Here is a 121,896-nt window from a genome sequence, read left to right as displayed (position 1 = left end):
ATTGTCCTCAACATTTTTGGTATCATGAAGCTCCATTTTGTAATGCAAGCAATTCTAAAAACAAATACAAATGAGGCACCAAATGGTGCTCTTTGGATAGGAACTCTGAAGGAGTTCTTTCATTTAATACCGTTAAGCTGAAGTTGTTTTATAATCAGAAGGTTTATAGAAATTGTGGTGGAGATACAGTTATTGAATATCCAAGCACAAAGTTATATTATTTTAAAGTAACTCTACATCCCTTTCAACTAGATAAAAAAAATTATATTCCTATTATTTTATACATGAATTCCTTGAATAGTTTAATCAGACTTAAAACTCTGCAGGACCTTTTTATTCCAGGACTCAATTTAATTAAATCAATTAAGTGTGACATTACATAATTTTTCATTTTGCAGTTTGTTAAATGAAGGCATTTGATGAGTTTGGGGGGGGGGGGGGGGAGAGAGAGAGATAGAGGGGTTTTATGTCAAATCATTTTAAAAAAAAATAAAAAGTACTGTTAATTAATTTAAAAGATGACATTGAAGAATTTATTGACATGGAACTGCCTTTAATTAAATGTATTTAGTCTACCGTGATAGGTGTGGATTTTTAGTGAAGGTTTTTTGGTTAAGGCTAGCCAATACCACACACTTCAAAGCTGCAGGAAAAAAAAATTATGAGAGTCCACTTACTAATTTGAACATGTCACCAAGTGGCATTGGAAATTCACTTGGAATATTTAACTTTAGGTAAAGTTTAATTCATAGGTAGACACAAAATGCTGGAGTAACTCAGCAGGACAGGCAGCATCTCTGGAGAGAAGGAATGGGTGACATTTTGGGTCGAGAACCCGAGTCTGAAGAAGAGTCTCCACCCGAAACATCACCCATTCCTTCTCTCCAGAGATGCTGCCTGTCCCGCTGAGTCACTCCAGCATTTTGTGTCTACCTTTGATTTAAACCAGCATCTGCAGTTCTTTCCTACAAAGTTTACTTCATCTTCAGTTTGAACATTGTCATCGTTGAACTTTCTCGGATTTCTGTACTTACAGATAATAAACTCACTATACACTCCACAAGATTTCCCTTTTTTTAAAAGTGAACGCAGCAAACCAGAATGCTCAAGCACCATCCCACTGGATACAATTCTTGTTTGAAATGGACCAGTAACATAGTTGCCGAAGCATCTGTTAGAATGCATGAAATCAGAACTCAACCGGCGCAGCACAAGGCTGTGATAGGGGTCAATGCAGGAGGCATGTTTTCCCTAATTTCTGCATCTGCATTGTATTTTCCAGTTTCTAGAACAGGAAGCATCTAGGTAATCATTTCAGTTAACCCTGGCCTGCTTCAATTAGTCTGCCGTGCCTCCCAACAGATAGTCAATGAAACTGGATGTACTCATAGCTTTTCAGCTTCAGATTCAATGGGAATACATTCACTCTGCCTATAGCGCAGAGTTTGGATATCTTTCAAAATTAACATTATGGACAAGCTCAATAAGAACATCAATGAGGCACAAAACTTCACCAGGCACCTCATTCAATCCAAAGCATTGCTTCTTTTCTCTAATCAAACCAGCTCTACAATTTCCCCTCAACAGCTTCATGTAAATGCACAGTATAAATGTAGCAGCTGTGTAAAGTCATTTAAAATTTCATGGATTGAAATTATGAATTCAAAACCTTCCAATAACTTGACTGGATATCTTATTTTATATTAACAATATAATCAAGCCAACTTCAGCTCAAAGGCACTGTGTATATGGCCCCATTTCAGAATCTCACTTGCTCATGTAAACAGGTCTTTAGTCAAACACTCTCATGGCAACGTCCTTGCAACCCCTACATCACAGCAGAATAACACCAACAAACATATTTTTAATCAAACAACACATCTCTGTAAGGAAGTATCAACTATTAGGTAATGGAGTCAAATCCTGTTAAATACTGGGGTTTATCATTAGGTAAAATTGAGGTAGATTTTTTCAGCAGAAAACCTGAAACAATATTTCTGCTCCAATGATATACCTTTCAAATTAAAATCAAAAGAAATGTAATGGTCCTTTTCACATTTTTTTGACATAGACATTCATGGCGGTTAAAATAAAAAATATGGAACATTCATAAACCAAGTGTGTAAGAACCTGGCGTGACTAAAAAAAAAAAAAAATGACCCAGACTTTCTTTCCAGAGTGTTCTTTGGCTTACTGCACATTTGTCCATTGTACAGATAAATTATTGTGAAACTGGATCTGGTTGCTTAAATTGGAAATTGGTTGCTGGTGTTTTCACTTGTTGGTTTTGAAGACATGTGGCTTGGTCGAGGCAGCGCCAGTAGGTCAGAGGTAGTGGAATGAGAAACAACCAACACACGTTGATCTTCCCCGGAGGTAGGCTGGACAGGAATGCTGGCAGTGTCCCCCTGGACAGACGATCCCAAGAAGGCAGGTGGATCACACGTGACAGAAGAAAGGTGCAGCATTTCCATCTCCTCCCTGGAATCATGCGAATACCTGCCCGAATCTCCAGTTTCGTGGCTTCCATCACTGTTGTGAGAATATTCGGTATCTCCCATGGCGGTAAACACAGCTGGCAATGATGTGGGGGGAATCAGCACCGAGCCTCCCGATTCCTCACGGCTCAGCTCAGTCAACTGGTAGGGGCTCACGCCAAACCCGTTTCTTCTCACTGGCTGCTAGAAAAAGAATGGTGATTTAGAAACGGTTTCAAATCCCAGACAATGCCCTTGGTTGGAATAGAAACATAGAAACATAGAAATTAGGTGCAGGAGTAGGCCATTTGGCCCTTCGAGCCTGCACCGCCATTCAATATGATCATGGCTGATCATCCAACTCAGTATCCCGTACCTGCCTTCTCTCCATACCCCCTGATCCCCTTAGCCACAAGGGCCACATCTAACTCCCTCTTAAATATAGCCAATTAACTGGCCTCAACTACCCTCTGTGGCAGAGAGTTCCAGAGATTCACCACTCTCTGCGTGAAAAAAGTTCTTCTCATCTCGGATTTAAAGGAATTCCCTTTTATCCTTAAGCTGTGACCCCTTGTCCTGGACTTCCCTAACATCGGGAACAATCTTCCTGCATCTAGCCTGTCCAACCCCTTAAGAATTTTGTAAGTTTCTATAAGATCCCCTCTCAATCTTCTAAATTCTAGAGAGTATAAACCAAGTCTATCCAGTCTTTCTTCATAAGACAGTCCTGACATCCCAGGAATCAGTCTGGTGAACCGTCTCTGCACTCCCTCTATGGCAATAATGTCCTTCCTCAGATTTGGAGACCAAAACTGTACGCAATACTCCAGAATGAGCCCCCCCCCCCCATAGAGAACTCAAAATATTCAAACTATTGTACTATAAACCAAAATACATCCATTGCAAAACTAGGACCACACTGTTAGACTTTATCCATAATTATTTTTAAAAAGACAGCAAGCAGGCGGCCAATTGAATACATTTTGGCAAGTATGGGTCTAAATGAGCGAAAATAAGTGATTATGAATGGGGAGTAATGAAAGGTATTGGTGCCATCAGTTGATGAGCAAGTGTGACTTGCTGTGTGAAACTGCAATTGCAGGATTCATTCATCATGTTGAGTTAATCAGGTCAAGCACTTAATGGAACCAAAAATAAAACTGATTGTAATTGACAAGTCAAATCAAGCCCAACAAATTCCAATTCTATTTCTGGCAGGAATTGCTCTCATTATAGATACTGTAGCAAGCATCAGCTGATGTAAGAAATTGTCAAACAAGCCCAAATCGCAGTCTATGCAGCCCAACGACTAAAACCAGAGCCTGAGACTACTTCCATCCTATTCAATCTCACCCCATCAACAAATCTTACATTATCCTTCAATGCAAATGTATGATCACAACTACTTTAGCACTTGTTCCCAATCGTACCTGCTCCTCCTTGAATGTATTTGTTGGTCTCTTTTTTCTTCCAAACAAAAAGCATTTTTTGGACTTTTCTTTTCTGTGACCAGAGTTGCTAACGATCAGATCAGATCCACCCTGTTGTAAAGAGTACATTCACCAAGGTTACTTAATGCTCACTTGCAGCCTGCTGCGCAGAATGTGCTCAAGTTGCACTTTGTGCTGTTGGCTTAGGTCACGACCAGAAATGTCCGTTCATTCCCTCAGCAGATGCTGCCTGACCTGCTGGGTTCCTCCAGTACTTTGTGTTTTCCTACTTTCAGCTTGCTTTTAAACCAATTACTTCATTTGTTTTCCACTGTTTAGAGGCCTGAAACTATTTCAGGCTTTAACAAGATTCCTCATCAGGATGTCATACAGCATGGAAACAGGTCCTTTGCCCCAATTTGTCCACCCCGACCAATGTGCCCCATCTGCACTAGACCCACCTGCCTGCATTTGTCCCATATCCCTCTACATTTATCCCATATCCCTCTACCTTCTGAACCTTCTGAATGTTGTAGTCGGCAGGGCAGTACTCTGCATATCGCCAACTTACACAATTTTACATTTTTATTAAGCCAATTAACCTACAAACCTGTACGTCTTTGGGGAGTGTGGGAGGAAACCGAAGATCTCGGAGAAAACCCACGCAGATCACGGGGAGGACATACAAACTCCATACAGACAGCACCCGTAGTCAGGATCGAACCCGGGTCTCTGGCTCTGCATTTTGTTGCAAGGCAGCAACTCTACCGCTGCGCCACCGTGACCGCCCTCTACATTTATCCTATCCCATGTTAAATGTTTCTTAAATGTTGTGGTACTATCTGCCTCATTAGGATTAATGCCTACGTTTACATCATTCGTCCCCTTCTTAAATATAACAAGTTTAACAAAAGTACTCCTAAAATGCTTTTTGTGCTTTCTTCTGCTCAAAATAAGCTTCTATTTTTAAGTTAGAATTTCAGATTGGTATGTAAAATACTCGTCTTCAATTTTCTCTGTTCCTAGTTTCTCTCTTCCTTTTACTTCTCAGCCCCCTGAACTATTTACACACATGGCGCCAAGTCTTCTGAACTGACATAATAACTGTAAGTGGCACTCTTCATCTCCACCTCTGGGAGTAAAGGGTGAGCAGACCTTCATTAGGCAACACCAAATGAGATTGCTGCAAAGTACTTTGGAATGTCCCCAGATTGTGCAGACAAGATATAAATGCAAATAATTTTCCATTATTAAGGCCAAAGATGCACAGGTGGATAACGTAATAAAGGAGGCATGTGGGATGCTTGCCTTCATTAGCCAGGATATAAGGTGCAAAGAGGTCTTGATTAGGACGCAGCTGAAATGCTGGGAGCAGTTCTGTTCATCAACAATGAGGATATGGATATGGATTGCACTGGAGTGGGCAGAGGAGGCACCAGAATATTGTCTGGGGTGGAACATTTCAGTTGGGAAGAGAGATTTGAGAGGATTAGTTTGGACTGGATAAAACTTAGGGGCTACTTGGTAGAGTTACACAGAAATATGAGAGGCATGGATAGAAACTTTACCCGATGATAGAGATGTCCAAGACCATAGGAAATAAGGTTGAGGTGATTTAGAGGAAACCAGAAGAATGGTTTGTGACTCAGAGGGTGCCTGGAATCTGGAATGCACATCTGGATGTGGTGGTGAAGGCAGAGGCTATCACAGAAACATTTGGATGAGCACTTAAATCACCCAGGAATAGTAGGGTATGATTCAAGTGTTGGTAAATGCATTTAGTCTGGATAGGTACTTGATGGCCGATATGATGCGCTGAAAGGCCAGCTTCTTTGCTAAGACAGTGCAAACTATTTACTTTCATAAAGAAGTAGTGCCTCGTTTTGGAAGGAGAAGAGGCAACAACATAATAACAATATGAATAAAACAAAAATAAAATTACCTTGGTGTCCAAGAAGGCATTTTCAGGCATCATTGGCATTAAGGTTTCCATATTTTCCCACTGTTCATCCTTACTCTTGGCAAGATGGTTCCCATTGACCAGTGGGCTTGTCACATGTGCTAACTGAACATTCCCTTGTTGCTCAGCTTTGACAGCACTGGATTTCCTGGACAAACAGAAACATTCACCATTTAAAGGAAACTTCAACAAAAATACTAACACCATCAGATTGTGCAGGTGCTGAATGTAGTCTCAGTTTATTCACTGGTGTAAGTGGAAATGGCAGAAAGCTAGTAAATGCTACCTTTTTTAAAAAGTGACATTTTAGTAAAAATGTTGTTTAAGTACAAGTAATAATGAGTCTAGGTGGGGCTGGTGGGTGAAGATTTGCAGCACACAGACGGCTGAACATCTCCCACGCACAACAATTATATTCATCATATTTAGATTACATTTCAATATAAATCTTTACCCATTATCTTTAACTGTCTGCATGTTGTATCCAACACTTAAATAATACCTTGCTTTGCTTCTATAAAGGAGGATCAGGATGCAGATGATAATACAAGTCAGGGCAATGCAAACTCCAACAATAATCCCAGTCATTGATTTTTGGTCCAGGTGGTAAAACACATCAGAGTTACCTGTGGAACAAGCAAAGTGGTATGTTCATTAGTACCATTGAAACTGGTTAGTATGGCTTTGTGCAGAGAAGGTCGGTCACAACTTAGGCTTTTTTGAGCAGGTAACAATGAATGATGAGGATAGGGAAGTAGATGTTGACTATGTTATAAATATATTATATCCTTTTAGCTTTTGGTATTACTTTATCAGAAATCTGCACCATTAAATTCATTTTACTGGGGAATAAAAGCACTTAGAGTAGAGGTTATTCTGCTATAACACAACAGTTGAATATCTAAGAAACCTCACGTTATATGCAATTATGTTATAAAAACAATTATGTTAATGGGCACAAAAGGAGTGAGAGTGTTTCAAACTCAGATTAACAAACTATTTTTCCTGCAGGATTTTCAAATAAAGGTCTTTTTAACAAGTTTATTTTTGTTAGTGGAAGCTAAAAATACTGAAGGCTGCATGTTACTTGTTTAATAGACTTTCATTGCACAAGTGTTAGCAGAAGCAATTGCTTTCAATTTCAGGCACAACCAGTGATGTAACTGATAGACAGCTTTCTAAAGAGACAATGGTGTCTGATTACTGCAGGAAGGTGAACTGCAGGGTTTTTAAACTCCAACCTGTTTCCTTCCCTCAAGAGTTTTTTTTCTGCTTGCCAAATTCCAAAGGAACTCTTAAGAGGTTCCCCAGATCCCGCTCAAAATTGCATTATAACCAACTGAGCCCGCGTATCTCAAATAGTGTTCCTTGATTATCCAATTAGCTTTATGGAAACATGTATTGCTGTAGAATGTGGATTAAATTAGCATCTACTTCATACATTCCTAATTCACTGTTTCACCTCACCTCATTATAGACATGAACAACATATTAGAATTAGGATAGATTAAAAGTATCTTGAACCACAGTGTAAATTGCCCAGTTTATCTTTCTTTGTAGCTCTGATCAGCATTTCACTAAGAAGGGCGTTCATTTAATTTACTGCAAAATACATCTGGCAGTAAAAGATGCACAAAATTATATTGGTTTTGGCTATCTATTTACCTTTGGCATCTGCACTGCTGAGAGAGTCAGACCACTTTGGCCCTTGACTGAAGTATACAGTCTCTGTAGCAGGGATCACCAGTTCGACAATGTTGGAAAAGGGTCCCTCTCCTACTTCATTTGTTGCAGATATTTGAATGAGGTATACATTTCCCGGATCAAGGTTTTCCAACAAAGTCATAGTAATTGATCCTAAAAAAAACAACCATAACATTAGTGGATTGAAGGCTAAAAACGAAAAGTGAAACAAAGGCATGATCTCTTGAAGCAAGCACAATGCATTATTTCAATATAACAATTTTGAAAATTGCAATGAATACATTTGGCAGGTCAACTTGCACCTGACACACAAAGTCAGCAGGATGGTGCGGAGTAACAAATTGGATTAAAGTTTGTTCCATGTATGAACACATGTGGAAGAGCCCGTTGAATTATGCAATGCCAGATACATTTCCATTACGTTTGCTGTACAGGGATAATGGACTGGGGAATGGGTATGAGACCAGGCCCAACTCAACAGGACGTGGCCACAAGTTCTGTGTTACCTGTGCCTATGGCAGTGAGAGCCAGCTGCTGATAAGCAACAAGCATCGTTTGCACAAGGCAATGGACACCTTCAACACAAGAGATTCTTCACTACATGACATTCATTGCTGTAGCTGACATTGAGTTGACCACTGACCAGGCCTTGTTCATTCATCATCATCAGGCCACATGAGTTTTCAACCAGGATGTTGGATCACAAACATGTTGTAGGAAGCTGGGAACATTATGGACCACTTTGGCTGTAATTTACTGCACAATTCTCAGACTCTCATTTTCACTGAAAGTTTAGTCAAGTAGTTTGCAGCTTCCAGATTTAAAACTGGACAAATGCTCAAGAGTTCACACTTGCTGAGTGAAGCTCACCTTCCCGATGGAGCACTTGCCACTCGCCACCAATCCAAGCCTTCCTTGAAGCGTACAGGATGGTGTACTGAGTGACAGCGGTATTGGTGTTTTCTGGGGGCTTCCAAGAAATGAGAGCAGTTCCTTCTTCTATTAACGTGGCTTTGACTCCTGAAGGGGGATTGGTTGGAGCTGCAAGAGAAATTAATAACAGAGTGTCCGATTCATAGAATTCAGAAACAAGGTATTTGGCCCAACTCATCCATGCTGACCAAGATGCTCCATCCAAGCTAATCCCATTTGCTTGCGCCTGGTCCATATCCCTCTAAACCTTTCCTATCCACATTCCTGTCCAAATATATTTTAAAAGTTGTAATTGTACTCTCCTCAAGTTACTTCCACTGGCAGCATGTTCCATAACCCCGGAAACCCTGTGTGCAAAAGATTTACTCCTCTGGTTCCTATTAAATCTCCCCCCCACCACCACCTTAAACCCATGCCCTCTAGTTCTTGACAGGCACAAAAAACTGGAGTAACTCAGCAGGACAGGCTGCATCTATGGAGAGAAGGAATGGGTGACGTTTCGTGTCGAGACCCTTCTTCAGACTGGTTAGGGATGAAGGAAATGGGAGATATAGATGGTGATGTGGAGAGATAAAGAACAATGAATGGAAGATATGCAAAAAAGAAACGATGATAAAGGAAACAGGCCGTTGTTAGCTGTTTGTAGGATGAAAATGAGAAGCTAGTGCGACTTGGGTGGGGAAGGGGTAGAGAGGGAATGCCAGGGCTACCTGAAGTGAGAGAAATCAATATTCATACAACTGGGCTGCAAGTTCCTCCAATTTGCACTTAGCCTCACTCTGACAACGGAGGAGACAGAGGACAGAAAGGTCTGTGTAGGAATGGGAAGGAGAATTAAAGTGTCCAGCCACCGAACCCTCTCGTTCTTGATTCCTCGATCATGGTAAAAAAAGACTCATTGTTGGCATGGATGTGGGGCTGATGCATTGATTCTTGAAGTTGCCCTCAAGTCATAGCCTGTTATCCTGAGGTATATTTTTCCTTCTATGGCTGTCAATCTGTTAGCCAACATTTGATCTATGTCAGTATATTATCCTCAATCTCATATATTCATAAACACTTGCTATCAGTACAAAATTTGGGAACATTTTGTGGAGTAAGGCCCATAGCATCTGGAATTTCACTAACTAAACTTTTTTTTTGTGCAGGATACTTCTATCCTAGTTTACTTTGGAATCGTCCATTCCTTTCAGATAGAATACAACTCCATTAGGAATGGCCTATTGTTTTCAAAAATTTCAAATGTGAACATAAAATACCATGATAAACTCATGCCATATATTGAAATCTCTTCAATGACGGAATATGCCATAACCATATTTGACACCATGAAAATGAGAGGTTTAAATTCTGGTAAACATTTGTTTCTTAGTAGAAGTGATGGGGTTATTTGGGTTCCGAGCTGTGAATAGAGTGATTTTGTCCTTACCTTCGGGCAAGGTCAGCTGATAAACCACTGGGCTCCAGGGGCTGGAGAGCTGGTCTGCATGAAGCCGCACTGCAAACTCGTACTTAGTGAAGGGTTGCAGACCAATCACGAGCATGTGCGTCTCAGAACTGGAAAATTAAAAAAACAAGGATTATCAGAAGAGAAATGTATTCAGGGCTGATTTGATAGCTGAGCATTGTGCACTGTACATTGAAAACAGGATTGAATAAAATGCATTGGTTTGTGGTGTCCTATTTGCATGTTAAGTACAACATTATAATAAAATAAATATGAAACAGTTTATTATAGTTGTAGGTAGACAAAAGTGGTGAATTACAAGAGGTGTCATTCTTGAGCAAATTGAGTAGGTAGACAAAAGTGCTGAAGAAACTCAACGCATGCGGCAGCATCTATGGAGCGAAGGAAACAGATAACGTTTCGGACCGAAACCCTTCTTCAGACTATATTTACTATAATTATTATAGTTGTATTGTATACTTGAGCCATGCAGCTTCTTTGCCCAGGTAAAACCAAATATAGCAAGCTGATAGAATTAAGCGAGAATTATATCTACCATAAATTCAAATCCACACATGCACTGACTACACCGCCCAACACGGACTTCCATCTGTATATATGTATATATGTATGTAGCGCCGTAGAATTTGTGCACCTATTCCCCCCCCCCCATCTCCCTTCTGTTTTGTTTTTCTGTTTCTTGTTTTTTGTGTAAAATTGTATGTATGCACTGAGTACGAGCAGCTTTCAGTTTCACTGTACATGTATAGTGACAATAAATGGCATATCTATATCTATATCGATAACTAAGGATTAAGATAACCGATGACAAAGTGTATAGGAAGGAACTGCAGATGCCAGTTTAAACCGAAGATAGACACAAAAAGCTGGAGTAACTCAGCGGGTCAGGCAGCATTTCTGGAGAAAAGGAATAAATGATGTTTTGGGTCGAGACCCAGACTGTTCAACTGGAAGAAATTTGCTCAAGAATGACACCTCTTGTAAAAGCAAAAATAACCCATTCATGATTATATTGGGACTATTTTGTTCAGACCGAAAGGTCTGAATGACAAATAAAGCAATCTAATCTAATCTAAAAAACTTTTCTTTTGTTGGTACATACATTTTCAAAATGATTAATTGTCGTTTATTTCCAAGTATTTGCAGTAATTCCCTCATTATTCTGATGATAAGCAACGCAGGATGACATTTATTGTGGCCTGTGTTTCCGACAGTTCACTTCCATGAAAAGAAAGAATTAGGTTCCCCCCCCCCCCCCCCCGTGTGAACTGCATGCTTGAAAAGCACGTGGAAAGAATGCTCAGTAGAGATTTAAAAAAATAAAAATAAATAAAAAATTAATTGTTGATTTTGGATCAGTGCATCAAGGATGGGGTAACAATTACGAGAAAAATTAAATAAGTAATCTAAGATCTGAACCATTAACATTTTGCATTGGGCAATCCTGCAACACTACTGACCGTGTCACTTCACTAGAACAGGGTGAAAGAAAAGGAGGCTGAGTTACAACACAGCTCATTGCTTGCAATGTGACTTGTTAACTTGTAATAAAAATAGTTCAGAATTGTTAAACAAAGAATGGTTTAGTGCCACATCACAATGAAAATCATAAGTAAAAGTTTATGGTGTTTGTCTATAAAAGCTCTGTTTAGTTAAAAGCTTCAGCCTGTCTGCGGCTGCCCTTCCCCCTCTGCAACTCTAGAGTAAACAAGTATCTGATCCCAGCTCTCTCCAATGAGTCAGAGGTTTCTTTCACATTGTCCGACAACAGATGATACCAGGAAGGTGACCAGCATTTTTGCTATCTGACATCCTTATTTACCTTGAGATAAGATGGGAGAAGTTCTCAATAGTGGATTGGCCCTGATCACGAGGGGCAGTTGTGGACACCCACAAGGTGTAACAGACAGACACATTTGTAAAGCCGAGAGTTCATTGAAAGCGAATCAGAGCCCGACTGCACTATGATAAACCATTGTAAATATTGAATGGCTTTGTCAAATAGCTTCACACGTACAGGGGCACAGGTTAGCTTTGAAGGTATTTACAGTAATAGCTATGTCAGGAATTATTCAAAGTCTGGCTCTCAACTTAATTTCCACGATACTGCAAAATAAATTGACAATTTAAAAAAAAGTGACTTTTCCTGCCACTGTAATAAACACCATCATTAACACCTAGAGCTGTAGATTTACAGAGAGGGAATCAACTTACGTTTGAAGGTACATGACAAGTGAAGCATTCTGCAGCCCCACAGGGTTACAGCGGACAGTATAGTTGATCACTGGTGCTGCAGTGAAAGCCGGCTTCCCCCATTGTAAGGAAATAGAAGATGAACTATTGGCTTTCGCGTACAAGTGATGAGGAGGGGGTGGTGGAGGCACCATGCGATCTCGAACAGCTGTCAAATAAGAACATACACATTATTCATCTCTAGTAGGTTTTCAAAATGTTTAAATAATGGCAATATGTTGTGAAATTAGAAATGCACTTTGAATTTTTATTTGAAGGCCAATACCATAAAATCTATATGCGCTACAGTTTTTTATCAACCTGGAAAAGGGATAAGTATTGATGGTTAACAGCTGCATGCAAATTCTGTACTCAGGGGAAAAGTTGCTATTGAAAGCCCCAGATATAGCCAAAATAAATTGAACAAGACTGATCTTCAAAGCATCCGAATATGGAACAACATGTACATTTTTGTCAACATATTAATGATTCCTTTGGAAATGCAATGGACTGCAGATGCTGGAATCTTGAGCAAAAATAAACAAACTGCAGGAGGAATTCAGCGGTTGTCTTTTTGTTGAATTATTCCTTTATTGGGTTAGCAAAACAAGGATGTTGAATTCCAAGAATATATGATTAAGTTCTACACTGGAATCGACGTGGTTAAATAATGTGCGAGGGGTTTAAAAAATTATTATTTTAAAAAAAAAATACATTTGGGAAAATTCTGAGTTTCACCAACCAGCTGAGCACTAGAAGTATTGATTGAGAGGCACACAAAGGGCAAAGACCAGGCTCCACTAGAATTGCTATCCAAAATTCACCGCATAGACTCAGAGCATAGATCTATAGATTGCTGAGAATTTGGAATTTTGTGATACGTTCCACTTTTTAGACTGTAGCTGTAGTTCACTCCCATTTTCCTTCACACACACACAAACTGGTTCAGAAAATTCAGTTTGCTTGGGATTTTTTACTGCTGGACGAGAAGATTTTCCCGGCGATTAGGTGTTACTCTTAAACATCAGAAGGTACCCATGTCATTTAATGTTACAGTGAAATCAGTGAAAACGTTTTTCAGTGAAATCGCTGAGTTGAAAGGGAACAGGAAATGTACAAACACTGCACGCCCCAGGTCCAGCTGCAAACCTACCCATGTTGCTGACCCCCCAACTCCCCCCCATACACTTGGCCCCAAACTCCTGATCCTCTTCCCGGCTGCCCTCTGAGCCCACGCCTCCATTGAGTGAGCCGGATGCCCAGCAACCAAGATTTACAAGCAATCGGATACTGGATTATTGCAGTTTTACTGCCAATAGTTTGCCTTTATCTGTTGTGCAAGGCCTTGACAGAGTGAGAAAATAGTTTATAAAACCACAGAGAAAATAAAATCCAATTCCCTATAAATCGGAAATGATTTACGGGAACCAGTGAAACTGTTGACTGCTTTGGCTGTGGCTGACAGGATGTTTTATTTTAAAACAGTCACACCAACAGCATCACTTCAATGGTTAATTATTGGTGTTGAAGATTTAGCAGTGGACAACATTCTAGGAATTTTATTTAAAATATACACAACTTTTCAATATGAAATGAACATTATGAGACATTGTCTACGTATTGAGCACTTACACACACATCCTGGGGTGCTCACTGTCTGGTCTGCCTGGTAGCCTTCACCCATAGAATTATATGCCAATAAACGTATGTGATATTTCCTTCGAGGGTCTAAAAAAAAAATAATATCCAGTATTAGTTGATAGTTTTACTGTGATCGCATTCTTCCCCCACACTCCACTTGATAGTCCCTGTACATCCAGTCAGTGTATATCCACACAAATCATATAACAATTACTCAAATGGATCCTAAACCAGGCAAATGTAAAACAATAAAGTGGATGCTTGGAATTGAAAAAGTGGGAATCTAAATAAAATGGAATTAATAACATTTATAAAAATTCATGCAGACACGACTGGTGGATGGATGGGCGATCAGTAAGTTGCAAACTAAATCCCAAAATATTAAATCAATCACAGTCTGAAGAAGGGTTTCGACCGGAAACGTTGCCTATTTCCTTCGCTCCATAGATGCTACCTCGCCCGCTGAGTTTCTCCAGCATTGCCTACCCAAAATATTAAAATTCAATAGCATCCTCCCAGAGCAAACAACTACTGCTTTATGTTTTTCCTGTCCTAGTATTGAAAAATTCCCATTACTGATACCAAATCCCAATTCAGTGTACAATATCCCTCATTGTTTTGGACTTGGTTACTGTGGGCTATGGGCTTTATGTTTACCAGTATTTTTGCTGTATTTTGTCAGGAATATCATGATTCTTAAAATATTTCAAGCTGATGCAAGTGTGTAAAAAAACAATTCAAACAGTTCAAACAATACTAAAACCAATGGGTTCGTAATCTTTATGAATGAAAGCCCCATTTGTTTAACATTTGGTTATCTATGCAACCTTCCCCCACCCCCATAAACACTCGATGACATCATGGGTCACTCCTTTTAAGGAATTGGGGCTGGCCATGGGGTTCTTGATGGCTTCTCTCATTCCCACTGCCAGGGGGAGATGGTTAGCTAAAAGGCCCAGCCCTACCTCGGACATTGATGGAGGAGGCGAGTTGCTCATCTTCCTCTTCCTACCCGTAACATTCTCAATCACCCACTCTCTACATCTTCACTGTCAGCGTCAACACGTCCCATCATCAGTGGTGCACCCGCTACAAGACAACGCCCACCATTTTCCTTCCCTCCTCCCACATAAATGCTAACTTCACTATGCATCCAATTTGTAAACCCAGTCAAATGATTCAATTGAAAAAAAGTGGATGCAAATTCAAAGACTGCATTTGAAGGTACAAATTGGTATCAGTTATTAGCAGCTCCATTGATGCCTGCTAGTTAACGTGACAATGTGTGATCACATCAGCACTGGTGTCTCTCCCATTATCATTGCTGATATGAGACAGACCCACTTATTGCAGCAAAAAAAGGCAGAATTTTTGGTCTCGATGGAATCTGTTTGTCCCAGAAATATTCTGTCAGATATTTCTGTAAATAATCCTTTTCCATAATACACTTTTCCATAATACACTGTTGAGGGTTTCTTAGATTCTGAAGAAAGCCAACTCATTTAAAAATTAAAAAAACAATTACTATTTGCAGCAATCAACATCAAACTAAGAAGAAACATTTTTTTTAAGGTTGTGTACACTTATCTATGATTTTCAGTAAGCATTCTTCTGGAGAAAATACAAAATAAAGCACAAAATAAAAGCCCGTGGTAACTGGTTTAAGGATCCTTTTACAAAACGACTTATCTACATGGGACCCCTGCTGACCTGTTGAATGCCAGAGGAAGACCACACTAACCATTTATCATACTGTCAACTAGCTTAAAATGTCTGCTGGCCTGCTGAGTGGTTATCCTGAATCGGTCATCGTTCCATTAAATGGAGACAAGCAAAGGTCTAATGTCAACATAGAATTGCCCTTCCTCAGTGAGAGATATTGCTTACAGCAATGGTTTACACAATGCATCTTAACACAGGGGGCCTCTCTTTGTAAATGCAACCAATTCATCACTCTACAGTACTATAAAGGTTAAGATTTTCTTATCTAAAACTGCAACGCAACATTTTGGGGCATTTTGATTGCCTTCTTGCTCCATGCAATGAAATCTGTACAAATTAAAGTTACCATAATGTCCAGTTCAAAATACCTTACAGAAAATTCAAAATGAATAGTCTCATTAAGTGACCACAAACACAAAAGAGTTAACCTTATTAACCAAATGAGGTCAGTAAAAACCAAGCCCTGATTTTCTCAAATATATTTCAAGTATTCGAATGAATCGATTTAGCAAGTATTGTATGGTTATGTTCATGTTTTTTTAGGTACAGCTGTTGTAAAAAAAATTAAGCCAGAAATGGATTATGTGATAAGTAATAAGATAAAAATATCTTCTGCACACCATTCTTCAACCAAAGCATAACTTTACCCTTTCTCTTTCAAAATGCAATGGTCTTGCAGTTCTAACACTGTTCTAGCAGCTCAGAGTAAAGAGAGATGTAAAGGGTACATGTTCATAAGAATACCAGTGAATGAACACTTTCCAGCAGAGGTCACTAGATAGCAATCTAGAGCACAAAACTAGATGGGTTTTTTTTCCACTCCCTGGCCAGAGGCACTCAAGATAATTGTAGCCTAGCCCTCCCTCCACACCACCACTCCACTATCATTCAAGATAAGTCAACAATATGGCTCAGCTCCATACCCTGGAGTAATCTTGAACAGATTTATATGATATATCTATTAGTAATCAGATGTAGAACAATTAGGAAAGGCAGGATCGTTGTGTTAAATGAGTAACTTCTGAAACTATTTGTCATTATAATTTGCCCATTCCAAAGGTTTACAGTTACAATTTTACAAAATGAATAAGATAACTAATGATCAATACACGTTTCCACAAGGCAAGAACAGCAGATTCATTCCCATTGTGCAAGGAAAGAAAAATTGGGGAATGCATCATTGGGCAGCTCATTCTTTCATGGCCTTCAAGCAGACAAAACTTTGTTTTTTTTTGACATATGGACTCCAAAGGTCTTAGAGAGGGCAAATGTTAGGAAAAGCTGAAGGCCTGTGCAAATTCCTTTTAGTGAAAAGATTAAATAATTACATTGACAAATTATAGATTCCATAATGCAAAGTACTTGTACTTAGCTTTTAGGGCAAATCATCGGATTATTTAAGGATTGTTATTGGCACATGAAGTGGATTGGTTATACACGTCACTGAAGAAAACAACAGTACATTTACAGAAGGAGATTTAAAACAAAACTGCCTATAAACATATCATTATGTGCAAGAATAATATTCAGTTAAAATAGAACAGCAGAAGCTTCTTCACTGTAATTTTAATTCCAGTGTTCAATGAAAATCCTCTACTTTAAGATGTTCCAAACAATTAAAACAAAAATGCATTAGTGAAAAGACCTACAAAAATAAAAACAAAATCTGGTAAAGCCAGTCACTTCCTCCCTGGATGGTGGAGCTCCTATTTCACAGCATTATTTTTGCTGCTGCTGTTAATGGATCATCTAAAACAAAAGCACATCTTTTGCAGTTTTAATGGTTTCTGGTAACCAGATAACCTACAGCAGGCTCCAACGACGCAGAACACTTCTAGTGCGTTTAAATAATCCCCATAAAAGCTGAGAGCCACCACTTATCAGGAGATCCACTGCAGACCATAATTTATTATGCACCATCTAACAATGGAAATATTTACCTTAAAATAACAGAGAATTATTGCTGCACTATTGGTGTCTCCACCAAGATTGAAATAACTTTTGTTAACTCTTGCTAGAGTTGTTCTTCTGTCCCCTTATTTTTATTTTTTATTTTAATACTGCAGCCGACACTTTCAAAGGAATGAACATTACTTGCAATGGATTGAAGTGGTCCAACATAGGTTTATTTTAAGGAGAAGTACCAAGTAGCTAGTGGAATTTGTATTGTGTTTCAGTATGAAGGGCATGTTAGGGTAAAACAAGTAAAGTTGGAAATGTGCAGTTTGGTCTTCACTTTACAGAGAATAACAGATCATCTTCGACGATGTTGTTTCAGCTCAATGAGCACAAACATTGAAACAAAAGAAACTTGAAGTGGCACTAAAGCTTTATTGGTGAAGTTACCTGGTTAGAGGTTTGAATTTGTACAGTTCCCATATAAGTGGCAGATATTGTCAAAGAGTGCAGCCAAAATGAGATGCAGGACTCAAAGGTTATAAAGTAGAGTTATTTCAAACTGCACAGTGGGAAGGGACATTTTGCACTGTACAACTGTTGCTTTACAAGATGACAATAAAGGATGATAATAATAATAATAATGATAAATGGGCAAATGTGGATGGAATAGTGACAGAGCCTCATAGGAATGCAGTTTTAATGGTTTCTGGTAACCCCGGTGGGTGGCGCGACTCTCGTCAGCAGCGGCCTCTGCAGCCCGTCCGCGTTTTTATTATTTTTTGTCTATGTTTCTATGTCGTTTTTGTTATTTTTTGTTGGGGTGTGTGTGTGAGGGGGTGGGGGTTGGGTGGGAGGGAGGGGGTAACTTTTAAATCTCTCCCTGCACGGGAGACCCGAATTTTCTGTCGGGTCTCCGTTGTCGTTTCAGGCTGCAACGAGGAGCGGCCTCCAACAGGAGAAGACTGGGGACTCTGGTGCCGACTCACCTCACCGTCGCGGAGCTGGCCGAGTCCAGAGCGGCGGTGGAGCGCTGCTGCTGCTGCGGCCCGACCTCCGGAGATTCGGAGGCTGCAACTGTGGGTCTGGCGGATGGCGGCACCGGGAGCCCGCGGGTCCCTGGAGGGAGACCGCTTTTCAGGGCTCCTGCAACGGCGACTTCTCCCGCCCGAGTTGCGGGGTTGAAGAGCTCCTGGAGCGGGGCCTGACATCACCGCCCCGCGTGGCTTGGAATGGCCGCGGGACTCTGCGAGCGCACGCCGGGGGCTCTAACACCAAGACCCGGTGTGCGACCTCACACCACCCGGCGTGGCTTTAATGGCCGCGGGACAATCGCCATCGCCAGCCGGGGGCTTTGACTTTGACTGACATCGGGGGGGGGAAGAGTGCAGTGGAGAGATAGGTTTTTTTTGGCCTTCCATCACAGCGATGTGATGGATGTTTATGTAAATTATGTTGTGTCTTGGGTCTATTTGTTTGTAATGTATGGCTGCAGAAACGGCATTTCGTTTGGACCTCAAGGGGTCCAAATGACAATTAAATTGAATCTATCTTGAATCTTGAATCATAGTTCTGTAGTTGGACTTTGCTGTACACTTGGCCTATGTAGAACATTTTATGCGGAAAAATATCTTTGACCATAAATCCATTGGGCAGTGAACACAAGGACACAAGACTGGAGCAAGCCATCAGGCCCTTCAAACCTATGCCGCCATTTAATATGATCATGGCTGATCTATGCCGTCCTCAATTAGGGCGGTCACAGTAGCGCAGCGGTAGAGTTGCTGCCTTACAGCGAATGCAGCACCAGAGACCCAGGTTCGATCCCGACCACAGGTACTGTCTGTACGGAGTTTGTACATTCCCCCCGTGGGTTTTCTCCGAGATCTTCGGTTTCCTCCCACACTCCAAAGACGTACAGGTTTGTAGGTTAATTGGCTTGGTAAATGTAAAAATTGTCCCTAGTGGGTGTCGGATAGTGTTAATGTGAGGTCGGCACGGACACGGTGGGCCGAAGATCCTGTGTTCACGCTGTATCTCCGAACTAAACTACTTTCCTCATGTGGTAGTTCTCCACACCCCTCCATTCCTCGATCTATCAAATATTTATCCATCTCCACTTCAAATACACCTAATGATGCAGCTTCCACTACCGGCCATGGTAAAGAAGTTCAGAGATTCACCATCCCGTGGTAAAACATTTCTAGACACTTCAATTTTTAATTATTTTGTAGTTATATATTGGTTTGTTATGATTGAAGAACTGCCTTATTCTATTGGCACGGATATTATAATTCCTTCAGACCTTAATCATCGCAAGGTGGCAAGTTGTTTCCAGAGCCAAGTGGCCACAACCGATCTCTGCAAGGCATTGTGGTATTGATGTACTATAACCAAGAATTAATCTCTTGATTTTTCTAACAGAAGTTACAGAAATTTGCCACTATCAGTGCAAACACTACATTCCCCAACTCGGCGCATGTCACCAACATGTCGACATGTTCAGTAAGTGTGTACAGCTCAAGCATTGGCAATGGATTGCACTAAGAATTATTTTATGTATATAATAAAAACAATAAACTTTTACCATTATATCCAAAAGCCACCACATAATATCTGTGTATGTTCATTCAAGAGTCAAGCATGTTTACTGTTCTATGTACCAAAACAGGACAATGACATTTTCCCCAATGCAGCAGCAAAATAGGGTTTTAAACGCTGTACTCAAATCGTTTATAAAAAAATTTAAAATGTTTTTAAAAACAATCTAGTGCAAAACAATAAGCCCAAAGACCCTTGGTTCTACTTAGTGACTTGCAAATTATTTATCATGAAAAACATAGTCCAACTTAGCTTAATTTTAGACTTGGTTAAGTGGCAACACTCATTTTTAAAATGCTTGAGTTACTTGGTTTAAAAAAACAACTTGTTATGTGGATGCCAAGCGAATATATTAGATTCGGCAGAATTATTTGGCATTGAAGTAGCAGGTTTGAGAAATGCAGAATAAACCCACATGCTTCTACACTCCTCAGAGACGTCATTGGAGCATGCTGAATCTCTCAAACTAATGAGGCATCGTCTCAAAGGATTTTTAAAGAGTCTTTAATATTTTAATGCATGTCACAGTTCGTGAGACACAATCTTATACATGATTTGAATCGCCCAGATGCAATCTAAGGCATCAATGCAGCAGGGCAGATTTTAATTGCTTGTACATTTTGTACAAGAAGCCTCAGGGGCCACTAGCTTTTAACGACAACTTGAATAGATTCACACAAGTCATTGGATCACATTATCTATCCACTGTTGAACTCTTCCCAAACATCTAAAACTTAAATTAATGCAAATTAGAGTGGAAATATTAATAGGATAGAAATATAAGATGAAACAGTTTTGACCCAATCTACTGCCAACTCAACACCGCTCCCGCTCCACCTGTGGCTTTAGTTGCATCTTTAATTTATCCAGCTCCTGCTCAAACAAGCCAATTTAAAATCCCTTCAATAGCCATGTGGTAATATATTCAATGTTTTTTAAGTCTATCATTATTTTTAGGCTTCTGGAGCCAGTCTTACATTATGCCTACTTCTTACTGACTATGACCAGTGGAAATCATCTTTCATTAGCTTCTTACTCAACCGCTTCCAAAGTGCATCTTTCCCCCAGCACCATCCTTCTTTTCATGCTGGGATCCTCAAACTGTACACCATCCTCAACTGGGGCTTGAAATAATATCCTTTATTCTGTGCAAGAACGTCTCCCAGCTCTATTGAAATACGAACCCAAGAATCTCAGGTCCTTTCTTTGGCTACATCTACTTGTAAACCAATGTAGATGTGCAAGTCAATCCTTGCATCTCTCAAGTCTTCTTCATTGACAATTTTTTTTTTTTTTTTTTAAAGCACTATATTTCCATATTCCATTTTACAAAGTACAACACTTGGCGTGAGCCAGGTAGCCAGCTGCTCATTCATGGACGGAGCTTTCTTATAAAATATTATATTACTTTCAAAATGGTGCTGCCTTGTCCTGAATAAGATGGTTCAACAACCCACCAACACATGAAAAACAGCCAGTGGAAAATAATGGAGGGTAACTGTTACCACGTTGAGATGATATCAGAACATGGTTTTTAAGGAAAGGAAGGGGAGAGTGTGAGGATAAGATTTAGGTTTGTTAACCAATGTAACAATCCTACTTTAACAAAGTGTGAAAAGTTTACTGCTGGGGTTGAAACCTGTGACATTTATGGTTTAATCCAAAGGCCAGAACAATCAATTGGCATAATCACTGAGTTGGAAAACAAACAAAACTGCTGGTGTTGGAATCTGAAATGAAACCAAATGCTGGAAGAACTCAGCCAGTCAAGCAGCATCTGTGGAAAGACTTCCTTCCAACTGGGGTGGGAGAGTGAAGGGGTGTTTGTTTTCAAAGCAGAGCTGGGGAAGGAGTGAGATGTCAGACAAAACATTACATGGGATAATAGATCAGATGATAAGGAGAAATAATTCTGACTATCAGGGAGGCACTTTATAGAAACGAGGTGAGAAAGGAAAATGATAGGATTTAAGAGTAGCTGATAAATTCATTGTTCATTGCCAGACGGCTGCTAAGTCTCCAGACAGAAGATAAGATGTTGTTCTAATTTACTGTGGTTGTGGAGGAGGCAGCAGACAGATAGGTCAGAATGGGCATAAGATTGAGATTTAAAGTGACTTGCAACAGGAAGTTTGATCACCCCTGTGGACTGAGTACAGGGGCCTTGTAAAGTGATCATGCAATCTGTGTCTGGTTTCTCCAGTGTAGAGGAGACCCCATTGTGAACAACAAATGCTGTGACTGGACTGGAAGTAAAAGTGAATCGCTGCCTCACATGGAAGGGAAGAGGCGATTGGTCATACAGTGCCCTCCATAATGTTTGGGACAAAGACCCATCACTTATTTAGGGCATTGTATGTTGCATCATATCTAGTTCCATGGAAGGTTCCATGGGAAGGATAATGGTGGTTTAGGGTGGTAGAATGGACCAGGGAATCATGAAGAAAGCAATCTGTGTGAAATGCAGGGAGGGGAGACCACATACATTAGAATCTAGAACAAAAACTACTGCAGGGGTCAGGCAGCCTCTGTGGAGTTGAAGGGAGGGAAGGAAGAAACAAGGAACTGCAGATAGTGTTTTTGCTCCAGCACTATGTGTCCCATTGAGGTACTCAAACACTTTGTGTCCAAGTTGAAGGAATTGTTGATGTTTCAGGTCAAGATGGACACAAAAAGCATGAGTAACTCAACTGGTCAGACAGCATCTCTGGAGAAAAGGAATAGGTGATGTTTTGGGTCGAGACCCTTCTTCCTCAACCCGAAATATCACCTATTCGCCAGAGAAGTTGTTTGACCCGCTTAGTTACTCCACCTTTGTGTGTCTATCTGGCGAAAGGTGGGGCAGATGTGCCGGGTGGAAGTGGAGGTGAGCATTATAGAGGAAGTCCGTGTTAATGGGACAAATGCGACAGATGTAGAAACTCGGTGAAATGATTCACTGGATGTGCTGGCTAATAACTTATTTACTTTAGACATACAGTGCTGAAACAGACCCTTCAGCCCACTGAGTCCATGCCGACTAGGGATCACCCCGTACACAAGCACTTCCCTATGCACTATGGACAATTTTACTAAAGCCAATTAACCCACCAACCTGTACATCTTTAGAGTGTGGGGGGGGAAACTGGAGCATCCGGAGAAAATGTGGTCAAAGGGAGAATGTACAAACTCTGTACAGACAGCACCAAACTCAGGTCACTGGCACTGTAAATCAGTAGCTCTACTGTTGTGCCACTGTGCTGCCCTTGAAGATTTATCTTACAGATATTTCCTTGAAAAAGCATATTAAATGAAACAGTATATTATTGGCCATAAAATAGTACTGTTGTACAGGGTTATGCCTCACTACATTATAATTTCAAAGATCGGGAGCGACAGAGAAAGTGCAAGCATTTTCTTTTTAAAAGAAAAATCCAGGTTCTGATTCATCCACACACTAGTTGTGTGAAATATGTCATTAGAGATACCGCAAGCAATACAAATTTACCAGCTTTAGTTTTTATTCCCAGCACAAGTCACGCACAAGCAGACTGCAATGTTTTCTCCACTACAACCATGGCCACACATCAAACAAATATTTCACTAGCTGTGAGAAGCTTTGAGAGGTTCTGAAAGGAATGCAAAACGCATGCCTCTCATGTTTTTTTTCCACAGCAAGTCCCTGATGTTAGCCAGAGCAAAGGTTTGAATTCTGAAATTGTGCAAGACGCATCTTGGTTTGGCGAAGGGCAGTTTATTTTTGGGTGGGGTGAGGACGCAGTGGGAGCAGAAGGGAAAACCATAAACACTGGGCAGAGCTTCCATTACTGATAATCACTCATTGACTTGTGTTTGATAGTTCAGATATGTTAATGTTGGACAGAGAACAGGTCTGACCTCTTTGACCTCACACTTCACTATCCCTGCTGCCAAATGGAGAGCAGCTAATTTGGCAGGAGGGTGGAGAAAGGCTGGCACCCACTGATGTCTTTAAGAACCAGGGGTTTCAGGAGCTGGAACAGAAACCAACGTTGTCGTGTGTGAGTGTGAAAATGTGTTTTCACAACTACTGGCCCCACCCAATGTCTGTGCTTGAACCATTTGTTCCAATTTTTGTGACTTTTTCAGCAGCTACTGAATGCTGAATGGTTGGTTGCCATTGACCGGTGCTTCACTGATCAATGCATAGCTAAACACTGAACCTATTTGTCTTCAGTAATGCTCCCAATATGCCCACACAATGCCAGGCAGAAATTTAACCTCTCTTGTAGAAACAATGAACTGTAGATACTGGTTTATGGAAAAAAGGACTAAGTGTTAGAGTAATTCAGCATCCCTGGAGAACATGGGGAGATCACGTTTCGGGTCAGGCCCCTTCTTCCTGCTCAAATGCTGAAGTCAAATAACCATTGGCGCAGCAGCAGAGTTACTGCCTTACAGCACCAGGGACCCGGGTTCAAAACTGACTACGGATGTCCTGACTATGTACAGGGTTTGTACGTTCTCCCCAAGGGCGGCACAGTGGTGCAGCGGTAGAGTTGCTGCCTTACAACGCCAGAGATCTGGGTTCGATACTGACTACAGGTGCTCGTCTGTACGGAGTTTGTACATTATCCCGGTGATCTGCATGAGATTTCTCCAGGATCTCCGGTTTCCTCCCACACTCCAAAGACGTACAAGGTTTGTAGGCTAATAGACTTGGCAAAAATGTAAATTGTCCCCAGTGTGTGTGTAGGATAGTGTAAGTGTGCAGCGTGGACTTGGTGGGCCGCATGGCCTGTTTCGCGCTGTATCTTGAACTTACATTGTCAAAGCCCAAGAATCAGAAATCTAATGCAAAGTGAAAACATTTATTTAGATATATATTTTTAAAAGTCACCCTCGTCTATTGACAAACCTTTCACCTCAACACTCCAATCCTCATCAAACTACAGTGGCATGAATAGGAGGTCCAAGTGACGATATAAATGCCAGCAGTGTAGCAAACATTACACTTTTACCACTGGCTCGGGAACATCTGGGGGACAACTAAGTGTAATTGGTCATTTAAAAGTTGCACCAACATGTCAGTAAAGCATTGTGGGCCTCTTGCCAAATGCATCATTACCAGCAAATGTTTGCTAACCATTTATTTTCATTGACAAGCTGCAAATAGCTTCGCTTCAAAAGAAAGGCAATTCCCTTCACTGTTAAAAATATTTGCAAATATCGAAAGTTCTTCCTCTGGGACCAAGCAACAGATAAGGCCTGGCTAGACAAGACAAAAAACAGTGCCTACACAAAATTTACAGCCAGTGTCTTTTAACTTTGACTACTTAATACAAGATGGGGCTTATCCTAGTTAGGCACATGAAATTCTGTGATCCAGGATAAAGTTCTGACTGAAAGCAAAAAGTTAATGCCTTCTGTGCTGTCCAGTTCCTCGCAAGCTCACCATATATTGTCCTGCAACAGTCTAGTGGCTAGCCTGCTGGGGTGAATAAGTGCCCCAAGCTCATTCTCAGAATACAATAAAGCTGCTGCAATTATGCAGGAAAGAATCCAACCATGCTAGATGGTGACATCTGGGCCATGCCCTTTGACACGCTTAGAATCTGCCTTGACTAAAGCCTGCTTTTGAAGCAATTGGGAGACTGAGATCTGGGGGGGACTGTAAAGGGAGTGGTGACACAACAAAGCCAAAATCAAGCTGTATGATGTTACAGAAACCTCCTAAAAGGTAGGTTTTCTGACTCACAACAACCAGACTACAGATATTGTTGCATTTGTGAAACCATTGCATATACATTTAGGTGCTGACTGTCAGAGTGCAAGTACAGCAAAATCCTTGGTCTATTTAAAAATACTGAAACATTTCCACATTTTGCAGTAAAGTTAATATTGCATGGCTACCTTTAATAAATTGATACACATAACCGGTTATGTGTCAAATAAATCTAGGAGGTTAAAACTAACATTTAATTCACATTAGCTGCTGCCTATACTCAGTATTCAATAATCAGTTTGAATCATATTGTTTTGCATATATGCCTGATATGTAAACTCCCTGATGCTGCGAATCTCAGGGCTGGAAGTGGAACCCCCTTCTAAATTCAAACCATTTATCCTGGATCAACAAACTGAAATTTGCAGTGGTAGTGTAAACCAGGTTGGAGAGATTTAATTGCTGCTCCTATTGTAAATCCTTCTACTTCTTCATGGTCACCTGATGTTTATGATTTATTTGTGTAATCCTGCCTATCTCAAGCCTTTGTTCTGCCCCTTTGAAGGCCTTCAGGTCAAACACTCCCCCACCCCACCCCCACCACCCAAAATAAATGGTTCCCTGTCTACTGAACAGTGTTCTTTAGTGGAGGATAAAACTGAATCAAGACAGCATTACCAAAAATCATTAAGGGCGGTCAAGAAGTGACAGAATAATTTGCAAGGATATAGGAAACGTACCTAGTGTATGGTAATTGAGGACCAGTTAATACTTCAGTATGTAACATAAACCACTGTAAATAAAAGGGAGATTTCTGATTTGTCCAAAACATGCCTTCAGGCCTAAAAATACATATTCTTCCAGAATAAACATGGTCTATTAGTTTTTCATGGGTTAACTACCATTGTGACCTTGTAATAGAAAGAAAACTTACATTTATCAAACTGGTTAAATTAAAACAACTTTGCCCAACGCACAGGACAAGACTATTGAAGCAAGTATTCAAACCCCACAACATAACTTCATTAATTGCAATAGATTTCTCCTCAACAGTACAATGTAGCTGTGACTTATTTATTGGTTCAGCATTAATGATTTAGCACCAGTAAGAAATATTTTTTTGTTTTTCAGAATCCGTCGAGCATGTGCCTACTCCTATCTTTTCATTCATTTATATTTTATACAGGAATCATTATTAAAGTTTGAGAAACTTCAAACACATGCGTTCTCAAAAAAAAAATGCTTCTGGTATATTGCATTTAATTTCAAATGGCATGATTCGAAATAAAAATCATCACTCTGCACAATGGTATTGGGTCAACTAGTGCAAGAGCAAAATAGTGTTTCTTTCATTTTGCTCTGAATTTGTGGCAGCCAAAGGATCTGTTCAAACGAGTCAGGGGTCATTGCTGTCATCCTATCATATGCCTTGCCTGAAAAAAAAAGGACACAATGTGCTGGAGTAACTCTGTGGGTCAGGCAGCATCCCAGGAGGACATGAATAGGTGACGTTTGGGGTCGCAACCCTTCTTCAGATACAGACCTTTCATTTTTCTTGCCTAACTGGTTAAAACTGAGCCTTCATTGTCCATATTCCAATGGGCAGAGAAGACTAACTTTCCTGGTGGCCTAGAAGTAAAGTGCCCAAGGCTTGCATTGGCTAACTTCTGAATAGATTTAACTCCTACCTGGCTCATTGTTTTGCTCTGCATATTGTTTCACCAAATTCAGGGACAGTTTCTTTCCACCCGTCATCAAGCAATTGAACCATCGTACCACCAACTACAGAGCAGAACTGAGCTACTATCTCATTGGAGAACCTCAGACTACCTTTGATCGGACTTTATCACGCACAAGATGCTATTCATGTTATTCCCTTTAACATCTAACTGTACACTGTGGATGGCTCGATTGTAATCACGTATTGCCTTTACGCTGACTTACACATGACAATAAACTAAACTCAAACTTTGCAAGAACTTGGATTTAAGAGAGCAATTTGGAAGAGCACTGGAGTGTGAAATATTTTTCATAAGCTCAATTCCAAATAAAAAGTGGATCTATTTAATTGTATGTACTCTTTAACATAAAATAGAGAAGAGTACAACATAGGAACAGGCCCTTCAGTCCACAGTGTCGATGTTGATCACAATGCCAATTAGAACTAAATCCAGCAAAGCCAAATGGTCTAGATCCCTCCATTTCAAGCCACTATGTGCCTATCTAAATGTCTTTTAAATGTTGCTTTTGTATCCGCTTCCACCAGTTCCCCTGGCAATGTGTTGCAGGCACCTCCGACTCTACATTTTTAAACAAACTTGCCTCAAAAATCTCCTTTAAACTCCCTTCAACCCTCCCCGTTTTAATTTCCATGTTGCCCTCTGGACAGCAATGCCTTGTTCTATCCCCATAAACAATAAACATTCAGAATTATTTTTCAATCGCTTGCCAATTTGGTTTCGAAATCATTGATCTTCTCCATTTCTAGCAACTTCATGGGCAGCAAGTCCAAGCCATCACCTCTCACTACGTAATGTTTCTTCCCCACATTCTACACCCCCACCCCCATCTCGCATGATTTTCTGACTTAAATCTGTGCCCCCTCATCCTTATATTATCAGCTAAATAGAACAACTTCCCTTTCTCCATCTTCCTACACCGGTCATAATCTTGCCTATTACATTTGAATCTCACCTTAATCTCCATGGCTCCAAGGCAAATAGACTAATCATAGTTAAAGCCCTTCTTCCCTAAAATCATTTGAGAAAATCTCCTCTTGACCTTTAAGGATCCTCACTTGTCATCCTAATGTGTGACGGCCAACATTGGATACCAATATTCTAGTTATGGCACAACCAAAGCTTCGTAAAACTTGAAGACAGTTTCCCTGCCTTTGTGCTCAATACATCTATTAATGAAGCCCTTGATCCCATGAGTTTTGCTGAACGCCCTTTACATACCTCAAGTTTTACGAAGTTTTGGCTGTGCCGTATCAGTCTGAAGAAGGGACCCCACCCAAAACATTACCTATCCACCTTCTCCAGAGATGTCGCCTGGCCTGCCGACTTACTCCAGCACAGTGTCATTTTTGTAAACCAGCTCCTGCAATTCCTTGTTTCTACCCTCTAAACCAGGGGAACCTTTCCATGTTGGAATGCCGCATTAAGTTAGCTGTAATCTAATAAGGTCGCATCCAAGAAACTTCAATTAGAAATACTTCAAAATGTACATTATTTTGTTAAAATAGCCCTCATGACTTACTAATGTTTTAATTGTGGCCATCAGTCAGGGAGGATTATTTTGTTGAATCTTGTTTTACTCGTCGGTATTTTAAATACGTTCATTTTAAGACTAAAATAAAAGTAATAAAACGAACAAAAATATATTAACAAAAATAAAAGGATTTGTTCTACAAAATTTGGATTCATTCAAAAGGCTGTACTTAATGGCCTAGAAGGCCGCATGCGGCCTTAAGGCCACAGGTTCCCCACCCCTTCTCTAAACACTTCTTCCCCATTCCCTCCTCCGTGAATGAGCCATGCACAATGAATTCCCCAGGCCCTCTGGACCCTGAAAACTTTAGAATAATTATACCTCTCCCATCCTCTACCAAAATGCAACATTTCACACTTCTCTACATCTGCCATTGTTTTTACTTATTCTACCCAGTTTTAAGTTTATTCGCATTATTCGCATTGTTTACCACATCTCCATAGTTAAGTACAGGTGCACAACCTTTTATCCGGTGTTCCAGAAACCGAAAAGCTCCGAAAACCGGCCATTTTTTCCAGATGTCGTCTGCGCACCAAAGCTCGCGTTTGGCGCCAAACTTGACCCAAAACGACCCACGGTCAACCCAGATCTGTACTACTGTAGCGGCTGCCTCCTCCCTGGAGACCGGGAGACGCTTAAACATCTGTAAATCATTGCTTAAATGTTAGTCAGTTAGTTTGGAGGGCTTTTATGTGAAGGGGGGTGAAGGGGTAAACTTTAATTCTTAGTCCCCTACCTGGTCGGAGAGGCGGGGAGCGGTCAATGCCTTACCGGGTCGCCGTGCAGTAAGCTCCGCAGCGCTGTGGCCGTTGGGGCTGCGGGCGGCGCCAGTTGTAGCTCCGACCCCGGCAACTCTACCCCTGGCTGTGAGGCGCTCCAAATCCAGCGCGGCCCGCGGCCGGACGCCCCAGCTCCGCAAATGTCGGGAGTCGGCAGCGTCGCAGCGCTGGGAAACCAGCGGGGAGCGGGCAATGCCTTACCGGGTCGCCGTGCGGCAAGCTCCGGAGCGCTGTGGCCGCCGACACACAACATCGCGGAGCGTCGCTGGATTTGGAGCCGCGCAGCCAGGGGTAGAGTTGCCGGGGTTGGAGCTCCAACCGGCGCCGCCCGCGGCCGGACGGAGCCCCCAACTCCGCGGCTCCAAATCCAGCGACGCTCCGCGATGTTGTGTGTCGGCGGCCACAGCGTTCCGGAGCTTGCCGCACGGCGACCCGGTAAGGCATTGCCCGCTCCCCGCTGGTATCCCAGCGCTGCGACGCCGCCGACTCCCGACATTCCCGGAGCTGGGACGTCCGACCGCGGGCGGCGCTGGATTTGGAGCGCCTCGCAGCCAGGGGTAGAGTTGCCGGGGTCGGAGCTACAACCGGCGCCGCCCGCGGCCGGACGGAGCCCCCAGCTCCGCGAGGTTGGGAGTCGCCGACCAGGTAGGGGACTAAGAATTAAAGTTTCCCCCTTCACCCCTACTCCACCACCACCACATAAAATCCCTCCAAACTAACTGACTAACATTTATGCAATGATTCTCCCGGTCACCCGGGAGGAGGCAGCAGCTCCAGACTTTTCAAGCCGCCCGCGCTACCTACCTAATCTACGCTAAAAATCTTCCATTCTGAAATCCGAAAATGTCCGAAATCCGACAAGTGTCTGGTCCCAAGGCTTTCGGATAAAAGGTTGTGCACCTGTATCATTAGAACATTTTAAACTTTTTTTTCCTTATCTTCCAGCAAGGATGGATGCACCACACTTTCATAATTTAAAAATGAATCCTCAAATTATCAATGGAATATATTATGACAACATTTATCTCACAAATTTTTGACCTAGGGTATCAGGTCTCAACAAGTATATGCAAGATTTCTACAGCAAACTCTAATAATTACAGAATGTGAACTTTAAACAGCAAATAAGGAATTTCATATCTCACCACAAAAAATAAACAAAGGCAATCCAAAAAAAAATCAGCATTCATAGACTAGTCCAAGACAAGGAGCTACTATGAAAATTAGAACTACGGTTAACGAAATTGGTTTGGAGGCATCTGTGCCACGAGCTACGCAACTCAAATGGAACACTGAAAGAATGGTAACATTTAGTACCAATTAAAATGTTACATTCATGCCCACATTTTATTGTTACATGCTATGGTTAAAATAAATTGGCTACCACATTACCCACAAGTAATATAATACTTCTGCAGTGTCGTCACTCATGTTACGGAGGCAATTGTTGAAGAAACTTTGTGAATTTCCAAGTCTGACAAACCACAAATATAACTAATTTGTTGTTTGATAAGGTAAAACATTGGCCAGGATACCAGGCGATACACCAGACGATATACCAGGCGATATACCATGTTTTCTCATAGGGCAAAATATGAACTGAGGGGAGGCAAAAAAAAGTTTTTCAAACTGTACAACACAAAGTTATCTTGGACAGTGAGGTACAAGAATGATTCAGGGCATGCTTTTAATTGATAGTGATAAGTAGGAGTTCTGTAGATTCACAGATCATCAATACAACTGCATGAACACCCCTCTTTCAATAGTAGAGAGGCAGGATGGTGTTTAATATTTAGCGGTAGGCTGGGACAAATTTCTCCCTTTTGTGCTGATTAAGATTTTCATCTTTGAAAGGACAGGCTCGATTCAACTGGAAGATGATGGTTAGGAAATGTTAATGTTCCGATTCGTCCAAAGCTGACAGTGTAACAGTGCCATCGATACTGTACAGTCACGGTGGCGCAGCAGTAGAGTTCCTGCCTTATAGCAAAATGCAGCGCCAGAGACCCGGGTTCGATCCCGACTACAGGCGCTGTCTGTACGGACTTTGTACGTTCTCCCCGTGACCAAGCGTGGGTATTATCAGAGATCTTCGGTTTCCTCCCACATTCCAAAGACACGCAGCTTTGTAGGTTAATCGGCTTGATAAATGTAAATTGTCCAGCATAAAATTGTCCAACTTCCAGTATAGTCCCTGGTGGACTCTTCAAAAGGTACAAGGTACAGAAAGAAACCTTCTCTACTTTTTAAATAAATTGCTTCCTGACACACAATACTTGCAATATTTTGCAGGGATCATAATTTTGCCATTTTAATGTTTTACAAATTAATACTAATTTTATTATAATGAAGTAGCTTTAAAGTACCTTCTGGGCAAACACCTCAGGCTCAATAGACAATAGGTTCAGGAGTAAGCCATTTGGCCCTTCAAGCCAGCACCGCCATTCAATGTGATCATGGCTGGTCATCCCCAATCAGTACCCCGTTCCTGCCTTCTCCCCATATCCCCTGACTCCACTATTTTTAAGAGCCCTATCTAGCTCTCTCTTGAAAGCATCCAAGAGAAAGCTCAGTGGTAGAGTTGCCACCTTACAACAGAGACTTAGATTTGATTCTGACTATGAGTGCTGTCTACACGGAGTTTGTACCTTCTTCCCGTGACCGTGTGGAGTTTCCCCGTGTGCTCCGGCTTCCTCCCTCACTCCAAAGATACACGGGTTTGTAGGAAATTTGGCTTCAGTAAAAATGGTAAAATTGAACCTAGTGTAGGATAATGCTAGTGCACGGGGATGAATGATCGGCGCGGACTCGGTGGGCCAAAGGGCCTGTTTCTGTGCTGTATCTTTAACCTAAACTCAAATGCATTAAAATTTTAAAACAAATTAATTGAAGAGAAGTTTCGCATTGGAACGATGTGATTATACATGAGAGAAATTGGATAGAATGGGTTTGTTTATCCTGGAATGGAGGAGGCTGGGGGATGACTTGATAAATATATACAAAAATGAGAGCGATAAACAGGGTAGAATGTATAAATCTTTTTCCACTAAAGCCGTTCCAGCTAAAGCACCCACTCAAAGTTTTGCTCCTTGAAAGTAGCAGTGCCTTAACGGACATTTTGAAACAAGGAACTTCTTTCAATGATCAATAACTGGCCTTTCAATTTGATTAACTGAAGAGATATTATAGTAGTTCAAGCTTCACATTTACACGATCATGAGCAATGATCAAAAACAATTTAAAAGTTGTTCACAATATCTTTGAAGCAGTCCTATATAATATTTCACAACATAAATTATTAATTTATGAAATTTTGACAATATGTGTAGGTAGGAACTGCAGATGCTGGTTTACATCGAAGATAGACACAAAATGCTGGAGTAACTCAGCGGAACAGTCAGCATCTCAGGATGGAACGTTTCGGGTTGAGACTCAAAATGTTCACCTATTCCATCTATCCAGAGTTGCTGCGTTGACCTGAAACGCCATCTATTCCGAGATGCTGCTTGTTCTGCTGATTTACTCCAGCATTTTGTGTCTTAGCTTTGACAATAGCTTTGAATATGTATCAACAGGTTCCAGGTTAAAAAAAAACCCTCTCAGAAATGCTAATAAAAAAGCCACTATTGCATCATGCTAAATGTATGATATAGTAGCAAATGCAAGTTGCACCTTAATTCCAAAATTCGACTCCAATGGAAAAAAATTCTGGAAGGGACGACAAAGGGCAGATGTGACCACCACTGATAGGAGCGGGTGAAATCCTACTCCAAATAGTCCAAAGCAGCAGTGTTTTGTTTCTTAAGTTATGTCTTTCAAAAAGAATACAAGAACAGAACAGAGAAGAGGGATCTACGAAATCCAAATCATTATGGACAATTGTATCATTAGAGAAACCATTTCTTTCTTCTGATTATCTAGAATGGGTATGTTACGAACAGTTTTCACGAGAATCTTACAGGAATTTGCACACGTGTACTTTTAAGCTGCAAAGAGGATTAGTTTCTCCACCAAAGCTATCTCTATAATTTTCTGATTATGTCCACATCTAGTTACTGACGTTAACTATTCACTTTCGTTCATAAAGTGACACGCAAAAATGCTGGCGATTACTGAAGGTTTAGAATAACACGAGTACTTGAAGGGCATTAACATACATTAGCCGACTGGCATTTAAGTCACTTCAAAGAAAAGTGCATTGAACTAATCATTTACAAAAGATAAATATGGCAAGCCATTAACCATGTTTACAAATCATTCTAATATTTACTTATATCATTACTTGCTCATCTGCAGGTCTTATCTTTCATTTATTCAAACAAAATTGTGCATTTTGACTGATAATTAATCAGATAAATTTTGGCCTTTTTTGATCTCGCTGCACTGCGATAAAACCTTGAACAATATTAGTTCGGAGATGTTCCTTCATTAACTAATTGTTACCTTTGGATTTGTCACAAACACGTGGCGTCACTTTTGAAGAAAAGGGCTTTGATGATGCATTTATCTACAAACCGCCACAATCCACAATGATACCAGATCTTGCATTATTTTTCAAAGAACAGCTACTATTGTTTGTGCAGTACCGAGATGAGGAGAACTTTTTTCACACAGAGAGTGGTGAATCTCTGGAACTCTCTGCCACAGAGGGTAGTTGAGGCCAGTTCATTGGCTATATTTAAGAGGGAGTTAGATGTGGCCCTTGTGGCCAAGGGGATCAGAGGGTATGGAGAGAAGGCAGGTACAGGATACCGAGTTGGATGATCAGCCATGATCATATTAAATGGCGGTGCAGGCTTGAAGGGCCGAATGGCCTACTCCTGCACCTAATTTCTATGTTTCTATGTTTGTGTATCCCTGCTGTAATTTAGGAAGTACAGCAGCTAATGTGTACATAGCAAAGTCCCGTGACCAGTAACAAAGGAGAGGGAGAGAGATGTTTGGGAAGCAGTGGGGGGGGAGGAGGAGGAGTGGGGAACGAGGGAGGGTGAAGAGGAGGAGGAAGTGCTAGGGAGGGTGAAGAGGAGGAGGATGAGGGTGAATGGAGGAGGATAGGCGTAGGAAGAGGGATGGCGAGGTAATGGAGGTGATGGGGAGGGAGGGGGTGAGGGAAGAACATCATCTATTCCTTTTCTTCGGAGAGATGGTGCCTGACCAGCTGAGTTACTCCAGCTTTGTGTCAATCTTCATTTTTTACACTAATGATTTAACTGTTTGCCACGTGCATTTAATCAAAAGGATTCTAGATATCTAATGCATTTAAATTTAGTCTGTACAGTAAAAATGATTATAATTTAGCGAGTCGAGACGAGTCGATTTCCAAAATAAGTTTTATTATCGAAATGACGAAATCAACAGTATAACACAACACTGCCAATACAAAGGTCAAAACAAAACGGTGGTCGAGAACGACTGAAGGGGCATTGCCCAGAAAGCGCCCAAACACAAACCCCTCATAGTCCCACGACGGAAGCGCCTGGCCGCAGGGTTCGATTACCGCTACAATCAAATAAGTTTAATTCCATTTCTAAGCATTATAAGATCCAGTGATAAACTGATTTTATAAATATTCTCAGTGGCAAAAATAGTGCTCTGCTTTAATAACACTTCTGGCAAACTTTTTGAAGAGCTTATTCGCATAGTCTTTCCCTAGCATTTAAGCTGATAATATCCTGAGCAACAAATGGAACAAATTCAGTCTGAAGAAGGGTTTCATCCCGAAACGTTGCCTATTTCCTTCGCTCCACAGATGCTGCTGCACCCGCTGAGTTTCTCCAGCATTTTTGTCTACCGAACAAATGCAGTGTCATTTACCGCCATCAGCAGTTTGCAGAGTCAGTGTTTAACTGGGAGATAATGTACTCAAGTGAATCTCAGCAAATCTACTTCAGTGATACAGCTACTTCACTTATACTTGACCCTCATAACCAACAGCACAGCGAAATTAATTAAAGCTTTCAATCTTGAATAAAGTGTGCCTCTCCTAAATTAATGTGGTAAATGATTCGTAATGGTTAAAATCAGAGATTTTCACCACAAACATTCCAATCCCGAGATCTTTGGGCTGACAGCCACAAATACATTATGTTTACCATTATCTGACCCTCTTTAGCCGGAACCTTTTAGCTCACGGTCCTATGATAACAGATTGTATTTAAGAGTTGTCATTCCATTATAAATTTAGTGCTCCCCGAGATAAGATTTTTCAATGGCTTTCTCTTTAGCTCTAACAGTGAGCCACTCTTGTCTATAAACAGAATACATGCAAGCCTTTTCAGCAATTAGGAAAGACAAAAGCCTCTTACTTGGTAAGAAGAGATTCTTACTTCTCCTTCTAGCGCGGAGAAGCGCTAACAGCTGACGGTCCCCGACCCGTTGAGGAACGGGATCCGCAAGAGTTGGAGCAGAGTTGAGCTAGGGTTAGCGCTTCTTCTCCGCGCTGGATTGAAGCCTGGGGTCGCCACTGCTCCCGGCTGGTGTCCAGTCAGTCCAGGGCTGACGGTTAACCCGGCGGATCAGGCAGAGTTGTGCTGGAGTTAGCGCTTCTTCTCCACGCTGGCTGTAAGCGTGGGGCAACCCCGACTCGGTATCCCTGTCAGTCCAGGGTCATCCCGGACATCTCTGGCCGCCCCCGGACAGGGATGGGACACTCAGGAGGGGACGGGGACAGTCCAATAGCAATTCAACAGCACCGGAGATCCAGGTTCAATCCCGACTATGGATGAAGCGAAGGTCTGTATACATGCAGCAGCTTAACTACCGAGAATGCCTCTCCGCCGGTCCAGTCTCTCCCCGTCTCCAACTCGCATCTGCTCTCTCTCGCTGTTACATCCTGTTCTCCCAGGATGTAATCTTTATATCATTGTTGTAATATTTAATCTCCCGTTCCTCAGATTAAATATTTTTACACATAAATTATAAATAAAGGTTAAAATGTAAACAGTTTATACAGCCAGCATCGTTCGCTTTTTCTTTATCACGAATGACGTTTGTCAAATCCCATAATTCCTTGCGTTTTTTCGGAATACTGAACTCACTTATTGGCCGCTGTAAATTATCCCTCGTCCGTAGGCAAGAAGAGGAATATGGGATTAAACTGATGGGAATGTAAACACAGGAACACATAAAATAGGTGCAGGAGGAGGCCATTTGGCCCTTTGAGTCTGCATCGCTATTCAATGTGATCATGGCTGAATGCAAGGAGAATAGGTTACTTGGAAAATTAGCGGGCGAATAAAGCTACGCTGCAAGTGTTCCCAGAGTAGCCACTTCAGGCCATCAAGTCTCTGCCATGTCTCTGCACAGTTATGGCAAATCATTCTCCCCCAATCACCATTAAATGTGAAATTTTCAAGATTATCCTATGAGAATTATACATTACACAAAATACTAGTACGTTCAACAATACTCACAAATGTTTTTAGATAGAATACAATGATATGGGAATTAATAAAGGCGGATTATTTCAGTTCAATAAAATAATATTTTTATTTAAAAGCTATTTGTTGTCACTTCAATAGGATGATCACTTTTTTTTTTTTTCTTTTTAAAAAGCTAGCCAAAAGAGCAACAGCATTAACTATAACTTTACTGTCAAATAATTTTTAAAAAATCCAGAATTCATTGTGAAAAACACATACCTCGATAATTTTTGAACTGAGCTTTCAGAAACCTGTCATAATGGTTTGTGTCTCATAGTAAAATGGCACACTTCTGTACAGGTGTTCTTCACTTTATTACGCTTTCACACCTTGTTAACGCACAGCAACTATTTAAACACAAACAGCTAGTAAAAGACTCCATTTCCTACCAATTTGCCTCCCCTTTTCATAGTACTTAGTCCAATTTGGGTTGCCTTTCAGGCCCACCCTGGCCTGTATAATTTTATTGCACCCCGGGAGACCATCATTAAAGCAACCTTTCCCATGCATGGGCAGAAAATACTGGGGGGAAAATTAGCTCCACTCTAACTCTTACTCATCTCTTGTTGTTCCCTCCCACTGAAAACTGATCGCAAAACTCTGTATTGGCAAAGTAAATCTGGACCAAACCTTAGTACAGTGTAACTCATAATTAGCTATTAAAAACACACCTCGAACTGCAGCATTTGCTTTCTTATGTGTTTTCTCCATTAACCCTCCTGCCTCCAAAAGCAACTACTCACACTTGAGTATCTTTTACCAGCCTTGGCAAAGCTTAATTCTGAAAGTGACGTTCCTTGTGTGGGCTTCCTTTTCCTATTTGTTGTCATCAGTCGGGCATCAGAGCCAAAACCAATTCTTCCAATTATGTCAGCCTAATTTTCCAGCAGCAGTCATTATGTAGCAGATCAGGAGAGTCAAACTTAAATGTGTATTCCACAGATATCTGATGGGTAAAGTTACAACCCATTTTAGGCCACTCCACACAATAAACAGTTTATGCTGTTGTTCTTTGGGCAAGCTTGATTTAAGTTTTTAATATTTCGATCATCCTATTGAAGTGAGAACAAATAGCTTTTAAATAAAAAATATAATTCTTTTATTAAACTGAAATAATTAATTGCAACAGCATTTTTATTAATTTCCATATCATCGTATGGGTCATTTTGGTAACTGGACTCAAGGAAAATACATTGTCCTCAGTGAGAGTGTAAAATGATCACAGGACAAGGATTTAAGTAAAGGGATTCAATTAAGAATTGCATAACTTAGGAATTTCTTGGTTGGCTTTTTATAGATTAAGAACTCATAGGATCAAAATTTTGAATCATGATAGAAGTCGACAAATTAATTTTACTGGCGGGAGGATCTAAAACTAGAGGGTATAGTTTAAAAATGAGTTATGCTTTTCTGAGTGGAGTTAGGAAATACTTGTACATATAAGCGATGTTGATAGTTTGGAAAAATCTTTCATTGAATTGATTGAAGCATTATTACGTTTGGGGGTAATGATTCCTCTTCACAGCATATAAGGTAATATTCGGCAGTAAAACAGTAGCATGTGAAAATAATGGTATTTTTCAATAGAAATGATTTGCACCATGTAATATCTTTCCTCTTCAGTTAGTTTTCCCAAGTGAAGTGTGTTTTGAAATAGGATATCTAGATCTATTTTTAAAACAATACAGCTGAAATCCGAATAATTCACACCCTGCCCAATAGTTTAGTTTAGAAATACAGCACGGAAACAGGCCCTTCAGCCCACCGGTTGCAGCTCTTAGACTGTGGAACAGCATCCCCTTCCCATCAGAACTGCCCCCTCCATCGACTCCTTTAAGTCAAGACTAAAAACTTATCTATACTCCCAAGCCTTTCCTGACGTCCACTGAGCGAGGGCTATATGTATATAGTTTGTTTGTTTATACTATTCCTATAACAAATGTAAAGCACTTTGGCCAACGAAAGTTGTTTTTTAAATGTGCTATATAAATAAATGTGACTTGACATGACACCGAGCCTGCACCAGTGGGCTGAAGGGCACTATCATACACACACTAGGGACAATTTTCATTTCTACCACGCTAATTAACCTACAAACCTGTGTGTCTTTGGGAGTGTGGGAAGACCAAAGATTTGGGAGAAAACCCACATGGTCACGGGGAAAACGTACAAACTCCATACAGACAGCACCACATTCGGGATTGTCCCCAGGTCTCTGGCGCTCGAAGCGCTGTTAGGCAGCAACTCTACTGCTGCTCCACTGTGCCACCCCTAGTTTTTTTGTGGGGTTATTTTATTCAATAATTTGATTCAACATCAGTTACTATTTCCACATTTTTGGAAGTCCCATTGAATAGAAATACACCAATCTCACACATTTGCATCTCATTGTTATCCACTTGGTCAATAGCCTCAGTCCATGGAACATCTGAGATAGGCCCTTATTGCTCGACGAGGTTGCAATTAAACTCGCGACAATCAATGCTATTATTGCAAATGTCACGGCCGATCAAGCATTTTTCATAAAATGGATTAGAGCTGGAAAACAGTTGCATTTATAAATGGGCACAGTCTGCAAGAACAGAGACAGAACTTATCTCCATCCACCAGCAAGAGAAACTCCTGGGGTTCCAGAGGTCAACAGGCAGTGACTCAAGCAAGTGCCTGAAGCAATCCATTCCATTTAACCCCCACCTGGAATTTTGTGAAAAGACTGAGGGAACAAACCGATTTGGCAATAAACAAGCTGAGATTTTATACACGGAAGGCAAATTCCCAATAAAACAGTTTATTCAGGGTAAAATCAACAATTTATAGTCGGGGTGGGGGAACTGCACCCAAATAAGGTCAAAAGCAATTTAAACAATTATCAATAAATATAGCAAATTCTGCAACATGCTCTTCAATTCTGGTGACCATTCTGAATTCTGACCATTCTGGTGACAAAAGCAGAAACTAACTGAATATTAACTTTGACCCGTTACTATCAGACAGGGAAGTGAGGAAGCTAAAGGACATGAATGCTTTACATTTATTTTTTAACCATTTAATTTTTGTGTTTTCATAATTATCTTTTCTTGTTTTTAATAATTTTCTAACATGATAATCACACCACTTTGCTGTTGATGCATTAAATTACAACTCCAACATCTATATTTTAAAGTTTTACATATTCGAATGTTACCATGTGAAGGAAAAACATTAAAAAAAATTTGGACAGCCATTTATTGACAGGTATTCTGTTTATTTAAATTCTTTTATTTGAAACTATCTGAACCTTAACAGTGTGAAGAAATGAACCAGGTGAAAAGGTGTCAGGTGATGGAGGTGTGATATGAAATGAAGGTCTGGGTACAAATGCATTAATTTTAGCTTGTAATATTAAATTAAACTTGTAGCAGCAAACAAAACAGCTACAAGACAGACATTAAGAGGAAAGCAACAAAAAAAGATGCTGGAACAGAAACAGAACCCAATCAATGATTAGGTTTAGTTCCACACTCGCGTTCATTATCCTGGACAGTATTTTGCCTGGTTAAATGGTCAGCTGCCAGCCACCTGCTATGGCTGGAATGGCCACAGATGGTCAGTTGTCCAGTTAGCAGTTAAGAATGTGCTGTTGTTCCCACATCACATGGGGATTGGGGCCATTGACAGGGATACGTGCATCTCAGCTCATCACCAAGCAACAGTCAGGGGCCACAGCCAAACAGTGACCGAGGTCAGTCTTAATAATTCTGCAGTGACTTATGACAACAGCTCACTCAGACTGAGGCTTTCAAATGTAATAACATTTGGGCATTCTTGGTCTTTTTTGTTACTAAAGGAAACAATTCTAAGTCTTGACTACAGAGGATAAAGTCATAATAAATGCAATTCTAACAAAATATTCTAAATATATTGAAATAGACTGGGAGATTTAAATTTGCTGTTACCAGTAAAACTGGAGTTCCTGAAATTCACAAACTAACAAATATTTTGAACTCGGAGTAATCCTGGCCTCTATTACTAAGTATACTCAGGGTGAAGACATGATCCGGCGGATATTTCTGATAAACCAACTAACATGTTAGAATTTTGTTTTTTTCGGCTTTATCTTCCAAACTTTTGAAAAAAAGATTTTTGAAATTGGATATTTATAATGATGCGAAAAGTTTTGTCACACACATAGGCTGGCTAGCATGCACGCTGAAAGCTGTGCCTGACTAGTGCAGAATCAAATTTTAGTTTGCACAATTGATATGGCACAATCGGACAGACGCCAGAAATAGGTATATACATGGCTCTGCACAAAGTAGGTCTCAGATCATTTCAGGAGGTCTGGAGGCAAAAATGCAGAACAACTGTGTTAAGGGATCGTGTTGACAGAGAAGGTTGTGTCAATAATTCACAACAGAAAGAAAAATCTCTTCAGGAAGGTCCAATGTAAACAATGCATGGCAACACAAGAGGTTCCCTTTCTATGCAATATTTTTGTGATGCTAGATTTAAAGAGAAATGAACTTATTTTCACTTGTAATTTCTATGCTTAACATAAGTTTTTTTTAAAAAGGCGCATTCACAATTTTAAACAGCGGTATTTACAAAAGGAAAGAGACTCTTTGACTCCATGCCTGTTACTGAGGTGGCAAATTCTTGTACCACACAGAAGAATGAATAGATAATGTTCTGACTCAAATCCTGTTACTATTAATAGAATCAAAGGATTTGGAAGTTCTGGGCAAATTCACTAGTAAATTCCAAACTACCCATTCTGAAAAGTACATAAAGAAAACGTTGAATTTTTAGCCTTTACAATTGTACATTATACAACATTATGCACATGATTTATTCAAACTGTGCTTGTGCTTTCAGAACAGACATGACGTTTAGTTTGTTCCAACTCACTTGAAGAAAGCTGGCCATTTCAACCATTTTTTTTATTTTCTTAAGATTAGCAAAATAATTGAAGTTTCTCATCTCAGAATGTTGGCTAGGTTTCCCAGGACAAAACTATCAAGACTTTCTTCCTCAGACCTATTGAATACCCCGTGTCAGGCAACTTGTTTGGTGTTAATAAACTTTACTCTGCAGCTAATCCATGGGGAAAATTAAATTACACCCTTCCCCCACCCTTGGGGACTTCCAGCACAAATGAAGGAAAAGATACTATAAACAGAGTAACAGGCTGTGGAGATGAGAACAAGATTTCGAACCTCCAGCAGAGTATATAAAACAAAACGCAACATGCTTATTTCTGGAAAATAATTGAATTAAGCTATTCCTTACCATAAGTAGCATATGAGAACTTTGAATTTGTGGTGCTTAAGGCACTATCATATAAAGTGTCTCCACAGTGAGATGGCAAATCCTTAAGCCCATGAGCAATATTTGAACATTACGTACCGAGCCCACTGATGGTGTAGTGGGAATTCTGCATGCCAAGTGTGATCGGCCCCGTTTCCTGCTGGCTCTCCTCCCTGTAGAAGAGTCTGTACCCCTGGATCTGCACGTCGTTTTCCTCCGCTTGCTTCCACTTTACTGTAATAGTCGTGCAGTTGAATGGCTCTAAACGCAGTTCTGGGGCCAAGGGAACTGTGGAAATGGAATAACACGAGTATTATTTAAGCACTTTCAATTTTGTTTCTGATTAGAATGTATTATTTCTAAAATACAACATTAAATATTAATCCTTTATCTTTCTTCATGCATTAATCTATACTTTGTTAATTCTCATGCCTTCCTCCTCTCTACGGCAACACCCTATGTAACTCTAATACAACAAATTAGTTTATTCTGTTAAGATTTCAATTTGAGTTTCACAGTGTATCACAATTTCCTTTCATTCCAGAATGTTATAGGTAAATGCAAGTATCATTGTTAACATGTTACTTTGTTCATACAAAGTTTGCTGTCAGATTAAAATAATAAGTTTAAACAAGCCTACTGAATACTTTTTTTTAAACTTTTCTGGACTAAAAAAAAGGCAACCCATACTTATTACTAGTACCACCATAGTTTCTATAGTCCCCTGTGCTAATATTTAGGTTCAGCTGCAATAGAAGTTGATCTTAAAAGAAATGTATTTCTTCAAAGAATTTAAGTGCCACATTTTACATTCCAAGAGACAAGCTTATTTTCTCAATCTTCAACTTAGGGCTTTTAAAAAATTGCCTAGCATTTTTAAATCTCTATTTTGTGCCTTAGTTTCTGAACAAGTCATGGTTTTTGTGCTGAGAAGAGCTCAAAATGGAGTTTAAAAAAAAAGTGCTGGAGTAAATGGCAGGGATGACAGATAGGAGGCTACACAAAAGCAAGACAAAAAACACGAGTGTAAGCAGAACTCAGGATGCACTTTTTCCAAGTCTCGCTTTTCTTCTTTTAAGGGAAGGAATGCCGTCCACCCTGCTGTTGACTGCCCTAATCTGATGAAAACAACAGGCCTGGAGCCCCACAGGGATGTGTCCTGCTCCATGCCTGACAGCTCCAAGATTGATGGTTTAAGATAGCAGGCACCAGAATGAAATACTGGTGCTTTGACTGTTTATTTGGCTGTATCAGCAAACGTAAACACACACCCCATCTCTTCGTTTGTGACCAAACTGAATTATTCTTAGATGGATACCATTTACTAAAATCAAAAGTAAACAGTAAGATATTCTTCCCCCCATCTTCCCATTAAACACAGCATCATCTCTACTATCAGTGATAGCAGACTAATGCAAACCCTCATGATCCATTGATTTGGGGCCCATCCTAATGTTACTGGCACAAGGGCAAAGGTCGCTAGGGGAACTGCAGCAACATCTTAACAAGATTATTCTGACAATCTCTTATGAACAACAGGCAGATCACCAGATGCTGTACTTTGGGTTGCAAAATCATAATGCAACAACATTTAGCATTTTGATTAAAAATAGGCATCGTACTAACCTAACCCAAACTGTCTGGCTAAATGCTACCTATAGATCAAGTTACTTCCATCCTCCTGCACCTCATAATACAACTCAAAACCTGTTCTCCGCTGAAATCCTGAAGTCTCATAGTTTCATCATTGGTATCATTTTAAAATAAACATTGCTATTGAATCCAAGTTGTATCCTTTAGAAGATGATGCAATCATCAACAAGGAACATTAACAAGCCTCACCTTAAGTCTTACAATATTATCCTGTAGCACTTTGTGCACTCGTTACAAAAGGTTAAAAAAACAATTAAATAAAAAATATTTAGGGCTCTCACTATTTATTTGCAATTCTCAATCCGAGTCGTTTACTGGAAAAATCATTTTGAAGTTCTATAAAGTATCTTCATTGACAGATATGCCCGTAGATTTTGTTCTTTTGATCAAGCTATTTCACTTTTTAAATGCTCTGACAATTGACTTAGACATGCATTTACTGAGGTGCTCTGGCCATTTTAACTGCCTGGTATTGATTCCATAATGAACGCCGCCTAACCCAGGGAGAATGATTTGGTGGCCAGCAGGCTTTTGCTAAGCACAGCAGCTCATGGCAAACACCTCCTGCAACAACCTTCAGTTGCAATTTAGATCCAGAGACAAAAAGAAAATGTGCCTCAGCAGAACACCTTTTAGGGTCTGATTCACATTTAACATATTGAAACTCAAAGTATTTTTGGATGCACCTGCTCACATCTTTACATTCTCTCCAAAATATTAAAGTCACCAAATTGAATCAAAAGTGAACAAGATTCTGACTTGGGGAATGGAACCACCAGCAAGCCCTCCTTCACTACCCCACCCCACCCTAGCCCCCAGTTTGAAGGACCCAGTACAAGTTGCAAATTACCCTGTTATTGAAACTGTTTCATCTAGTTCAAAGTGCCCTTATTTCTCACTAAGATCTAGCAAGGATTACATTGCAGTTCCACAGCACACATTTGCATAGAGATAAGTTAAGTCAACAGAACTGAAATTCCTTTGTCCCGTGATCACAAAATGGCACTGATGGATGGTGAAGAGAAGTGTGGTCCTAGCAGTGTCCCTGGTCTGATAAAGGGGAGGGGGATGCAATGAGAGTTTCCATAACAGTGGTGATGAATGAGGCACAATGAAGCACTGCAAAGTAAACATCAGATGGTAAATTCTTTATTTTGTCTCAAAATTGGAAGTTTAACAAAGAAAGATATATCACCGATGCTTCTCCTTGTGGGGATGGGCAGAGTTTTGGTTTGGGAGAATATATAAAAATAATTCATCCTTCTCAAGTCTTCAAGCTAGTTTCACTTGCATTTATTTCCCCAAATTAATCTCAAATTAATTAAGAAGAAATGAATTAAGAATCTGCATTAAACAAAACTTAAATTTACTGAAAGCATCACGACAGTTCTGCAATAGTTTGGTGGATCACAAGAACTTTACAAGTATTTCGAATCAAATTAAATTAATTGAAATGGCAACACTGTGAAAGGAGCTCCCTCAGGAGCATTCAATCCAAACTTGGGTGTTTGCACTAAATTCTGAAAGGCAGCTAGACATCATTCGTCAGAGGAATGTATAAACCCCCATATCAGTTTATTTACGTGAATCTTTTGGTTTCCACACTTCTACCCCAAAGACAATGATCTGTTGGGGTAGAAGAGGCGGGGAGAAATAAGGAAGCTAAACCCAAGCAGTCACTGTTCAACTGAGATGGCAATTGTTTCTAAAACACACAAGGATCTCATAGCCAAGCTCAAAGTATTTTATTCAATGCAACACATATGCACTAAATCCAGGTGTTACCAATGGCCGGAATTAAGGAGGAATCCTGACCTTTTCCCATCTTGGTCCAAAAGGGACCAATGCAAATGAAATGCCTTGTGAATGGAATCTGCACTTTTCTGTTGAGTATCCTTTAAAAACATGTTACCTTTATTGACCGACCCAACAGAGAAAGTCTTCATGTACTGATCAAAACTAAATGGATTCTGGAATAAGGTAGATTATCAAGGTTCCTACAATGCTATCATCAGAAAAGATTTATTTGTGTTGATCATATGTACAATTCAAACTTGTGTTTGGCACAGCTGTGAATGGAAGTCAAGGGATATGGGGAGAAGGCAGGCATGGGTTATTGATAGGGGACGATCAGCCATGATCACAATGAATGGTAGTGCTGGCTCAAAGGGCCGAATGGCCGCCTCCTGCACCTATTTTCTATGTTTCTATGACGATAGATAAGTGAACTCTGCAAAGGAGCCAGACAATTATAAAAGACTAAATTGCATTTCCAAATGGAAAACAGATTAATTGGTTGGCAAAGGATTTGCGACTCATTATTCCTCTGTAGACACTGAGCCCTGCTGATGGCCAATACTGGAGGACATGCTGTCGTATTGTGAGAGGGGGGGGGGGGGGGGGGGGGGGGGGGGGGGAAACGTAGTGAGATGGGGAGGCTGAAAAAAACAGACTTTATTTAGGTCTGGATTAAGATCAGAACTGAGTATCTAGAACTCGGTGAATTTAAGCCTTTGCGTTTTTCTTTTTAAATAAATGGTAGAACAGTATCTGTAGTTTAATTTGGGAATCAATGGTGTGTGGAAAAGTAAGCTCTCTTCCCCAACTTTACCAAAGAGAATGGCCTTGCATTTTTGAAGGAAACGACCATGCTCGCTCCATGCCAAAGGCTTATACTAAAATGTTACATTTCAGCACAAGTATTTATTACCTGAACTACATAGGGAGAGTCTTAGAATATTCAAGTTAGTTCTACCCCACCTTGCAGACTTCCAATTGAGATGTTAATAAAGCCCACAGTAAAAAAACCAAGACAAGTGTCTGGGACCAAGATCCATGTCTGCTTTGAAAAGTAATTAATGCACACCGAATCAAAAAACGTAGAAAAACACTGAATTATTGCTGATCTGTTATAATTATTATACTCAGAGACATGTACCGGTGCACATTCTTTTTTCAGAAAAATGTAACTAATTGGACTTCCAAGTCGAATTATCTCTTCCACCAATGGAGGTGAACATGAACATTATAAATTTGCAGTGTTCAATCTTTCAAATCATACACAGCATTGCAGATTGCCAGAATATCCTATCATTATAGATCTGGATTTTAAAAATCACTAAGTTCAGTACCCACGATGACAGATGATAAAACCTGTGTTGCAGATTGTTAATAAAATGCAAACACGTTGGGAATCCTGATATTTCTCTTCTCTTTCTCCAACACAATGGATTACCTTTGACACTGGTAGCTTTTGGGGTTCTGTGGGATGTCCAGATTGAAGATTCTCCCCAGCCGATCTTGGTTGCTGCAGAGATTCGTACAAGGTAAGTGCTGTCAGGTTCGACGTCTTCAAGCAGGTGGTCCGATATGGCTCCTGGAAGTTCCACCAAGTGGACAGCGCGCTCTGTGCTTTTACGATAGTGAATGCGATAGGCAATAATACGACCTCTCCTGAACTTGGCTGGAATGGGAAGCCACGAGATCAGGATGTCAGTTGGGCTACGACTGGTCAAACTGATTTCGGGCACTCTTAGAGGGACTGCATCGGAAAGAATCAAGAAAGTAAATGATATTTAAAAGATGTCCATGTAAAAGTGATTATATTATTTAGCAACATTGGCAGGAGAATCAAATTACTTCAGCTGCAATCAATGTGAATGAAACCTATCTCTGCCAAACTCACTAAAGGTAAGCTGTGGTAATACATACATGTTTAATCCTCTTTCAAAAGTCAGTGAAATCAAATTTTAGAAGCAGCATTCAACTATTTGATTCCATAGTACCATGTGCATAGCATGCAAGAGGATTAATCTGTACTACTGGACTGAGTAAACATAATTTAACACAGCATTTTAAAATAAGTTCTTAACCTGATAATTCAAGGGTGAATGTGGAGATTTGTTTCTCCAGGTATGCTTGTTTTATCGTGTAGACAGTATTTACTCTGTTCAATTTCAAGTATCGTCATATTCAATGCAACCTAACTTTTGAAAAACAACACCAGTTACAGTTGATAGACTAATAGGATTAAGCTACGATTAGGTTTAACCTTATTCATTCATTGTGCCACTCTTGTATACATTAACAACTTGTTTCAGAAATTCTAATACTATTTTCTTTGGTAGAATGAGAGTTTGAAGATGGAAGAAGCAGGCATTTGTTTTAATGAATTACTGCAAAATAAACATGATCTGCACAACTCCCATATATCACATGTGGGAGTGGATACATTATTTTAATTATAATTAAAATAAGTCTAGGTATTGGTAAAAAACTTCAAGCATCTCATCTAATTTTAGGAACAATTTAGGTCCCAATTTTATTTGAAATAAACTACACCTGTGACCCAATGGCAGAATAAATCATGGGTGCGATGCCTAGATGTTAAATAACCAAGAACGTTCCAAGCTTTTAGTTGGAAGAAATGGATAGATTTGGTTTGACAAAGGGGTGGTAAATCTGTGGAATTCATTGCTGTGGAGACCAACTCAATGAATATTTTAAAGGCAGAGGTAGATAGATTCTTGATTAGTACAGGCATTTAGGGGTTATGGGGAGAAGGCAGGAGAATGGGGTTAAGATTGAAAAATAAATCTCAGAATAGCTTTTTATACCATCTTCCAAGGTGTGCTGAGTCACATGTTCTGACATTCGACTGGCTCCCATGGGCATGTAGGCAACAATATAGAATGTGTAGTTGCTGGCTGGTTCTAAATCATCAATAATGTAACGAGTTGTATCATTCCCAATAACCACTTGATATTCCTCATTATTTAAACCTGGAGAAAGAAAATACTCTTGTTAATTTGTGAAGCAAGAATAAGTAACCTCAGCAACACATTTGTGGGTGTAGTTCTTCTGCAGAAGGCATGCAAACAAAAAAATAAGACACAAATCTGTCTAAATATCTCTTAAAATGTTATATTTCTGTCTTTTAATTAATTTCACAGCAAATAATACTTTTCCCCATTGCCGCAATAACAATGCAATTCTTATTAGAAGTCGATCTTCCAGTCATCAGCTTCATCATTCATTTGCTTCTTAAAGCAAGGCAAAGCATTTTAATACAGCCAAAAGCAAAATTATTCCCAATTACATTTTCCCACATTCATGAATAAGCTTGAAAGCCGCTTAATTTGCAAAACCAAGGAGCCCCATACACAAGTAGTAATTACTGGCTAATAATGAATTTCAAAAGTCCTGATTTCTGACCTATGGAACAAAATCCTTGAAGGAAAATTAAAGAGTCTTGTTACCCTTCTGAATGCTTCAACAGAACTCATGCTGGGGCTTAACGAAATAACTATAATGGAACACAAAGCAACCATTCGACTGCTAGCTGCACTCTGTAGCCAACACTTTAATGCCTTCAGAAAACTGGTGGTGCTGCCTGAACACACTTCACCACACACTTTAATTATACCTTCCTGCATTTCTATACTCTCTGTTCTATGAACTCATAATAAACACCTTTCCCTTGAGAAGGTAAACCTTCCACCCGATTTTAATCATCTCAACAGATCACATTGTTTGTGCAGAGAAGGCTGCTATTCCCATTTGATTAGAGGGGCTATTCTCTTGTAGTGACCTCTGCCCAGCAACAGAATATTAACAACAGATGGTCATCTTCTCACATTCCAATGACACACCAGGAAGGGAGAATGTCCAAGCACAAACAACCAACAAAACGATGACACTTGTAGATTAACTTTAAACCAACCTACTGAGAATATGTACAAACTGATGCTTCTCCTCAAGTTCTGGTTTAGATGCACCTTGTCGGTTTACAGCGTTAAATATTCACAGACATACAAAGATAAGAGACATACACAAACAAACACACAAACAGAAAGAGGGAAACACACACACTCGCACAGACCGAGAGAGAGAGAGAGAGAGAGACACACACACACACAGACAGAGGTAGAAAGACACAGAGAGAGAGAGAGAGAGAGCAGCACAGAGGGAGATAATTTTATTTAAAAGCTTCGAACTCCGTGTTGGCTGAAGGAGAGAGACTCTTAAGCAACATCGGCTCCAAGTGTCAGAACGATATTCAAGGCTCACCTTCAGCTTTCATGTAATGGACAGAGTATGCAATTACTTTATCGGAATTGTACATGGGCCTTTGCCAGGACAGAAGAATCCCTGAACTCGACACAGTTTCAGCCTGGATGTTTCGAGGTGCACTTGGTCTGTCTTCAGACATTATAACAATCAATCTGGCCACTGAAAGAACCGATCCTTGTTCATTTTCAGCCACACACTGGTAAATGGCATCATCTTCAGGAATGATCTGGTTTATCACCAATTTGCTTAAAATAAAAAGAATAATGTTTTATTAACCAAATTATCAACGATAACAAAACTGACAATATTTATTGTAAATAACTAAGTTCAGTTATTCACCAATTTATATTTGAACGTTTTAAAAAGGTCATACCTTGGATATTAATATTTGGAATTGTACAGAAGAAAATTATAACAGTGTGACTGATTTACCACCCACACAAGTCTACTACCCACATGAACTTAATTTGTACAAAAATATTTAATTTCAGTGCAAAACTGGTTCAATTCAGTTCAAGCAAGCAGCTTTCAATGAAGACCCTCTCAAATGTGCCCTTTAGTGCAGCTATTCACAAAGTCAACTTGGAACTCCTTGGTGGGATGACACCTGCTTTCATGTCCTGTAAACAATGACCGTAGGGATAATACTCTACTTTTAGCTTATGGCAACTGTTCATAAGATGCAAAGCGAGCTGGTTCATGCAACTGTATTGGTTATCTGCACTGTACAGATAAGTGGCTCCATCTGAGGTTTGTCAGCCTGTCATTGATTAAATTCATTGTGCTGGACTCAGGCTTGCATCAGCAAGTCTAGCACACAAAGCCATACACCAGCTCTTTAATATGGCAATATGATATCATAATTAAGGCCAAAAACTCATGTACACGAATATCTCCTTGGTTATTCCTCGGAGAATGGTTATGTTTTCACTACATTGGAATGCAAAACTTCTTAACATCCACGTTCATTGGGATGTCAAAGATATTTATGATTTGCCATCTCAACACGTTTACCATAAAAAGCTGTCAACACAGCACCTACAAGAAGGTTGCCCTATTCGTGTCATTTCTTATCAGCGATGGCCAGTCCGTGCAAAACTATCTCTTTAAGATAACCATATAACAATTACAGCACGGAAACAGGTCATCTCGGCCCTACAAGTCCATGCCGAAAACTGAAATATTTTAATGGAGAACTCCAACAACACAGGCAACCATGTTCCCATTAAAAATAGCTGACTGACAAGTTTCCTAAACTGGACGAGAAAGTTCAGAATCAGGAGTTGGTAAGCAGTGTTCTGCATGGACTTTGTCCACTCCCAGTTCTACAACAGTCCTTGCTCCCAGCCTGATTCCATTCACATCCATCACACTGTCAAATACAAATGCAGGAAGTGTAGACGATTCTTCTTTTCCATCCCGGATAATTTCAACCACACCACCCCAGCAAACATGAGTGAATGTACCTGGAACATAGCGAGCAAAATGTCCATGACTTTAACTGAAGTTTGATACTCTGGGCACAACTATAATGTGATTCCTTCAGCTTTCTTTAGTTTTCACAAAGCCAAGGATGCATTTGGCATCATTTAGTTGTGATGTACTGAAAATAATACTGCATTATAAAGGAGCACCTGGTCACTGCAAACCATGCTGACAATCAACAATGGTGTACAAATTAACAGAGCTTTCTGTTCCTTAATATCAATGTTGCTACCACCCAGAACCTGTGAAAATCTGACTATGAGTTTCTGATTCATATTTCAATTAAACATATGGATTTATATTGGATGGGGGCCCATACCATTCTGGTCAAACTCATTCACATCCTCACTTCATCCACATAAGGATTTTACCACCAAGGGTGGAATACATTTTAGATCAAGTAGATATATCTCCCAGGCCTGATCAGATAAATCTGAGGACACTGTGGGAAGCTGGAGAAGAAATTGCATGAGCCCTGGCTGAGGTAAATGAATCATCATTAGACATGGGTGAAGTACCGGTAGACTGAAGGCTGGCTAATGTTGTGCCTCAGAGGTCTGCAAGGAAATGCTTTGGAACTATAGACGGTGGTAGGCAAGTCACTGGAGAGGATTCTGAGGTATAAGACATATATGTATTTGGATAGACAGGGGCTGATTAGCAATAGTCGACATAGTTTTGTACACACGAGATCATGTCATATGAATCTGATTGAGTTTTTTGAAGAAGTAACCAAAAAGGTTTACGAGGGCAAAGTGATAAGACATATTCCATATGGACTTCAGCAAGACATTTAATAAAGTTCTGCATAGTAGGCTTCTCTAGAAGGTTATATCACACTGAATCCAGGGCGAGCGAGCTGACTAGATAGAGAATTGGCTTCATGGAAGAAAGCCGAGGGTGATGGTAGGAGGTTGTTTTCAGACTGGAGGCCCTAGAGTAGGTGTGCTTCAGGGATTGGTGCTGGGCCCATTGGCATTTATGGCTCACGTTAACGATTTAGATGAGAATGCGCATGCATAATTAGTAAGTTTGCATATGTCACTAAAGTGGGTGACATCGTAGATAGCGAAGATGGTTATCAAAAATTACAACAGTATTTTGATCAGCTGGGCAGGTGGGCTGAGGAATGGTTAATGGAGTTTAATGGAGATAAGTGCGAGGTGATACATTTTGGGAAGTCAAACCAAGGCAGGACCCCGAGGAGTGTTGTAAAGCTGTAGGATTCTGGAGTGCAGATACATAGTTCCCTGAAAGTGGTGTTACAGGTAGATAGGATAGTTATAAAAACCTTTGGTACATTGTCCTTCTCCTTCTTCAGTCACGGTATTGAATATTGTTATGATATAGTTACACAAGATGTAGGCGAGGCAGCATTTGGAGCACTAAGTTCAGTTTTGGTCACCCTACTATAGAAGGATGCCATTAAGCTGGAAAATGTAAAATAAAATATTTATGAGGATGTTGCCAGGACTCGAGGGTCTGAGCTATAGGGAGAGGTTGGGCAGGCTTGGACATTATATCATTGGAGCACAGGAAGTTGAGAGGTGATCGTATTAGAGGTGTATAAAATCATATGTGAATGCGCAGATTTTTTAGAGAGTAGCAGAATCAAGAACCAGAGGACATAGGTTTAAACAGAGAGGAGAAAGTTTCAATGGGAACCCGAGGGGTAACCTTTTCCACTCAGAGGGTGGAAGGCATTTTGGAATGAGCTGCCCGAAGAGGTAGTTAAGACAGGTATTATAACAACATTTAAAACATTTGAACAGGGATATGGATCCGAAATGTTTTGCGGGATATGGGCCAAACATGGGCAGATGGGACTTGCGTAAATGGGACATCTTGGCATGGACAAATTGGGCCTCAGGGCAAGTTTCTGTGCTATCATAATTTTTATATACATCATTATAATGTATACCATCATAATTTGTATATACATTACATAAAAGTCAAGCAGTTCTGGTAAAAATAGTCACTCAAATTTGGCTTAAAAGAGTTTTAATTGTTACAGCCCAGAAAATGTTTTAATCAAGACAGTTGACTTTCTAGTTAAACCGTTGTTCACGAAGTTTAACCGACCAAACTATTGCATAAGCAGCTACACCTCAGGCTAAAAACAAAATAGTAGACATTTTTCAAACGCAATAACATCATTTTTAAAAAAAATATTCCATTAGCAAGATTTTTAAAACAAAAAAGCCCACCTGCTATACTGGACCTTGATACGTCCATTGGAATGAATCCGTTGTCCGTTCTTCAGCCAACTAATTTTTGGTGTAGGAATACCTTCCGCCTGACACATAAACCTGGCTGTACCAGCACGCGGGCGTGTCAGACTCTCGGGCCACTCGACAAAGGAGGGTGGTGCTGCATACAACATGGAAAACATCTTTGAGACCTTTCTTTTGCTCTGGAAAATGTGTTGCGCGTCTCACTCAAATTGAAGCTGTAGAATAACTATTATTTTATATGCCGTTGGTTCTATTTTTGTACATTTGCTTCTAATAAATAAAAATATTTTAAAAAATGAATTAAAATCTAACCATCAAAAATACACATTTTTTGGGGGGGGGGGGGGGGGCGTGCTGAAGAATTTGCTAAAGTATGATGAGCCAGTGATGAACTGACACAGGCAAACGGTAAAAGTTGCAAGAAAAGGGAGTGTGACTTTTTTTTAAATTGGAGGGGGCTTCAGAATAGCAAGTATGGTTTAGGAGAAGCTCAAACCATTCCCACCTGATCATTATTGTGAAACTAACTATGCTAAACCATGCTGAAATTTTTCATGCTGTTATCTTGTGCCCAAATTAGATAAGTGTTTCATCTTGTACAATAGTAGCATTCTTCATTTTGATAATGTACACTGACAAATAAAATGTATTAAAAAAAACTATAAATTGCCTCTATTGACACCTTATCTTTCACATCCAAATCTGAAACAAAAATGAATCAAAAATAAACAAAAGGGAACACATGAGTGGCTAAACATGTATCAAGGACAATGCTAATGAACAAGATTCTGGTGTTTTGTTTCAATAAAGGTTTCGTGTTTTCTTTTCATTATCGACCAAAGCCTTTCACACAAACCAATTCAGTAGCTTCTGTTAGTTATCATCCCACTACTCAGCAGTCCCTTATGGAATGTCCACTGTTCATCCACATTCTTTCATGGATACCAGCTCCATTTCATTACCTTTTAAAAAGCTTTGCTCTTTTTGTAAATAACAGTAAACAAAATACCATTCCTGTCAACTTGGCTTGGATGGCTGTGCCCTCATTTCTGAGACCGAGCACATAATCTAAACCAAAGCATTTGTGCAGTACTAAAGGGAGTACTGCACAGTCAAAGCACTCTCTCTTCAGATTTTCTAATGGATGCATGACACTACCTGAAGTGAAGTAGGGTGCTTTCCCAGGCCAATACCCCTCCCTCAACCAATCACACCAAAAATATTCATTGACTATTCTTCATGACGTTCTGACTCAATTTTCCTGTTTATCCTTAAAACAATGGTGACGCCAACCCAATTCTCGGCACATAAAGGGATGTTTCTGAGAGTGGTTCAATAGAGGCTAAACATTGTGTAATTTTTTTACTTAAATTATGAGCATACTTATATTGTTGTTCAAGTTCAAAAGAACAGTGGTAAGCACCTTTAAAAAAAACAAAACAAATTTAGGTAAAACTAGAATCTTTATCATGGTGTGTTTGTTATCTTACCCAGCACTGTAAGCATAGCTGTTGCAACAGTGTAGTTGCGTGTGCCTGGTGTGGTGGCCCGACACACATATATTCCAGCATGTTGAACCTTCACATCCGATATCATCAGATTCCCGTTCCCCAGAACACGAGTATTGAAGACATCAATAGACCTGTGATCTGTTTGGAAATTTATATGCATGAACCATTAAAATTTGATAATTTAGATGGAAATCAAACAATAATAGCAATTATGAAGTAAATCTTAAACACATTTAGAAACATAGAAAATAGGCGCAGGAGTAGGCCATTCATAACATTAGTTTAAAAAAAAACTGTACTGAGAATATGTGACAATAAAGTATCAATCAATCAAAAGACAGGAAATGGAAACTCACCAAAACGACTCCAGGACACGAGGGGCTTGGGCGAACCAATGGCAACACATTCCAGCATTGCTGTTTGATGTACGGGCACAGTGATATTTTGGGGACCTGCAATTATCACTGGTTTCTGCAATGTCTTTGGCTCCCATGCTGTCAGTGACAAATCAATGATAAATAAATGATCAATGGCAGAATTCCAACCCCCACCAAAGCAGTTAGAAAAAAAAACTTGTTAAAATTAAAATAGGTGTGTTAAGGAGATATTATTATGTAAAACAACCACTAACTCATGAAAATTACAAAGTAGCATCAAATTCCCCAGGAAATGGCAAAAGAACCATTGGATCCAATCAAATCAAGTAACACGAGTGTTCTTACATAAAACTTCCTCCTTTTTCCTTTTTAATGGAACCCCAAATGATTAAAAAGTGTTAACAGTAAGTAACATTATCACAATTTAAATACCAACTTGATCTGGCACAATAAATCGGGCAGCCCCATTGGCAATTTGATCATAACTATGGAAAATTGGTCACTTTAATTGTCTGAAAAAAACTCTTGTGCAGATTCTAAGCGCTATTTCCTTCCAAATCAGAGAGGGAGCCAATTCCACCTTAAACACAAAATTCCACCTATTTCAGTAAAAGCATAATTGTCAAGAGTTTTGGAAATTCGACTGAAAACCAATGACATCTTAAATGTGTTTGGCATTAGCGGGCCAAGGCGATGCTGACGAGTCCCACTACCATATTCTTAACACATCTATGGTTAAACATAACTTGTACTCATCTATTGAATCACTGCCTGGCACAGAATGCACATTCAGACTTATAGAAAGATGGAACAATTATCTTCAGATACAAAGTTCAACGGGAAATCTAATAGGGACCAATTACTGGAAACGATGTTGGAAGAAAGACATCTCAATCATGTACCTGGAATAACAGTTAAAATGGCTTCCGCACTTCTCCGCCTATTTGCGATGTTGGTCGCCACACAACGATACTGTCCAGTGTGTTGTTTATCAACACCATAGATCTGAAGGACTCCTGTCGGCAGCACGGTTATCCTGAGAAGAGGAATTTAGTCTTCTAAAACAAGGCACTGAACAAGCAGATTTACACGACAATCCAGTACAATGTAATGACAATGGTAACGATTCAGGCTACTGAGCAAAATTTCATTTTATTAACAATAGAAATGGCAGCATGGTGGTGCAGCGGTAGAGTTGCTGCCTTACAGCGCTTGTAGCGGCAGAGACCCAGGTTTGAACCAGACTATGGGTGCTGTCTGTACGGAGTTCGTACGTTCTCCCCGTGACCACGTGGGTTTTCGCCGAGAATCTTTGGTTTCCTCCCACACGCCATAGACGTACAGGTTTGCAGGTAATTGGCTTGGTATAAGTGTAAATTGTCCCTAGTGGCTGCAGGATAGTGTTAATGTGCAGGGGTTGCAGGTCGGTGCAGACGCGATGGACCGAAGGGCCTATATCACTAAACTAAACTAAAAAACTAAACTGAAATAGAAACAAAAGCAAAATTGCACAGAAGTAATTATTATATTCAAATTATGTGACTCCAGTCTAATTGTTCAAAAATTCTGTTGGTTTGTCATTTGGTTCCTTCATTTTTCTAGACAGCAACTCGGGGTCCCGAGTGCAAGCAGAGACGGGTGGACAAACAGAGCACATGGCAAAGCTGGGGTTGGGGTCCAGCACACCAGGGGGTCAGACACATGGGCAAGATTACAGCTCGAGCCCAGGGACTAAAGTGTTTGTTTATTTTAACAAGCAAAAATTTACAACCTGTTACTCACTAAAAGTTCACAAAAGTTTTTACAAAGTTTTTACACTTATACCACTGTGCAACGCGCAAAAGAGTGAAATTAAAACACATTGGTGTATTAGTAGAATTAACAACCAATTGGCCAGATAATCTGTCAGCCCTGCACCCACAGTTCAGAGAACGCCAGTTAATTTGAGTTTTACTGTACATTACAGTAGCTTTAATTATGCAGATTTTGCTTTTCACAATTTGATGGGAAAGTGCAGATTTCCCACGAATAATACCTGTCAGTAGCGAGGGGTAGTGTTGTCCGGTTGAATTCCCAGGTTATGATTGGTGGTGGATTTGCATGAATCTTACAGATAAAACGTGCCACTTCTCCTTCTCTCACGACCGTGGGCACTGGCTGAACCTCAAACGGAGACATGCCTGAAACAAAAGCAACATCCCGTTTACAAACTCAGGCACAAGGAATGAAACCTCTGAGAAAACTCAAATCTCTGCTTTTGTAGGAAGGTGCAAAAAAGATTTCCTAATACCCCCCCAGTTCATAATACAATGAGAACCAAAAACGTTGATTTTTGAAATGATTCAGTTGGATTACAAAGTTTACATGAATACATCTCACAAATTATTTTTCACGTAAAGTTCAAAATCACTCCCCTCCAACTCTGAAGCAGCTGGTTACAGTATCCGAGCATTCACAAAACTGTTCTCACACAAAAGGTTAATCAAAACAGGTGTTTACGTGAATGATTTTAAAAAGAGCGGGTCTGGGAAACATTTCTCAAGCAGTTTAAGAACTACAAATTCCCTTTTCTAATTCAACCTGCGGTGCTCAAGGATTTGTTATCAACACAATCACTTGTCCAATCATGTTGACATTATATCTGTTTATATTATATATTAATTAATAATTCACAAAATTAAATTTCAGGGTCTTTTTAAAAACACATCTAAAACTAGATCTAAAACTTATTTGAAACCAAGATGACTAATGTTCCTCCAACTTTTTTTATACCACTGTAAACTGCATACAGACATGAGCATTCAGTAGACATTATTTCTACAAACAGGCTTCCGTAACATAGTCTGCCACTGTAAAACTGAACGCATGCAAAATATCTTGACAGATATGTTTGCTGTGAAATCTAAATAAGTCCTGTAGTAGCTTGCTCATTTAGTTGACATGATGGACTGCACTAATGTGAGACTGTCTTATCCATTACAAGTGGTTACCATCTCACAGATGTTTTTGCCAGCAGCAATTGAAAGGATCCTGGTGAGGAGAGTCATTTCTCACACTCCAGGACCTGAAAGGAACTCCAAACTCTTTCAGGCATTGCAGAGTTACAAATGACAAAACTTCCCTCAGGATAAATGATCTTTCTGAGCCTTACCACACAACCCATACAAGCGTGTTACTAACCCCAACAACATTAGGGCTCATAAAAATTTCACACCTCTGCAAAATTTGTAACTCATCAATATGTACAGAGGAATTAATTCTAAGTTTCTGCATAAAGAGAGACACGTTTTATAGATCAATACGAACTCTTTAAGGATTAAAGAAACTCAAAATCTAATCAATGGGTAAAAAGTACAGATTGTGACCAGTTAATAATCAACCAACCCATAGGGGGTGCAATAAATGTCAGAAATCAATCGTCCGTCTTGGTGAAAAGATGCACACAATTTACCAGGGAAAGAAAATAACAATCATTCCTGAATCAGCACTGCCAAAAAAATAATCAGTTTCAACATTTACAGCATCTTGCAAGGCAGCTTACTCAAGAGCCCACAGAGTTTGTCCCACAAGTATCCACACTAATAAAAGTGAGAAAGATCCTTAGGATGTGGTAAATTTATGAGGGGAGCAATTACTGGTCAATATAATTGAACTCAATACTCATGGGTCAAGACAGAAAAAGTTGAGCCCCGATTCCTATTCCCAGCCTCCATGCAGTGACCATGCTGGATGGATGCATATCAACACAACAAATGCTGAAACAGAAATAACTGATGCTTCAAAGGCTGAACAGTTTATTGACATTCACTATGAAAACACACACATGAACAATTGCCTCTTTGGTGGAGGTGCTCGAGGGTGAAATGTTTCTGAGAAACATTTACCCCAAATACAAAATGTCCATTATAAGGATGAAGCATTGACAAAAACAACTTCATGACATAACATCTAAACAGTATCAATCAAATGCAACACCTGTCCATTTACCTCCCCCCTCGACTCCAAGGACCCGACAGTCTTTCCAGGTGAGGCAGGGGTTCACTCACACCTCTTCCAACCTCATCTACTATATCCGATGTTCCAGGTGTCAACTCCTGTACATCGGCAAGACCAAGCGCAGGCTTGGTGCTCACTTTGCGGAACACCTCCTCCGCTCAGTCCGCCTTAACCTACCTGATCTCCCGGTTGCTCAACACACTTTAAACTCCCCCCCCCCCCCCCCTTTCTCTCCCTGCATTCCCCCTCTCCCTCCTCTCCCCCATCCCAGTTTTCCCACCAGTTTTTTACTGTCTCCGACTACATTCTATTTCTGCCCTGCCCACTCCCGACATCAGTCTGAAGGGTCTCGACCCGAAATGTCACCCATTCCTTCTCTCCAAAGATGCTTCCTGTCCCGTTGAGTTACTCCAGCATTTTGTGTTTACCTTTGATTTAAACCAGCATCTGCAGTTCTTTCCTACCAATCAATTCAAAATACATCTTAGTAGTCATAGTTGGTTTCTGCAAAATGACAAGAAAGCTCAGTGCAAGATGAATATGTCAGAAATATATTCGCCAATTCAAAGTTAAACTTGCCGGAATCAAAGTCGAAAACCAAATCTGTCATTTAAAAAAAAAAAAATCTGTTTATTTTAACAGAAAATTTATGGAGGAAACTTAATGGCATTTCACACTTTTAGGGTTGCTAATGCACCCGATTTTACTGTGAATGTAAAATGCAGCTTGCTTTTGTCTTAGCACAATGCCACTGAAGCACTATTGCTTAAACAAGTCTCTTGTCAGATTCCCTTATATAACACAATTAGCTTCCTGTGAGATGAAAGCCAAGAACTAGCCAATACTAATCAGATTTACAATCAGTTAAGGTTGTCCATATGTAGCAGCATTTTACACTGCCACTGTGAAAGGGCCGTGCGTAGATTCATCTATCCATTACAGGGTTTGCTCACATGCTCCAGAACAGCAGCTGTTGAACGAGATGTACGGCACAGAAATCAATACAAGATTTCAATGAGGAATGAGATACTTCTTTCTACCTTCACAACAAACACTCTGAATTAGGACATTAACAGATGACTATTACAGTGGGTAATTCGAGCAGGTCAAGCCAAAGCTATTCTGCATTTACAAAGAAAAAAAGTCCCAATTTGGCCAACATGAAGAATACAAACCATAACAGCACTTTGCAAAATGCATACAAATTATACAATATTTCCTCATCCTCAATTTAAACAAATTTAGCATTAATCTATGAAATGGACCATGGAACGCAAAAACAAAATTGCTCTTTGTCAGTCTGCAGGAAAAGTAAAAACGAATGCAAGAAATTTTAGTCATCGCGAAAACTTCACTACATATTTGGTTGCATCCTTCTGGATTGTATTCAGTTACTCCTTATTACTGCGTTTTAGCCAGAAATGTTCGTTCAAGACCCTGAAATGGGATTTGACTGATTCAAAGGTAAAGGGCTGTCCCACTGCGTCGATCTAATCTGCGAGTTCTGGCGACTTTGCCCTCGACTCATACTTGCAGAATGGTTGACACGAGGTCCTAGGAGGTCTTTGTAACTCTCCTTCATGCTCGAGAGTAGTCCCCGCATACTCGAGGCCTCAGCTAGGGTGCGGCGTATTTTTTAACATGTTGAAAAATGCCCGCAAGTAAAAAAAGGTTGCCATGGGAGAATTTTTTTTTTTAAATCAATACTTTTTACTCGTAGGTTCTGTCGAACTAGGTCGGCATGTTATTGGTAGGCAATCAAGGGTAATCAAAGGTAGTCGAAGGGATGTCGAAGGAGATCGTCTTCACTCTCCACTATTCGGTGTCCAATTTTCCCGAAGCTAGTTGAAGCCGGTCTTCAACATAGTTGAAGAAGGTCTTCAACATGACAATTTTTCAAACTTGCCAATTAGGTCGCCGCAGTGGAACAGCCCCTTAAGAATGGCGTGAGAGGCAAACTAACAATGAGCTGATTATTAAAAGGTCCAGGACAGTTTGTAGCTATTCCACAGGCACCAACAGCAAGGTAATATGCCAGGCACCCTACCATCATCATTGGCTTAAAACTAAATAACAGATATGAGCCCTAATCAGCCACCAAATGAAACAATTTGATTAGGTAAACATTTGCCACAAAAACTCCCTGGGTTTCTGTTGTTGCCATCTTTGGGCTAGGACAGATACAGAATTCAAAATCCTCTGACGACAATTTAGAGACCAGACATTGTTAGTAGACCTACCAGGAGTTTGGCTTTTAGAAAAGCAGTCCCCAGCTATCAGAAACCTTTGAGACTTCTACACAAGCTGAATCACTGCCAGGCAGATGAGGAAGGGCAGGCTAGATGCAGGGAAGATTATTCCTGATGTTGGGGAAGTCCAGAACTAGGGGTCACAGTTTAAGGATGAGAGGGAAGTCTTTTAGGACCGAGATGAGAAAATCATTTTTTACACAGAGAGTGGTGAATCTCTGGAATTCTCTGCCACAGAAGGTAGTTGAGGCCAGTTCATTGGCTATATTTAAGAGGGAGTTGGATGTGGCCCTTGTGGCTAAAGGGATCAGGGGGTATGGAGAGAAGGCAGGGATGGGATACTGAGTTGGATGATCAGCCATGATCATATTGAATGGCGGTGCAGGTTCGAAGGGCTGAATGGCCTACTCCTGCACCTATTTTCTATGAGCCATTCGGCCCTTCAGTCCTGTTCCACCAGTCAGTCAACAGCAAGCAAATTTAGTATAGATTTTTCCGTTCTAAAACAAATTTCCCCTTTTTGGATGCAGCAGTTGAGAGAAAAAATGATAAATAAACAACCTTTAAGATGGCAAGTTGCATCAGAATGGCTGGTAGAAGACTTACATTTGGACATACATTTTACATCTTAGGATGCAAATGTAAACAATAAAATCTCACAGAAAATAATTGAAGCTTATTTAACGTATGAGGCACAGCAAGGAAAGTGTAATGGAAAAATTGTTTTTTTTCTTCAGGAGTTTAAAAAACACACAGCATTCAGAGCGTGTGATTTGGTTCACGTCTCCTGGCTTTGTTGATAATCAGACCCCTTTAAGAGACACGTACATGGTGCGCTGGAACAGATGGCGATGGTGCAGCAAAGATAGGGGGCAACAGATCTGGAGAAAAAACAATTCGTTTTCTGGCAGAAAGGTTAAGACATTGGGATTGGAGAGGTATGATGAAACATGTAATAAGGTGTTTGCCCTGAGCGCTGATTCCGAAATTCAGTTCCACTGATTTCTACGGAAGCAAAACTTGATAAGTGGGGTTATGTTTACGAAGTGAGCCTATGTTTACAACACTATGCTACACATTTATGAATGGGAAATTATTTCTACCACATGCTATGTTAGATTGACTAATATAAAATGACCTTGCTTAAAAAGATATCCCCAAATCTATATTTAGTAATAAAATATGGTTCTATAGAACATTATATAATGTATGCTATGCTGACACACACCCATTGAAATCAGGGTGATAAGCACAGCAAGCAGTAAGGAGCAAGGCATTGGGAAGACACTACCCCATCAATCCAGCCCCCATCCTGCTCACTCACCACAGTCCTCTTAATTTCCCCCTTCAACTAGTTGCAGTGATTTCATTTTGAATGTTACCATTCAATTTCTTTCCACTATCCTATCAGGCAGCACATTCATTAAAAGAGAACAATGGTTTTATCCCACATAACTTGTACAACTTCAAGATCTTGCCAATTACCTTAACTCTATGCCTTCTCTGAATAACAGCTGAAATCATTCAATACATTTCCAGCCGCAAAATAATGAAAACAAATCTTAAGTTAAGATCTAATTTTTTCTAACTGTGCAATTTTACTCCATCAAGAAAACCCATGGCCAATGTTATTCAATGATATTGTTTAGGAGCATTTAAAAGTGGATATATAAAGTAATAATATCCATGTTAAATTCAGTGAGAGCATCCAGTTTCATCTTAAAGGTTGAAACTGCAATATGATTTCAGTCAAATGTCAGACTTCTCAGTTCTCATCAAACTGTTACATTGCTACACCAGCTGCAAAACTGACAATGGGAACCATTTAATTATAAAAACTTAAGATGTACTTGAGCCCCTTTGATTTTACCACAATTAATAAATATCCAACTAGTGCCACAAGAGATTAGAATGGGAAAATGGGAGACCGAGGGCAATGTTTACAACGATAAATTAATCCTCTGCACCTTCCATCGCCATGAATTGAATACATTTGCATACAATTCAGTACATCTACTGCAGTTTAAAACAAATTCTCAAAATGTGCGACAAAGCAGGTGGTAGTTTGGGAATCAGAAATTTGTGCTATTCATCTGGTGAAATGTTTAGGAGTTCAAAAAAGGGGCAGTTTCTGATTATGGATCTTTCATATAATGCAATTGTAGTTTTTAAATCCATATTAATTGGACCAATTACAGGAAACTATTCATGAGGTTTGATTTGATTCTGTCAATACACTGTCATATGATACAATATCAAAAACAATAGGGAAATACAGGCCATGTTTTGGGTTGGGACCCTTCTTCAGACTGGGGGAAAAGATGGTAAAGAGGTGGCAGATGAGTGGAGTAGTGACAAAAGGCTACAGGCGAAAAGGAGACAAAAGGGTGTCAGATAAGGAAAGGAGTAGTGAAATGTAGTCCGAGAGAGGGATATGGGTGGAAGGAACAGGGGGTGGAGAAAGAGCTGGGATAGAAAGCTAATATGGGACCTGGGAATAGAAGGGCAGAGGGGAAAGGAGTAGGATAACTAGGGTGGTGGGAGACGGTGTGTGTGGGACAGAGGACACAGAGGGTGTATTACAAGAAATTAGAATTCAATGTTCATAACCATTGGGTTGAAGGCTACCCCAAGCAGAATAGGAAGTGCTGCTCTACCAGTTTCTACCATGGATTTTGCTGCCCCTCCTCTAAAACTAACCAAAAAGCAAATACATGCTGTTCTCCTTGTAATGTGGCCATACTCAGGCAATGGACGCAGCCTGGAAGGTCGGTATCAAAATAGGAAACGGAGTTAAAATGGTTGGCAACCTTAAGATCCAGCTGTCCTTGGCAGACTGCAATTGTTTGATGAATGGTTGCCTGGTCTATGCCTGCTCTGCTGGTATAAAGGATGTCACATCGGGAGCACATTGCGCAGTATTACAGTTAAGACTGTATATATTACAGTTACTGAACCAGTACCTCGCTCTCCACAGATTGACTGATAGCAGTCAGTAAAACAAATATGTTTGAAATATGTCAAATAATCTGGAAATAGTTTATACCTCACTGCATAATTAGATTATGCAGGGAAACATTCTTCTTCTGATAGGAATATAATTTAAGGGAAACATGGGACAATAAAAAAAAAATAAGCAAGACATATTAGAAATGCTGCTAGTTCTTCAAAACACTGTTTATGGGACTGAGAATTAGCCCCATATGTTTACTTAATACAAAGCTAATTCTTGGGTCTACAATCAGTTTTAAAATCAAACAGGAAGAACTGAAGCCAATACAATAAAGCTATGTAAATGGACAATAAAAATAGAATGACTATTGAATTATTTCTGAAAAGCTCTACGAGAGGCAAATTGGATTACTATTCAATTACTGTCAAAAGATATGGAGAAAATAATAAAACAGGATTTGATTTCTGATATCCGACATCTGTTCGCCTGTTCTGAACAATGCACACTGCCATTGTCCTTTAATTACAGCCCGAGTACTTTGCCAATTCACAGGGCTGCACAAAGTTATGAATACTCAATACGAGAAACATTTCAACCTTAATTGATACAAAGCAACCTATGCTACTTATTACCACCAACTGGTGGGAAGGCTTTCGATGGTCAAATTTTCTTTATGGAACTTTACAAAGTTTAAAACTTAGATTAAAATATCCAAATTTGTTACACGAATTATATAATATTAGGAACTACAATAATCAAAAAAGGTAAAAAGCAGGTTTCTTAGCACATTCTCACATCTGCTTCCATGTATCATTGTTGATGCTCAAGAAACATTTACAAAAAAAAAAGCAAGAGTTCTCAGTTACAAGATGCCAACGAAAGCAACTCCTCAATAGGCTTTGTAGTCAAAACTTATTCTGCTTTTTAACCTTTTTTAGTTTGATCTTTTATCTGTCACTTACAAGTGCAACTAACTCAATAAGAAACCCTTCACACTGGATCCATTCCCCTTCACTTTTGTAATCAAATAGGTGCCCGTGCTCATCCACACAAGAACTCATTAAACCACCCACAAAGAGGTCAGTCCACTCTAATGACATTCAAGGCCCTGGTGAAGGATCCCATTTAAAACATCGTTCCTACAAAGGGTTATATTCTTACAAGATAAATTATTCTGTATTGCCGCAAAACAAAAATTGTAAGATCCATTCTTTATTAATTTTCTGAAAGAGAAAAAAAAAATGCAAATTATATTATATTAATATTATTATTAAAGTAACTGACAAGTCCTATGCTATTGGGTGTAGCTGTAATTATAAATATTGGACCGGCAATCCACACTAAGTTTGCAGAATTTAGTTGATCGTTCACACTGACTATTCAGTTTGAGTCTTTACATTGAACAGAACAGCAAACATGCATCTTAAAGCACATCAGAACAATCAATATAAAATACTGTGACAAAAATACACATGGAGAAGGCCACACAAATCTAAGAAGCCCCAATATGCACTGGTACAATAAAAGTCGTCCAATTCAGATTCAGATCCGGCAACGGAGAGACCTGTAGCGCCTCCCGGATGGTAGGACGGTAAACAGTCCATGGTTGGGGTGAGAGCAGTCCTTGGCGATGCTGAGCGCCCTCCGCAGACAGCGCTTGCTTTGGAATGTCTTCCAAAAAGGCACATCTGTGGGAAGCAATATTCACCTTCAACTCTTCCCTCTCCAAATATTTTTGAAAGCAAGTAGTCATGTGTCCCATTTAGACTTTAAAACTGATGATATTACAGATGGACATTTGTACATAATTGCCAGAGTTGGTAATCTCCAATGGGACAAGCTTGTCCTGCTGCTTTCATCTGAGTAACCACAACTGTTCCCTTTGTCCAAGGAAGGTTTTGGCAGAATGGTTCAGACAAGTAGTAACAAACACAGTGGCCAAGGTGTGCTGGTGATGGAGAGGGTGAACATTGTACATTGCTAGATCCGTACTCTTCCAGTCAAATGGCAAGTATTCCATCATGCTCCCATTTTGTGCCTAGCACCATGGAGCGGCCTCCAACTGGAACGACCTGGGGGCTCCAGTCGCGGAGCTGCGGACTTACCATCGTGGGGCTGGCCGGCTTCGGAGCACGGGGAGCGGTGGTGGCGCGCCGCGGCCCGAACCCGGAGCTCGGAGGCTCCAGTTGCAGACCGGTGGACTGGGACATCGGGAGCTCGTGGGTCCGGGTGGAAACCGCTTTTCGGAGCTCCCGCAATGCAACTTCTCCCGCCCGAGTCGCGGGGTTGGAACGACCCAGAGCCATTGAACCAATTATAGCCCCATGCGGCAGGTTTGCCAAAAACAATCCCCACATCACAGATTTAAAGCACACTTAGTTCGTATCCAAGCATGCCCTTCTGTGCTCCCCATGGAGCAGTTGCTGCTGCCCCAGCTTAATGGGAATATGTGATGTGCTGCACCATGAGGCTACAGGTTGAGGTGATGGACATTTTTACTGCTGCTGATGGTCCTCACTGTCCCATGGATGCCCAGTTATTGTATAAAGGCTGTTTCAACAGTTCTGAATTCTGATTCTTCATAGAAAAAAAAAAGAGCAGATATCACCACCCTTTAAGTAAACAAGGAAAAACGACTTCAATGTATATTATAAAAGCAAATAAGTCATTGCAATCCATTGGAATTGAAGATAGACACATAAAATGGCATAATTCATTTTTACAGCATCCAGATTGTGCAGTATTGTTGTACCTATTAAACACCATCAGAGCAGCTTTTGTGCACACAGTTTGATGGATGCGACCCACAGCTAAATGTTTACAGAACTAAGTAGCTTTAAGCAGGATGTCGATAAGAATAAGTGTCTCCCAAGCTATCCAAGCAAAGACAAACACCAAGGCCAAACTCAAATATAGGTTACATGACTTATGGATCACTTTCGGCTCTCGTTTATCAAACAGGTAAAAAGAAAATCTGTTTGAAAATTGTTATTAATGAAACACTTCCCTATTGGCTTACGCAAGCTGAACTTTAAAACCATCTATAAGAAAATTCAATATTAGCTCTTTTGTTACTGAAATGCCAAATAAGCTGCACTCGGGTTGAGCGGGGGAATAGAGGAGCTGTTGAAAGAATAAGTACATACGCTAAATAATTGGTAAAGACTTGCTAACATTTTATAAATAATGTACAAGGCAAAGTTAGCACACATCCTTTCCATTTAATAGAAAAATGTTTTTCTTGCACTATGGTACACCCATCTATACAAATATTCTTTGTTATAATAATACCTCTCTGCTGATTGATAAAGTCCAGTTCCAATTTTCACATCACAATGTAATCCTTTTTGCAAGATGTTCTGTGTCACAAATTAGCTGAGCATTTAAAAATATATCAGCAATACAAGTCATTTTTGTATACATCTCCCTCCCCTCTCATACCAACTGAAAAGAATTTGCCAGCAGATTCACAATTGTTGAAGCGTTTCATCCATAAAGGTACCTAATCCTTTGCCCACCACAATGCATTTTGGCATCAAATATTCCTCCTTTACACATTTGATTCCAATGAATCAGATAATTTTAACATGGTTTGGCAATGCTGGGTCCTCCAGCTCTACAGAATAAAATGTTCAGGCTATCATAACTACTTTTATCATCCATCATCAGGCCAGGAGGTACACAAGCCTGAAGTCCCACAATGTCAGGTTCTAGGACTGCTACTTCCCTCAAACTATCAGGTTCCTGAACCAAAGATAGACACAAAATGCTGGAGTAACTCAGCAGATCTGGCAGCATCTCGAAAAGGAATAGGTGGCATTTCGGGTCGAGACTCTTGGCCAGCTGCAGCCGGGTCTCAATCCGAAACGTCACCTATTCCTTTTCTCCAGAGTTGCTGCCTGACCCGCTGAGTTACTCCGGCATTTTGTGTCTATCTTCGGGGTAAACCAGCATCTGTAGCCCCTTCCAACACAGGTTCTTGAACCATCTGCACAACCCTAATCACACTTTGGCCATGAGATACTAAAGGACCACCTCTTCCACTGCCATGGATTTGTTTTTGTGTTTTGCGCCAACGTCTTGTGGTTTTTATCCCATAGTTTTTCCATTAGTTTAATTGTAGCTAGTTTTAGAGAAAACATTGAAGTAGTCAATGAACTAATTATAGACAAGCGTCGACCGAGCGATATGATATGGGTAGTTACATAGTCTAAAGAATATATACTATTCAACAATATGGGGCAGCTTTATTCTGATAGTTGTTTCCTGGTCCTTATTCCATTCAAATGATTTTTTTAAATCTGGTTTTGTGGGTGAATCTTTGGGTGGGCTTGTAGAAATCCACTGCATTAATATCAATAAAAAATCCTCTTATCATGCATTAAAGAACAGATCGTCAGTAGCTATATACACCCAAGGACATTTTATATCATTAAATATACAGTAGCTCAAAATACAACATTGCTACAGGGCAAATCAAAACCATGCTATGTACAACCCAACCTGCTCTAAAGTCCCTCTTGACAATCACTTCTATGTTCACTGACGTGCACGGACTTAGAGATATGGGGGGGGTGGGGGAATTGGTTTATGGAAACGGCGTAACACATGGATCGCCTGCATTGCATTAACTCTGATACATAATCAAGTTGATTCATTAAGGGAACTCTAGTGCTATCATATCAATAATGCATATTGCAATTGATCAATAACCGCCACCACTCCCTGAAGCAAATCGTTTAATTTCATACTGCAGTTAAGCATTGTTCATGATAAATTAGGACCGATGGTGGAATATTATTTAAGTAAGCAGCAGTTTGAAAGGCAAAGCTGAACATATTGGCAAAGCCACAATCATTCAAGTGACAGTTTGGAATGCTGCCAAAAATTTCACTGACCCAAACCTCTGGTAATAACCTCTATAATGGATTTCATTTCCAAGACATAGCCCTTCAATCAACACAGTAATCCACTTTGTGGTTTACAAATCAAAACAGTTAAAACACAGTCGTTACTTCCTACAGCTGTCAAAATCTATTACTGTGCTATTTAGTTCTTTTCAGGATTCTCTCCCCGTTACCCGTCCTCACAGAGGAGGGAACAAAATTGCAGATGTAGAAAGGGGATTCGGTTTCACTCGATCACTTTTACACAAATTGACATCAATTTCCAGAAAACCATTCACAAAAGGAAGTAAAACTCAAAAGGTGTAGCAATGCACTTGCTTTTGATACTTGTATAACTGAAACTGACAAGTTCTTAAACTGAACCTCCCTACTGTCAGAAGCAGAATATACATGATACATTATGACAAAAAAAAATGTTTTACCAGAGGCAATTTGATAAAATAGAAATTTTGTTCTCTGATTTAACAAATGCATCTTTCCATAAAATCTTTAAACGTTCAAATTTTCTTTTCTCGTTTTAAATTTCATATTACGATCCATGGAGGTGTTATTGTACCAAACGATACAATCAGTCCAAGGCATCCCCTGGTGTGGTCTTATTTTGTATTTCTGACATAAGCAGTATTTGGGTTTTCTGTCACCAGATTCTCCTTGAAAAGTTAACACGGTTTCAAAGCAGAGACACTGCAACATAAAGGGACACTCGCATCCTTTGTTTTGAACACTGCTGATCCCTTCAATTACGCCAGTTCAAATCCAAGGCAAAATTACTATCAACATCTTGCACTTTTCTGCATCTTCCATTCCACACAAAAGTTTGTGTAAATATCCGAGTTTTGAATTCTAAATTAACAAGTCAAATGTCTCAAGTTCAGGGTTGTTATTGAATTATCATTTCCTCTGACTTATACCAAACATTGATGTAGAGCATGGACGTACTTATATTTTACTCAAAAAAAATGTAGAACCTTCCTCAATGTTGAATATAACTACACTGTTTTAAACAGCAGTTAATCTTCCTTGCATTGAAATTACATAATAGCCGCCTACAATTTTGTTGTCTATAATGCTTAGAACATTTTTTTCTATGATTATGAATATTCATTTATTATAGGTAGATTATCTCTAGGTAGTTTTCCCACAAACATTGCTTCCACAAATGATTACCTCAATAGATTAGATAATCATCTTGTCAATTGTTTAGTTTCAAATTGGATGTATAACACGAAAGGGCACCCTTTTATATGTCTCATCTAGTATTACATCATTAAAAGGGTAGTTTGCATCTGTTCAATTGAAACAAGCAAATGTTCTCTGAAATGATTGCATATAGACTTGTTGCTACAGGCAATCCAACCACTCTTGAAAAACAAAATGGCAGATTAATGGCTTTCACCACGGATATTAGCAAGTAAATGTATACCCTTCATCACGAGCGGCTGCAACACAAAGAGCGACCCACAGATCGGTTAGTGCCTCTTTCATTGTTCATCAGATCAGCCCATCTTTAGAAGCTTTATCTTTTATCCTTTAACAGGACCAATATCTTTGAATTTTTCTGCTGTGGTTCCCCACTATCCAGTCGGATTAGCAAGCAGTCAGCTCAGTGGCTTTAAAATGGTAATTAAAACCCATAGACAAGGGGGTCCAGAGAAAATATCTGCTCATCCGATCTGAAACATTCTCCGTTCTGTTCTCGAGCCGAGTTGAATAGTATCTGTGCTAACTTAGGCTAAGTGAAATCTCTAAAGTATTCAACAGTGTTTGTATTTTGAAGCCATGCACCAACGTTTATCTGTTCATGGGATACATGTGTGAAATGGAAGGAGGAAGCAAGTGAAAGGGAAGCCAAGCAAGGAGGGGATTAAAGCAGCTTTGGAATTTCACATGCATGAAAAGGTACACTAATTCTATTTTATCTAGTCTAATTGTTCAGCTGTGGCAGTTCAATTCAAAAAAGCCCTCTGCATCTGAAAACATTTTGTAACTGTTCTGACCAAGGAGCACTTAGAAATGCAAGAACTTCCTGTCAACAGAACAATTACTCACAAAGATTCTCAAATAAGAGGGGAGCAGAAACAGCAAAACCTGCAGATCACACACGAATTTGAAGCTTATGCAGAAAACCAATTAACAAATGGAGTTAACTCTGCATTCATATCTCCATATTTTTCTATTCTCATTTGAATATGCCATGTCTTTTTTATCAAAATGGTAATATCAAAATCGATTTTTCTTCAGTTTTATTGTTCTTCCATTTGTTACTTTGTTGTAATGTTACCTCCAACGTCTGCCCATTGTTCCAATTTCCTTTATTGCCATCACTTTAATTCTCCATCTGCCAGCATATTTGCAGTGAACGCACAACTTATCTCCACACGAGGAAATAAAATATATATATTTGCCAATTTTCTTTTTTTTTTAAACTATGCAATTTCAAGCTATTTATAAATATTAGATTTAAGACACTGCATTACTACATGCAAGATAGGAAATAGGGAGTGAAATTAATTGATATTAACAGCACAACACAATCCAACATCAGACCAGTGGTTTACCCGATGCTGGAGGTTTTGTCAATATCGCTCTTATATTCTTGGCAGGGTCCAGTTTCATGCCCATAAATTTTCACCATCATAAACTCCACTTATTTGACTCAGCTGATCTAGCCACATCATATCCATGCCAGACACCCAGCCCCAAAGATGAAACCACTGAACCAGGCTAAGCCTAGGTAAGATATTGGCCAGTTAACCATTTCAAAAATGCTCTTAAAACCGGCTTGAGGAAATCCCCACCTGATTTTAAGAATCCCAAGCCAAATGTACACCTGGATCGAGGGGATGTGGAGAGGATGTTTCCAGTAGTGGGAGAGTCTTGGACCAGAGGCCATAGCCTCAGAATTAAAGGATGTTCCTTTAGGAAGGAGATAAAGAGAATTGTCTTCAGTCGGAGGGTGGTAAAAGCCCTGTCCCACTGTACGAGTTCATTCAAATGCTCTCCCGAGTTTAAAAAAATAATCAAACTCGTGGTAAGCACGTAGAATGTACGTAGTGGGTACATTGGAACTCAGGACATCTCTTAGTGGCTCGTAACGCTAACGGCAGGCACTCAGGAAACGCGGTAAGCTCGGGAAGACTCGTAAAGATTTTAACATGTTGAAAAATGTCCACAAGAGCCCCGAGGAGGAGCTTATGACTGCTTAAAGTGGAGAAAGAACAGTCACAATTGATTTGTGCACCAGCAGGTCCATGCTTCAGGAATGTAGAAGAAGCTCATTGTAACCAGAAGAAACGCATCATCTCCTAAAATAACCATCTAATCGCCGAGCATCCCCTGTGGCAAAGTCTGTGGATCTCACATAGGCCTCAGCAATCATACGGTCAGGATGCTCAATGTTGCCCACAGAACATGTGGAGGAAAAGGTTCAGATGTGATTATCTGAGCTAATTGGGCAGTAGAGGCTGATTAACTTTTATGGGGAGGAGAAGCCAATCGAAGATGAACAAGGGCGTGCAGGAGGGAGAAACTATGCTGTAATTGTGAGACACAAAACATTGCAGGCAACCTCCTTCACTGTGCACCATACCCACCAATTTTGGTGTCATCTGCAGACTTAGGAATCATGCCATCTACATTCTCAACAAATCATTGATAACACAAACAAGAGGGCCCAGGAGCAATCCCTGCAATCCACCACTGGTTATAGAGCTCCAATCTGAGAAAGAGCTCTCCACTACCCCATTCTGCCACTTCTGGTTATCCATACGTGTTAACCTTCCAGACCATCCTACCATGCAGAACCTTGTCAAAGGCCTCACTAAATTCCATATAGAAAATGTCTGACATGCTGCCCTCCAGTTTGTTGGTCATTTCAAAACTCAAGATTGAGACATAATTTTTCCCATGCACAGAAACATGCCCACCATCCCCAATCAGTCCTCACACTTCCAAAGGCAAATAAATCCAATCTCTCAGAATCCTACCCAATAGCTTTTGCACCACTGATAGATACCGAGCTCACCAGCCTGTGGTCCCTGCCGCTCTCCTTCAATGAAAGGCACAACATTAGCTACTCTCCAGTCTCCTGGAACCTCACCTGCAGCAAACAAAAATACAAAGATCTCTACCAGAGCCCTGCAATCTCCTTCTTTGTTTCTCACATCATCGTAGGATGCACCTGGTCAGGTCTCTGGGATTTATCCCCCTTTATGAATGAATTAATAAGTTTATTGGCCAAGTATATACACATACAAGGAATTTGCCTTGGTGCTCCATTCGCAAGTAACAACATGACATAGTGTCAATTAAGAATGACACATAAAACATCAATAATAAAACATTATCATTTAAACATGTGAATGAAATAAAATACCAGAGCAAAAGGAGGCTACAGATTTTTGGTTATTGAGTAGAGCTGGTTTCAAGACCTCCAATACCTTCCGCTTCGTAATGTTGATGTGCTCCAGGATATATATCACTGTTCCTTCCCCTGAACTCACCAGCTTCAATCCCTTCTCCAGTGAATATAAATAGCTATTCATACAAGATCCATTTGCCCTACATGGCTCCACACATAGATCAACACGCTGATCCTTAAAGGGATCTACTCCGTCCCTAGCTATTTTTTAAAACTCTGAATACACTTTTAGGGTTCTCCTTAATTTGCCAGAATTTTATCAAGGCCTTTTTTTGCCCTGCTAGTTTTTTCCTCAATCGTACTCCTACTTCTCTTGTACTCCTCAGGGAACTCACTTGATCACAGCGGCTTATATCTGGACCCGGAATATGCCGACACTGAATTATTTGTGTCTCATTTTTAAAAGCCTCTCACTTGCCAGATCTCCAGTGACCTGGCCTCTCCCAGTCAACACTTTGAAGTTACTGTCTGATGCCATCACAGTTAGCCTCCCCAATTTGAGGACCAGTCCCATCTTTTTCCACAAGGCAGACACAAAATGCTGGAGTAACTCAGTGGGTTGGGCAGCATAGCTGGAGAAAAAGGTGACATATCGGGTCGGAACCCTTCTTTTTTCATGGCTATCTTGAAACTGGTTGGTTTATGATCATTGGTCTCAAAGTGCTCTCATTCACTTGCCCAATTTTATTTCTTAAGATGAGGTTGCATGTAATGCCCTCTCTAGTGGAGCCAACTACAGGGCACTTCAGAAAACTTTCCTCAATGGCTTGACCAAATTCTGCTCCTTCTAAATCCCTTCGTACCAAAAAGCAAGACAATTCCAGTCAATATTAGTGAAGTCCAAATCATATATTTTAATACCCAAACAAATACCTTGAGGCTAATATTCAAGTTAAACCACAGCAAGTAAAACAAAATCCAAATATTTGAAACTTTTCTGCCTGGTCTATTTTGCCGAATGTCACTAAAGGAGCACCAAAATCCAATTAAATGGAGGGAAAAATAAACTGCATTTTTGCACCTAGTCACATTCTAGATACTTTTTTAAAAAAAATAAACACAAGTTTAGACATTACTTTCTGGTACCCAAAGATAGAGTCAAACTACCAGCTACCAAATGCACAGCCAAATCACAATTACTTAGTGAAATAGAAGATGGACTACACTCGGAACCAAAACACGAAGAGGACCCATTTCTTCAAGATGGAACATCTGATCAACACAAGTGGCATTCTGTTTTAATTACCAGAGTATGATACTTTTATGAAGCATTTGGGAATAAATTTTGTTTTGAACAACTCGCCATCAGCCTTAGTGCTAAATTTAATTTTATTATTTTTATTTAATGCACAACACCACAGGTAAGGATAGTGGATCACATGAAACTCCATTCAGCAGGAGAAAGAACAACGAGCGTGTGGAACAATCACCTGGGTTAATAATCCTTCCATGTGGATTTAAATGATACTAATGTTGGAATGGTCTTCAATTATTCATGAGTGAGACTAATCAAAAGTTGAAAGATGAGGTTCAGCAAGATATGCATTTTGTATAGAAGTCTGCAGGTTATCAAATAATAGACCACTGAATGATCCTGCACGGCATCCGACATGATATTACCCAGTGATTTTTTAATCTCCCAAGTGAATATGGTTCCATCACTTCAGAACTGGTGTCATCTAAAATGTCATTAAAATTCTGATCACAACGAGAACTATACTTCACAACACAATGATTTGATATTTGCTGCCAGCATTTTTTTCCTCAGTGTTTTAAGGCTGCAAGTGCATTACAATCCTAGAGCAAAGGTGGGATTCACTGAAGCAGCACGAGGGACACTGCAGTCAGGAAACAGCAGGTGATGATATAAGAACTCAGTTGGTTGGAGGTGTACTGAGCCAGCCCAGGAATTTGGACAAGGAATTGTCCAATTGCACTAGGAAAGAGGTCAATCATCTGGGTTCAGGCCCCCAATGGCATGAGATCCTGAATGAAACGAGCCAATCATCCTCAGTTATTTCATCATCAACTCTTCCTCCACCTGATCAGAAGTGAGATGATTTATGTAATATTCCATTCCATTCATAACTTCTCAGATGATGGTATGGTACATGGCTGCATTTTATTAAGATCGACAGACAATGTTATTTAATTTAGGTCTGGAATTGAGAAGGATAAAGGTTAGAGCTTTTAAAGATATCTGATTCAGGGGATATGGGGAGAAGGCAGTAACGGGGCACTGAATGTGGATGATCAGCCATGATCGCAGTGAATGGCAGTGCTGGCTCGAAGGGTCGAATGGCCTACTCCTGCACCTATTGTCTATTGGAGTCACCAGTGGAAAACAACATGCAGGGCAGAGATGAGGTTGACATTTTCCAAAACAAGAAAGTTTAAGCACATCTCCTTGATATTGCAACAAGGGCCGAGTCCCCCTAGTCCTCACCTTTCACCCCACCAGCCGTCACATACAAAAAGTAATCCTCCGTCAGTTTCGCCACCTCCAACGTGACCCCACCACTCGCCACATCTTCCCATCTCCCCCCATATCTGCCTTCCGCAAAGACCGCTCCCTCCATAACTCCCTTGTCAATTCTGCCCTTCCCTCTCGTACCACCCCCCTCCCCGGGCACTTTCCCTTGCAACCGCAAGAGATGCAACACTTGTCCCTTTACCTCCCCCCTCGACTCCGTTCAAGGACCCAAGCAATCGTTCCAGGTGCGACAGAGGTTTACCTGCATCTCTTCCAACCTCATCTATTGCGTCCGCTGCTCTAGATGTCAGCAGATCTATATCGGTGAGACCAAGCGGAGGTTGGGCGATCGTTTCGCCGAACACCTCCGCTCGGTCCGCAATAACCAAGCTGACCTCCCGGTGGCTCAGCACTTCAACTCCCCCTCCCACTCCGTCTCCGACCTCTCTGTCCTGGGTCTCCTCCATGGCCACAGCGAGCAGCACCGGAAATTGGAGGAACAGCACCTCATATTCCGTTTGGGGAGTCTGCATCCCGGGGGCATGAACATCGAATTCTCCCAATTTTGTTAGTCCTTGCTGTCTCCTCCCCTTCCTCAGCCCCCCTGCTGTCTCCTCCCATCCCCCAGCCTTCGGGCTCCTCCTCCTTTTCCCTTTCTTGTCCCCGCCCCCGATCAGTCTGAAGAAGGGTTTCGGCCCGAAACAGTGCCTATTTCCTTCGCTCCATAGATGCTGCTGCACCCGCTGAGTTTCTCCAGCTTTTTTGTGTATCCTTGATATTCAATGTTAATACTGTCACCAAGCCTCCCACCAAAACCTTCTAGGATTTAACAAAACCTAAAATTATTAAAAATGGACCAGGAACTTGAAAATCAAACTCCACGTCAGGAATGAGACACTCTCCAGTAAATGCTCCCAAACTCTCTAAATCCTTTCCACACTGACAAAGTAAATTGAATATGCTTCTCTTCTGTGAAAGACTACAGCTCTAAAAAGAACCATGAAGCTCAACAACATCAAGAATAAAGTTGTGCATCGGAATGGCACATACACTTGTAGGTGTGGGACTGTTGTCTGTACATAACAGCACAGTAGCTCATCCAGGCTTCATGACAGTATTTCAAAACATCACCTTACCACCTAGAAGATCGGGGCAATCCATGCATTGGAGTACCAGCACCACCTGATCTGGAAACACGTCTCAATTCCTTTAATGTTGCTGGGTGTGAATACTGGACATTCCTATGCCACTATGCTTGGGAGTGTTTTTACCAAAAAGAATGTAGATATTCAAACAGCTCATCATCACCTTCCCAGTGCAATGAATAATGGACCCTAAATGCGGCCTTGCAAGGGTGTCCAAATGCCGTAATAAACTTTTTTAAATAAAAAGAACATTCAACTGAGCACATCATGCTCTTAGCTCATATCAACCTTGATCATGGGGAAAGTCTCTATTTAGACACGAGTTAAGGCCAGGAATGGAGATTAGATGAGCATTTAGACCACAACTATAGCATCAAAGTAAAAAACACATCAACTCTACAGTTGTTAATCAAGGGCATATTTAAACCACACATAAGATCATCTAATGAACATTTTCTCAGAACCACAAAACTCTCCACATCTAGTAACATTCCTCATACTCTCAATCTTGAATCAGTATCAACTAAACTAAGGTGGCTTCAGATGGAATCTACTGCCAGCTATGGCGAGCCTTAAAGCCACTTTTGTTTATTCCCAGATTTAACTGCATGGTGGAGTCTAAAGCTACTGCCGGAGTTTGGGAGGTCTGATGATATGATTAAAGCATATTTGTATTTTCCACTTCTTTACTTAAAGAAGGCCAACAAAAATGCTACTTCGATTGCAAGATAAACATAAAGATATGACTTCTCGGTGAAAGCTCTGGTTCCAGTTCGTGGGTGCTCTCTAATTGGACAGGCACCATATCTTCTGTATTGATGACATTTGGCCTGTTTTCTACCAGTCAAGCGTTGAATCACTTTTCTGCCATTTTGGATTTTCTGAATGTCATCCGTCATCTAATTGTCAGTGATCTTTGAAGCCCTACGTTTCTCTCAGCACCCTGAAATTGTACCTGCGGAGAGAATATAGAGGCCTGTCCAAAACCCTCCCCCGTCCATCCCTCTATGTGTAAAGCACAGGATAGAGACCTTTAATCAACTTCAAAGAAAATTCCTTGTTGCTGCACAACAACAGATTCTCACCAAGCAGGTATCAAATCAGTGCAGGCCCCGGGGGTAGGAGAGGGATGTCATTACAGAACAACTTCACAGATACAAGTCAGGATGAAGATTCACACTAATGAAAGATAGAAGTCAAGAGTCAAGAGTGTTTTATTGTGAAATGCCCCAGATGGAGCAAGGAAATTCTTACTTGCAACAGCACAGAATATGTAAACATGTCTATGTAGTTCGGAGCTTATTTGATGTGATTCGAACATGTGGCCCAAAGACCATAGAAAGTTCATCAATTACGATAGTGACTACAGTTGTTTGTTTGCTTGCTTTATTATCAAGTACTCATTTTAATATTTATGAGCTATATTTAGAGTACTAAGATTTCCCATCTAAAAATAGGCATTTCTGTACCATGGCTAACCACTAACTCAACTACTTTCATCATTTGGTTTCTTCAAAATATATTGCCAATCACAGAATGAAATCACTGAAAGATGGAAAACTATGTTCAGACTAGGTTTATCAGAATTTATAAATACATACTTTGGATTTCTTTTAACCCCAAAGCTGTTTGCAATGTGGTCAAAATTAGCATGGTTTGCAGAAATATTTTTACAGAAACCTTTCAGAGATAATTGTTTAGCAAATTCCATCTGCAATGGGAAAGGATTTAACCATCTGCCCCTTCCGCTGTTCCTGCCCTATCACCTCTGCCCTCGACAAATCCTTGCTGAAGCAATGCTTAGTAAACCAAAGTCAGAGCTTTTTCCCAGACCTTATTACACAGGTCTTCCTTGCTTCCAAATATCTGCCAATCAATCACAAATAGGGCCACAGCTCCACTGGGATTCTTAAGGCACACTGTCCATATCACATTCTTCCTTTCCTTCGCAGAAAAACATTAGAAGCTTTCATGCAAAAATGATCCAATTGATTACGTAACCCTAAACATTTTGCTGAACAATATTCTTCGATGGTTTTTATTCTTTGAAAATGGCAAAGAGCATCGCTTAAGACTTTTAACAGAGAAAACAGTAGTTAATTTTTCCCATTGAAACTCTACTGCTAATTTGCTCAATTGTTCTGTAACCCGAGAAGCTGAAATACTGAGCAAAGCAACAGAGTAAACAAGAGGTCATTTACCAGGTCAGCACAGAACAAAGGTTTCCTCAGAGATGTCATATGCAATCTCATTATTCTTCTTTCAATAGTGGAAGGCCATCCTGCTCATTTCTTGAAAGTTCTTGCTTCAGTAGCTCTCAAAAGGTATAGCCTAAAGAAAAATACTGTGTCCTGAACCCAAAAAGGCCAAGTAACACACAATCACAAGAACCACTATCTCATCTTCACTGGCAAATCAGAAGGGGACCAAGCCTTTTTTTTAATTTGCCCACAGTACAGAAATAATTAAATAACCCAGCAAGAGCAATAACTGTACAAGGAAGATAGTTCCTCGTGCCAGAGAAAGATAGTTTTACATGCAATATTCCTCACATCATAAACTACAGAAACTGATGTTTCTACAGTTTGGAAAAAATAAAGTGTTGGAGCAACTTAGCGGGTCAGGCAGAATCTCTGAGAACATGGATAGATGACATTTCAGGTCGGGGCCCTTCTTCAGACTTCTACAGTTGTATTCCTTCACTATTATCTATCAAACAAACATTCATATCTTGGCACATAGGAGGCCAATAAAACTAGCAACTAATCAAGAATTCCTTTGACTCGTTCGTTCCTTCTCTGTGAAAGCAGGAAGTGGCCAGGGTGACACGCAATAAGCCACGTTAAGTTGCATCAAAGCACTTCTACTTGTGTGGCTGATGTGCACTCATTCAAGAAAATGCAGTCTGGCCTGTTCTTCAGGGCCTGTATGTAATTGCTGGAGCTATTCATACAGCACATCAGTTTCAAGCGATTATAAATATAATTCAAAATGAATAAGAATCCCCACAACAGCATGAAAAAAACCAACAAATTTTTAAATTTATATTTTTCTTTCGGCAATTAATCCTTTGATGTATTTAAGCATTTGATGAACAAAATATTTATATTACAAATGATTGATTTTATAAATCACAAGGAATCCACTGGCCAAAAATAACCACATAATGCAAAATTGGTGAGATTTTTGGGATGGTGAAGTTTTGAGTACATGAAATGAACTTTCATCCAAACGATAAAATGAATAAAGTTTGCCCCAGAAATTATTTTGTAAAGTACAACTGTTTTTGGGGCTCGCAAACAGAAAGTAATTAAGATCAAAAGCACATCCATTTCTACTTGCTGTGTAGCTCTCTAAATGCCAAATTATTTCCTTGGCCTTTCCTGTGTGTAGTTCGGTAACACATGGAGCAACCCAGACAAGGACAGTACCTTCAAAAGCCATCTAGGCGTTGCTCACACAGAATTCTTTTGAACATGCATAGCTTGCAAACTGCATAGATCTCACATGCAATGTTTGCAAAATGTGTATGAGACATGAATTAAGTTAAATGATCAATCACTTATCTGCTTCATTACCATGGAGTTCAACACCAGAATCCTCTGCCAGAAGATACACATGCTTTCATTCACTTTGGTCTGTTCAATGGGGCATGCATGTAATTGCCTCACCTTCCCTCAAGATGCAGGGAAAGACCCTATTTTTGAGCTCAATAGTCCCATTCAAGTTGGATACATTTTGCTAAAACTATCAGATCCTGCTCATAGATACAAAAACTGGAGTAAGTCAGCGGGTCAGGCAGCATCTCTGGGGAAAAAGGATGGGCGACGTTTTGGGTCTGGACCCTTCTTCGGTCATGTTGGGTTGTAAATAGGTGAACACATATTTACCTCAGGGACAGAGGTGCTGAATGGACATTTGCTAAGCACACACAAGGAAATTGACTGGTATGCAATGTCATTTTTCCAGTGTCGATTTCACATTGGACTCCGTCTCAGTGTGACATGGAAGGCAAAGGAGATGGGGCTGTTATTCAGGGCTTGGAGTGCATCGTTTCAGGGTTTGCATCCATGCTTAGGCCAAGCTCTGAGATGTGCCGAAGGGGAATATGACCCTTCCCTGGTCTTGGGACACATTTTCTGGCTATTTATACCAAGTTTGTCTTGGTGCATGTGATAGTGCGATCCAAAGGCAGGTGGGACCTCCCCCACATTGTCCCGGCATGCCCGTGCTCTGTCTATTGTCTGTTTCAAGTTCACAACAGTGTCATAGTCGAGTGTCAAGGAACCTCTTCTAGACCATGGATGGCAATTCTGACTCAGAGTCACATACAGCCCAGATACTATGTTGGGTCAGGCAGGGGGGGAAAAGATAAAGACCTCAACTTTGGGTTGGGTTCAATTTAGCCAAGGTCTGGCCAGAGATTGTCGTGGTAGGTGGTGGTTACTGGAGGCAGCTGGAGTCCCAACTGTCACTTAGGACATCTGGTGACGTCTGAGACAAGGCAGGCCCCCCACTCTAGACCATACAAGTATAAATACAGGGAGAATGCAGACGGACATTTCTAGGATGGGGTCTGGGCTATAAGATTCAGACCATCAATTTGCACATTCTTCCAACCAACCCCTCATTAAGGGCCTCTTTTGCTGGCAACCTAACTCCCAAATCACCTGTCTACACCAAAACTGCCCCTTGCTCTTCCTCTCTGTGGCTAACAGTCACGGTCCCGACACTCCCAACAAACGCAATTCCCTTCCTCCCCCACCCCATGGTCCTACAGCTAACCTTGCTCCTCAACAAGCATGTTGACCAAAGCCCTTCAAGTACATACAATAAGCAAAGTCAATTCTACTGCACACCAGGGGAGAGGTTCAATGGCTCGCACCAACCTCTGCAGATGCGCCTAAGAGAGCATCCCATCAGGATACACCACTGATGGACTCAAAGAGCTGGAGTAACTCAGTGGGACAGGCAGCATCTCTGGAGGTAAGGAATGGGTGATGTTTCGACTCGACCCAAAACTTCACCCTTCCTTCTCTTCAGAGATGCTGCCTGTCCCACTGAGTTACTCCAGCTTTTTGTGTCTATCTTTGATTGAAACCAGCATCTGCAGTTCCTTCCTACACAGGTTACACCGCTGCTTGGTTTGGCAACAACTCTGCCCAAGACAATGTAAAAGTGCAGAGAATTGTGGACACAGCATAGTCGATCACCAATCCCTCCAATCTACCAAAATAACCAAGGACAATTTTCACCCAGTTATTTCCTCATCTCCCCTCTCCCATCAGGCAGAAGAGACAAAAGGTTAAAAGAACATAACACCAGATTCAGGAACACCTTCTTCCTGCTGTTATCAGACCATTGACCAATCCTCCAAAAAGAGACCAGGGATGCCAGAGTCTAGAGCAAAAAAAAAAAAAACCAGAATACTGCAATAACTCAGCAGATCGAGCAGCATCTGTGAAGGCAAACGATGCAAGTCAGCATCCCGGGTTGAGATCCTGTATCAGGACTGAAAGTGAAGAGAAAAGGTTACCAGTATATAGCAGTACAAGGGTGGGGGAATGATAGAGGCTTGTGGAGCCAGATTAAAGGCAGAAGAGGGGGTGGTGAGAGGATGGGAAAATGGTAAAGAAAGGGAGAAGAACGCCACAGTGACAGGACAGCATTTGAGAGAGGACAACACCAGGGATGTGGTTTACATGAAATTGGAAAATGTGCATAATACAGTTTGTGGATTCAGAACAAAAATATAAAAGAGTAAGGAGTAATTTTAAGAATAAGAAGTAAGCCATTTAGAACGGAGACGAGGAAACACTTTTTCTCACAGAGAGTGGCAAGTCTGTGGAATTCTCTGCCTCGGAGGCAGGTTCTCTGGATGCTTTCAAGAGAGCTAGATAGGGCTCTTAAAAATTGTAGAGTCAGGGGATATGAGGAAAAGGTAGGAACGGGGTACTGATTGGGGATGATCAGCCATGATCACATTGAATGGCGGTGCTGGCTCGAAGGGACGAATGGCCGCCTACTCTGCACCTATTGACTATAGTAAGGGAAACATTGACCAATTCCTGGTTGAATGTGATGAATACACCATCGTTCAAACAAGAAAGGCCTGGTGCTTGACCAATGGAAAGTAGGTGGGCTGTCTATCTCCATATTTATACATCTCAAAAGTTCAGGGAAATTAGTTTAGGAAGGAGGGAGCAGGGTTGATGAGGGGTAAATCAGCATATTTCCTGTCCCTGATCATTTCCAGTGACATCTGCTGGATAAGACTCAGCTGTAATGCTTTCAAGGTAGAGGCAGTTTACCGACAGGGTCTCAGTTCCCAAGGACCGACCAAGCTCATTCACCCGATGGACAGCTACAACACTTGTGCAAGCACATGAGCACAAGCCATCACCATCAATTCATGCATGAGAAATAAAGCGCGGCAATATTTTACCAAAATTCTCAGCCATATTAAACAAAATGTTCCCACCAGTCCTGCTTTGATGATGGAACAGCAATTTATCCCATCTCAGGTGCAGCAGAATTAGGGTAACCACTGCGTTCAGTGCTTGCTTGCAGTTGGGGCGATTTCAACTGCTGCTGTTGTTCAACAAACCTTGTCAGAAATCGATGACACTAAGCAAGGCAACATCTGCCTTAGTCATTATACCGTCTGGATTCAAATAGTCTGTTGACACTGGCCAGAGCAGACTTGGCACCCATGAAATTGCACATCAGCATGGAGTTGGAGCCTTTAGAAACAAGGGGAAGGGGAAAGGACCATTTAATTTGCAATTAATGCAGATATACTGCATTTCTGAGTACAGTAAACACAATAATACAAGAACTTTACTACATGCTTGTTTAAAAAAATACATTGTCAATCAATCCAAAGCCAAAAGTACCATGTTTAATATCATTATGCAGAACTGAAGCTTCAAGTCAGATTTTTAAGCCTCACTGAATCGTGCAAATGATATAGAAAGTATTATTCAATTAGTCCCATTTCCCCAGCTCTTGCCCATACTTCTACAATTCAGACTGAATCACCTTTTCAAAGTTCTTTGAAGAAATTCTTCCAAAAATTAGATCAATCAATACCAAGACAAATGAGATACAGAATCTGACATTTTTCAAACCCATAGTTATAAACTTGTTTGCAAATAATGGTGTGTGTGGGGCCGTGTTAAGGACATTCTAATATCTGCGTCCACTACAAAATAGATTTAACTCCAATACAGTATTATGGCAGCATAGCCAAAAACACCAATAATCTGCTAACCCACCATTCAGAAATCTCAATGCTTTGGCACCAAGATCATTGGTAAGATCTGCCACACTTTTTTCCAACTCACTGTGTTCTCTTTAACCTTACTGGTTAGACTGGAGAATTTATTTCATAATGTGCAGCATCTAAGAAAGCATTTTGGTGGATTAATTGGGGGGGGGGGGGGGGGGGGGGGGGGGGGGGGGGGGGGTTAGAGGAATAACATCCAATAGTTCAGAAAACATGCCAGTCTGCCACCAAAGTGTTGGGGGCACCAGATGATCAACGTTTTACTGTACCACTGTGTTAGAAACACTGCCCCTTCAGATGAGACTTGAAACAGAGGTTGGAGCAGATCCTGTGCTATTACTTTGAAGAAGGGGAAATATTCCCTGGTGTTTCTCAATCAACATCACAAAGACAGCAGAGCTTGTAATTACCACACAGCTTTTTGTGGGAGCTTGCCCGGTGAAATTGGCTGATATGTTTCCTACAATGCGACAGTGATTATATTTCAAAAGTACTTCACTGGCTGTAGAGTGTTTAACACATCCTGAATAGACACAAAATTGAACTAATAACAGCTAGTCACTCTTTTTCAGCAGCCTTGAAAGTATGGCGATTTGTGCCTTCAGGCAAATTGGTTATGATTTAACAAGCATTTAGATAGCACCAAAATCAACTGTGTCAGCTGGACAATCTTGTTCTCCATCCTAAATACTCAAAATGCTGGAGTTACTCAGCGGGTCAGACAGCATCTCTGGAGAAAAGGAATAGGCGATGTTTCAGGTCGAGGCCCTTCCTCAGAATGGAGCAGTTCAGTCTGAAGAAGGGTCTTGACCCAAAAGGTCATCTGTCCTTTTCTCCGTAGATGCTGCCTGACCTGCTGAGTTTCTCCAGCATTTTGCCCCAATTTTCAGAGACAAGCAGCATCTGGAGTTCCTTCCTACACATTGTTCCCCATCCTATCAGCAAGTATTCATCCCATCCCCACTCAACTTAAAATCTCATTTTTCCAGTTGGAATGAAAATTAATAGTTTCCCTCTATTCAGATGCTGCCAGACTTGCTAAATATCCCAGTATCTTGTCTAATCAACTGACCTTCCACTGCAGTCCATGATCAAATATTTCCCATCTCACTTCCGATTTGACAGACAAGAATATTTCTTCTTGATTCAACAAGTTTGATTTTAATCCACAATGGATTAAAGATAGATAGTCTAGGATGCAATGACTGTTGAAATAAAAAAGTGTGGAAGTTTGCATCACTCTTATAGGGAGGTTTCACGGCAGTGGGGTCACGACCCACGACCCGTACTGTTGCTACGCTATTCCAAATGGAGTACACGCGATGTACTGCAGGTAGGCATTTACCATTGTCAATTTTTGCGCTGTAAATAATTATGGAAATCGGGATAAGCATGTGAGACATTTATCCTACTTCAGAATTCCAAAAGTGAGGAGAAATGACGGTAGATAGAAGCGAGAGCTGAAGGGACAACAACAGCCAAAGTGCTTGGCGAACATTGGCCGTTTGCTCACTGCATTTCATCAACTAAGGCATTATTTGTGTTTTTTCTTGATTCCTTTGGCATCTAAAAAGTTTCAGAAGCGATAAATCTGGCTGTAATTTTTTTAAATCGCCCATGGTTCCCAAGTGGGTTTTTACATACAAAATGAAAACGCATCTGAAGAAAAATTTACAGCCAGATTTATCACTTCTGAGAATTTTTAGATACCAAAGCAATCAAGAAAAAACACAAATAACGCCTTACTTGATGAAATGCAGTGAGCAAACGCGATAATTCCCAATATTTTCAATGTTTACCAAGCACTTTAGCTGCTGTAGTCCCTTCGGTTCTCGCTTCTCTATACCTTCATTTCGCTTCACTTTGGGAATACTAAAGTTGGTTACATGTCTCTCACACTTACCCCGACTCCCACAAATTTTTCCAGTGCAAAAAATTCAACATTTTGGCAGTTTTTAACAGGTAGGAAAGTACGCCTTTCTAGCATTAATAACATATACCGGAAGTGACGGATGTCTTCCAGATGGAATGAGCAGATCCAAGCGTCAAGCCCTATGACCCGGTGACCTTACGTGCAACCCTCTATACAATATGCAGGAATCAACATTCAATCTTCTATCAACAATATTTGGGAACATGCCACACTATAGGCATGATAAGACAAAAATTGCTGAGCCAATGAAATTTTACTTAGAATGTAAAAACCGTACATTAACTAATTAAAAAACATTTTTCATTCACCAAATTTAAACAATTCATAAATGCAACACAGCTCACTTCTGTATCAGTACACAATGCTAGTTGGCGATAGCAAACAGGCCCAATCTTGTGGGGGGGTTTTTAAACTCTAAACTCACTTTCATGACACATTGTTACTCAAACAACCTGCTGGGAACATTGTTGAGTGAAGAGAAATTAATATCTCATCTACCCCTGCTGCTGGCTAACATAGTGGCCAAGCAAGGAATCTGGAGAAGGAAAAGCTAATCTGTGATTTCTCTAGTCCAACATTGTGCAACAACAGCTGTGGGAACTGCATCGATACATAGAAGATTTGGATGTTATGTCCTTCACCTATTAAAACTAATAAAGAACCATATCCCAGCAAGACGAGGAAGGAAAGGTATGGCCACAGACATCGGTCAAAGATTTTGCCAAAATTCATTGTAAAAGGTCCTCCCACTGTTACCCTGGAACCAGAAGTGTTTACGCAATTGTGTAAATCAACTCCAGCAATTATTGAAAAACACTTTATAAGTAAGCCAAAAAAAAGTTAGATTTTTTTAGGATAAGAACATATTGTAGATCATATTTCATCCAGAGTTGCCCGTCATGTTCACTCAGAGAAAGGCAGGTTAACTGGTTGGATCTGCCTTTTAATGCTCATTAGGTCCACTAGATGGAAAACCCAGCTTCTCTTTCTTCAGCAGCTCATACGCTTTGCTCGAGTGAAACCTACATCAGAGAGAAAGAAACTATCTGCTGCCACAGTACTTCATAGCTGACAAATGACAGTGCTGATGGATTGTTCCTTAAATCCAAAACCAGTGCTCTCAGCAGTAATATGTCAGGCCCCCTGGAAAATGGAAACCAAGTGGATAAGCAAGTGGCAGGAAATGGAATCCTCAAAATAAGCAATTTAGTTTGACAGTGAATACTTGCATTTAAAAAAAAAGTTTCATAAATTGCTCATGCTCAAAGGCAATGTACTGAGAAAGACCCAATAAGTGTTCTTCAATCGAAAGTTTCTCTTTAAATAAAAAGTACTTAAATGAGAAATTAATCATTGACAACAGTCCATTTCTAACCGGTGAATAAGTAGCACATAGTGCCATTGACGTTTATTCAGGCTTAACAAAAAGGAGGAAAAAAAGGCCACTTGCTTATCTACCATCTGTGAAAATCAATATACATCAGCATTAGTTTGGACACTAGGCAAAACATCAGCTTCATCAATGCTACAAGAAACCACATTTGTGATCATTTAACACAAGTTTCTAAAGTAAAACAAAAATGAAAATGAAATGGCCTATTGACAGCACGTATATGGTTAACTCACATCCACAGACGTAAAAAGAAAAATTTGGTTTTAGCTATAAATCATTTTTTCACCAACAGGGCAGAAAGACTGGAAGATTTATCTACACTATTTCTAAGGATTAAGCCATCTTTAAATTACATGTTTAGTCCAATTGGATTATATTGACTGAACTAGCTTTTGTAATTTTTACTTAGAACTCTGAAAAATATGAGAGGTTTTTTTTGTTTATTCTACAATTATGTGACTTGATGAGTAAGAATTCCAAGCTAATAAAGTCAAACTCTTCATTACTTAGCAAATTTTTAAGCACTGTTTCACAGGCTGCATTCTGCATTTCTGTAGGATATGCAAACGCTCACCATGATAATGTTCTTACACCACCAAAGATGGCAAATAAAGCTAGTTATGGTTCTTTGTGCGGAGGTGGCCCTCCAGTGATTTGCCAGTGTAGTCGTTCTTTACATGAAACGAGTGTCTGTGAGCAATTTGGTAATGAGACCCATTGCACTCTGCCCTCAGTGACATCTGCTAAATTCGCAATATAAAAGGCATAAATGTGCAGCCGTCAGTTTCCGAAAATCTATTCCACTTAAGCCAACGGAACTGCATTTCTGAAGCAAATTTCAACAAACATGCCCTCCACATTGCATAACTGAGGACGAACTTCTTCCCCAAGTTTCTAACAATTCACGTCCTCTAATGTATAGATTATCGAATAGGAACAGATATTCAGTGGATTTTGATGATTCACACTCCAGCCCCAGCCATTTGGGGAACATTCAGACCATTTGTAATTGCTCCGATACCTCAGTTGAGATCAACAAAGCATCGAAAACCCAAATTTTAATCCAGTATCACTTTGTACTGCACTCAACTGTATCAAATATTTGTAGTTAATAATAATTTTATTGAAGATTTATTAAAAGTTTACAAATCTAGGATTCTGAAAAATGCAAGGGGTATCTTCTCCATATTTAATAACTTAGATTTAAGTATAATTTTTAATTAATAAAAGTATCCCAAGATACAAAGCCTCATTAGACAAGAATAACTTAGAAGACAGGAGACGGTAGATGCTATAAGCATAACAAAAAGTGCTGGAAGAACTCAGCGAGTCAGACGGCATCTGTGGAGGGAAAAGGACAAGACAACGGGTCGGGCCAGGCCGAGACCTTTATTCTGAAAGCTAAAGAAGGGCCCTGACCTGCACAGTTGTTCATCCTTTTCCCTTATCAGATGCTGCCTGGCCTGCTGAGTTCCCACAGCAATTTGTTTTTGTTTTTTTAATGTAAGGAAGTCAGGCAGAGAGGATGAATGGTTAAAGGATGGAACTCTGGTGTTTGGGTTATAGCAGCCAATGAAACCACAACCGTGGTGCTTAATGCCCCTGTCCCACTTAGGAAACCTGAACGGAAACCTCTGGAGACTTACCGCCCCACCCAAGGTTTCCGTGCGGTTCCCGGAGGTTTTTGTCAGTCTCCCTACCTGCTTCCACTACCTGCAACTACCGGCAACCACCTGCAATCTCCTGGAACCGCACGGAAACTTTGGGTGGGGCGCAAAGTCTCCAGAGGTTTCCGTTCCGGGTTCCAAAGTGGGACAGGGGGTGCTTAAATGGCCAAACCTATAGAAGCATCAATTTTCAGGAGATATCTCAGGAGATTTAGAGCTGGGGGAAGGATAGGGAGAGACAAATTCAAATCAAGAGGTGCAGATGCTGGAGATCTGAACTAAAACACCAAAAAAGGTGGAACACTCAACGGAAGAGTCAGTCTCTGTGTGGGGAAACAAGAGCTTATGGTTCAGGCCAAAAACCAACCAAAAACCCCAGTGTTTTCCAATTCAGATGAAGGATCATTGATCTTAACCAATAACTCTTTCCACAGAAGCAGTCTGACCTGCTGAGTATTTACAGCATCTTGGGGTTTTTGTTTTATTTTGGGGAGGACCAAGTAGTCAGTTAGGGAAATACAGCATGAAAACAGGCCCTTCAGCCCAGTGAGCCACATTGACAATACAGCACACGTTTACACATGAATCACATTTTCATTCTCCCCATATCCTCATCAACATATACACACACACACACACACAAATACACAGAACTTTAGAAAAGGATTTTAACATCAAATATAATTTGCTGATTTTAATTATCATGCGACCAATCATAGGTTTTTCAATGATCAGAATTGTTTTGTTTTTTTTAAAACTTATTTTACTTTGAAAATGTTCAAATTCTTATCATTTTAATGCATCCGTTCTAATTGACAAAGTTACCAGTTGTTCACCAAGGCAGGCAGTCCAATACTTGGGCTCGCACATTTCCAGCATCGCAAGCAGGTCTGATCAAATTCCACAATGGACAAAGACCAGAATACTGACTCTTGGCACCCTTCTTTCTTTATGAACACCACAAACTAAAGAGCAGCCCATGCACCGCAAAAGCTCAAACTACTGCCTTTTTCTGACTCCAACCGAGTTCATTTTGCAGTGGAATGTTGCTTGGTCCTCCACAAATCAGAGCCGATTCAAAAGGGTCATTTTATCACTTCATATGCAAATAGCCATAAACCTACTCCACGCTGTGATCAAGGGAAATGGAGAGTGCCAGGCAGACAGAAGAGAACACCAACTACATGACCAGCCAGGCAGGATATCTTTTTGCTGGTTAGTGCGTCTACCCAGATCCCATCTAACCTGAAGTATCAATGCAGCTAGAATTACTTTGAGCAAACACAAACTACCCAAAGTACTGGGTTTCGATCTGGGCCTCAATGTTTAAGAACGAGCTAATAAAACAGAGTTAGCAGAAAATTAAAATTTCAACACGAGGAAAAAAAAAAAATCAAGCAATTTTTAAATTTTGTTTAAAGTGGATGTTTCCCCAAAATGGATTCCTTCCAAAGGGTGCTCAAAGTAATGAATGTGCTAATAGAATAAACTAAATTAATCAGGGAAAGATGCAGCTGATCATTTGTTGCTAAGGTGGTTAGCAAAACCTGCTAGAGTTCACTGACCACTGGCAAAGGATAACAAAAGAGAATTCTCCAATGAATAGCCTGGCCTCAGAGTCTAGGGTCACAAGGGTAGCCCCTGCAAAGGCTTTGTGGCAGCTTCTAAATGGTCAAGTTATTGTGTTGACCATCCTATCACTTTAAGATGTCAATGCTTTGCCACAGGGACAAGGCAATGACTTTCCTACAGCTCTTTTGTCCAGAAGAAAAGGTTTCCAAAACTTGGTAGCAATCACGTCAGGGGCACATTTTATCAAAAGGATGTTGAAATTAACTAATTGTGATCCTTAAAACATTTAGCAGTGCACATTTTCCCCCAATTTTGCTCAATTGTGGGTTATCTCCTTATGGAGATTAGGTTGTCGATGTAATTGGCTATAAACGCATAATTAGTATCACATTACCGAGATGAAATGAAATTGTGATTGATAAAATTTTAGGCTATAATCAGTTTTAATGGCATTTATCTCAAAATATTCCCAGGTTTATTTTCCATCATTCACACTTGTTTCTACTACATATTTCAACAGTAAAACAAAACCAAGAGAAAAAAAAAAAACTGCAAATGAAAATCCCAAAAAGACAGAAAATCCTGTAAATACTCAGCAGGTCAGGCAGCATCAGTGGAAGGAGAAACCCTTTCTGATAAAGGGTTTACCATTTCTCCCATAAAATCTCAACAGAACCATGCAACTGAGAAGTAGTGAGCCTTGTATTCTAAAAAAACAGATCATATCCAGGGCAATGATAAATATCCACGTTGCATACCCCGATGGCTGTGCAGGGACAAAAATACACCTTGGCAGAAAGGGATCAGGATCTCGAGATGTCACAGTTACGCACCCTAGAAACGTATTCATAAAGAACTCCCACTCTGTAAGGTACCAATAGATGAACAGAACCTACCGGACATTCTTCAAGAGTGACAAGGAAGATAGTGCGGACAGATTTTGTTTTTAATTTCTGAAATATTTGCTTAAAATAGTTCACACAGCGCAATTCTTATTTCTGCCCAAATTGACATTAATTACAGCTAACTTAATTCTAATGTACATTTTGTCCAAAAAAACAAAAATGTTATTGAAACTGGGCTATAGTTTGAGACAGAATTGAGTAAATTACATTCATTAACACTATCCCATCCGGTCTCATTCAAATTCTATGACCAGAATTTACAGTACAATCAGCACTTTGAATTTAATAGCTTGCATGTTTACAGCTGACTATAAGTTACCGTTTAATGTTTTTCTTTGAATTAAGTTGTAGCCAGATTCCAATATGCAGGAAGACTATCACCATAGCACAGCTCTATGTTCTGATGAATGATTTAACAAAGCTTGACGCTTCCAGTTTTTGCCGATGGCTGAATGACATACATAAGCTTTATACATAAATTGATGAATGCCTGTCATTGTGCAGATAAACTCAATGACTGCTATTGAAGTGAAGCAGTGATAACACAAGTTTTAGCCCACAGGCTATGTTACACTTATTAGGCCAACAAAGAAGAAAGCATTTTCTGAGTGAAAAAAACTTTAAAAAGGGTACAGCAACTCAAATTATTTGTGTGTTAAGTCAATGTTATGCAGCTCTCAAAAATGTTAGTGACGCAAACATAAATGCTAGTTAGGAAATACACCGCTATTGCCATTATTAATACCCTTTTTACACCCAACTTCAAATGTCTGATGCTTTTGCGAAAATGTCAGTATTCTAAACGGAAGCCATTTTTCCTGGTGAGGGCAAAAGGTTACACTGATTAAATGTCAATAACCCTATCAGTGGTTGAAATTCACAGTAACCTGATAGCCCAAGGCTATGAAAAATTTAGCTAGGTACCCTGCCATCCCACTTTTCTAGTCTTATGAAGATTGGTACAGGAAATAGATTACCAAATTACAAAATAATGTCAAATTACTTCAGATTTTATAACCTGTTTAACAAATCAACTAATAAGCCTGTCCCACTTAGGCGATTTTTTGGGCGACTGCCACAAAATTTGCAACACGTTGAAACATTTTCTGGCTGCAGTGGTGACAATTTTTGCTGTGGTAGGTTGACGTAGGTGCTGTCGTAGGTTGTCGCCAGGTGTCGTAGGTGAATTTCATTAAAACTAGTCCCTGGCAGTCGCCAAAGTGGGACGGGCACATAAGGGAGAAAAATCTGAACCACTTATCCACATTATCAGACAACTGAATCAGCCAGTGCTGAACTACTATCAACCTCATTGGTGACCCTTGGACTAGCCTTGGTCGGACTTTGCTGGCTTTACCTTGCACTAAACGCTATTCCCTCATCATTTATCTATACACCGTAAATGGCTCGATTGTAATGATGATTTGTCTTTTTGCTGAATGGTTAGCACGCAACAAAAGCTTTTCACTGTACCTTGGTACACGTGACAATAAACTAAACTTAACTGTACTATTCATTGGAAGGCATCAAGCTGTTTGGTGAACTGATATTATTAATTAGTGATAATTACCCAGCTGGAAATAAAGGAAAAGTATCACCCTCCCTTAAGAAATGACATTGCCACTGGAGCCAAGTTAAAATCTATGCACTGATGGAAAGTAGGAGTAATGGGGCACTATCAAATATCACATGGTTATTGTTTTTGCTGTCAAAATCTCTTGGGGCCCAAATGGTATGCCCAGTGGTCCAAAACCAATTAAATTCTCAACAAGCAAAAAAATAAACTGCAGGAGGAACTCAGCGGGCCAGACAGCATTTGTGGGGGGAAGATCGACAGACAATGTTCGAGTTGGGTCCCTTCTTCAGACTCTCAACAAATTATGTAATTACTGGTGAAAATGAACATTTGTTCACCTTTCTGAATTAAACTTGATTATCTATGGTGTTCCACACCCACATGTCAGGTAAAACAAGTCATTGGAAAAATATTACATTTTATGGCATGATCTAACTGGACATATTTCCTGAACGAGCGTAAATTTACATTTCCTACTCTACCCATCTTGGTCTAAGTAATAAATCTGCAATCACACATGAACCTATTTTGTACATCTACAGATCAGGACCAGTGAAGGTTGGCTCACTGTTAACTTATTTGACAGATCATTTTTGGCCCTCACAGTCAGGAGACATCATATTAGTTGTGAGAGTTTTTCCAATATGTTGGCTCCCCGCTTTGTGTGGGCTGGGGTTCAAAATAAAACCAACTCCAACAATACATTATTAAGTTTCTGTGTTTCTGAATTGAGCAGTGACAGCTTCGGGTACCTTTCACAATTCACTCTTCTTTATGCAAAGTCCATAAAGTGAAACTTTTCGATCCGTTGCCAACATTGCCAAAGGGCCTGATTCTGTTCTGCAACTGCAACTCATCCAAGATTTCACTGGGAAAAGGAGGGTGTAGGTTAAAGTGGAAACATTAACTTTTCCCCTTCCTGGTCCAAGTGATTAAGTGCAGTGTTACGAGTCAAAGATCAGCTAATATACACAGTGAAAACAGGGACAGGATTCACCATCTCATGGTAAGGACTCTCCATGTGTTATTCAAACAGAATGAGACTTTTCATATGAACTCCAAACAACTCCAGCAATACTCATCCCTGTTCCTTTAATTAATTCAGCATTATATTATGACTTACAATATAATTAAGGCAGAATATTTCACATTCAGGAACGTTATACACCAGTTTATCCACATTCTTAAAACTTTGTCTCACACACAAAAAATATTAAAACTGTCCACAAAAAGTGCTGGAGTAACCCGGCGCATCAAGCAGCATCGCTGAAGAACATGGATACGTAGCGTTTCAGGTCAGGAGCCTTCTTCAGACTCCATGAAATATGCCCATGATTGGCTAAAATTGATTTCCATGACTGGATATCTCTGACATTTCTGGAAATATTGCTCTTTAAACAAAATCATTCAAAAATCACAAGAAAACTACTCAAAAAATCACTGCATTGAATAATCAATGTTTTAATAATGTCGCTGTTTTCTTCAGGTCTCAATTGTAAATACACTTTTCTGTAGGTTACTAAAGTGCATGGGGTCAAAAGTAAAATCGGAAAGGGTCAACAACACTGAAGCTGTTTTTATCCTAAGTAAGTGCTAATCTAAAATTCATAAATCATTACTTTTCAAATAGCAATCAAGAGATTATAACCAAACACAAAGCATTGAAAAGTTACAAGAGAGTGAAGCGGGTATGTGGAAAGTGGTGGAGGGAGAATCTTTTTAGAATAAAATGTATTATATTTATACAGATGAAAAACTCGATTTAAAATAAATCTTTTTCTGGGTGCTAATCTTGAAGCAGGGTTTGCTTACCCAAGAAACATTTTACTCAGCACTTATATGTGTTAGCTGAACAACTTTAATCTACCTACATTGGAGGTTTGCTGCAGTCTTGAGGGCCAGCATCATTGACTGACACCGAAAAATTTGTGGCGTGATGCGACACGGTGATGTATTGACACGCGCAGTGTTTTTTCAGGTGTCCCAACATTTTTTTGTCGTCGCTGGATTTTTAAATGTTCAAAATCTTTTGGCGACCCTGATGTGACACCGGCAGTCAGCAAAAAAAAAAAAAAAAAAAGCAAGTGGGACAGGCCCTTTAGAAGCACGATTGTACGATGGGGATTTGCTTCATTTTTGCTTTTGTGACTTAGATTTCAACCGGGCTTAATGAAGATCCTCACCGTCAGGAGAGTTATATGGTTTAAAACTAAGTTATGGCATCCCTAGATTGGAATTACTGAGATGGAAAAAACCGGAATATAGTTTTTTGGTTCTTAAAAAGAAAAAAAAAACGCAAACATTTGGATCAAGCATCATTGGGGAAGAGAGAAACAGAATTAACATTTCACTTCAGTGGTCTCTCATCAGAACTTCCAAATGCAAGATCCTTGAAGCTGCTAGTCAATCCTACTTCCAGATTCAGGGACAGTTTCTTCCCAACTGCTACGAGGCCACTGAACCATCCTACCACAACCAGAGAGCAGTCCTGAACTAGTATCTTCCTCGTTGGGGACCCTCGGACCATGTTTGATCAGACTTTATTGGCTTTACCTTGCACTAAACGTTATTCCTTTATCATGTATCTGTACACTGCGAATTGCACAATTGTAATCATGTATTGTCTTTCCGCTGGCTGGTTAGCATGCAAAAAAAACTTTTTACTGTACCCTGGTACACGTGACAATAAACTAAACTGAAATTCAATTTCCATAGAGGTGGCCTTGCCCAATGACTATTTCCAGCTTTTCGCATTTTTACTTCAATCCATTCCTGATTGGCATCTATAATTGCAATAGTAATGAAGTTGTGCTGATTAGGATGGGAGGAAGTTCCAGTGCAGAATATAACCTGGCACGGTCTGGTTGATCTGAAAGGTTTATTTTCATACTGTGTATTTAATGTAACGACTGTTCTTTGAAAATGGTGCTGAAATTTGCCTCTGTACTCCACAATTTGAGATATGTAATAGGAAAAAAAAAATCACATGTGGTTGAAGTGCACATTGTCAGGTTTTATGAAAGGGTATTTTCAGACATTTTGGTTACACCACATACAAATTACAGCTGTGTTTATACATAGCCCCCACATTTCAGGGCACCAAAATGGTTGGGACACATGGCTTCAAAGGTGTTAGTAATTGCTCAGGTGTGTTTAAATGCCTTTTTAATGCAGGTATAAGAGAGCTCTCAGGACTTAGTCTTTCCTCCAGTCTTTCCATCACCTTTGGAACCTTTTATTGCTGTTTATCAACATGAGGACCAAAGTAGTGTCAATGAAAGTCTAAGAAGCCTTTATGAGACTGAGAAATAAGAATAAAACTGTTAGAGACATCAGCCAAACCTTAAGCTTACCAAAATCAACTGTTTGGAACATCATTAAGAAGAAATAGCACCGGTGAGCTTACTAATCGCAAAGGGGCTGGCAGGCGAAGGAAGACCTCCACAGCTGATGACAGAAGAATTTTCTCTATAATAAAGAAAAATCCCCCAAAAACCTTGTCCCAACTCGAAATGTTGTCCATCCATTTCCTGCCATGGATGGTGCCCAACCCATTGAGTTCCTCCAGCATGTACACTGTGTCATCTTAATGAAAGAAAGAGAATGTGGTTGGTGATCATGCTTTGCTCAGAACCACCCTCCCACCACAAGAGGTGAATGCTCTCGCCTCCAATAGGGACCACACTATCCGAGGAAATCAGATTTGTTATTACAACAAGCAGGTGCTTCTGACGCATATTCTCATTTAATCCAATAATTCAATCTAGATGGCAGCTACTAATTCAGTTTGTAGTGCAAGATCACAGCTGCTTTAAATTAAAATACACTGCATACATAGTAACAATATTTCCTCCACAGTCCAGCTAAAAAATAAAAATCAATCAGCACCTTACGTTTCTAGTTTCCAACCATATAACCATATAACAATTACAGCACGGAAACAAGCCATCTCGGCCCTACAAGTCCATGCCGAACAAATTTTTTTCCCCTTAGTCCCACCTGCCTGCACTCGTACCATAACCCTCCATTCCCTTCTCATCCATATGCCTATCCAATTCAACCCATTCAAAATAATAATTATTTCGCATTTCAAAAGCCCCATCATTTTGCTAACCTATTTCATAGCCAAGCACCTTCATCAGGACGTCATACAGCACAGAAACAGGCCCTTCGACCCAACTTGTCCATGCCGTCCCAACTTAGCTGGTCCCACCTGGCTGCATTTCACTCATATCATTCCAAACCTTTCCTAACCATGTACCTGTCCAAATGTCCTTTAAATTTTGTTAACAGTACCTACCTCAACTATCTACTCCGCCAGCCCAAAAAATTCACCCCTCAGGTTCCTATTCAATCTTTCCCCTCTCAACTCAAACCTACATCTTCTGGTTCTTGATTCACCTACTCTGGGTACAAGACTCTGTGCAATCACCCTATCTATTGGATCATAATTGTCTGCACCTCTGTAAGATCAGCCCTCAGCCTCCTGCACCCCACAAAATAAAGTTCTAGTCCGTCCATGTAGCTCAGGCCCTCAAGTTTAGTTTAGTTTAGTTTAGAAATGCCGTGTGGAAACAGGCCCATCGGCCCACAGTCCGTGCCAACCAGCAATCACCCATACACTAGTTTTATCCTACACAGCAAGGACAAGTTAAGGAAGCCAATTAACCAATAAACATGCATGTCATTGGAATGTGGGAGGAAACTGGAGCACCTGGAGAAAACCCACTCAGTCTCAGGAAGAACGCACAAACTCCACAGAGACAGCACGATTGAACCCGGGTCTCTGGCACTACAAGGCAACAACTGTACCGCTACACCACCGTGCTGCCCCAAGTCCTGGCAATATACTCAATCTTCTCTGCACTCTTTCCAGACTAAATAGAGCAGAGCACTAACTAGAGCTGAATGATAAAATTCAATTCTAATTGCTCCTTGCAGAACCCAATTAGAATCCTATTTAATGAGTCAAATGACCAAACATAATCAGAAAATCCACCCTCTAATGTGCAGTTCCACTCTTCTGACAAATGTAGCTCCTTCCACACATTTTCTTGAAATCTCAACAACCCTTGAGTAACTCCTATGTTGATTGACTTCAACAATGCACCTGCACTAGACATCCTTTGCATTCTTCCATGACAACAATACGCGATTCTATTGGGACATTAAACATTGACCTTTAAGCTCTTTGGAAATGGAGAGACAGAAATATAATCCACTATTTTATTTTGTGAATGCTGTGATCATTGAGCTAAACAACCTCAGCATGAAAAGTCCATTTAACTGACTAGATGCCAGGTACCAGCTGCTCTTGTCTCCACTTATGATGGGACTTTACAGGGAACGTGGATGTCTGAACATTGTTCAATTTCTTCCATCCATCGCCCATTTCTACCCCTCCCTCCCGAATAAGAATGTCAACATTACTTCAAAGATTGTTCCAGTTACAGTAAGTTTTATGTTTTGCACCCATCTCCAAAACAATCAAAGTTCCAGTTGCTCAAATACATTTCATACATAACCCTTGAAAAATACCATACCTTAAACACAATAAAATGGGTTTAGTTTCATATTATTCTCCATAACCTAACACTCTATTCACCTTAACAGCACCATAAATCATTAGATTTAAATCTATTGCCCAATTGCTATTTTTCTAAGCACCTCACATGAGTAAACAACATTCAGCCTCTACACTTTGTAATGAAAAGCACAAAGATCTGTGCCCCAAACTCTATAACACAGCTCAGCAGTATAATGCATTTGATACAAATACATCAATAGATGCTCCTGAACACATCATCAGTGATGTAACCTGGGCTCATTGGGTGTTTCGGGTCTTTCAACATCAGACACCCTCACCCAGGCGACCCAGCCGTGGTTGATCAGACCATGACTTGTGTTCAGGAGGCATTCGCTCCTCCCCATGGACCTCCTCTCCTGATCCAGAGCCATCTCGAGGCCTTCTCCGCTGCCTCTGCGGTGTTCTTGATGGCCTTTCTCCTCGCCACTCTGCTTATGCCCAGTGCACTCAAGGCTTTGTAGAGCGATTGCCCTGCAAAACCTCTGCAGCCAACCTCGATGGGCATACACCTTGCCTTCCAGCCCTGCTTGCGGCAGTCTATGACCAGTTCATCAAAGCACCCATGTTTCCTTTGTGTGTAATTAAGAGATTGGGCTATTTAGCAAATACATTTTGGGTGAGGGGAAGAAATGCATTTTAAGTCCCAACATATTCTATCTAAATGCCTATCATTTTCCATGTCATATTAATTTTATTCCTCCAAGATATGGTTTTACTTCAAACATTGCATCTCTTAAAAATTTAAATCAGTTCCTCATACACCTTTTCCCTGGTCCTTTTTAATTAGCAGTTTGATTATCCTGCATATAATCAAAAGATCAAACTGTTCATTTATCTAAATCTTAGATTCCCTAAACAGAACCAAAAGCATTTGCTGAGGATTATCAGAACAGACAAAGTGGACAGAACAAATTATTTTCTCCAGCCCTTTGGGGTATAAGAGAGCAAGACAATTGCAGCAACAGAACTACTATCCACTTCAGCAAGTTGCCTTACAATAAAGGACTGCAATTTAAACACTTAGACAGACTAGGAACGTTTGGCAGGACAGTGAACAACAAGAAACAGTGGCAATATGGCTAGGAGATACAGCCTTACCACATTAACCACTTTGCCCACTCTGCATTTCACAAGTACTTGCAAATTTCATTGGCTTCTAGACAGAAGAGGCAAAGCTGCCTGTAAAAAGCCAGACAGGTTTATCACCATCAGTTTGAACATTAAGCATTTCCCCAAACCAAAACAACTACTACCACTAACAATAGTATATGCTAAAGAATTCAGTGATGACTACATTGCAATGAACAGCAACTAACTGCCTTAGTTCGTCAATGACAAGAGTCAATTCAACATTCACAAGCAAAGAGGGGAGAAAACTGTTGCACGAGTACTCTCACAAAGAGTTATTTTCTAGAAACACATCCATGTCCATACACACAGGTTGTGAAAACGTTCATACGAGTAGCAAAACTGTCTTGGTAAATGGCGCAAATCAACAATACCTCCAGAGCTGCAATATTACACTAATGTGATATATCTGATGCTATTAACTTCAGTTAATCAAAAAGAGACTGCAGAAATCTCATCATATAATAAATAGTTAAATGTAAGGTCAATCAAAATGATTTGAAAAAAATAACAAGTTGGTCCTTACGATGCTAATTATACAAATTAAATCATCATTATATATATTTAAAATGCACTATTAAGCGAGTAACAATAAATGATTTCACAAAAGTACAAGTTGGCACACCTCTCTCCCCCTCCCCCCTCTCTCTCCACCACCCTTCCCCCTACCCGTCTCTCCCCTCCCCTGCTCTCTCCTCCCCCCCCCCCCATCCCCCTCTCTCCCTCCTCTCCCTCCCCACTCTCTCCTCCCCCCCCCCCCCCCCCCCCCCCCCCCTCCCCCCCCCCCCCCTCCATCCCATCTCCCCCCTCTATCACTTTTCTCTGCCCCACTCTCCCCGGGTATGTAGTAAAAGGAGCCAATGAATAATATTAACATATCAAGGGGGGTGGTTCCCCCCCCCCCCCCCCCCCCCCCCTCCCCCCCTCCCCCCCATCCCCTCCCCCCTCTATCGCCTCTGCCCCACTCTCCCTGCCCCTCGAGATAGGGCAAGTATGTAGTAAAAGGAGCCAATGAATAATATTAACATATCAAGGGGGTGGTTAGTGTGTGTGTGTGTCTCCGCCCCCCCCCCCCCCCCCCTCCCCCCTCTCTCCCCCCCTCCCCCCCCCTTCCCCCCCCCCTCCCCTCTCTGCCTCTGCCTCCCCCTCCCCTCCCCCCATCTCACCCCCCTCCCCCTGTGTTTTTGGGAGGTGGTTAGTGTGTGTGTGACGCCACAGGCCCCCTCCACCCCTGCAACCGCACGTTGAGGGGATGGGACCCAACGGGTTCTCCTTGGTCTAGTATATTAAAAACATGCACGGTTAAGTGAGTAACAATAAATGATTTCACAAAAGAACAAGTTGGCATTTATCATTGTATTGCAAGTTTGGAAACCTGCTGATGTGCATCTGATTTTCTAGGCATTTAGAAAGATTCCTAATATGCTCTGAAATCATAGCCAGCATTATAGACAGTTAAAAAAAATAAAGAATATCTCCTCCCTGCAAAGAAATTCCTTATCCTGCAAAGGACTGTTCACTTGTAATCTTATTCAGACCTGAAGCAAGCCATTTGGGCTCTCGATTGTTCAGTTGACATTTTCCCCAGCTGGGTGCCTCACAAAGAACTGAACAGCAGTGAAAAATAACTTCCTATTGTCTCCTAGCTACAAGAAGAAAATCTATAAAATATACAATTGTCTCTTCGCATCCCTTATAGTTTCCAAAATACCATAGTCAACGGTTCTTTTAAGGGAAATCAAGAAAGCAAAAATTAGTTAAATTCTTCTATGTATGAGTGAACAGCAGAAAACAGAGCCTTAAGGGCTTCAGAGCCAGAAACTGTCCCTAAAGACATGCTGTGATGTCCTTATGTGATAAGACTCCACAGTAACACTAAAGGCAAGCCATACGATTCACTGCATTCCTTAAGAACAATTCCTGGCAATCACAAACTTTGTGGAGGAACAACATGAAAGCTATGGACAATGAATAAGGGTCATCTGCTCTTTATCACAGGGCTAAACCTCATCCTGCATCGCCTATAACCTTTTAACCCAAAGAATTCTTAATTTGCACATGAATAATCAATTTCTCAACCATGGTGCAAGTAACTTTGGAAAAAGTGACACCTTCCAGTGTGTTGAGGTCTAACACTTCTTGGATGAACTAATTAAAAGTTTTAGATGTTTTAGCAGACATTACACATCTGTGATAAAAGAGGATAACCTCATGGGCAAATGCTTTAAGGAAAACCTATTCCTGCACCTAACTGCCTACATCGATTTGGAATGCACTTTTCTCTCCCCTAAATGAAAAATATGCCATTTCTCAGCTTGCTCTAAATGGTTTCTGCATGACTGCAATCATGATTTAGTTATTTAGACAGCATCCTCATTACAGAAGCCTGGAAATACAGGTTTATGTTAAAGCATTTCACATGTACATTGGTGATCATTACATTGATTTTCACCTCATGTTAACTACAAGTACAATAGCATAAAAAACATTTTATACAGATGGATCAAGTTTATTACATTTTTTTTTTAAACATCAGTCCAAATAACAAGTTATCACTACAATCAATAACCATGACAGCTAATTAATTTTACCACTCAAATATTTGACAACGTTAATACTATGTTAAGAGTTTCAGTTATACGTAACTCTGCAGCTGACAAATGTTATGCCAAACCCAACAAACTTAAGTTTTTCATCTACTCATCTAAACCAAGCCATTTTGTTCCAAACAATCTCTAAACGTTATTTTACCTCATTCTAATACATTTACAAACCTACAACATTAACCCAAATGAGACAGATCCGCAACTTCAGAAAACTTTGTGTGGCCATATTTCCATTACCCCTCTTGTAATCTAGCAATTTATGACTTCATACAATGGATTTGCCTCGAGCTACCACTCATGTATCACTGAATACTGATGCTAGTAATAAACATGACTGGCAACAATCAACATAATCTGCTGATACCTCAGACCTGCATTGGTGCAGCTCGTAGAGCTGTTGCCTCACAGCGCCAGAGGCCCTGGTTCAATAACTGACCTCGGGCATTGTCTGCGTGGAGTGTGCATGTTCTCCCTGTGACCGCGTGGGTTTCCTCTGGGTGCTCCGGTTTCCTCCCGCTTCCCAAAGACAGGCTGGTTTGGAGGTTATTTGTCCTCTGTAACTTGCCCCCATGTGCAGAGAGTGGATGAGGAAGTGGGATAACATAGAACTACTATGGACAGGGGATCTATGGTCAATGTGGACTAGGTAGGCTGAAGGACCATGCTGCATCTTCCAATCAATTTTAACAATGATTTTGTGGCATGTTTACAAATTTTCATTACAGTTCTATTTCTATTTCCTAGAATTAAACATATATCTTATAACATAAAGCCCCAAGGTTCTAACAGTATTATTAACTTTATGACCGAGTTGAAGCATGGAGTGGAAAACTTATTTGACAAATGGAGACAAATTTTAATGCTATTCTCTGTAAAGGAAGCCATATTTATTTGTTCAACAGACTTTAAAGATTTATCTGCGTAAACAAAACAAAAATCATTTCGCTAACTGCAAAATTGCCTGTACATCCTGTAAACTGGTAGCTTTATAAGAAATAATGACCAGGGAAAGGCACTCAACCTTCTTCAATGTGATGGCCAATATCATATCACAATCCCCTTGAATGTATCAACAAATGCAATACAATTTCCATTCAATTCAATTAGAATGACATATTTGACAAGTGGCTTCCTTTGCAATCCAATATCTTTTGCTTCAATTAAAGATAGGCATTTCCACTACAATTTGATATGTAAGCCTCAATACTTTTTGAAGTTCCTTCGTTTGCAAAAGTGTAAGTGCGAGTGCCTTAGTTGGGCACAATAGGTAAATTAGGATGCATTTAATTAGCGAAAACAAAAACACTTACTGGCCACGGTGAGGTGGGATTTCTGACTCAGAATGGCTCCATACTTATTCTGAGCTAAACATTCATAGTAGCCTTCATCCGAACGGTCCCCTCTGCGATGTTCAACCTCAGTGATATAAAGCGATCCATTTGATAAAATGTATGTCCGCTCAGTATCCGCCAACCTCTGTCCATTTTTTAGCCACACAATGGTAATTGGAAGTTCTCCATGAGCTTGGCAGTCAAGAACTACAGGGTCTTTCCGCAGAGCAGTGATGTCATGGGGTTCCCTCATGAAAAATAACTCAGTGAAGCACCAAATGCCTGAAAAAACAAAACAAATCCATTCATAGATAACTAGACTTGCTTTCAAAAGTATATTTAATATTTATAAGTAAAATAGTTTCCTTCATATATAAACAAATTGCATGTGCTAGTGCAACAGGTCTGAAGGAGGGTCTCAACCCAAAACGTCACCTATACCTTTTCTCCAGAAATGCTGTCTGACACGCTGAGTTACTCCAGCTTTGTTTGTATCTTAGGAAGAAATGACATGTGCCAGGTTTTTAGAGAGTGTTATCTTAACTTATGTATATTGATTTGGCCCTACTTTTTTTTCCTCTCCTTCCCAATTCTGAGGAAGGGTTTTTGACCTGAAACATTAGCAGTGTTTCACTTCTCACAGATGCAGCCCGACCTGCTGAGTATTTCCAACATGTTCCGTATTTATTTTGGTGCACCATTACACACTGGCATTAATAGTTGGGTCAAAGAACCTGCTTCCACACTGCATTACTCTATACTGTTGACAGATATTGGGAATTCAGCATTTGCATTAATCTAGATCTTCTGAGATGAACTAGAATTCAAGTAACATGCTCAACCCATAGATTTGCAGTTGTTTGTCCCAATTGTCCTCGTCTTGGATCCTCCAAATCCTAAACATTTTGCCTGAGATTTTAGTCTGATTTACTAATACAATAAAAGGTTATATCTCCAAATAACTCTAGAACCTAATTTTACCTCAATTACATCTCTATCAAAAATGACAAAAATCTCATGCTCTGTGCACTCAAAACTCTCTTGCTTAATAATGTTTTTACTGTCTACAAAAACACCAATGATTCACTGAAACTATCCCCAAAAGTCTGCCCATCCTACAACCATCATACAAGTGGCACACCATTTCTTAGTTTATATTCTCCACTTCTCTTCCCCTTCCCATCCATAATGAACTATAAAGAGCTATAAATTTGAGCAATAAACAGGCATTGTGGCACACCAGATCATGAATTTGGTTATCTTTGTAATATTAATAAAAGGGCACAAGGTTAGAGGGCATATAAGAGTGCAGCACAGGAACAGCCCCTTTGCATGCCCCATATCCCTCCACTGCTTGCATGTTCATCTATCCAAAAGCCTCTTAAATGCCACTATCATATTTGCTTCCACCACCACCCCCTGGGTGCATTTAACAGGTTTTATTGAGTTAAATAAACACTTGGTATCAGAAACATCCCCCTCCCCCACTCTCCCTGCAGCTAAACCAACTTTCTTTCCTCTCCTTCCCAGTTCTGATGAAGGGTTTTTGACCTGAAACATTAGCTCCGTTTCACTTCCCACAGATGCAGCCTGACTTGCTGAGTATATCCATATTTATTTGGTGCACCACTGGCAAACAAGACTTCAAATCTTAAGCCAAAAAAAAAATGTTGAAGGAACTCATCAGGCAGTATCCGTGGAGGGAGAAAAGATTGACAGTGTTTCAGGTCAAGACTTCTTCAATTCTTAAGTCTTCATGAAACAAGAATCTCCAAAATCAATCATTTAAAACTTTATTTTTCAATTCATAGTTGGACCAAAGAGGAATTCGCTATGTTTAAAATGGGACGTCTGAAAGAAAAAAATCTTAATTTATCAGTGTTTGTTTAGTGATCACCCATTAGCGGCTTAAGTTACGAAGTTGGAAGGTACCATGAGCTCAATCTCTGCAACCACAACCTCTACAGGCGACAAAAATAGACAATCCAAAGTACAAATAAATCGAGGAGCAGCGCACTGAAGAATCGATGTAATATCACTGCAGGGGGCCACTACAATGGCGGTAACCCTTTACTGAGCTTTTATATGGGGGCAGAAAACTCAAATAAAATCAGAATTAAATGGACAACACACTTGTAAAAACGTGTTATTATTTTGATTCTAAACACCAAGTCGATAGAAAAGACTTGTTCCAATCTGAAGTCGCAACCGGTTGCCATACAGGCAAGACTTCGCACAAGATGTTTGCTAATTTTACAAGCTTGTCAAAAAGGAGTCTGAACAGGCGAAGTCGTAAACGTCTGATTTTACGAGAAATCATTAGCCCGTGTGTATCAATAAGCTCTCGCCGACTTTTCTTTCTTTAAAAAAAAAAGTTTTGAAACTCTTTTTTCTGTAGCTACTCCCGACAAACCACGTGTGGAGTACTGACTACCTTTAGTTTGAACACTCAACTCTTACAAACATTCAGGGACAGTCATCGCTACAGCAGCAGCGCGACGCTGTGTTGACGATACAAATGGAAAGGTTTTCAAAGAGTTCTTGAGCTCCACCGTCAACTCAAGGAGACCGACTGACTGGCTAACGTGCACTCCGATTTATTTTCATTAAGCACACTCGAGATGCCCACCCCTCTGAAGGGCTTCGGTGTTGCCACTCTTTCCGTTGGCGTTATTTTAATTCACAACAAAACATGCATTTTTTTACCAATCTGTCTGCCTGCTTGTCTTGCAGTCAGCCTAACTTTGCACAGAGATCGCTGTCCATATCTTGGGGAGGAACGAGGGAAGAAGTGATCACAGCGAAGAAGAAACAAACAAACCAAGATAACGAATTTTTAATTTGTTGATATATTTGTCAACATTAGGCGACAGCAGTTGGGAATCGGTTTAGAGGTCCCGAGTGCATTTGGTGGACGTGATCAAGAAGAGAGCTCTTCAACTGATCAATTCTTGGCATCAATACAAATCTGTACAGATCCCCCTCTCTCCCTCCCTCCCCGACTTGAATTAATCAGTTCAGGCTCTGGGATGCAAATGAATCCTTCCGTTAAAGACAATATAACGCGACAGGAGATCACACAGTACTGTTGAAAGGAAAATAAAACACATTTCGCCTCTTTTCCCTCAAAACAATTCCTCTCGCTCTCAAAATGAAATTTGCCAAGACCCTCAAGCACTTTTAAAACTTAAAAAGATGACTTTTAGCTTAGCGATGGATTAATCTCATTGACGTTTGGCGTGTATTTAAAACGATCCCCAACAATGTTTACAAATACCGAGCGTCATCTCGCAAACTCTCCCAGTCGGGATCAGTTCACCGTTTAATTTTAAGGGGGCAAAACTCCCCCGAAAAAATGCCAAATCGCTTCATAGACGACAACAAAAAAAGTGAGTCTGTCCCAATGAAGAGGAGTCAGCGTGGCCGGAGACCCCACGCTGTGTCAGAGGGGGTGGGGATGGGCATTGACTCTTATCTCACAAAGTGAATGGGAGAAGGAAAATCGAAATAAATAAATGCACGTGGGTGAGACGCGGCGCCGATACAATTTGTAACAAGAAACATTGTAGCCAGCGACCTTCCGCAACTCAACTTTGGCAACAATGTAGCCGAAGGTGTGTTTGAGCGCGGCGGAGATCAACACAAAAGCTCGTCTGCCCGTGCGGACACTGCCGGCCATTAAGTGGCTGTAGAGATGAGTAACCCCCCCACCCCTCCCTCCCTCCTCTCCCTCCTCTCCCTCTCCTTCTGCCAGGAGCCCGCGAACGGAACCCACCCCTCCCGGGAATCGACCCCGCCATCAGCAGCATCTGGAGTGGGCAAGAGGCCGGTCACAATGGCTGGAGAGGCAAGGGCCAGGTAGCAGGACAGTGCACTGGTCAACTCCTTCACACAGAGCCCGCAGCGACATCAAAGCCCTCCTTCTCTGCAACACTCACATTTTGTTTTTGTTTTTGTTGCCCCCAAAAAAAACATCCACTCACCTGAAATAGGGAGCAGCAGGGCTATCACCACAGTCCCAACACAAGTCCTCCGTTTAGAAATCTCCATTTAATCCTCCTTTTCTTCACTCATGCTCCCTGCTCCGACTCTTCCTTCTGATCTGCGGCGGCTCCGGGCGCCGCTGCTCTCACTCACTGCGGACTCTTTGCAGAGGGAGCACGCACACGCGCGGCGGTGCTCCGGCCGACCGAAGCACCCGGCTCCCGCAGCTTCGTCCGCCGGGGCAGCGGGCACTACTTTCTAGCTGATAGTGCAGGTGAGCAGGCGGGGAGTGGACATGCAGTAAGTAGCAAGGCAGTGTACCCACCCACCGAGGTCGATGCCAGCATGAAAGCAGCACAATATTGCCGGGCACCCACCAAACTAGCAGGGGACAGATCAAATCGAGTTTTATGGGCCCCCTCGACTCCGTTCAAGGACCCAAGCAATCGTTCCAGGTGCGACAGAGGTTTACCTGCATCTCTTCCAACCTCATCTATTGCGTCCGCTGCTCTAGATGCCAGCAGATCTATATCAGTGAGACCAAGCGGAGGTTGGGCGATCGTTTCGCCGAACACCTCCGCTCGGTCCGCAATAACCAAGCTGACCTCCCGGTGGCTCAGCACTTCAACTCCCCCTCCCACTCCGCCTCCGACCTCTCTGTCCTGGGTCTCCTCCATGGCCACAGCGAGCAGCACCGGAAATTGGAGGAACAGCACCTCATATTCCGTTTGGGGAGTCTGCACCCCGGGGGCATGAACATCGAATTCTCCCAATTTTGTTAGTCCTTGCTATCTCCTCCCCTTCCTCAGCCCCCCTGCTGTCTCCTCCCATCCCCCAGCCTTCTGGCTACTCCTCCTTTTCCCTTTCTTGTCCCCACCTACCCCCACCCCCGATCAGTCTGAAGAAGGGTTTCGGCCCGAAACGTTGCCTATTTCCTTCGCTCCATAGATGCTGCTGCACCCGCTGAGTTTATCCAGCTTTTTTGTGTAACCAATGAAATTCTTACTTGTTTCAGCAGCACAACAACAGGTTTGTAAATACACACAGTACTCAATATAACAAGCAAATCAAAAACAAAATCAGTATATTAAAAAAAACAATATAATGCAAAAATAAAACTCAGCCCAAAGTCTCTAATGCAATAGAAACATAGAAAATAGGTGCAGGAGTAGGACATTCAGCCATTCGAGCCAGCACTGCCATTCAATATGATGATGGCTGATCATCTAAAATCAGTACCCCATTCCTGCTCCCCCCCCCCTATCCCTTGATTTCTTTAACTCTAAGAGCTAAATCTAACTCTCTTGAAAACTGACAGTCCAGGCAGTTCATAATTTTGAGTTTAGATGGAGCTCGTAGTGTTCAATAGCCTGATGGTTGTTGGGAAGGAGCTATTCCTGAACCAGGGTGTACCAATGTTTAGACTCCTACACCTTCTTCCCGATGGCAGGATTGTCATCTGCACAAGCATGGTGAGGTATGAGTACAATGAACCACTTGCTTGCAGCATCATCACAGGCTCATGGACTCAGGCAAACACACAAAAATATAAATTAATCAGAAGTTACACAGAAATACTATATGTAGTGAAAGGAAAAGAGACTGCAAAGACTAGTGCTGGGGATTGAAATAGGATAAGTGTCTGAAGAAAGATACAGAATGCTGGAGGAATTCAATGGAAAATGTGGAAAACATGGATAGGTGAAGTTTTAGGTCGGGACATGCCTCTTGACTGTAATCTTTGCGACAGGCAATTCTGACTGTGTGACGTCTGGCTAGTAAAAGGGTGGTCACAGAAATATTAGGTTCCCTTGAAGATCAGCATGGTCTTTATTTAGAACCACAAGTGATGGGGAGATATTAAATTAATATTTCTCATCCATTTTTATTGAGAAAGTCATGGAAGCTACGGAATTGAGGCATTAAGTTGTGCTGTCTTAGATCAATACAATACAATACAATAATACTTTATTAGCCAAGTATGTTTTGCAACATACGAGGAATTTCATTTGCCAATTCAGTCATGCAAATAAAAAGCAATGAAACACACAAAATACATTTTAACATAAACATCCACCACAGTGACTCCTCCACATTCCTCACTGTGATGGAAGGCGAAAAAAAGTTCCATCTCTTCCCTTCTTTGTTCTTGTGTGGTCGGGGGGCCTCAAGCTTTCCGTTGACGGGACGATCTTGACTCCTGTCGGCGTTTGGGGCATTTGGGCCCTTCGCGTCGAGGTGGTCAAGCTCCCACATTGGGGGGGGATGTCAACTCCCAAGCCGAGTGATCGGACCCCGGGTCGGGGCTGGTCAAATCTTCAACGTCATTGGAGCTCCCGACATCTACAGTCTCTACTGGTACACCAGTTATTGTGCATGTACAAGTGGGCATGTAGGTGCAGCAGCAGAGAAGAAAGCGAATGGTATGTTGGCATTCATAGCAAGTGGATTTGAGTATAGGAGCAGGGAGGTTCTACTGCAGTTGTACAGGGTCTTGGTGAGACCACACCTGGAGTATTGCATACAGTTTTGGTCTCCTAATCTGAGGAAAGACATTCTTGCCATAGAGGGAGTGCAGAGAAGGTTCACCAGGCTGATTCCTGGGATGTCAGGACTTTAATATGCAGAAAGACTGGATAGACTCGGCTTGTACTCGCTAGAATTTAGAAGATAGGCAGAAAATTCTGGAGTAACTCAGCAGGACAGGCAGCATCTCTGGAGAGAAGGATTGGGTGACATTTCAGCTCAAGATCCTTCTTCTGACTAGCTAGTCTGAAGAAGAGTTTTGATCCGAAATGTCACCCATTCCTTCTCTCCAGAGATGCTGCCAGTGCCGCTGCTATCTTCAGTCAGAATATGAGATGCTTTTCTCAAACTTACATTGATTTTTATTGGTAGCAGGTCAAAGTCAAAGAGGAAAGAGTCAAAGAAGGATGCAGACTTGAATTGCAGAATTAATGGGAATCCTACAATTGACAATAGCAATTCTGCAGTTTTTAACTCCTGACTGCTGTGCAATGACAATAGTTGGAAAATCATTCATGTGGCTTTCAAGCTTGGGGTGAAAGAGTGCTTCGTCATGAAAATCTAGTGCTAATCACAAAGGAATTTTCACTTTGAGAATTTCACTCCAGATAAGTTACCTCTCTTAGTAAGAGTAAGTAAGCAAAGGAATTGAGCTAAAAATTCTTGCAATACTTATTCTCTGACCTCATTAAAATATAATTAACTCAGCACGGAAAATTAAGACTTAACTACATTTTTGGTGAAAAATCAATACTTTGATCCCCTTTCAAAATGAAACTATAGTTATGAAATCAGCTACTTGCATCCTCCTAGTCTAACCATTTTTGTGTGGGTTCAGAGCCAGCAAAGTTGTGGAACCCAGTAATAATGTTTCATGTGTCTGCTGAGGTTTCTGCTGATTACCAAAAGTAAGCAAGATTCCAAACGGGTGTTCAATGGCTTAAAGAATCCGCAATGGGTCAAATGCCCCTGCAGAAGAATGCATTCTGAGTTCCAGGGATTCTGCCACTTCATTGAGTGAGGCTCAAGTTACAGCACTGCAAAATTAGCTTGATTTGTCTTCTCACCAATTTCTGCAGACGCTTGTCCTCAAACAGAAAGTAAGTGGAAATTATCTAGCCCATTCAAAGCATGCCAGTTCCTCAGCTGTTCAAATCAACATTTTCATAGCAGATCGCAGACAAAATTCACAAATCCTCTGACATATATATCCAATTATTAGTAAGAGACCCAATGCCACAAATAGCAGAGTAATAGACCAAATGTTTTTGCAAGAGATAAAAGCTATTCACACGGTTGAACCTCCAACACATTGCATGGAATAAGCAATGATTGTTTTCTGTTTAAGGGAAGTAATCAAATCAAGAAACAAACATTGATATTGTAACCAATGTCACAGTCTGATATATTATGTAGATCTAATAAGTATCTTAGAATTTATCAGACACATGTTATCTGTTTATCAAGTACCTTTATCAGTTATAAAACCTGTTCATTTCCTCTAACATCCTTGTGATAAATAACCTTGCTCTAATTCTCCAATTTACAGTGTTTAAGAAGGAACTGCAGATGCTGGAAAATCGAAGGTAGACAAAAATGCTGGAGAAACGCAGCGGGTGCGGCAGCATCTCTGGAGCGAAGGAAATAGGCAACGTTTCGGGTCGAAACGTTGCCTATTTCCTTCGCTCCATAGATGCTGCTGCACCCGCTGAGTTTCTCCAGCATTTTTGTGTACCTCCAATTTACAGTATTTCCCAATAATTATTTTCGTGTTCCCTACTGCTTTTACAATTTATTTTAAGCCCAAAGATATATAATGTAATGGAATAAACATACATGCAGGAAATGCAGAGCAAATCTATTACCATTTATTGAAGGAACACATGAAGAATGCTTCAGATACGCAATGGTCCTTCTCTGTTTACCCAACAGATGCAGATTAACCAACCATGTGATTTTTGTTTTTGTTTTCTATAACCAACAGGCAGCGTTTATATTTTTTAGCGCCTTATGTCATAAATAAATTATTCTCTTTCCAACAATTAATGACATAGTACTCATAGCCTCACAGTTTATGAAGGGGCACCACAGGAGATGCGTTGTTAGTGACAGGCGAAAATTGATATTGGAAACACACACACACACACCTTAAGAGTGTGGGCTGACCACTGAGACCTTGGCTCTCAAATCCTCATTAGATAAGTATTCACAATTTATCTAATCATAGGGGACATTATAGATGATCTAGACATCGTTTTCACCTAGTGTTAAGATCCACATTTTCCAGGATGAATCACCGGACAAAAACAACATCAACTACTGTTTGCTATGTGGCACATCTAATTCCAAGTCGCCAACAGGACTGTTGCCAAAGATAACTACATGGGAATATAAACGTCAGAGCACATTTAGGTCATTTAGCCCTTCAAACTTGCTCCATTCAGTACAATCATCCGAAACCCATCCTTGATTATAACACTAATACAACGGAAATCTTGTTTGTCGAGGCACCGACAAGCACAGACTCGGACAAAAACATCAAAATGAATTATATATAAATTATACATAAATTTCTGCAAGATTGAATAAAAAAGACAGCAAAAAAAATTGAGGCATTAGTCTAACACAATTAGAAGAAAAGCAAATCTACGGTAGTGCAAGAGGTCCACAGTGTTCTGTTGTCCAGGTAGTAATAGGGATGTAGGAAAAGAACTACAGATGCCGGTTTAAATCAAAGGTAGACACAAAATGCTGGAGTAACTCAGCAGGACAGGCAGCAATTCTGGAGAGAAAGATTGGGTGACATTTCGGCTCGAGACCCTTCTCCTGACTAGCTAGACTTCTGAAGAAGGGTCTTGACCCGAACTGATTGTGGACTTTGGAAGAGAAAGGATGAGGACCCACAAATCTGTCTATGTCGATGGGATGATGGTGGAGTCAACACTTCAAATTCCTGGGCATGCAGGATCAAACCATGTTAGCTGGAACATATTACAACTGCACCTCATTCCCATTGACCAGTCATAATATTTTAATGATCTATATTTGAAACTTCACTTTTTCCACATTTTAATCATTTAGAAAAGACTTCACTTTTGTTTATGGATAGGTGACCAGAACTCTTCTTCAGACTGAAGTCCGGACCTAAAACGTCACCTATCCATTTTCTCCAGAGATGCTGTCTGATCTGCAGAGTTATTCTGGCATTTTGTGTTTATCTTTGCTTTAAACCAGTATCTCCAGTACATTTTCATTATATTTATTATTTCACTTTTGTTTATGAATGAGTGAATGATTTCATACTGGCTTTTATTTAAATCCATTTGCCACAATTGTCAATTCACTTAATCAATTAATGTATTTTTGAAATTTAATATTTTCATCTATACTTGCCTTGTATGTTTATGTCATGGCAGACTTAGATATCTAGAATCGAAATCATTTATATACACTTCCAGTCTCTTAAAATGAATGCTTGGGTTATGACTGGTCAGATACTGCCAATGTGAGGACTCTCCCATTATCCCTCCTCTCCCTGTCAACCAGCATAAAGTCAATTTCCAAAGCAGGCCAATAATCTGCCTGCAAGTCCATGAGCTTGTCTTGACTGGTTCAGCATTCTAGTAGTTTTTTGTTATTTACTGTGCTGCACCAATGGATTTATTAAGTGCTGAGAATACATCTGTTTAAAATTGCGTTATATTAAAAATAAATGTATGATTATTTGCATTTAAACATTTTTTAATCTTAGTACTTGCTCAATTAACATTTTTTTTCTGATGGGTTTCTTATAAAACCACGGAGAATGAAACTCTTGTGGCCCGTGAACTATTTTGAATGATATTGCATCATATTACTGTCAATAATAGCTGTATTTGTTAGTTACATCATTAATTGGATCAAGTGAAAATTGAAATCATTACACAAAATGTTGAAATTCAAATGAACTTCGTATTCAATGCTAAATAAAATATAATCAATAAAATATTGATTTTACTTACTATATAACTTTTTTTTCTGGCTTGAATGGTAAAGTCACATCATAACATTTTTGTGAGGATAATAGGAATCGAAACACAGCAAGACCACTGTTAAAATGAATTTGGAGTCCTATCTGTGACCATCTTCTGACACCAGCCAGGTCGCTGATTGTATTCAGGAATTTCTGACTTGAATGCCAGAAATTCCTGTTAATACCACCTCCTTCTCTAAATCAAATTCTCAATTTAAGACCAATTTTGCAAGTAATCAATGTTTCGGGAAGAGTCTCACTGGTACTCAAATTGTCACATTATTGTCCACCAGTGGCCCACTTTCCATTAGATACCTAGATAGGCAGCCACGGCATGTCATGGTTGTATTTATGGAACCATTGGATACATAGCATATGCCCAGTTTATCTTTTCGAAAAACTAGTGAGAACTAGTGTGTTCTCCTAATTGCAGTACAGAAATGCAATTGGCATAGCAAATTGGCCAACCGTTTGGCATTCCAATAAATCCCCTGAAGGATGTGCTTGGAGGCATATTGGATAATACTGAAATCCAAGACCTCAGTTAAATTTTAACAAAATCAGATAAACTTTGTAGACTGTAAAGCTTCTTTTAAATGCACAGCTTTTTATGGGCACCCAGCTTTGATTAAAATATAACAAGGTACATTATAGGATTGACATAAAACTCATGTCCTCCGACATTCCACGTTCGGCCTCACAAAAGACAGCAACAACTTGTATTTATGTAGCATCCTTAACCAGTAAAAACAACCCTAAGTACTTCAAAGGAGAATAACCAGAGGGAATTGATATAAATATGTCTGCAAGGTAAATAAAATCTTGTGTCCAACAAATCTTGTGACTTAAGAATGGAAGAAGGGCTTCGGCCCGAAACGTTGCCTATTTCCTTCGCTACATAGATGCTGCTGCACCCACTGAGTTTCTCCAGCATTTTTGTGTACCTTCGATTTTCCAGCATCTGCAGTTCCTTCTTAAACGACATGTTTCTATCTTTGGCTTTCAAGAGCATTATTAGGAACTTCCAAGTCACCCCGATCTAACAACTGGCCTCCATCCCAAATTCAAAAAGGTGTCTTTTGATATCCAGTCGTCACTTTTATTTCTAGAGCACATTTAAAAAACAACTCTTGATATCTTGTCTTTTGACATGTCATTACAAATTGTTGTCATTCCCTCAGCAGCAAGTTGGTTTGTCGTGCAGAGTTAGATTGCTACGTTGGGTTGAGTTAAATTTGTTTCAGATAGCAGCCCCACAGCTGGTAGTGGGAGAAGACTTTTAGTGACTTCAGGCTAGGCTAGATCGGTACATAGGTCACAGAGGTGAGAAGCCTGTGTGTTAACTTACTGCATCAAGCCTATGTTAATTATTTTCCACTTTTTATAATTTTCCACTGGATCAGATGTTTGTTTTAGCAGAAATTCTGGTGACGCTGAAGAAAACAACAGATTAAAAAGAGCCAGATCAAACTTCGACTCTTTTAATTTAATTTTGTTACTGCATAAGTTAAGTGGTGTCTTGCTGTCCTGGTGACCAGAACTAATTCCCTCATCACTAAGCCCTCACGCCCGCCCACAGAAAAATTCCATTGCAACTGTTTCCACAGACGCAGGTTATAATTACACTGCCTGCCACACCACTTAATCAACCAAGCAGAGCTGCTTCAAAGTTGACTGGACAATTAAAGTGGAAACGTAAGAAACCACTCTGCACAAAGTTTCAGGATTTTTAATTAACATTTGATAATTAACAATGAAAACATACAGCAGCTGGACAATAACCTGCACAATTTAAAAGAGAACCCATTCAAGCTTTACAACTGATGTGTACCCTTAAGTGACCATACGCAGCGCTGCTTCCTGGCGCCTTCAAGAGGCAGGTGGCTGAAGGAGAATAAATGTTATTCTATTTTGAATACGTTCTGGCACCCCCTTCACTTCAGAATTGTACATTTATTGTCCACACTCAAGTGGGGTACAATGCGGTTTACTGCTGAATTAAATCAGAGAAAGTGAGAAAGTCAAAGGAAACAGCTGTCTTCAGCGGTGATGCTGCATTCAAAGAGCTGAAATCTTAACATTTGAAGATATGATAATAACAATAATAATAATAATAATAATAATAATAATAAACTTTGTTACGGACTCGAGGTCCAGACAAGGGGCAACATTACATAAAAATGCATTGCATATTAAAAGTACATATAAAATCTTAGTCCACTTATTAAAGCATCATAAATTATATATTAAAAAAACCAAAAAACCCACAATACATGAATTAAAAATCCAGATTAAAAGAATGATCAATGTCCTACAACGAGACAACGATACCAGTGTCTCCACAGTTGGGATTCGTAGCGTGTAGTGCTAACCCTTATGTTTGACAAGGCCACAATAAGCACATTTTTAGAGTCATTTATCCTGCAAATTAATTTATACATATGATTTCTTAGGATAGCTTCTAAAGTACTGACTCCTGCAGCACAAACATGTTACTAGCACTACACCATCTAGGTCTCCTTAGCAGTGTTCTCATTGCATCGTTATACCCCACCTTCAGTCTCTGCAAACTTTGATTACTTATATAATTACTTCTCTAACATCTCATATAAAACCTATATTCGGTGAAAAATAATATTAAACATCCCGCAATATTTTGAGGCCACAGTATTCAAAATATAAATTTCCTACATTGAAGAAAACATCTTTAAAGTTACAAATCAGTTTTTCCATGTTTGTATATTTTGACTGATCTACTTTTGTTAAATACTGGGATTGGAAAGTCAATGTTAATTATTTTACATAATACATTACAGGTTTCAATTAACGACATCCCTTCAGTTTTGCACGTCTTAAAAATGAATGCAATCAAAAGTAATTTTAGTGCCAACGTGTGATTGAGTAGCTGGGACATCTGCAGAAGATACAGGGGCAGAAACTGCAGTTGGTTGAAGAGCCCCAGGAAATATATAATTGCCCTCATTTAAATGCTTCGTCCACTTGTACTAGATTTAGCCATTTTAGGGTTATTACAGCTGAAGAGATTGAGGAACAGGTATTTCATTCATTACATCAATTCACTGCGCAAAATATATCTGCTGTCCATCGGATAACGTCATGAGCGTTTTGCCATTTGATGTGCTTTCTGGTAGAGTGATCATCCTGTTTCCACAGAAACTGTCTTGGGTTTGAGAGTTTACACATCATTTCCATTCACCTTTTTCCCCCCATTCTCTCTGCATCCTTACTATTCTCCTCTTATATTTAAACCAATGTGGTACAGTGGTAGAGTTGCTGCCTTACAGCAACAGAGACCCAGGTTTGATTCTGCCTAGGGGTGCTGTCTGTATGGTGTTTACAGGTTCTCTCTTTGTCCCTGTGAGCTTTCTATGGGTGCTCCAGGTTCCACCTACATTAGTGCAGGTTTGTAGGTTAATTGGTTTCTGTAAAATGTCCGTAGACTATAGGGTAGAACTAGTGTACAGGGTGATTGTTGGTTGGCTCGGACTCAGTGGGCCAAGGGGCTTGTTTCCACATTGTATCTCAATGGCAAATCCTCAATTTGACATAGGTACAGTAATGCTATTATATACTGCATTGTATGAGATAGTTCATGTTGCTATTCTAACCTGCAGAGTGAAAAGTATATAATAGAGGCCTCCACTTACATGGAATTACAGAACATTCTGCAGGCAACAAACGACTGTGGTCACTGTTGTAGTAAATACAGGCAGCAACTTTGTACCCAGCCAATTATTGCAGACAGCAATGTGACCATGACCCAACTACGTATATGTTTTAGTGATTCAGGGATCAATGTTACTCAGAACACAGCAAATAACTCCCCATTTCTTCCAAACTGTGCCATTGAATACTTGATGACACCTCAGAGAACAATTAGGGCATTAGAAACTCAGCGGTGGTTGTGTTGATGTACCTGAAGTGGGGCTTGAACCCAGAACCTTCAGAGCAGAGAGAGCAATATGCACAAAACCCACCAGAACATCGGCAATGAGGAATTGCAATGGAGAGTCAGTTCTATCACACTCTTAAGAACCCATGCGGTTGTGCATCTGATTTAGCACCATCGCATTGCACTGAAATTGAAACTTTAACACTCTTTGTTTCAACACAACGGGACCATAAATATTTTAGAGTGGCCACTTTTTCTGGATTAGATTATGTTGACTATAAAATTAGATCAGGCAATTCTAGGTGAGCCTGCCTGATGTTTTTTCTCACATCAGACACATTGCAAAAAACATTAGTAATTGTACAATGTAAATGGCAGCCCACATCTGCATCAATCCAAGCAACGACCTTCTTACGGTGGCGCAGCAGTAGTGTTGCTGCGTTACTGCGCTTGCAGCGCCGGAGACCCGGTTTCGACCCCAATTCTATACGCAGGTTGTGCGTTCTCCCCGTGATCGCGTGGGTTTTCTCCGAGATCTTTGGTTTCCTCCCACACTCCGAAGACGTAGGTTAATTGGCTTAAGTGTAAATTGTCCCTAGTGTGTGTAGGATGATGTTAATGTGCGGGGGTTGCTGGTCGGTACAGACTCGGTGGGCTGAAAGGCCTGTTTCCGCGCTGCATCTCTAAACTAAACTAAACCATTGTCTAACAGTCTCAGGAGAACTTGGAGCTAGGTTCTTGATTTCCAGACTTTGGGAGATGTCACATGGGTGGTTTTGAGCTGAGGACAAATTCCTGAAGCACCTTTTAAAGTCTAGAATGCTGAAATCACCAACACATGTTTGTGGCACTCCTTAGCTGCTGCGTACTCTTTCAAATCGTATCCCAGACAGCAATGTTAATGACAGCAGTTCATTACGGGAGGCTCCAGGATAAGTAGGGCAGGTGACAGATGGAGGCTCTGGGTCCAAGTGCAGTAGGCACTGAAATATACATCTGTAAGATCACACAGAGAGCCTTCAGGGGCACCACGTTTGCACCTGAACCTCCCTGATGAGCAATGCATTCACAGGCTCAAAGGCCGTAATGACAGAGATGGATGAAGTCCTGCCGATGACCTTCGGTCATGCTCTCCTGCCTGACTGAAGGCTACCTTCAGGTAAAGGTCACAGTAACTATATTTCCTGTCCACGAGTTCATTCCAGGTGGTCATCACTGATCTCAGCCATATTTCTCAGTGCGCTGACAATTCTGGCCAGGTGTGTACTGGGGTAATGATGGAGATTGCTGCTGGTCTCCTGAAAGAGAGATCCTGACGTCTTCATCAGTCCAGGAGCCAACAGGTGCAAAGGCTTCAATATCCTGTTGCCTAATCTGGTGACAGAAGTTAGCAGGAGCAAAAGCAGACGGGGCCTGGACACAGTTGCGGAAAACGAGCAGAGAGACAAGGAAGCTTCATCCTTCAGCTGAGAAAAGGGCAGGCAATAAACCAATGTCATAAGGTCATAAGGAATAGGAGTAGAAATAGGCCTATCAAGTCGACTCTGCCATTCAATCATGGCTGATCTACCTCTCCCTCCTAACCCTATTCTCCTGCCTTCTCCCCATAACCTCTGACACCCGTAGTAATCAAGAATCTTGCGGAGACACTTCTCCTAAATCCATTGTCACCAAAACACAAGTCATTCAACATCACCACGTTACACTAGTAGAGAGCTAAGAGAGCCCAGATCATTTTCCCTTTGCATGCTACTTGGCAAGCTCACCACTATTGTATCTGCCAGAAGGCTAAATGAATTTCTATTCGGATTATTTAAATAACTTCCTGCACAAATTCTCTAGCTTCCTGATGAACCACTCTGGCCTCGGCACAAAATGGCATTTTTTTCTGAGCATTGTTGGCAAATGTTCACCATTTTAACCATTGGTGAATTAAGGAGTGATGGATGTCACAATATATTGATCAAATTGTCATGCAGTGGAGAGGGAAATGCATGGAAGGGATATATTTTCAAAATAATGAAGTTCACACTCATTCCTGATGAACAAACTCCAGTTGTGTTTCAGATTAAGCCATCGTACTAATTGATCATTTAAAGATAAACACGGCAGATCAATCAATATAGTCTCATGTTATGCAACAACTTGCACCAAACACCCCCCCACACAGAACCAAACGTCCCTGTGAATAGGCAGAGGTTTTCAGTTGTGGACAAGTTCACATATCCCAGCAGCACTCCCTGAAGATCAGTCAACACTGATGACGAAAATAACAACAGGATAGCAAAAGCCAGCTCTTAGACTGGAAGACTGAGAAGTACAGGAATGAAGAGGAATCAGCTTAAAATTCAAGATGAAGGTGTATCATGCTATTGCCTTACTCTATATTTGTGAGACATGTTCAGTGTAGACCAATAATAAATCTGAATAAGGATCCTGACCCAAAACCACACCTCTCCAGTTTCTCCAGAGATGCTGCCTGATCCACAGATTC

General features: G+C 40.5%; 1 protein-coding gene across 4 annotated transcripts; it reads right to left on the bottom strand.

Moving 5' to 3' along the window:
* Nucleotides 1-485: 485 nt before the first annotated feature.
* LOC129712651 (protogenin-like) lies at nt 486-109,130 on the bottom strand. Of its 4 annotated transcripts, XR_008726103.1 has the most exons (21): nt 108,951-109,130; nt 104,947-105,249; nt 57,874-58,018; nt 56,741-56,874; nt 55,818-55,955; nt 55,441-55,599; nt 53,924-54,086; nt 50,229-50,476; nt 48,776-48,940; nt 47,395-47,700; nt 42,606-42,794; nt 13,837-13,932; nt 12,187-12,373; nt 9,934-10,061; nt 8,442-8,612; nt 7,533-7,724; nt 6,370-6,493; nt 5,850-6,015; nt 3,908-4,018; nt 934-2,681; nt 486-775 (listed from the first exon to the last, which is right to left on the bottom strand). XR_008726103.1 is itself a non-coding variant. In XM_055661253.1 (20 exons), the coding sequence occupies exons 1-20, from the start codon at nt 109,015-109,017 to the stop codon at nt 2,247-2,249; spliced, it is 3,627 nt and encodes a 1,208-aa protein (XP_055517228.1). In that variant the 5' UTR covers nt 109,018-109,130; the 3' UTR covers nt 486-2,246. The 4 variants fall into 4 exon arrangements, 3 of the variants coding, with proteins under 3 accessions (XP_055517228.1, XP_055517229.1, XP_055517230.1); XM_055661253.1 differs by having other exon boundaries at nt 486-2,681; XM_055661254.1 differs by having other exon boundaries at nt 486-2,678.
* Nucleotides 109,131-121,896: the final 12,766 nt, after the last annotated feature.

This window comes from Leucoraja erinacea, chromosome 33 (assembly GCF_028641065.1).
Source record: "Leucoraja erinacea ecotype New England chromosome 33, Leri_hhj_1, whole genome shotgun sequence".
NCBI classification, from domain to species: Eukaryota; Metazoa; Chordata; class Chondrichthyes; order Rajiformes; family Rajidae; genus Leucoraja; species Leucoraja erinaceus.
Note: the sequence above shows the minus strand (reverse complement) of the source record. Positions and strands in the feature narration are given on the sequence as shown.

Bases quoted from the DNA above. Each gene is read 5' to 3' on its own strand.
- LOC129712651 (XM_055661253.1), bottom strand. From the start codon at position 109,017: ATGGAGATTTCTAAACGGAGGACTTGTGTTGGGACTGTGGTGATAGCC. The intron at 47,701-48,775 runs GTATAAAAAGCT...TTTCCGATGCAG, and splicing joins TCAGCACACCTTGGAAGATG to TCCCTCTAAGAGTGCCCGAA. The intron at 42,795-47,394 runs GTAATCCATTGT...CCATTTCCACAG, and splicing joins AAAAGCTACCAGTGTCAAAG to TTCCCTTGGCCCCAGAACTG.